The sequence below is a fragment of the Glycine max genome, chromosome 7 (genome assembly GCF_000004515.6).
Source record: "Glycine max cultivar Williams 82 chromosome 7, Glycine_max_v4.0, whole genome shotgun sequence".
Lineage (NCBI taxonomy): Eukaryota > Viridiplantae > Streptophyta > Magnoliopsida > Fabales > Fabaceae > Glycine > Glycine max.
Genome location: NC_038243.2, coordinates 37151430 through 37295608, shown reverse-complemented (window position 1 = coordinate 37295608; position 144179 = coordinate 37151430). Strand labels below are relative to the sequence as shown.

The 144179-nt window shown below is 31.0% G+C and overlaps 14 protein-coding genes and 1 pseudogene across 15 annotated transcripts in view; 7 read left to right on the top strand and 8 right to left on the bottom strand.

Annotated features, from left to right (window-relative positions):
- The first annotated feature begins 10762 nt into the window (after nucleotides 1-10762).
- On the top strand, nucleotides 10763-13541 carry LOC100793818 (protein E6). The gene has a single exon (XM_003529300.5). It carries the CDS (start codon nucleotides 12167-12169, stop codon nucleotides 13292-13294), a length of 1128 nt encoding a protein of 375 aa, XP_003529348.3. The 5' UTR covers nucleotides 10763-12166; the 3' UTR covers nucleotides 13295-13541.
- A 12262-nt stretch (nucleotides 13542-25803) lies between these two features.
- Nucleotides 25804-30092, top strand: LOC100793283 (uncharacterized). Its single transcript, XM_003529299.4, has 3 exons — nucleotides 25804-25979; nucleotides 28058-28216; nucleotides 29621-30092. Exons 1-3 carry the CDS (start codon nucleotides 25968-25970, stop codon nucleotides 29879-29881), a joined length of 432 nt encoding a protein of 143 aa, XP_003529347.1. The 5' UTR covers nucleotides 25804-25967; the 3' UTR covers nucleotides 29882-30092.
- A 14468-nt stretch (nucleotides 30093-44560) lies between these two features.
- Nucleotides 44561-47529, bottom strand: LOC100792756 (uncharacterized protein At4g28440). Its single transcript, XM_003529298.4, has 2 exons — nucleotides 47054-47529; nucleotides 44561-45041 (listed from the first exon to the last, which is right to left on the bottom strand). The coding sequence occupies exons 1-2, from the start codon at nucleotides 47427-47429 to the stop codon at nucleotides 44851-44853; spliced, it is 567 nt and encodes a 188-aa protein (XP_003529346.2). The 5' UTR covers nucleotides 47430-47529; the 3' UTR covers nucleotides 44561-44850.
- Nucleotides 47530-55719: 8190 nt separating this feature from the next.
- LOC100792230 (protein DEHYDRATION-INDUCED 19) lies at nucleotides 55720-59047 on the top strand. 2 transcript variants are annotated; one of them, XM_003529297.4, is made up of 5 exons: nucleotides 55720-56210; nucleotides 56323-56462; nucleotides 57681-57758; nucleotides 57871-58160; nucleotides 58654-59047. In XM_003529297.4, the coding sequence occupies exons 1-5, from the start codon at nucleotides 56126-56128 to the stop codon at nucleotides 58760-58762; spliced, it is 702 nt and encodes a 233-aa protein (XP_003529345.1). In that variant the 5' UTR covers nucleotides 55720-56125; the 3' UTR covers nucleotides 58763-59047. The 2 variants fall into 2 exon arrangements, with proteins under 2 accessions (XP_003529345.1, XP_006583832.1); XM_006583769.3 differs by lacking the exon at nucleotides 57681-57758 and having other exon boundaries at nucleotides 57877-58160.
- Nucleotides 59048-66330: 7283 nt separating this feature from the next.
- On the bottom strand, nucleotides 66331-67131 carry LOC100791705 (17.5 kDa class I heat shock protein). The gene has a single exon (XM_003529296.5). It carries the CDS (start codon nucleotides 66963-66965, stop codon nucleotides 66504-66506), a length of 462 nt encoding a protein of 153 aa, XP_003529344.2. The 5' UTR covers nucleotides 66966-67131; the 3' UTR covers nucleotides 66331-66503.
- Nucleotides 67132-68287: 1156 nt separating this feature from the next.
- On the bottom strand, nucleotides 68288-69078 carry LOC100817744 (18.1 kDa class I heat shock protein). The gene has a single exon (XM_003528418.5). The coding sequence runs from the start codon at nucleotides 69030-69032 to the stop codon at nucleotides 68616-68618; it is 417 nt and encodes a 138-aa protein (XP_003528466.1). The 5' UTR covers nucleotides 69033-69078; the 3' UTR covers nucleotides 68288-68615.
- Nucleotides 69079-71468: 2390 nt separating this feature from the next.
- Nucleotides 71469-72364, bottom strand: HSP17.5-M (17.5 kDa class I heat shock protein). The gene has a single exon (NM_001375846.1). It carries the CDS (start codon nucleotides 72201-72203, stop codon nucleotides 71742-71744), a length of 462 nt encoding a protein of 153 aa, NP_001362775.1. The 5' UTR covers nucleotides 72204-72364; the 3' UTR covers nucleotides 71469-71741.
- A 1078-nt stretch (nucleotides 72365-73442) lies between these two features.
- LOC100790461 (uncharacterized) lies at nucleotides 73443-76937 on the bottom strand. Its single transcript, XM_003529294.5, has 5 exons — nucleotides 76659-76937; nucleotides 75981-76121; nucleotides 75327-75411; nucleotides 75096-75176; nucleotides 73443-74056 (listed from the first exon to the last, which is right to left on the bottom strand). Exons 2-5 carry the CDS (start codon nucleotides 76110-76112, stop codon nucleotides 73704-73706), a joined length of 651 nt encoding a protein of 216 aa, XP_003529342.1. The 5' UTR covers nucleotides 76113-76121; nucleotides 76659-76937; the 3' UTR covers nucleotides 73443-73703.
- Nucleotides 76938-79722: 2785 nt separating this feature from the next.
- Nucleotides 79723-80602, top strand: LOC100526893 (putative class I heat shock protein). The gene has a single exon (NM_001248680.3). The coding sequence runs from the start codon at nucleotides 79797-79799 to the stop codon at nucleotides 80256-80258; it is 462 nt and encodes a 153-aa protein (NP_001235609.1). The 5' UTR covers nucleotides 79723-79796; the 3' UTR covers nucleotides 80259-80602.
- An 8449-nt stretch (nucleotides 80603-89051) lies between these two features.
- Nucleotides 89052-90012, top strand: HSP18.5-C (18.5 kDa class I heat shock protein). The gene is given in 1 exon segment (NM_001248248.3): nucleotides 89052-90012. A coding segment is annotated over 1 exon segment (486 nt). The 5' UTR covers nucleotides 89052-89228; the 3' UTR covers nucleotides 89715-90012.
- Nucleotides 90013-90090: 78 nt separating this feature from the next.
- On the bottom strand, nucleotides 90091-91764 carry LOC102666642 (polyubiquitin-like; annotated as a pseudogene).
- Nucleotides 91765-104548: 12784 nt separating this feature from the next.
- On the top strand, nucleotides 104549-105371 carry LOC100789931 (17.5 kDa class I heat shock protein). Its single transcript, XM_003529293.5, has one exon. The coding sequence runs from the start codon at nucleotides 104766-104768 to the stop codon at nucleotides 105225-105227; it is 462 nt and encodes a 153-aa protein (XP_003529341.1). The 5' UTR covers nucleotides 104549-104765; the 3' UTR covers nucleotides 105228-105371.
- A 2014-nt stretch (nucleotides 105372-107385) lies between these two features.
- Nucleotides 107386-110163, bottom strand: LOC100817214 (polyubiquitin). The gene is made up of 2 exons (XM_006583768.3): nucleotides 109899-110163; nucleotides 107386-109173 (listed from the first exon to the last, which is right to left on the bottom strand). The coding sequence occupies exon 2, from the start codon at nucleotides 109171-109173 to the stop codon at nucleotides 107572-107574; it is 1602 nt and encodes a 533-aa protein (XP_006583831.1). The 5' UTR covers nucleotides 109899-110163; the 3' UTR covers nucleotides 107386-107571.
- A 2837-nt stretch (nucleotides 110164-113000) lies between these two features.
- LOC100816676 (MACPF domain-containing protein NSL1) lies at nucleotides 113001-118970 on the bottom strand. Its single transcript, XM_003528416.5, has 7 exons — nucleotides 118382-118970; nucleotides 117217-117455; nucleotides 116143-116347; nucleotides 115361-115441; nucleotides 115054-115237; nucleotides 114339-114511; nucleotides 113001-113921 (listed from the first exon to the last, which is right to left on the bottom strand). Exons 1-7 carry the CDS (start codon nucleotides 118643-118645, stop codon nucleotides 113232-113234), a joined length of 1836 nt encoding a protein of 611 aa, XP_003528464.1. The 5' UTR covers nucleotides 118646-118970; the 3' UTR covers nucleotides 113001-113231.
- Nucleotides 118971-143426: 24456 nt separating this feature from the next.
- Nucleotides 143427-144179, top strand: part of LOC100499933 (uncharacterized) — a 4172-nt gene continuing 3419 nt past the window's right edge. The window contains exon 1 of the mRNA NM_001251277.3: nucleotides 143427-143704. Within this exon, the coding sequence (NP_001238206.1) occupies nucleotides 143609-143704 (96 nt within the window). The 5' untranslated portion in view covers nucleotides 143427-143608. The remainder of the gene's footprint in view (nucleotides 143705-144179) is intronic.

The following is a 144179-nucleotide window of genomic DNA, read 5'->3' as shown; positions in this document are numbered from 1 at the left end:
TGGATTTTCTTGTTCATTTGGAAATAATAAAATTAGTCTCTACCAAAATTCAAATATGGTTGGTTCTGGTTTTTTAATTGATAATCTTTACATGCTTGATGTTGTTAGTTCCTATAATGAAATACTGCAAATAAGTTCACGTGGTACAAAATGAAAGTTGAATGAGAATTCAGCCACCTTATGACATAAGCGTTTAGGCCATATCTCTAAACAGAGAATTCAGAGACTTGTGTTGGATGAAATTTTTGACCCTTTGGATTTATCGGACTTTGAGGTCTGTGTTGAATGCATAAAGGGAAAACGAACAAACATATGAAAATTAGGTACCGAAAGAGCTAAAGACGTCTTAGAACTAGTGCATACAGACATTTGTGGTCCTTTTCCTACAACTTCTTGGAATGGACAACAATATTTCATTATGTTCATAGATGACTATTCTATATACGGTTACCTATATTTGATACATGAGAAATTCCAATCCCTAGACATTTTTAAGACATTTAAGGCTGAGGTTGAACTTCAACTTGGAAAGAAAATTAAGGCTGTCAAATCTGACCGTGGTGGTGTGTACTTTGACAAATATGATGGATCAAGAGAACAACGTCTAGGACCTTTTGCGCTTTTCCTCAAAGAGTGTGGAATTGTTCCGCAATACACTATGCCGGGCAAACCTAGCATGAATGGTGTAGCAGAACGAAGAAACTAAACTCTTAAGGATATGGTGAGAAGTATGATTAGTCATTCCTCTTTGCCAGAGTCACTTTGGGGAGAAGCCTTAAAGACCGCAGTTTACATCCTTAATAGGGTGTCAAGTAAAGCATTTAACAAAACCCCTTATGAACTTTGGATTGGTAAAAGGCCAAGCATTAAACATTTGCACATTTGGGGTTGTCCGACTGAGGCATGGCCTTATAGGCCGCATGAAAGAAAGCTGGACTCAAGAATAATTAGCTGTTATTTTGTTGGCTATGTTGAACGCTCTCGAGGCTATAAATTTTACAATCCCACCTTAAGATCCTTTTTCGAGACGGGAAATGCGAAATTTCTTGAAGAAGTTGAGTTTGGGAAGGAAGAGAACATAAGGAATGTTGTCTTTGAGGAAGAACCTGTTATTTACAGTGATCAAGTCCTCGTACCTATTACTGTTCAAGAGACAACTCCAGTAATAGAAGACAATGTTCAAACTATTGACATTGTTCCAAAACAAAACAACAATGAGGTTCTCCCTCAAATACCTTTAGAGCAACCTCAAGAAGTTCCATTAAGGAGATCCATTAGAGAGAGGAGAAGTGCAATCTCAAATGATTATATTATATTTCTCCAAGAACATGAGGATGACGTTGGTTTAACAGAGGATGATCCAATCAACTTCTGTCAAGCTATGCCCAGTTCTAATTCTCAAAAATGAATTGACGCCATGAAGGATGAGATGAAGTCTATGAAAGACAATGAAGTTTGGGATCTAGTCAAATTGCCCGAAGGTGTGAAACCTATTAGTTATAAATGGATATTTAAAACCAAGAAGGATTCAAAGGGTAATATCGAGAGATATAAGGCTCGTCTAATTGCTAAAGGCTTTACTCAGAAGGAAGGCATTGACTATAAAGAAACCTTTTCTCTAGTATCTTCAAAGGATTCTTTTAGAACTATAATGACACTGGTAGCTCATTTTGACTTAGAGCTACATCAAATGGATGTCAAGGCTGTGTTTCTAAATGGTGACATTGAAGAAACGATTTATATGGTGCAACCAGAAAACTTTGTGTTAGGTGACTCAAAGTCCATGGTATGCAAACTAAAGAAATCCATCTATGGTCTCAAACAAGCTTCCCGTCAATGGTATTACAAGTTCCATCAAGTCATTACCTCATATGGTTTCGAGGCAAATGTAGTTGATGATTGTGTATATCATAAGTTCAGTGGGAGTAAATACATATTCTAGGTATTATATGTCGATGATATATTGCTTGCTAGCAGAGATATAGACTTCTTACAAGAGACCAAGAGATTTCTAACAAAAAAAATTGAAATGAAAGATCTTGGGAAAGCTTCACTTATGTTAGGTATTAAGATACTACGAGATTGCTCTCAAGGTATCCTAAGGTTGTCACAAGAGAGTTATATCGATAAAGTACTTGATAGATTCGGCATGAAAGACAGTAAACCATGAGATACCCCAATAGCTAAATGAGACAAATTCAATCTCAAACAATGCCCCAATAATGACCTTGAAAGAACTGAGATGCAGAAGATTCCCTATGCGTCAGCAGTATGAAGTCTGATGTATGCTCAAGTTTATACTCGTCCCAACATAGCATTTGTCGTAGGAGTTCTAGGCAGATACTTGAGTAATCTAGGATTGCAGCATTGGAAGGCAGTGAAATGTGTAATGTGTTACTTGAAGAGAACAAAAGGCTACATGCTCACTTATCAGAAATATGACAATTTGGAGATTATCGAATATTCAGACTCTGATTTTGCTGGATGTCAAGACAGCAAACGCTTCACTTCTATATACATATATATGTTGGCTGGAGGAGCTATCTCTTGGAAGTCTGCTAAATAGACTCTTGTAGCTTCTTCAACCATGACTGTGGAATTCATTGCTTGTTTTAAGGCATCTAATCACGGGATATGACTGCGAAATTTTGTCACTAGTTTGCGTGTGGTCGATGGCATTGAAAGACCATTGAAAATTTATTGTGACAATAACTTTGCAGTTCTTTAATCCAACAACAATAGGAGTACAACCAAGTCAAAATTCATTGACATCAAGTTTCTGGTTGTGAAGGAAAGAGTTTAGAATAGGCAGATTTCCAAAGAACATATAGGGACTGATTCCATGCTAGCTGACCCACTTACTAAAGGTTTGGTACCTAGAGTTTTTCATGAGCACACTGCTCATATGGGTATAGTTTTTAACAGTACCTTAGTTTAGTGAGAGTCTCATTTATATTTTATATCTTATGTTTTCCAGATATTTGTATTGTTTGGATTTTCTGCAGAAATAAAGTTGATATTTCTCATTCTATTTTGAGCTTGTTTTGTATGCAATATTTGTATTGATCTCTATAAAGAATAAAGTTTGGAATAGTTGAAAATAAACACGATTAAGATCATATTATATGTAATTTCCATGCCGCTTATCCATATTTGATCTCTGTCATCAAGTATGAGTAACAGTGGTGATTGTTGTGGCTTAGTCACGCTAAATTGTGATAAAAACTGAGTGATTTCCTGTTGCTATATGAGATAGATCAAATTGCATAAAAGAAATCTAAAAGTAAATAACATACGGTTGCGCACCTAAAGAATTTTGTGATATAAATGTCTAAGGTTAATATGAAGTCTAAGTGGGAGATTGTTAGGAATTTTATAATTTCTAATTAATTAATATGGATTACATATTATATTATAACATTTATATTAATTATTTACATTTAGATGGGTTCAATATAAAGTGATCTAATTCAATGAGCTCATTAGACTGCCAACAGAAAATTGATATGAGCTTAATGAGTGAAAACCAGTTTGGCCCATTAAGGGATAATGAGAATCCTAATAAGTTAAAACCTAAGACATGATTATGGTCCCCAATACACCAAATCAAGAAATAATTTCTCATTTCCTCATTTGAAGAGAAAAGGAAGGTCCCATAAGGAAGAAGGTGATTTGGTTGAGGAAGGTCATTAAACCAATTGTTCGTGATCGCTGTAGGATTTCGTTATGTGTTGATCAAGCTCTATAAATTCAGATATCCCTTAAAACCTCTTGATAATCTGATATACCGTGTTTTGGTGCTCATTTGATATTTTACAAGGTTAATTAAAAATTCCAACACCTATATGATACTCGCATGTGAGACAAGTCCTTTTGCAAATGAGTTATCTTCACAATAAATATAACCCACAACGAAGTTCATTGATTTGGTGAGCCAAACTGCATTTTTCCACAATCTACCATGTGACTATCTTGACATCCTTAAAGGCTAGGACCACTAATTGAGAATCGCATTCCAACCATAGATTCTTGCAACCCTTATAGGCTATTTCAATAGCTTTGGCAGCAGCCAAAAGCTCTGCATATAAATACCTTCACATCCGGCCATGCCAGGGGACCCTTTATCATACCCATCCGTGTTGCATTTCACCCACCAAAAAATTGGAGGCTTCCAAGAGACTTGTTTGATGATGGGGGTTTTCCTAGGATGACAGTTGACATTAAACGCTTTCAGCTTGTTGAATTCCTCAATGGTTGGTAATTGTTGTCATCTTCACATCATTAAGTTGCTGGGAGCATTTAACCTGCATAAAATCTAAGATAGCCAAAATAGAAGATCTGTCCAGGCAACATTGGAGTTTAGAATCCAACTTTGGGAAACAAAATTGCATCTAAGAAATAAATGGTCAGATGTTTCCACGATCTATAACAAATAAGTTTACACTTTAGTAACCTTACATTAGAATGAATTTTTGTGTAAAATTCTTAAATCTGTATAATGTTGTGGGATACAAAAATTTAAGATAAACAATTTATTTAAGTAATCATACGTTATAGAATCAATAAGATTTAACATATTTGATAGATTGTTGTGTTTTTTAAATATGTTAGACATTTCCTAATATGTTATAAAAAATATTTTGCTAAAAATATTTTCACATAATTCATTCTAAATTTGTTAAGATTTAAGGACGATTGTTGAATAGGCGAAATGGGTGTTGATTACTTGAGAGACAAACAATGTGAATTCATTCTAACAAAAGTTTTTGGGTGAGTGCTCCAACAAAAGTTTTGACAAAAAGAATTTCAATTAAATAATATTATCCTATTAAATTAAATGCAAACTTTCATACCTTAAAATAAAATATTGTATCTCTGCATGCCTCCTTGTCAAAGTCTTGTGAAATGAGAGGGAGCGGAGGAGTACTTCCTCTTTGACTTCACCTTCTCTTCCACCGGCCTTCATATGTTTTTTTTTTTCTTTTTATAATTCATTCCATTTGGAAAGATCGCAGAAAGTAATCAAAGTTCCGCCAATTGCGCATTCTACTTCTCTTCATCCTAGAAGAATAAAGGGTAAATTAAAAGAAAAATGCTAACAAGTCTCTTAAGAATAAAAATACTGATTAAGAAATTTAAAATAAAATTATTTTTTATTAAGAGACGAAAAATTATGTTATTTATGATTTTTTTTCTCTTATATAATTTATATAATAAATATTTTTCATTTTAATTCTTAAACTAATACCTAAAAATAATAGTTAATAATACTAAAAAAACAAAATTAAGGAAAAGAGATAAGCTTATGTTGCACTCTGAAGTGAATTCCTCCACATCAAACTACTACATTAATTTTCCACTACGAAAGATAATAACACTCAAAATAAAAATAAAAATAAAAACACACATCTGTACTGCATGGGGCGCACATTCAATCCTTGTTACCTGATTTTATGCTGATTTATTGCTTGCAACATTTCGATGTGTCATTTTATGATTTCATATATTTTTAAAAGAAACCAAGGGCGTTGGACAGTGGCCGCCAAGTTGATCCGTAAGGTGCAGAGTGTGGTAGTGTGTACATGGGTACTCAATGAAAGGTCTCTGTCTTGAATCTTTGCAAAAAATAAATAAATAATAATTCTTAAAAAGGGAGTGAATACAAGTCTCCTCAGGTTTACCTCCTCAAAAAAGAACCTATGGACAAGATAAAAAAAAAAGTTTAATGAAAAAATAACGTACTTCAAATCACTCTTATATGATATGAAAAAAAAATGCCAGGTGAATTTTCTTTTGTCACTCTTTTAGAAAGAATAATTTGTCATATATGTTCATTACAAGAGACTGGAATTTCCTACATGATTACGCGAAAATAAAGTTAGTTTAATTAATTGAATATTGTTTTTATTGATAATAAAGAAATATTAATTAAAATTCTAAAAATTTTAGTTTTGAAATTAATTTAATTTATAGGAAAAAACTATAGTAATTTACAAATGCCTTGTTACACTTAATTTTTATTGAATCTTTTATGGAATAATTAAGAGAAAAATGTTGATTTCATTTAATAAGACGGGGTAAAATTGTATGTTGTTTAGGCCTATGTAATGGTTCTCTCATATATACTAGTAGCCCCAATATATTATTGTCACCCTATCAAGTAACATTGGAGTATCATGTGTCTCCATTCCTACCCTTATTCATATATTTAGAGTGTGTTTGGATGAGGTGAGAAATTTTAAATTCTAAAAATTTTAAATACTTTAATTAAAATTCTTTTATTTTTAAAATTTTATGTTTGGATAAAAAAAATTAAAATTCTGAGGGTGAAAGAAAATGAATGTAAAGAGAAAAAAATATATGGTTAGTGTACTTCCAAAGAGAAAAATATTGATGTGGCATGGAGAGTCGTAGGGGAATTGGAACACGATGACGTACATCACTATACCCGACCACAACATTCAGTCAATGACACAAGGCATGACTCAAGTCCTCTGCGCCGGTGAGCACCTTTGTCATGTCATGGGTAGCGACGACTGCTCCCCTAACTGATGAGTGCAGTTCTACGTGTCCCCTATGCTCACACCCGATCCATGCTCTGCGAGCTCAGACGATGTTTTTTAAAGAAGAAGATCATCGGTATGAGGGAAGAATTGTGAGTTCGAGAAAAGTTTTTTGAAAACATTCAGGTGAAAGAGAGATGAAGGTTATAAAGAAAATACACGAACGTTTTGAAAGATTCTTCTATCAAGAAGAAAATTTCAATTTCTCACCTTTTAGAAGGAAATTGAAATTTCACATTTTTAAGTTGTTTAAAATTCTGTTTTAAAATTCTAAAAATTTAAATTCTTTATAAAAAAAATCCAAACAATGAATTTAGATTACAAAAATTTAAATTTTCTAATAAATTACTTTTCTCATTTAAAATTTTCTATCCAACACACTCTTTATGCGTGTTCTTACAATTCTTTATAGGTGTAAGTAATTTTGTTTATGGAAGCGTTGATTACCCAACAACATCTACTAAGCATTGATGATGCCATAATTATGTACAAGATTGTCACTCATAAAGTTAATGCTAGTGTAATTGCGACAACCAAAATGAGTTGATGCAATGACATGTGCAACCATTAAAAAAATATTGTTGTCATTAATGGTGTCATTATTAATGAGATTACAAAAATTTAAATTCTCTAATAAATTACTTTCCTCTGTTAAAATTCTCTATCCAAACACACTCTTAAAAAAATGGCAAGAAACTTCCTTTATATGGTATTGTGTCGAAATTAGTTCATGAGAAAGTTCACTCATATATATATATATATATATATATATATATATATCAATATTTTTTATCTAACACTTAATAAAGATGTTATTAAAAATCTTTGACAATATTAAAAAAATATCGTCAAATTATGAATAAATATTACTAATATATTTTTGTAATATTTATTGGATGTTGTGTATAACTCATGTTACTAAAGCCTAAAAATATCACAAAAAGATTTTAGTAGCATGTAAATACATACAACATTTAATAAAATGTCACAAAAATATATTAATAACATTTATTCATAATTTGATAATATTTTTTTTAATGTTACCAAAGGCATTTAAGAATATTTTTTATTAAGTATTAAACAAAAAAATATTGCTAAAAGTAGTATACGTAATAATAGTAGTGGCTGTATCTCTTTAGTTGGGTTCATCTAAATAGATTTTATTAGTTGGAGTACAAATTAACTTCATATTGAGATTATCCACTCAAAATTTACTACATAAAAGTTAATTACTTTTTTTCATGAAATTGTTTGTTTTCGTATAATTTATCAAATAAAGGATTCATTACAACAACTTAAATTATAAAAAAGTGACGGCTAAAAGTGATCACTTATGTTAAAAACTAATAGTTAATATTGTAAAATATGAATCTACTTTTTATCAATTAAGAAGAATTGAATATACATTCTTGTAAAATATGAATCTATTTTTTATGAATTAAATCCATATCAATTCATAACTCATAAAATTTATGAGTCACAATAATGAAGGAGAAAAATTTGAAACCTGATTGCAATTATCTTGTCAATTGCATTACCCTGTATTGAAAGAGATGTATCAAACTTTGCTAAGCCGATGCTGTTTTCTTTCCTCATCTGGCACAGGATTTAACTTTGTAACCAATTTACCCTTTTCTTTTTTTGTGGTGGGCTTTAGACTAGTCAAGTAGTTGAACTTTAATCTCTTTTCCTTTTATTTTTCCTCTTCTTTTTTTTTTTTGGATGAATTGAACTTTACACTTTTACTTTATAAAATCATCGACAAGGATGATTATAGGTACACCCTCTCCCTCTCTTGGGGGGTCATGACCAAGAGAAAAATAGATCTTTGGGGTAGGCAGGCACGGTTCAACACACGAATATGACATGGAAGTTTCTCCTTTTAGATTGTTCTTCCCTCTGATTTCCACTTTGTGCGCCTCTCTGGCTTAAGATAGTTTATCCTTGTTTCTTTTATTACCTCTATTTTTTGGTAATTTCTTTTATTACCTTTTTATCTAAGTACTGAGTAGTAACTATGAGTTTAATGGGAACACATCTATAAAATAATTTTATAATTTTACATTATTACTCAATCATAAATTACAGCATGATTCTTAAAATAAAAAAAAATTATTATAAGGTTTAAACCTATGACTTCATGCATACTACTCCAAACTCTTCCTGTTAAACCCACCACCATAGAGGTTACATGAGGAAAAAGTGGCTAGAAAAAAGATATGATTTCTCCCATTAAAAAACAAATAAATTCAGGTTTAGATTTCATTTTCTTCAATTCAAACTTGAAATTTCCAACCAGAACATGCAAGATCCTCTAGGCAACCTACTCAGATTTTTCTTTTCCCATTTTGACTACTGCAACCAAATCAGTTAGAAGCTGATCCCAAACTTACATACCCTTTTTATGACAAGAATCGAAAATTTAGTAGCATCATCATATTCACCCTCCCTAATTTTTTTCACGTGGCCGACCTGTTGACATCAACTCATCAAGGAAGCATGGACTCTTCCAAACGGTGACTGTGTCATGAAAAACTGAAAATAATTGCATTTGGTGCACACATAATATCCATGAATACTTTGAATACTCTTAATTTTAATTAATAATTTTTATTTTTAAAACATCTATACAATGTAATCGAAAATATCTCAAGCTTGTTGAATTAAGTGAAACTGATTCAATCTCCTTAAACAAACTCTTGAGATTGAACTTTTTGAAGAAATTCAAACTGACAAAAATTAATCATAAGTAAAATTAATTATATTATATAATGATATGATATGATGGTGACCTCAATTGAGAATATTTTAATAATTAAATAAATTATAACATATTTTATACTCATTTTAAAATATTAATTTTTCTTGTATTTTATACCTTGTGTTTTCTATTAATTGTATGCAACATCGCAACCATGTTTTATTTTTTATTTTTTTTTAAATTTATCACTCCATATTTGTGTCATATTGTGTCCGTGCTTCTTAGGTAGGCGTGCATGACACAAACAATTGCTTCCTAAAGAATTAAGGGGAGACAATGCATTTTAATGGAAATTTTTCATTGACAGAAATTATGTCAATATTCGATTGATCAACATATATTTCAGTGCTGAAGTCCTCCTCTTTGAGGGCATATGCTTGAAATTCTTTAGCCTAAACCACAGTCTTCAGTTTCTTTGTCCTTTTTTTATGCTTATCAAAGTCTTATTTTCACTAATTGAAAAATTAAGGTTTAAGGAGCAGTAATATTGTTTTATTAAAAACATAGACAAAAAGAAATGCAAGTCAAACTTAGTTCCTACCCTGAACTAACTTCATGTTCCAAGGAATTGAGAGTGACTAACGGAGGGATGCACTTTCACAAAAGGGCACTTAGTAAACGCGTTCGTAAGGATCATGAGTCATCACTCATCACTCATCACTCATGTGTGTAGTAAAAGGGTTAGGTGCAGTCCATAATCTAGACAAAGCATAGAGGGGCACATGGTGTGTGCACCATATGCCATTATTTTCAGTTTTTGATGACCCACCCACTCCACAATTCACGCATAATTACTCGGCCAGGCCTTCCTCCTCTTAATTGGTCTGGTTTTCCATACTACCCTTGTGCCCTAATCATCGTCCAAGCTTCAACTTTTTCATAACACCATCATCTGCCCCACCATTTAAATAAGTCATACTTAAGTTCCAACTATCGGTAGTAATCTACATTGGGATTTTCTTTGGCAGGATTATTGGGACATGTTTCTATCAATAGGTTAAGTTTATGGTGCTATTTGAACTAGGGTAACAATCAGTGTGACGGATTTTGGGTTAGTCCAATGAGCAATTTTTTGTACATCAATGTTATTTAGTACAAAACAGAGTAGCACAAAAAGTGTACGAATTAAAATCAAACAGACAAACACTAGAAGACAATGTGATCATTCAAGAAAGATAATTGAATAAAATTGCCATTTAATATAAATAAAATAGGTCTTGTTGCAGCAATTTCTTGCGTCTAATTTTTGTTACATAAAGTCCTATGATACTTATCATGGATTTAATAGATATACATAGTCAATAAAAATGTTTTTACGTTGTCATTTAATTAGAATTATTTACTTTTTTTTATCTTATTCTTTTATTCAATTTGATATTTTATCTTTTAAAAAATCTATTTTAATCTTTTATCTTGATTAAAAGATTCAAAATAATCATTTGGTTAAATTTAATATTAACGCCGTAAACATTCATTCTCTTCTTCGTTCCCTCTGTCCACTCCCACCCCTATGATTCCCCAACCTCGTTCTCTTCGTCACCAACGCCGACAAGGATTTCTCGAACTTCTTCCTTCTCCGGATACACTACACCTCAGTAACGCGGATCTGCGAGGAGGTCGACGAACGAGATGTACTTGTTTACCTTTCGACCTTGCCCTCTATGAGCGAATTAGCAATTTGCGTGTCCACCACGTTGTTCAACTTGATGTTGAACTGAAAGCACAACGCCTCCTTGTCGCGTTTGCAATCGTGAATCAATGACCAACTTCGACTCAATTTGTGATTTGGGGTTGTGATTTGTGATTTGAATTGGGATTTGTAATTTAGGGTTCTTGATTTGTGATTTGAGGTTATGATTTGTGATTTAGGGTTCTTGATTTGTGATTTGAGGTTATGATTTGTGATTGGGGGTGGATTATGATTTAAGATTATTGATTTGTGGTTCTTGACTTATTTTGAGTTATGCTATTATTCTGGGTTCTGGATTATTTTTTTCATCTGGTTCGTGGGTCTCCTTGCCTTTGCTGAATGAAGATGTTTAGAGAAAAAAAAATTGTGTTTTGTGACGATTTTATCTTAAAAGAACTACTTTTAACCTTTTAATTAAAGTAAAGTTTAAAATGAATTTTTTAAAAGATAAAATATCAAGTTGAATAAAAAAAATTAAGATAAGGAATGAAATAGATCATTTGATCAATAATTCTTAAGATAATTATTTTCATTAGAAATAATCCTGTTAGCGCGTTAGTCTGTTTGGATTGTGTAACCAGAATTTTATTTTATGCTAGCTAATATATGAACTCGGGGTATTATTATAACAGTTTCTGATTCAATGACAACAATTTTTTTCTGTTCTACATTTATTATTTATTTCACTTTTTAGCTGCATTTGTACATTCTATGGTGCTTCTATAATCAATCATGGGTTTGCTTAGAAGTAACGAAATAGGATACAGTTAATTAAATGTTGAGCTCAACTTGGATAAGGTTAACAAGAAAGCTAGGATTTTTTTGCAGAACAAGATTTGCAATTCATAATGATGATGCTTTGCATAAAGAAAATAAGCAGAGTACTCACACTCCTCAGTCCGGCCAAGAGTAATATAATATGACTAACCATGGAAAAAAAAAAGGCCCATTTCAATCACCTAAAGTTCCCTGTGCGGGGACCACAATCATCACAAAACCCTCCTCTCACAGTCTCACTAGATGAGTGGAAAAATTGAGAGTGGAGAAAAGAAAAAAAAAGTTCAAGCCCCTCTATATAAAGAAACTTAGACAATCAAAGCCACTCATCGGTATACATTGTCCTCTCCATCTTCCTCTCTTTCACACTCACCTATGGCTCCCATCTCAAAACTCATTCCTTTCCTATTCTTAACAACCCTTTTAGTGTCTCTCCAAGTTAATGCCAGAGACAGCCAATTCTTCAGCAAAGTCACCCCTCTCAACAACAACATTAAAGAGACTGAGGTTCCCAAAAATGAAGGCCAAGTAAACAAGCCAGAACAACAACCAGTTTTCACCCCAGAAACAGAAAACAGCTATGGTCTATATGGTCATGAGACTGGTCTGCACCCTCCCACCACTACAATAACTAATGCTGCTCCCTACACCACCGCCACCACCTACAAGCCATACAAAACTACCACAGCTGAAGAGGACACTGCCAAGTACTCCAACAACAACAACTTCTACAACTTCAAGAAGGATGCCTACAACACCAACCAAAATGAATTGAGTGAAACAACAAGACTCACAGGCACTTCTTACACCAATAACAACAACGATGGCAACAACAACAATTACTTCTACAACGGCAAGGATGCTTTTGGTAAGCAGAATGAATTGAGTGACACAAAGTACACTGAAGTAGGATACAACAATATGGAAAATCAGAACAGCAACAGCAACTACTTCTACAACGGCAAGGATGCTTTTGGTAAGCAGAATGAATTGAGTGACACAAAGCACACTGAAGGGGGATACAACAACATGGAAAATCAGAACAACAACAACAACTACTTCTACAACAGCAAGGATGCTTTCGGTAAGCAAAATGAATTGAGTGACACAAAGTACACTGAAGGAGGATACAACTCCATGGAGAATCAGAACAACAACAAATATTACTACAACAACGACAATACTGCCAATGGGAAGTACTTCTACAACAACAATGATGCTGCCAACAACAGGTACTACAAAACCAAAGCTGTCAACAACAATTACAATGATGAGAGGCAGGGTTTGAGTGACACGAGGTTTATGGAGGGTGGAAAATACTTCTATGACGTTAACTCTGAGAAGTACAACCATCCAACACAATATGGAGGCTCAACCAGAGGAATGAACTCAGAGAACTGGTCCAACAACAGGGGTTACTTTGGCAACAACAATGTGAACTCCATGGAAGGTTACCAGAATCAGGAGGAGTTTGAAGATGACCAAGAGGACTTCGAGCCTTGAGCTTGAATCATCATTATAACAGTGAAGAGTTCATTTTGCTTTTGCTTTGGAGTGTTCACAGTGGGTGATCGATGTTTTATTGTGCTTTACATTATAAGTTACAAAAAATGTTAAAAGGTAGTAGGATAATTTATTGAGGGGTTTTACTTAGTGGTAATCTTATTAAATCTTGCTTTTGGAATTGCACAGTCTATGTAATGATGTGAAAATATGGCATGAAGTATCAAAGCATATGTGGCTTTTGCTATCTAGCATCGACATGTTGTAGTTTCACGCTTTTTCACTAAAAAAGAACAATATTCTGGTTGTTTTTCTCTTTAAACCAGCGCAATCTGAGGATTAAGGAGAAGAAAAAGGGAAGCATAGACAAAAGAAAAAAAACACAATTTTCTAGTTTTAAATCCCCATTGGTGGTCCATCTGGCCTTACCTACCAACATAGATGATCATAGATACCATTTTCAAAACAGTGTGAGGGAGCACCACATTATTGAAGTTGAGTGATAAACATCTTTTTTGTTATACCTTCCCTTTTGCACCAAAATGGACAAAATGAAGTCAATGATTAGCAATGAGTAACATATTGTAATTCAAACAGCTAAATCACTCTCCATTAGATACTGATATGATAATCTGATAACACCATCGGCTAAATAACAAATACTAATTCATCAAAAAGTTTTCGTATATGACAAAGTTTAGAGTACCAATCTTCTTATCAAGGTTCTTTTCCATTTTAATTAAAAAAACTCAAGGTTAATTGGAGTAATATCTATTTTGGTATTCAGCAATAGCCTATACAAGCTGCCTAGAATCGACACTTGTAGGTTCCATGCCAATGATGTTGAGCAAGATTAGAGCTTCCTCATGAAATTATATGCCGTTCACAGTTTCTTGGTGGATAAGTAATGCACTGTAGTTTTAGTCAATGGCATCTATATCTGCTTCCTCCAAGACCTTTGATACACCCTTTTTTACCAAAATCATTTAATGGGACAAAAAATTCTTCAACAAGTATTTTTCTTTTCATGAGACTCATCCAATGTTATCAGAACCCATCATCGATGAGAAAATCTTATTTAAGGTGAATCAATCTATTGTCACTTGAAGCAATGGGCAATGGTAACGGACTATGATTTGTTATCATAATAAAAATGAATAAATAAAAAATTAATATAATTATATTTAGATAAATTTCTCTACAAGTATATATAAGAAGAGAAAATAAAAAATTAAAATGAATTAAACTTCTTGCATAAGTTAAAATTAACTTATGTGCTCAATTATTATAGAAACTTTTTTTTAATCTAATTTCTCTAAAAATTAAGGTGCATAAAATTGATTCTAGTTTATGAAGAAGCTCAATGCATTTTGTCCTTTTGTTTTTGTTTAAAATCCTATAGGTAGTTGAGAAATGCTATCAACATACTCTAGATATACTTTTTTGGACAATATCTGTTATTGATTCAAATTTATTGAAAATCATAAAAGTTTGTGAATCCCACATGATATTTAATGAATTCTTTTTTCTAATTTTATAATTTTCAATAAATTCTAATCAATAAAAAAATTAATTAGAAAAATATGTTAAAATAAGATCTTCCTACATGCGTTCTAGTAGTTATAGATAGGTTATTCAAACACAACCTAAATTGATTGATTCACTCATGTGTTCAATGGTAGCTTCTCAGAGATAGAAAACAGTGAAGGAACCCTATGCCACACTCTTTAGACATAAATCTAGACCCATTTCTGTCGAGTTGTTGTGAATTTGGCTTTCCCGGTTGTGCCCAAATCAAGAGAAAGAGCTACCATATTAATTATTATTTGGTTTGGTCTGCAGAGGCATAATAAATGGAGTAATTGCTTGTTCAACCTTGTCAATTACGCTTTCTTTCCTCCATGATTGACGGTCTAGCAATAAAAAAAAAAAAAAAAAGTGTTTGTGTTAGTTTGCACTTTATTTTTAAAGTAAAGGTCGTTACGAATTTAATATTTAAAACTTGGCCGGAGAAAAACTACTGCATTTGGCTCTTGCTAGACTCGTTAAATAATTGGAACAAATTTTGCTCACCACTTAGAGCACACTAGGAAGCAAGTAAAAAAGTCTGAGCTATTTTGCCTATACAGTTTAGAACTGTACAAGTCAATACGATTTCGTGTTAACAAGTGTATGCCTTTACTTAGAATATGGCATCTCAATGGACCGTGGAATAATAAGGATAGCATTTTTTTATAATATTTTTCACCTTTTTTTTCATTTTTTCTCTTTTTATTTCTATCTTCCTTTTACCTCCTACACTGAAAAGTGAATTGTACATCTGTCATATATATATATATATATATATATATATATATATCATTTTCTCAACTCATTTGAGACACGTGAGGGGGATAATCATACATATATCGGTGACGGATGTAGAATTGGAGGTCAGGGGATAGTCTATTTTTAAAAAATCTAGCATAATGAGATACTGAATTCAAATACATAAAATTAAAAGGTATAAAATATAAATTTTAAGGTAAGTATTTATGATTTTATTAAAACAAAAGAGTGTATTTACCTTCACATGAGAATAAGTAAGGAAAGAATAAGTGAGAAGGTTCAAACATATAAAATTAAGAAGGTAAAATATAAAATGTTAAGATAAATATATATAACTTTCATAAAATGAGGAAATACATTTCTCTATCCTCACTCAAGAGTATGTCCACCAAGCAGATGGTGTTAGGAAGTATGGTTGTTGAAATCGATATCTTACTAAGATTGGAAGGGAATAAAAAATCAAAACTCGAGGATACTAACTCCAATGATAAAATGTTATATTTCCTTATCTAAAATACATTTATATAATATATAATTTTTATTTAAGTAAAATATGTTTGAGATTCCAATAAAATTTGAAAAGTATTAATTTTGTATTGATAAGAAAATTTTGTATTAATTTGATTTTTGTAAAAATAAAACATTTTTTTTCCAACTAACAAATTTAGTTAATTTCTCTCTCTACATTATCAAGGGCACTCAAAAGACACTAGAACTTATTGTTGTTTTATCTTTTCTCTTAATCTCATTAGAAAGTGTAAGAAAATTGTCAAGAACTAACAAAAAATTATAATTTTTGGAAGTGTTTAGCCGCAAAGAGATTATTTAATTTATTTTGGGTATTTTAGCACTCACAAATTATTTAATTCTTTTATAATCAAATTATATGTATAAGTTTATTAGCTGTGTTAGGTTACCACCTAATGGAGTTACAGTAAAAATATGTTTTATTTTTTATAGGAATCAGATTCGAAAAATTTTATGAGAACAAAATTAATAATCTTCAAATTTTATAGAGACCCAAACATATTTTATTTTTTTATTTTTATTATTCTTTTATTTGTTATATCATATATTGTGTTTTTTTAGTTTATCGTATTATTATATTATGTTATTTTTTAAATTTTAAATACATTTGTAATACTTTATAATTATTATTACTATTATTATTTAGTTTATTATATTATATGTTATGATTTACATTAAAAAACAAAAAAAAAAAATTGGACTCAAATTAAGGTCCAACAAATCAAATGAGAAAAAGAAAAAGGGACATGCTAGGTGCACCCAATAACATTGCTAGTGTACCCAGCAATTAGGTGAATGGGCAAAATTGCCCTTGTATTAAAAAAATAATTCCTTCTTTTGAAAGAAGGTTCTTCCGATATAACAATTTATTCTATCATAAGAACCTTCTTCTGGAGAAGTTACCGGAAGAACTTCTTCCGGTAATTTCTCCGGAAGAAGGTTCTTCCGGATGAACAATTTGTTCTACTGGAAGAACCTTCTTCCAGAAACTTTCCGGAAAAAAGGTTCTTCCGATAAAACACAAATTGTTCTTACGGAAGAAGAAATTATTTTTTTTAACGCAAGGACAATTTTGTCCATTCACCTAATTGCTGAGTGCCCCAGCAATCATGTCCCAAAGAAAAAACATTTGGGCTTAATTCTCTTGAAACCTGAGATCCATGGGTTTCTCTCCTAATAAATGCTAAGTGCCGCCAGCCACTGTAGTGAAAGTCCAAGAGCAAGTGCAACCCTAATTCCTTATGGCTGATTACCGAGAACGTAGATGGAAGAGAACTAGGAGACCGACGACTGCAATAACAGAGGTTGTTTGGTGACAACACTATGCCCAACGACGGCATGAAAGAGCCCCCTTGAAGCCAGTAAAATGCCGCTATTTGCTCGCTACAAAGCTCGAATGGGATTCCTGATCCCACACGCAAGTATTTGTTAATAGTGTGTGTTGTAGTGCTATAAGGCACAAGACATTATTTAATTGTTCATACGATGCATGGATGTGTTTCATTTTGGAGTTATGAAATATCAATTGTTGGTTTTAGAAATGTGAAAAAGCAATCAAAAGAACTAACTTAAATGGATTATTAAACGTTACTTTATTAAATATAATGTATTTAGTAAATTGAAGAAATGTAAAAACTATTAACTTTTCATGCGTGCAACTTCGGTCCCTGTTCGGCTCCGATTCGACATGTGTTTATTAAGACCAACTTCAACGGTTGGGCTGGCTATTTAATACTAGTAGCACATATTAGGGCCCTGCTATAAATCACCCTCCATTTGACTATTTAAACTCTTCAACTTTTTGCACTTTTTTTCTCAACAAAAATACTCCCATTGTTTCTGTTATATTTGCGGGGGAGTGAAATCAAAATACACAACAAAAATAAGTTCCAACTCTATTATTTTTTTTTATAAAAATAACACAACACAACAGATTTCGTTATGTTATTTTTTTTAATAATAGAAAAAAATAAGTTTCTATTGTGTTATTTTTTTTTTGGTAGCTGTGTTAAATTATTTTGATTTTTTTAAAATAAAACAATAAAAACTCGTTTCTGTGGTGTTAATATTAATCAACAGAGAACATATTTCCATCCAGGTATTTTTAACAAAATACCAAAAAGGTATTTTTGTCTTTCAACTTTGATGGGGGGTTTAAATAACAGGGCCACACATTAATTTGGTAAAGCTACTTGTTATGCTATGCTTGTGAGGGTTATTCTTCTTGCACCAGCCCAATTTCTTATACACCCAGCACATTTTTAATAATTCTAACTTTATCTTTTTTTACTTCTTCTTCTTTGTTCCTTTCTTTTTCCTTTTCTTCCTACTCCATTCACTTTCTTGGATGTTGGGTGAGCTCCTCCTTCTGTTGTGGTTAGTTTTTAACATCTGCGAATGATCTATGTATGTCATACGGATTGACAATTCGTATGAACGTATGGTCATACGGATTACCATTTTACATGCTTCATACGGAATTAAACACAGTCAACAACAAAAATCAGACTCATTGTCGACAACATAGCGGTGGAGGAGAAGACACTCACGAAGGAGGAGAAGAGACTCGCGGAGAAAACATGGATTGAATACAACACGAGGATAGGGAAAGACTCAAGGAGGAAGCACAGAGAAAGAGAAGAGACACGAGAAAAAAAGGTGCAAATATGAAAATTTGGTAGCAGAAAGGATGGGTAGCAGATGGTTTATATCAAATTTTAAGTGAAGGCCAAATTTAGTATTTCATATAATTTGCTAGATGTAGAAGAAAAATGATTCAGGAACAATATCCCTCCTTATGATATGTGATATCATTGTTCATTAAGCCCATTGTTATGGACCAAAAATGAAAATCCTAGTTACTACACTAACACGTAACAACACAGGGTCAACGCACACAAATAAAATTTAAAACAGGTAATATCACAATTGATCCGTGTGATTGGTATTAATGTAACAATATTTAATGTAATAGTATATGTTAACCCCAAAATTAACTAATTTATTAAATTAAAAATAGTGTATTATTTTAGATTATATAAGAGTAGCACAAAAGCTCAGAATGTAACAATATTTGATGCTTAGAATGCTCCACCAAGACCTTCTTAGGCTATTATTGTGTGAAGCTCCAAAGCCAAAACCCACCAATGTGAGACCTTGAGACTTCAAGTCCCAACAAAACATTGTTTTAAGCTGAAATAATTGTATGATAGTTGATTAATGTATCAAATGACAAATTTGTATTAAATTATTTTACATATATTAAGAAAAATAAATAAATGAATGAAAGAAAATATTAATTTTATCCACATTATTTTTTTTAAGAGCTCATCATTAATTGATTTTTAATTTTTTTTTGCTCATATCATTAATATTATAAGAAATATAAATAAAAAATAATCAATGTTAAATTAAAAAGTTAATAAAAGATAATTATTTTGGAACTTTTTCTTTCACGACGATTTTTTTTTTTGAAAGGCCAAAAATAAGTAATATTAATAGCAACAAAACCTCTCTCACAAGATGTGAAGAGATCAGCCAAATAGAAGGCAGCATACATCAAGGACCAGGTTGCTTGATAAAAAAGAAAGCAGTAAGAACTAAACCCCGTGGCTACACAGCATGCCCCACGGACCTTACAAGGAGAATAATTCCGACAGTGACCTTGTGACTCTCTATTATTATCTAGCATTTAGCTTCTCTGATATTCTTTTTCATTTTGTCTTTGTACTGTTTTATAAAAATAACACTATATGACCGTTATATTAATATTTAATAATAATATTTAATTTTACTATATAATTTTAAAATGACAGCACAAGGACAACACAAATAAAAGATAACAAAAAAGACAAATCTAATTATCTGGTAAAGGTTGATTGAAGATTATTTTGACTAGGATGAATTCAAGAAATCTTATAAATCCATGGTTGATTGAAGATTATTTTGACTAGGATGAATTCAAGAAATCTTATAAATCCATGGTTGATTTTTTTTCTTTTTTTATATTTATTTAAATGCCTAACTTTTAATAAATTCTAAATTTTATATTAAATAATGATAATGTTAATAATTATCATAATAACAACAAATACACAATCAATTGTACATAATTTTATACTATTTGCTGAATTGTCCATAAATGTAGTTTATCATTCGTTGTCATTGCTTCTACTCAACCATCTCATCTCATCTGTATGGAGTAAAATTAGTATCAATGTGATATAATTAAGAGCCCAAAAAGAGTGCGCAAAACGCGATATAAGACCTCGTTATCATAATAATTAAGATTAGTACTCCAGCAGGCACCATATACCAACCATAACCCATAATAAATGTTGTTGGATCCCATGGAATTAATGAAGAGAATCACAAGTCCACGTGGAACCATTTCAGTGGCAAAGTATAGGAACAACGTTTGGCTTTTGCATTTATGGTACGGAGTAGGGGTAACCCACGTCCTTGCCCAAAAAAGAAATCTATTGCAGAAATCAAATTTTATATAAAATTAAAATTATTAATTGAAAAACTAACGGTTAGAAATTGATTGATGATAAATAGTTTTTCAACTAATAAAAACTAACTGTTGAAAAGTGAATTTTAATAAAAACTAAAGCCAGAAATTTACTATAATAATTAGGAAAATAAAAGATAACCGAGGAGAAAAATATTTATTGTTCTTTATATTTTGATTAATTTAAAAAAGTTTGTCAAAATAATTTGATAATATTAAATCTAATGAAAATTTTAAAATTAAAATTAGTTATAAAGACATTAATTTATTCAATTTCTCTCTTCTCCTTTTTATCCTTTTCAATATTCTATTAATTTATCTCTTCATCTATGTTTCTCCTTTTATTCAATAATTTGTTTTAATTACTATACTTTTTATGCTTTTTACTTTTACTTTTAATTATTTTATCTTTTAATAAATAAAAATAATAATTCAGAATTAACTAAAAAGATTAAAATGTTTGGCAACTGAACATGTTTTTGTCGAAAAAAAATTATATAAACATATCCTTTTAAATTATTTTATGTTTATTAACTATAGTTAAATAAATAAATTTACTTAATAATTTTAATTTAATAAACTAGTTTAATCAATTTCAGTTAAAAAACAACTGTTTTTGTTCATAATTAACTTAAAATTTTTTAATTTATTTATTAAACTCTAATTAAGTTATCAATTATTTTGTTTTTAATTTAATTCACTAGTTTAATCATTTTCAATTAAAAAATAACTGTTTTAGTTCATAATTAACTTTTCAGTTTGATTTATTTATTAAACTTCAAATAGCTTATCAATTATTTTCTTAATATAATCTTTTGAATTATTATTTTTTTGTCAAACATGCACATATAAAAGCCAACAATGAATTTATGTCCATATCTTTTACTTATTCATAAGCTTCATTATAACGGGAGTATTAACCTTACTTACATTATTTTGTGTGACATGTTTCTCCACTTGTCACACTAGTTGTTTGTAAAAATAATTGAAAAACTGAGTTGCATGTATTTTTACTTTAACATAAAAAAAAACATATTTTAACCTTGTTGAATTTGACGTTAAGAAACTAAAGAATGATTTTATCTTTATAAATGTTTTAATAACATTAAAAGAACACCTTACTCTCATAATAGTAATAAATACCTTATTATTAGAGAAGGAAAAGGAAGCTCTTAATATAGTCATACATAAACTGACAATGGATTTGTGTCCATATCTGTTATCCCTTTCATCATAAAATAGTTTTTTATCTGTCGGCTATAATAAATAATAATCAATTGGGTAATTCATTTTCATATATTCATGATTCGTCCCATAAATAAGAGACACCGAATGCAGATAAACTTTCTGTAGCCATGTGCTTGATTCGGCAATCTCTAGATAACTATTAGAATTCATCGTCATCATCTACTCCGTTCTACTAATTTAATTCTACTTGAAGTTAATATTATGAGTTTAAATTTTAGAAATTACATTTAATGTATTTTGAGGATAGATTTAGGTTATATTTTAAGTCATTTTAATTTAATAATTTAATACTTAATTATATATGAGTGAGGATCACCCACCTAGTAGGATAAGGCGTTGTTGTTGTTGTATATGAGTGAGGATCAAGTTATTAGAGTAATTCTTAATAGAATTTTTATTAATTCTTGGAATATGTATTTTTTATTATTATGATATTGGTGTAAAATATTTATCAGTTTTATTGATGAATAATAAAGATGATTTTAATGTAATCTTCCTTTTTTATTAAGTATTTTTTTTATCTATAAGACCCAATCTTTTATTTAAGGAGATCGAATCCAAAACTACTCAAAATAATAACTTATCAATACTTCATGTATATTGAATTTCAATAATGTAACCATTAAATTAAAATATTTTATTGAGTAGATTGAGTATACAAATTTTATAAAGTTTGAAAGCTATTTGATTCTTCATTAAATTTTTTTACGTATAGTATACTTTTCTAAATTATAAATAAATGTTAATTATAAGATTAACTATTTATAAATGTTCAATTTATCTAGAATTTGATATGCATGATCATTTGTAAGAATATAAAAATACTCAATGGTTTGACCGTTGAAATATAATACATATCAAGAGTTATGGAATTAAGTAACTCTACCAAGTGTTACTCATAGGGAATTTTTAGTTTCATACAACACAAATTTTTAATTTTCTGGAAATTTTAAGTTGAGAATGTTTTCATGTTTGGTTTGATTTAAAAAAAAAACATTTCAGGAAATAACTTTTTTATCAAGTTTCTCACAAAAATATTCATATAAAAGAAGTGAAAATTTAAGTTTCTCAACTTAAAAAATAAGTTTAATTACAATAAAAATATCACGTTAATCTTATTAAATTATTTAATGAGATAAATAATTAAAAATTATAATAAATATATTATTTTACTTTCATATTTCCAGAAAACTTATATGATAACATTAATGATTAACCAAACTTATTTAAACAATTTTAGGAATTATAATTCCCAGACTTCATGATTCTTGGAAATGATTATTACTAGGTACAAAAAATGTCTCTTGTACCAAACGCTCCCTTAGAGATTTGATATCCACCCATATTAATAAAAGTGTGTTTTTTTTAAAAAAATTAATGAGTAATATTTACAATAACTAATACCATATTTACTTTTGGTTCTTAGTTTCTCCTTATAAATTATGATTTGTATGGAACAAATAATACCATTTTTTTTAGTAAAACTACCACATATTATTATAATTACAAATGGTATTTATGAAAAGAGTAGGGATGAGTTTTTTTTGTTCTTACAATAAATCTTTGTTAACATTAATTATTTAAATTTCAATTTAAGCCAATCTAGAACTAATAATACATGAGATAAAATATGTCAATTTAACTTATTTATTCCTATATTATAAGTCAACATGTTGTTATATAATTGGTAAATAACTTTATCTCCCAAGCACATGATTATGGATTCGATTCCAACTTATGGATATGAAAAAACATATGTTAAAAAATGTTAACTCCTTAAATAAATCTCTATATCTTGAGAGATTAGTTATTGATTTCTGACCAAATGATACCCCAAATTACACCAAAAATATATATTTTAGAAGATAACTTTTCTTCCTCTTTTAATTAGACATCATAAAAAAAAAACTGGACATCATCAAATTCCAATATCCTCTATCTGCCTTAATTCTTTTCTTTAAAGAATGTGTTCTTAGCATGTTTCATTTCACATTTTACCTAAAAATTTCTCACACAATCATCTTAAATTACTTTTATTTTATTTTATTTTTTTAATCACTCATCTCTTTCAATTTATTTCTATTTGTAAATTGAAATTGAATATTTTTTAAACAGGGTAATAGTTAAAAATAGCCTTATATTGCAATTCAAAATATTTATATATTATAAATTTTATTCATAGAAAGGTAAACTTGTTTATGACCCTCTACTTTATTGGTTAAAATTTATTAAAAATTACAATCATTTTAAATCTCACATCATATTTAATGAATTTTTATTGATTTTGTACTTCTCAATAAATTTCAACTAAAGAATGCTAAATAGAATTGGTTAAGAAATTAAAAGAAAAAATATTTTATTCAAAATAACGTAATAATACATATTAAAATCATTGGAGATTGTATTTTTTTTTGCATTACAATAAAATATTCTCTTTTTACTTCTTAACGAATGTTCTTAGGACACTTGTTAGCATTTTTTCTTTTGACTAATATGATAGAGTACATTTGGAAGGATATGTTTCTAACATTTTTCTTTTTTTGTTGATCATAATATTAGTAAGAAGTAGTTTTTATTGAACACAATAACTAATATTCGTCGGAGACTATGAGAACACACAAAGTAAATATTATTATTCCAACACGATTTATCATGTGTAATACATAAACAAAAATACTAGTAAATAAATAATCCTAACTAATGAACAATGATTAATGTTGCATTGAATATTTGAATTTGGTTGTTACTTCCATAAAAAAGAAATGTTCCTTGTGTCTCATTATAATCCTTGTGTAAGAAAAAAAATTATCTCAAAATAATTATCATTTTAGCTTTTAAATGTAACATTAATGAGTTTTTTCATTTATATCTCTTATATGTTAATGGTCAACTCCAAAATCTAAAAATGAATTAATGATTATATAAGGTTAATTTTGTAAAATTATTATTCTCTTTTGTGTAAAAAGAGATAAAAAATTTGTTGAGTGATTAAGAAAGAAAGAAGAGAGAAAAAATTGTGAATTCAATTTCTCTTATTAACAAAAACTAATAAATTAGTTGTTAATATTTTTCGATAAAAAAATTATAAATTATAAAGAAACAAATTAACGTTCATGACCATTGTAAATCAATCGATATAATTCTTGATATTACGGGGAAGAGAACAATTTGGTTCTTGACTTTTGCAACTAATAATGAACTAATTCTCACTTCTATGCACATAGTCAATTTGGTCTCTATCTCAAAATTAGATATAATTCGTCGCTTTCATGCATATAATGAATTTGGTCTCAATCCCAAAATTAGATTAAAATGCTAGGGACCAAATTAGTTAATAACCCCAATTTCAATCATTATATGATTATATTTGTCAGATTGCAAGATGAAAATATTTTACTATTTTCTTATTATGTATGCCTTGTTTAGATTCCCCCTTCTCTATTATTAGTTATTTTGGGCATTATATACTCAAAATCCGGAAAGGAAAAAAAACGTATATATATCTTTAATTCAGAATTTTCACTCAAACTTGCATACTATCTTATACCTATTTATAATACGTTAACAAAAATAATAAAAATAAAAAATATATAAGTATCAATAAATTATTGATACAAGTAATATTAAATTTAATTTTTTTAAATAAAATTTCGAATTCAAGCTTCCTGAAAGAAAAAAATGTGATTGAACTTGAGAGAAAGATTTCACTATAATAAATACTTCACAGATGAAAAAAAAATTGTGTAAATCCTTAAGAAGTTCATCCATTGACCAAAGTATATACCGCTGCTGATCAATTCCTGAAACATCATTAATTAATTGGTATGACAATTTTGGTGTGGAAAATTAATTTTCAACTCAAGCAAACAATGTTCAACAGGCGATGTGGGACCCGGATTCTTGAATGTCTAACGTTTAAGGAAGGATACTATTACACTAGTTAGGAGACACGTAAATTCTCCTTCAGTATCTCTCCAATACAAAATTTCAGGGTTTTTTTTTTCTCCGTGATCATCATTTTGTCATCAACTTCTCGGTAGAGGCCACAGACACACCATGGTTTCAGAGGTAATAATAATTCAGTACCCTTTTGCTTTTCTTCTGCACTAATTAGAACTAAGACATTCAAAATATACCTTCTTTTCTTCATTTTCTTCTTCCATTCAGCATCTCTCTTCCCATTCCTATTCTTTTCTTTCAGTTGTTTATTTTTTCCATTTGATATCACTGCAAAAGAACAATACTTCTTTCTGGGTGTGTTTCTTGCTTATTGGACTGTGAAATGTTTAAATTAGAATTGATACTGAATTTCTATTGTCTCTGGTTTTTCTTTGTGTGTGTGGTTGTTTAATTATATTCTGAATTGTAAGCAGTCTTTTGATTCCATGAATTAGAGAGGAATCAGTTTGTGAGGCACATATATTGTCTGTGTTCTTTTTTTAGCTTATAATAATTAATCTTGCAAGTCATGTTTGATGGAACTAGGAACTAAATTTCTGCTCTTATGTGAGCCTCTAGTTATTTTCCTGGAATTAGTGGCTGAAATTAATCTACACCATAATGCAGTTTGTGTGTGTGTGTGAGTAAAATTTCCCTTTTCCAGATGGACTGGAATAATGAAAAGAAAACAATGTCTATGATCAATGTGTGCACTGTAAAATTTGTACTTTCCAGATGGACTGACATGAAGAAAAGACCCCATTAGTGTCTAAAGTTAGGACCATAATGTAAGTAGTTGTGAGCATACGAATTAACATTTCATTAAAACCCATCAAATGTTTGTTGTCCGAACTTAATTGTAAGGATGTGGTTTGAACTGTAAAGCCAACATGTCATCTACTAGAAGTAGAAAAATGGTACACTACAGAAGATGGGGTAACAAATGCTGATCCCTTGTCTGGAATATTAATATTTCATAAATCTGGCAACTTCAAGAGTTAAAGCCAGGAAAAGGGTAGGTTCAATTTTAAATCTTTAGCTTAGAATGTTAAGTTAGATGGTTTTGACACACTATTCTTTTCATTTGATATAGTATGTAACAAGATATGGAAATCTAGCAAAGGCACATGATGTGGGCCAAATCCAAAATCGAAAGGACCAAAATATTTTTAATAAAATGTACGGCAAGGGTGGGAAATAGATCTGGGAAATTTCTGGAGAAATGAGCCCATACAAAACACACTGAATCATGAGCATGAGCATGATTTTTAAGCTCTAGTGGACACCACTGGTACTTAAATGTGAATTAAAGACATTTTAATCACCATTGGTTTATCTCAGTCAGTTCTGTTTCCCTTGACCTTGATAATTCAATATATTTTGCTTTTGAAATTAGCCACAACACTGGTAGAAGAGTTTTTACAATTACCAAATAGTAAAAAATAGCACCTTGTTGTAGAAATAATTAGCCTTGTAAAATATGACTTGAAGATTCATAGATGGTCAGTGACAGAGTTCACTGTCTGACTTAGAAGCCAAAAGGAGGGCAGAAAAAATTATGTGGGTTCTAGAATCTAATGACACAATATCTTACCAACCTCACCTTTGTAGATGATTCTTTTGACAGATATTCATGCTTCTTGGTTATTTGAAAATAGATTTTATGATCTTCCCTTTTACCTGGTTTGTGGATCAGTTTTTCCCTTTTTTTACATCTGTGATATCAGCAAGACTGAAGGAGCAAAGAATGAACACCACGAGGATGAAATTTTAGAATTCGTGAAAAATTTTCATGATGCTTACACCTGCTGAACTTGGACAATGATACAACTTCCATATTGCTCTTCCTTTCTGTTGTTCTAGCATACATATTACAACTTCTCCAATTCAGTACAACCTTTATCTTGTTTTCTAAGTTGAACTTTACTCTTTCTTCATCATAATGAGAATACTGCTCATTAACTAGAGATTTGATAAAGAAGAAGCTCAATCAGCCGTCATAACTTTTGATTGTATGATTTCAAGTACTTTACCGGAGGAAATGCCAATTTATTGATCACAATTTTCTCTGCCACCTTGCTCTTTTGGAAACTCTAGTGGCTGTTGCTAAAATTGTACTTACTTTGTAACCTTTAATCATGCACTGCTTTTAAACTTGATTTGTATCTGTAATGTTGCTATTTTTTTTTCCTGCCATAATTTTTTAGAATGATGAGATGCCTATTGGATGGCCATTCGGTCTTGGCTTCTTGAATATGAGACTTAGAGATGCAGAATCACTCCCAGCTGCCCCGGTAGAGCCACACTCAATGCACGTTCCATCCACCAGTTTTTCCTCGTTCTCATCCTCAAACCTTGATACTGAGGTAATCTGAATTCCCTGACTCACTTTTTTTAGAGCGCATTTTGATAGAGAATTTTAACTGAAAAAAGTAATTTATCAGAGAATTTAAATTTCTATAATCTAAAATTCATTGTTTAGATGTTTTCTTTATGAAAAATTTAAATTTTTGGAATTTTAAAATAGAATTTTAAACAACTGAAAATGTAGAATTTCAATTTCCTTCTAAAATGTGAGAAATTAAAATTCTCTTCTTGATAGAAGAATCTTTCAAAATATTTGTGTATTTTCTTTATAACCTCCATCCTCTCTTTCACCTGAAAGTTCCCGAAATCTCGTTCTCGAACTCGCGCGCGACTCTTTCATCACGCCGATGATTCTCTTCTTCAAGAAATATAGTCTAAGCTTGTGAAAGATCGATCAAGTGTGGACGTAGAGGGGCACATAGAACTACACCTGCCAGTCAGGGGAGCAGACGTCGCTACCAATCACGCAGTGAAGGTGCTCGCCGGCACGAAGGATCTGAGTCATGCCTTGCATCATTGACTGAATACTGTGGTCGAGTGCGGTGGTCTACGCCGTCGTGTCCCGGTTTCCTGCGACTTCCCATACCACACCAGTATTCTTCTCTTGGGAAGCATAGCACACCAACCATATCTTCTCTTCTCTTTGTATTCATTTTCTTTTACCCTCACAAATTTAATTTTTTTTTATCTAAATACAAAATTTTGAAAATAAAAGAATTTCAATTGAAGTATTTGAAATTCTTAGAATTAAAATTTTTTCAGAATTTTAAATTTTCTCATCCAAACACACTACTTTCTCACTATTCATTAAATATAAAGATTTTAGTTTTTCATTAAATGAAAATAACTATGGAACAAAGAGAAAGTTATCTAGTAAGTAGTAAGAACAGAAGTTCTTAGTTCAAGTCCAACTATCTAAGGTTACAGTACTTCTGGTCAAAGTTTGCACAAATGAACATACTAACGACTTATTTCTAAGCAATAACTGATAGAATCCTTGTTATTATGGAAAGGAATTCTGTGCAAACCATGTGTGGCTGACATTTCTTTCCATGTTTTACTAAAGATGAGAGCGTGTCACAAGCCATCAACTTGCCACAATATTGGTCTAAACTCTTTAGCATTAATTTAATGTTGACTACAAATTGTGAGAACAATCAATTTCCCAAATTAATTTATTTCATATAGATCCTCAGAGACATAGGTGACCCTACATACAGAGCATGTCATAAGCCATCAACTACCTCATAATTATATTTTTCTGGTTAATAATAAAAATTATTCATTAAAAAAAACAAAGGCAAATTGACCCTACTAACTCAAGGTCCTGAATGCACTACTAATCAGAGGCTATGTGAAATAAATGGTCTTTTTAACTGTTTTCTATGTGTTGGAACAACCAGTCCACAGCATCTTTCTTTCAAGACAACAGTGTATCCCTTGGCCATCTTATTGGACTAAGACCAGGTGAGAAGGGAAGCTTGTACTTTCCAAACACATTAAGATTAGAAGAAAGGGAGAAGAAGAAAACATTAGCAAATGGTTCCTGTTCTCATGATGCCTCTGAAGTAAAAGAAGTCGATATGTCTCGTGGCATTTGCATACCTATACTTCTTGAAGCCCTGCTCAAGATTAGCAAATGTAAGAAAAGTTCAAGTAACTAGCATATATGATGGTGTGACACATAAACATTTGGTGCAAATTTGTCACTTGCCTCTAGTCAAAATTAACAAATGATTTTTCTTTCATTCAGACTGATTTTCTTAAATGATCCATTTTAACTTTCACAAGTTTGTTTGTTGTAACTTTGTTTTATTTGAGACTATGAAAATATGATATATAAAAAAGGAAGTTGAGTGTACTTTATTATTCTGATCTTTGAGCACCATTCTATAGAGTACATTGCATACCCAATGAACTACTACTTCGTACTACTTGTGACCTTGCCAACTTTAACTTCGAGTTAGTTGTAAAAGTTTGTGCTCCAAACGTGGCTATCGTGTGCATAATTACATAGATGTTGATTAATTGGCAAGTGAAGCAGACAATAAAGTAATATAATAGCGGCAAAAAAAAAAATATGGTTCCTTTTGGCCTTTAGGGCTTCTCGTGAAGTATTAGTTCACAAGTCTCAATTTTTTCACACCCCTCTCACCATCCCTCAAGACTTTCTTATAGTTACAGTCTTAATAAGTTGGCCATATCTATCGGGTGACACTCACTTATCTTTAAGTCTTTTTCTCTCCTAGGGGATAATGCAGTTATTATAGGATTAAGTCTCTTTCACTACACTCTTCACATTTTCATCTATGTCTCTCTACCTCTCTCTTAATTTTCCCCACTGTCTTTTTTTTACTCAACTTTTTATGCTTGTTTTATGTGGATATACTACTCTAAATGAGTGCAAAAGAGTAATTTTTCTAAATTCACTACAGTCAATACTATTTGGATATTGAAATTTTAGGATTAAGGAAGTGCTAAACAATTTTCGTCAAAAGGGGTCCAAATCGAAGTTAGGAAAAAGCAAACACTAATAATGGAACAACATTGACAAACTTTTAAACTTCAACTTAAAATAAGCTCTAATTCAAATATTGGTGGCTGAGTTTCTTCCAAAAGAAGCTCAATTCATTATTGTTTCACTATTTAGAATCAACTGCTCTCCTAGTTTAATACAAATGCAATTAAACAACTTTTAAATAGAGAAATGATATTCCAAACAAACCATAAAATCATAGATTATGTTTAAGAACGTTGGAGATAAAACTCCTTACACACACTCATGAGTTTAGAAGAAAAGGATATACTAATGAAAACTTGTATATTGCTTAACAAAACATTTATACATATGTATCTTTTATATAGTGCCTTTGCATCACAAAACAGTTACAATAGAAATAACAGAATATTAACTATCCTTTACAATCAATCTAACTAACTATCTATATTTGGATTAACTTCAACACTTTCCTTTAATCCAAATATTCACATGATGCAATTCCCAACTCACTTCTAAGTTTTACAAATCTATCAGACCTAATTGCCTTAGTTAGTATATCAACCAACTATGTTTTTGTTGAACAATATGTCTGATAACTATTAAATATGAGCTATTTTTTATATTAAAAATATAGTGTAAATATCCTTAAAATGATTATTTAGCAGTTATCCATCCTTAATTATTAAGAATTGATGTTTTTTCTATTCATGGCTTGCAGATATGAAAATAAGGGATTAACAGTCTAAAAGATGAAGAAAATAGTAAAAATTTGAAAAAAAAGGCCCAGCCCAAGATGCGCTTAGTGCGCAGCACGTGCTGAGCGCCCGAATACAGGCACCCTCGCTAAGCGCAAAAACACACACTAGCGCTAAGCGAGAGGATGCGCGCTAAGCGCGAATACAGGCACCCGCGCTTAGAGAGCAGTGCAGACTTAGCGCGAATACGCAGACCCAAGTCTACTCCAGCAACTATAAAAAGAGAATCAAACCAAGGAGAAAAGACACACCGAGTCTTAGAGCACTCTAATACACACCCAAAGCCTGAGAACTCTCCCTTAGAGAATTCTTCCTTCTCTTCCATTATTTTCTATTCCCTTTTTTCATTCATTCTCTTCCATCAGTTTCTAAACCCCTTTCAAGTATAAGACCCCTTATAATTATGAGAGGCTAAATCCTTAGTTAGGGCCTCGAAGGCCTAAAAAGTCAAAAGATGTATTATATACTTTATATCTATCAATGCAAACATGAATTTTCTTTCCTATTATCCTTTCTTACTTTAATTTCATGTATCATTCATCCTTGCATCATCTTTGAGGGTTAGGTGCTCGTCAGAGAGTAATCCTTAATAGAAATACAAGAAAGGTTTTGCATGCATCAATTTTAGGAATTAATCGCTCGACAGAGGATAATTTCTAATAGAACTAAAAGGAAGCGATATCTTAATAAAATCATTGCTAGACATAGAGTGATTGCATTATGTTCATGCATCAAAGCAAGCATCTAGAATTAGAACTTCATGCATTTTATCTATTGAATCTTTACAAAGAGATTTGGGAGATAGATAGGTAAGATAGACTTATCATCATGAGACATCAAGGACAATTATTCTAATATATGTGGGTAAGAAAAATTTACCTAATTGATAGAGAAAAATCTCAATTAATACATCTTAGGCAAATAACAATGTGTTTGGACATTTGGTACATTTGCCAAACGGTTAACAATGTCACTTCAAGCTTTCCATTATTTACCTGCTCCCTTAGGAAATGGAATTTGGTTTCAATATGTTTACTTCTTCCATGAGAGATTAGATTTTTAGACAAATTGATAGCTGACTGTTTATCAACTAGCAATTTAATAGCTCTCTCCACTTTAAAATTAACTTCATTTAGCAATGAATTGGTGCACCTAGAAACTTGAACATATTATATAGTTTGGCAACTAGCAAATAAACATGCTATATACTCAGCCTCACAGGAAGACAAAGACACCGTAGGCTGTTTCTTAGAGCATTAGGAAATTGGTGCACCTAGAAACTTGAACAAGTATCTTGTAGTGCTCCTCCTATCTGTTCTATCTCCACACCAATCAGAGTCAAAATATCCCAACAAACTTACTGTTTTCTGATCTATCTTTCTAGGAACAATATACCATAATCCAATGTTCCCTTCACATACCTGAAAATTATTTTGGGTTACTCATGAACTTACTGATTAGACCAACAACAAAGGAAAGATTAGGTCTATTGTTACTTAACTACCTCAAAGATCCAACTAGTTGTATGTACATTGTTGGATCCACTTCTTCTTCTTCAATTCCCAATTTTACATTCACCTTTGCTGGAGTATTAGCAAGATTGCAATCTGCCATGTGAAACCTTTTAAGCACTTTGATAACATACCTTTGTTGATGAAGTATAATTCCCTTTGAAGTAGTCACAAGTTCTAACCCAAGGAAATATGCCAAGCTACTTAGATTTGTCATTTAAAATTCAGTCACCATTAATGCCTTGAAACATTCAATGTCGTTATGATCATTCTCAGTCACCAATAAATCATTTACACACATGGAAATCCATATCACACTTGATTCCTTTTCTTTCTTGACATAGATTCCATATCTACTGAGCATTTGCAGAAACCAAGTTGTACCAAAAAGGAGTTTATCCTTCTATTCCAAGCCCTAGGAGTTTGTTTAAGACAATACAAGGCCTTATTCAATTTATACACCATATTTTCTCTTCCTTTTTTTCAAAGCCTGGAGATAGAGTCACATACACTATGTAACACCCCATTTTCGTAAAATAAATTAAAAGGTGTTTTATTTAAAAATAAATAGAATTTTAGAAAATTAATGAGGTTTTTCTAATTAAATAAATAAGGAGAAATAATTTTATTAATTAAAATAATAGTTTGAAGGAAAATAAAAAAATATTTTATTTATTCATTTGATATAGAATAAATAAAGTTTCTTTTTATAAAATAAAAAATAAAAAATAGAGTAAATAATAGCTATAAATAGACATACTATGTCCTCAAATTTAAAAAATAGAGTAAATGAGTTTCTTGTTACGTTTACGATATGTCTCTACACTCTTTATTTCTTTCAAATTTGTTTTCTTTTCTCCCTTTCTCAAAATCCTTTATTTTTATCGCATACACTCAAACATATCTCAGTAAAACAATGATCCCAGACTCGTTAACCATTGGATCGTTGTTAAATTTGAAAACCAGGTTTGAAACTCAATTTCTCATGTCTTCATTGTTGCAATTTGTAAAAATAATGTTTGTGGTGCTAGAAATGTCCCTCGCACCGAGCTCTTTTTCTTCTTGCATGCATCAAAATCTGTCCCAATAAAACTAATTTCCCAGACTCATTAACCGTTGGATTGTCATGAAATTTGAATACCAGGTGTGAAATACATTTCCGCACATCATCACTGTTGGGATTTGCAACTTAATGTCTATGGAGGGATAAATTTGCATCACACACAGACAGTGAACTGGAGGCTCCAATCCCTTCTCCTTCTCTCTAACCCTTCGAAAACTTAACAGAGCAAACAAAGAAAAAACTTGAGGAATCTTTGGGAGCCATTAGAGACACCGCTATTAGCGTCGAACTACACACGTGAGCCCGCTTAGAAGTAAGGGATAAGTTTATCGTAATTGAAATTAGAATGAACATATGTAAGGATCCTTAGAGGATCAAATTGGAACCTATTTTGGGATATTTATTGTATTATAATTCTTCCTTTGATTTTGATATGATTATGTGAAATTGTTTGAGGGATTTTACTTCCCATGTTTTGAGAAATATTTTGTATAATTTTTTTGTATTTTGGACAAGATTTTACTGTATTAGCATGATAAATTATTATATTGGGATCATGAAATTGTGATTGAAAATGTGAGTAAGTGATAAATTGAATATGCAATAAATTGTGAGATACACGTGTATTGAGATATTGTATGTATTGAGTTATGAGTTATGAACTGTGCAATCACACAATTGTAAGCCTGACGAGTATTGTGATGAGATCCATTATGGGAACCTGACAAGTTGAATCACTTTGAGGTGCGGCAAATTAAAATGATTTTGAAAATTATTGAGTAGTTGTGTGTATTGCATAGTTCATAGGTAAAGTCTATGTGTGTGCCATGTATATATTAATATTGTGTGATGTGTATATGATTCATGGCGTGTGATAACATGTTGCTTTGGAATTATACCATCGTGATTAAGATTGAGTGTATGTGATAAATTGAGTATGTATTGAATTGTAATATACATGTGTATTGACATGTTGTGTGCATTGAGTTATGAGTTATGAACTATACAATAACACGACTGTAAGATCCTTTAAGGACGACAAGTTAATACGTGACGAGTATTGTAATAGGAACCACTGTGGGAACCTGACGACTTTAATCACAAGCGCGACGAGATAAAATTATTTTGAGAACAATTAAGGAGTCGTGTGTTTTGTAAAGTTCATAGATAGAGTTTACGTGGTAAAATGTTTTTTGGGTTGGACCTGAATCAGGAAGGAGAGCTCCTGACAGACTTTTTGGAGTGTAGGCCTTGGGAGTAAATACACTCGGTTTAAATGTTCCTTGAAGCCTGTGTTGATCCCATATGGTTGGAGCAAACCCTGACTGGTCTCCCTATGATTTTACCTAGTGAGAGTAACCTGACTTACTAGTGTGTGGACTATCTTGTCATGTACTCTTAGGCTCCTGTTGAGATTTTTCACTGACATGGTACCACATTACATATAGGATTGAGTCTTAATACATTTGTTGCATAACGTCTGTGTATTGATTGATATTGATTGGTTGAGTGATATTGTGTTTGATTTTTGAGTACGTGAATGATGTGAAAATGTGTGAGACGTGTAGTGTTGAGATGTGATATCACGCGATAAGTGGTGGAATGATGTGAGTTGTGTTTAAGTAAGTTATATTTCATTTATATGATATGTATATCCATGTTGTTTTGTTTCTCTCTATTGGTTAGGAATGTGATAACTTACTCCCTATATGCTGTTTGTGTTTGGATCCTGTGATAATCTTGAATCTTGTGTCCTTGGGAGCATATGGTTAGGTGCATAGCTATGGAGAACCTCATGCTACAAGACGATGGAACATAATACTTTGATAGGATGTAACATTGAAGCATGAACTTTTGTTTTAAATGCATGATTTTTTAAGCCGAAAATATTTCTAACAAGTTTTATTTGTAATAGTAAAGTGAATGTGAACTTTTTACTCACGTGAACTTTTTTATGTTCATTAAATAAAATCTTATTTTATTTAATTCCATATTTTCATGTCTGTTATTATATAAATATGTATATCGGGGCAGAAGGTGTCACACACTACTTCCTCAAGAAATTAAAAAATGCATATTTTACATCCATATCAAATAATGGCTATTCACTACTAGTTGCTAGTGCCATAACCAGTCTTATTATTTCAAGTCTGGCCACTGGTGCATAGACTTATGAGTAATCTATGCTAGGCTTCTGTAGGAACCCTCTAGTCACTAGTTTGGCCTATGTTTTGCAATAGTGCCATTGGGGTTCAATTTTAGCTTGAACACCCATTTAACATCTATTGGTTTCTTCTTTGCTGGCAATTCCACCAACTTCCATGTATGATTCTTCTCAATGACTTTTAGTTCTTCCAACATTGTTGCCTTCCAGACCTGTTCTTCCAAAGCTTCTATATTGTCAATTGGTTCTGCATTTGCTATATGATGCATAAAGTATGTAAGGCTCGCACAAGGATAAGTATATCTTACGCAATAGTAACAGTGGACTCAAAAGTTCGAATATCAAACCCAAAAGACTAGTTGTGTTTCCAATTAGTTAAATTTATTAAACTAACAATAAAGATAAATAAAAAGAGGATTTAAACATTTTTATGGTTTTTGTTTTTATAAGAAAAAAATGTATATAAAAAGAGGTTTGAGTAATAATAAGAGTGATCAGAGGTTATGACTTACTAGTACCAATTTTCCTCCAATTCTAGTCCTAATAAAATTTCTTCCCCAATTAATTACTAATTCTCAAAATCAACTAAAGCCTATGATCAAGGTCAAAAGATATTTTTTTTTCCTTAAATTAATACCCCAATGATCATGAATCTATCAATTTAAGTCAAAGGATAAAATCAATTCTAAGAATGATTAATTAAAGATTAACTAATCTATCGGAGATTACCCAAATAGTTTTATCATAAAATTTAGTGCAAAATATTCTCTACCTAGATCAACCAATTACATGCAAATGATCACTACTATGCAATCGATTGAGTATTAGAATGACTGGTTTCAAATAAATATTAAAATAAAGAAGAGAATTAATTAACATAAAACAATGAGGAGTTTCATTAAGAACAAAGGAAATGAGTATATTTTGGATAGTTACATCATAACCTATGGACTAGGGGGACTAGCTGCTCATGATTAGAGCAACACTAACAATCCTATATAAAATAAATATAACACATATCAATAAGCAGGAATGATAATCACAATCTATTCTAGTGGTGTTGTTCACGTTCTTCAGCTCTTAAAAATCCTCGAACTTCTTTTAAATTTGTAAAAAGATAAGAATAAAAACTTCGTACCCCATTGCCCAGAGGCTCTTCGCTATGCGAAGGTATGGGGGAGGGATATTGTACGCAACCTTACCCTTTCATATGCAAAGAGGCTGTTTCCGGATTCAAACCCATGACCAACAAGTCACCAAGGCACAACTTTACCGCTGCATCAAACTAAAAATTGTTTTTACAAAGTCTAAAAACCTATATATAGCTTCTTCAAGATATTTGCACAAAAAGGCACACTACAACCGTTCTGATTTCACCACAGCCATGATTAGAAGTGACACTGAAGCCTTAGGTCATTATGGATCGACTATGGTCTTCTGAGTTGACCACGAACCTCATCAGTTGACCACAACCGTGGTGAGTTTATGAAGATCGTTATTGGATCCTTGACGTTATCATCTGAATATGGTTATGTTGATTACCATGGTCGTGGTAAATGTACCACAACCATGATCAAGTGCAAAATCTTTAAATCTTCAGAAATTTGTGTAATTTTCAATTTTTTCACTCAATTGAACGACATTACTTTTGTAATACAAAACTAGTGTCCAAACGTGAGTCCTGTCAAGAAAATACATGCAAAATGACACAAAAACTCACACAAAATACCACTCAAAAAGTGGTTTATCACTAACAAAGCAAATTATACTAGTTCTCCTTCTGAGGTTACTTCAAAATTTACAAATTTGCTTGCCATTTGCCTCTGCCTCTGTGGCCTTTGATTCTGAGAAGTTACAGTTACTGTGCCTTCTACACCATCCTCATTCTGACCTTCAGCCAATGCTAGAATAACTAGTCTAAAGTTGTTCTTCTGATTTTTACAATCTCATCATTCAACTTAATTTATTAACACATCTCTAATAACTTGAATTTTCTGCTTTACTGGACTGTAAAGCCTATAAGCTCTAATGACATCATAACCAACTAGGATCATAGACTCACTTTTGTCTTCCAATTTATTCCTTTTTTGCATCATGTATATGTTTGAAACATAGGGAACCAAAAATTCTCAAATGACTTACCATAGGTTTCCTTCTAGACTAAGGACCTTTTTCTTCAGCCTTTTAGTAAGACACCTATTAAGTAGATAAGTTGTTGTGCTTATAACTTCACCTTGAAATGAATGAGGAAGGTCTTTATGTTCCATCATGCTTCTTGCCATCTCAAGAATTGTTCTATTTATTCTTTCAACCAATTCATTGTGTTGGGGAGTATATGGTGTTGTTACTTCATGTAAAATACCATGTTTTTCACAATAGAACTTAAATGCCTTTGAAGTATACTCCTTTCCTCCATCTGTTCACAAAATCTTTATAGCTATCCGACATTGTTTCTCTATCATGACTCTGAATTTTTTAAAACTTGAAAGTACTTCATCCTTAGATTTAATCAAGTACAATCACATCATTCTACTGTACTCATCAACAAAAGAGGTAAAATACTTTTTTCCACCTAGAGAAGGTACTTCAAAAGGGCCACACACATTAGAATGTATCACATTTAGCACATTTGATGTTGTCATTGGTAAATAAGAACTATATGCATTTCTAGGTTGTTTACCAAAAAGACATACTTCACAAATTTTATCTGGAATGGGTAATTTTGGGAGTCCTATGACCATATCACTAGCTACTAATTGATTCAATCTTTTGAAGTTTAATTGACCAAATCGTAGATGCCATAGCCAGCTTTCTTAGTTTAGCTCAGTAGCTTTCAAACAATGCACTTCAGTTGCTCTTATGTTGGCTTGAAAGGTTCTATTCTTTGAAAGAGGAGATTTCAGCACCGGTTTCTGATTTGTATCAAACAACTCCCAGAAATCATGCTTAATTATTATAGAGAATCCTTTCTCAACAAGTTGTCTGACACTCCCCAAGTTACACTTCATCCCAGGCACAAACAACACATTTTCAATTAGTGTTGCCTTGCCATATTTTCTCTGAATCACTATGTTTCCCATGCCTTCGGCTGCTAAGGTTCTACTATTTGCAAGCCTAATCTTTAACCTTCTACTTGCATCAAAATCACTTAGTCATTCTTTATGGTCAGTCATATGATTGGAACATCCAATGTCTAAATATCAAGCTTCTGAATGGGGAGTTCCATCACTGGTTGCAACCAACAGAACAAGATCCTCATCAGAAACTTCATCTTGAGCCACATTAGCCTTCTCTTCACTGTTCTTGGTCTGCTTCCCTTTGCCATGCCAACATTCAGAGGCATAGCAACCTCATTTTTCACAGTTGAAGCACTGAATTTTCTTTTTGTCTTGCCCTTTCCTTCTTCTTTGATTGTTGAAAGTTCTTCCTCTTCTTTTATTTGATGATTCAGACTTGTCTTCAACCTTGATTGTTTCTTTATTGGAAGACCAGTTTCCTTTGCCTTTTCCTTTTCCTTTCTTCCAATCTCTGTTATCAGCATCCCCTTTCTTGAAAGTTTGAGCTTGCATAGCTTGATCCAACTCTCTTACACTAGACTTCTCATTGAGCCTTTGCTCATGCGCCTCGAGAGAATTTTGTGGCTCTTCTACTTTCAATTCCTCAAGATCTTTGGACTCATCAATTGCAACAACTATGTGATCAAATTGAGGGGTTAGTCTTAGCAAGATCTTCTCCATAATTTTCTGCTCAGAAATAAGTTCACCACAAGTTTTCATTGAATTCATTATCAACTACATTCTATTGAAATAATATTCAATGAAATCTTGATCAAGCATGGACATTAGCTCATACTATCTTTTGAGAGACTGCAACTTCACTTTCTTGGTCTTCTCAGCATTCCTGTATGCTTTCTGCAAGATGTCCTAAGTCGCCTTAGCCATTTTGGCTTTTGAGATCTTTTCAAAAACCACAAGGTCCACACATTGATGGAAAAGAAACTTCGCTTTGTAGTCCTTCTTCTTAATTGCAGCTTCATCTTTCTCTCGCAGAGACTCCTTCCTTCACAACCTTGAGCATCTCTTGGAAGCCAAGAATGGCTTCCATTCTTACAACCCGCTAGTCATACCATTTAGAATTGGCAAAGAGTGTATGGAATTTCCACTGCCATTAACAGAAGCCATGGTTGCAGTTTGCACAAGTCTCTGAATCATGCTTTGGATACCACCTTGTTGTAGATAAAACTCCTTACACATACTCACATGAGTTTATAAGAGAAAGATATATGCTAATGAAAACATGCATATTGCTTAGCAAAACACTTACACATATGCACCTCTTATATAGTGTTTTTGTATCACAAAACAATTACAATAGAAATAACAGAATATTAACTATCATTTACAAACAATCTAACTAAGTATCTATATTTGGATTAACTTCAACACAACATACGTTCTTAAATTTTGCTGAGACTACGGTGTTCGTCACAAGGAGATAGAACATATACCAAATTTTCAATCCAATACATGCACAATAAAATAATGAGTTGCCAAATTACAAAAGCATTAAAAACAATGTTGGAGAACTTAATTTATTCCTTCAAATGGATTCATTTGATTGGTCTCGGCTTAGTCAAAGTCTAATGTAAGGTCTAAGTACTGCAGGTCTAATTAGAACAAAAAATAAAAGTATGAAAAACACTCAAATGTAGAAATAGAACTTAAATACAACCTTCAAGTCAAGCCAACTTAGATTCAACATAAACCTAAATACAACCTTCAAGTCAAGCCACATAGATACAGAATTTTAGCTACTTGTAGAAAGTGGATCCTCTCATGTTAAAATTGTGTTTAACTCTCTTTTCTTAAATGTACATAAATTTTAATAGGACCCTACCTATATATAGTTTAAGAGATAGGTACTATTTTCATGATATAATCATGTAAACATTCAACATGAAAGAATATATTCCCTAGAAAAGAGGAGCAGCACAAAGGTAAACCCAAAACCCATGATTGAAAAATAGCTGGGTGTACAAGAAATAAGCTGGGTGCACAAAGAAATGCATTAACTAATCACAAAAGTAGTTGTGAAATGCATCTATCAAGGAGATGGGATAGAGAATTTAAGTCCTGTATATCCATAAAGGTTTCTTGGTACTTGGTAGGACCTCTGTCTTAAACATTATTTAGAGTTGCTTACTAGGACCTTCGTCTTTATTCTTTTAAGATTACTTAGTGGAACCTCGCGTATTCATTTCTATAGGGGTTGCTTGTAAGAACCTATGTAGATACTTTTCAAATCAACAAAATGTGTATATTATTTACGCTAGATCATTTCTTTTTATGACTAGTAAATTTGTAACATTGACAATGGTTGTATGTAAGGCAATTTAAGTACATATAATGATGAGTTGTTTTATTCTTAAAATCTATGGACTTTTACGGAAGGCTTGGACTTTTTCTTTTCATTTGTGAACTTACTCTTACACCTGTTTTATTTGAGGACTACAATCATCACGATGGGAGTAGATCGAGAGGCATCAACACTTGGGAACCATTACTCTTACACCTGTTTTATTATAGGAATCATTTGTATGCTCTAGTCAGAAGAGGAGGAAGATCCCTCAGAGGTTGCAGGTTCTTAGAGTAGGCGATAGGGATGGTGAGCGGGGTGTAGATGAGGTGCTTTTTTCCAAAAATGTTTAGGTTTTGGACATTTATTTTTAAAATGCTAAATTTAAAATTACGCTTGACCTGTACTTATATTTAAGAAATGACTATTCTATTTAGTAATCTGCAGGTTAAACTTTCTCCAATCACCACAAACAATTAGTAATTGAGAGAACTAAAGCAATGATAAAATTTAAAACTAATGTATTTACTGTAAAGTTACAAGATCATTAAAAAAAACATCACGATTTATTATTTAAATAAAGTGAATATTGCTGATTTAGACTTCTTCATGCAAAATTAAGGATGTATGTGGGTCACTTTGAGTTGAATTTAGTCAAACTCATGATTCAATCCAATCAAACCCGAATGAGTTCATTTAAGTAAACTCATGATTCAATCCAATCAAACCCGAATGGGTTGATTTAAGTTGATTTTCCAAGAGAAAAAAAATTAAAACTCAATCCAAATGAATCCGTTTATAAATGATTTGGATTAGATTGAGTCAACATTTTAATTTATCTATTATTTTTAAAATCCAATATTTTTATAGGCTAATTTTTATATTAAATGAAAATACTGAATACTAGGTTAACATACTTTATTAAATATTTTTTTATTAAATGATTACACTTATAATGTTAGTGTAATCAAATAGTGGAAAAAAGATCAAAGGAGGAATCACATTATTATTATCTTCATCATATAGGCTAACATACTTTGTTAAGCATGGTTTAAAAATTGAAATATAATAAATAAGCACCACACCCATAAAATCAAAAAACTCAAAAACTAAAATTATTACTACTACTACTACCATCACCACCACCACTACTAAGAGGAAAGACCATAACAATTAAGTTGTTAAATTTGAAGAGGAAAGACCATAACAATAAAGTTTAATTACTTATTTGATCCTTATAGTTGTACAAAATTTATATTTCATCTATTTTGGTCTTTATACATATTATTTTTAATAATTTTTAGTCTTTGTGAGTTTAGACGATAGAACTAAAAAAAATGAAAAATGATGTGTAAGAACTAAAATGGATGAAATAATAGTACCATAGGGACTAAAGTGGACGTTTTTTAAGTATAGGAACTTTGTGCAACTATAATAACTAATGAGTAATTAGACTAACAGTACTAACTTTTGAGTTCAAACTCTTCACTCATTCCTTTAAACACATTTTTATGTAATATGCTAAAATTTATTAAAAATTATAAAATAAGATATGAGACATAATTTTTTTTCATTTTTAATAAATCTCAACCAATTAGAGTATGTTAGTGAGTAGAAAGCATGTTAATTGTATTTTGGATAAATAGTCAAATTCATCTTTAAAGGTGTGACACGCTGACAAATTAATTTCTAAAAGATAAAAATTCAAATTAATTTTTAAATGTACAAAAGTACAACAAATTAATCCTAAAGATAATTTAATAACAAATTGATCCCTAAATTTTGTAACTTAGTGTCAAATTAATCTTCAAAGAATATAACTTAATAATAAAATGAATTTACAAATTTAATGACAAAACTAATTTATTACAATTTTTGTATATTTAAAAATTAAATTAAATTTTTTTATCTTTAAAGTTGATTTTGTTGTTACATACATTTTTTCGAACAAATTTAGCTATATACCCTAGTATTTTTCAGTTTGAGTTTTGTCCACCTTGTTACTTGTGTAATCTACCACGAGGGTCTACCATCAACGCATCACATAACTCATGGTCCTACACCTTTCCAAAAACAAATGGATGGATTAGCTTTATCATCATTCAAGCCAGCCTAGCAAAGTCTCTAGTGCGAAGGATGGTCCAATACATTTTCATGGCCAATTTGATAGTGACTAACTCCATAACCGACAATAATGATTTGGTTTCCCTATAACGAGAGGAGAAAATGTGTACACAACGAAGAAAACGTACAAAATTATAATGTCATGAATTCCCCTTTTTTTTTTAATCTGAAGTCATATATCTCAATTTTTAAATGAGATAAATCCGAAGAAGTCCTAATACAAACATCTGCTCAAATTTTAGTTGCTTACTGTCATTATTACATGCTTCTTAAAAGAGATATAATGTTTGGTAGATATGCGTATGAATGATAAATATGATGTGATAATAAAAGAGAGACAAAGAGAAATAAAAAATGTTAAAAGAGTATTTAAAATTATGAAGTGTCCAAATATTATCCTTTATTTTTTCCAAAGGTGAAAATTCAAAAAACAGGTGACCGAAAATCCTGCAAAAACTTGAGACACTAGTTCTAGGCTCTATACACAATAGTGATCCCCACTTACAAGAGTTCGGCACTTTTACATTTCACAAGCCATATATAAAAGAGAAACAACTCTTGCCAGAAGGTCAAGAGTTCCAAATGACGTCTACAAAAGAAAGAAGAGCAAATTTCTGCATCCGCACAACAATAGCAATAAATTCAGACATGTATAGGTTTTTATTTAGTCAGAACAATACTCCATACTCATAAACTGAATGGTTGCGATTATGGGGATGTAATTTGCAACTTAACATATTACGATATTTATACTTATTCTTTACTTGAACATCACATTGTCTTTCTCAAATTGAAGAACTTGCTAGCAAAGATAAGTGGAGCTTGATTCGAATTTTGTCCTATACATGTTGCAAGTAGATATACACGAAAATGGATAAACATGTGAATAATTATATTAACAAAATATTATACTTTTCTCAAGTTCATTGGATACAGTTGCTTACATAGATGATAGCAAAACTTGATCACGGACACAACATTGTTCAAGTGACATCAACTTAACACTAAAAGATGTCAAACATGTTATAGGAAAATACCAGCTAACAGAAGTAAGAATGTATACCAACCCATCCACCAACAGTTATGTTTTACCTTCATGATCACCAGTATCCATTGTATCATAAACAGATCATAAAGCCATACTTGCACTCTTCTGTGGAATCATTCCTCAGCCACGTTCACCAATTCATATTCGACCAGAGATAGGTTGTTGTCCTCTTTAACTACGAATTTTGCAGGATCAGTAACCTCAATGCGGCCCCATTTGTCAACAGCAAGCCTCATTGATCCCTTAAACATGTCAATCTTTGCATTACGAAGAATAACTGTGTTATCGGGTTTCATCATGTCAACTGCACGTAAAGGGGTAAGGAAAAAAGTCACATCTTACATAATAGAACATAAACTGGTGTCTTATCTAACACACCCTACACATACCAAATATCAAGTGTTACCAATCAACAAAGTCATGTGAGAGGTAACTTATATTAAAATGACCTGAAACTCGTATCATAATTGACGCACGATATTTCCGAATGTAAAAATGTTTGTGTAGATAAGGTTATGAGCTCTCTAAACTACATAAACACGAGACTAAATTACACTCGTTTCAACAGCAAGCCTCATTGATCCCTTAAACATGTCAATCTCTTTTTTTTTCATCCTATAATTTTTTTTTAATTGTTTAGTTTTCATTACACTCAGATCCTCTCCTTTTCTAACCATCATTTAATAACTTAACAAAAAATAAACACATGCTGATCACATGAATGAAAATTATATCTAAAATATTCTCATTTTCTTCCTATTAATTTCATAAAAGACATACATCATTTTCAACATCAAAATATTTTAACACTCTTTCTTCTCTTTTTTTTCTCTAATTTGAACGTAAATTCAATTTTTTGTTGGACGTGAATCCATCTTGTTGGTACGCATGTGTTAACACACTTACTTCTTCTTCTTCTTCTTCTTTTTACTTTAATTTTTTTGGTGCATATTGAGTTGTTTGGTTGTTGTGTTTTTGTTAGACGTGTTTTCGGTAATACCTATTGATTGAATATGATATTTTGCTTCAAACTTTAGTATTTTATTCTTGCATTTGTGTTTTTAATTCCTTTCTTTAAAATATTTATTTTTTATGACTAGGTGTTTGATATTATTGTCTTAAGAAAGATCACATGGTCAATTGTTAATTTATTATTGAGTATTTAACAAAGATGTAAGGACAATTTCGTCTGTTCACATATCAATTGACGTTAGATAACAACGTTAATAGAACAGAAGGGGGATAAAAATAATGAAAAAAAAAAGGAGTATCGAATGCAATTTGAAAAAAAAAAATACAAGAAATGCAAGTATAACAAAGATGTTGGAATAATTTTATCTGCTGACATGTTTTAATTGACGCTAGTTAACGAAGTTGTCCTTAAGAAGGTAAAAATAATATAAAAAAGATATCAAATGCTATTTGAAAAAATCCATAGGATGGGAGTATAATTTGCTCTAAACAGAATAATCATACAAAATAAGTAATGTCACACCGAAGACTTGTCTATATTATGGCATCACATTTTCATCATTCTGATCCCATTTTTCTTCCTCGCACGGTTCCCTGACAAAGCCTAAAAGTTCTACCACTCTCCAGTAGTTACTTTGTGACTCCTAACCTACTATAGAATAAATTGCATAATGAGATCAATACTCATAGCATTTAACTCTGCCAAATATCATGAAACAAACATGAAATAACAAATTCGGATTCAAAACCTTCAAGGCAGAAAGACTAACCGGTTTGGATTTTAAAAAAAGAACCAAGAAGCCCCAATCTATTCGAGAAACATTCAAAGCATATTTTTCCATCACAAAAGACACAACTTTCCATTCAAAGCAAAAGCACAATTTAGCACACCCCATACATCTAAGGAACCCACTCTCTCCATTCTTCCTCAGACATTTAACACTGCCAAATATCATGAAACAAAAATCCTAAAGCAGAACAAGTCACAACATCAAAACCTAAAAGCAATTCACTCAGATGAGTAGTCCAATCGATAACTATCAAGATTTGAAGTAGCACCACCAAACATTTGTAACCAACGCATTCTAATCCAACAGAGTCAGCCACTTCATAATCAAAATTCTAATCCCCATTCCCAGAATACCCACTATTCAAAACACAACCACACGAGACCAGAACACTGCGGATCCATTGGAATTTTTTTTTTATAAAAAAAGGTGCCCAAGTGAAAAGTTTTGATTTTTCTGAAAGCAAAAATGAGAGTAGGACGAATGATGATGGGGTTGCTGTTTTTGTTGTTGTTGGTAGTGGTGGTGGTGGTCTTGGTGAGTAGTGGGACCTTACCTTGTTCATTGCGCGCGGTGAAGATGATGGTGCCGGTGTCGTCGCCGATGAGGCACTCGGCGATGAGAGTGGGACGAATGTTGTGCGAAGAAGAGGGTCGTCCCTTCTGCAACACAGTGTTGGAGGACAACACCTTTGCCACCAGAGTGTGACCGTTGGTTCCCGGTTTCAGCTGATCCACTTTCGTGAAAACCGGTTTTCGCTTCGCCGGTTTCTCTCCCTCTTGTTGCTGCTTAGTCGCTGAAGCCATTTTGCGGTTTCTCTGATGAATGGATGGATGCTTCTTCGGAATTCGCTTTCCCTTTTTATTCTTTCTTTGGTTGGCTCTGTGTAGTGTGTGTGGAATTAGAAGAGATGGGAAAGAATGAAAGAGCATTAAGCACTTCAGCGTCACTTTTCTGTTGGAAATTATGCGACACGTCGTTTTGGAACCCAATCGGCCAATTCTCACGTCAGTCGTGATATTCTCATCGAATCTAAATTAGTTACAAGGGGACAGCTTAATCTTACTGATAATATATATATATCTCTTTCTCTTTTTTTCAAAATCCATATAATTATATGAATTTTTTGAGTCTGATTTATTAAATCTATATATCGTACGGACTTTATATAAATTTACGGATTACTCTGCTTAAATATAATGTATATATACTATTAATATGTTACGTGAAGATTTTAATTTTTAATTTATTATGTTTAAAATGTTGACATATTTTATTTTGATAGATTTTAATTTAGAAAATAAAATCAATAATTTTTCTTTTAAGTTTATACATTTTCACTTTTTTAAAATATTATTTTATAAAAAATATTTTTTCAAATTATTATTTGAATCCATATATCCATTTGTTCATTCATAAAGTGATATGTACCTTGAAAAAAAATTTATTTATATGTATCAAACTTAGTCACTTTGTTTAAAAGATAAATTTTACATACTAAACTATAAACAAATCAGATTGATCCGTATATCAACTACTAAAAAATAAATATTTATACATAAAAATAAAATAAAAATTAATTTTTATACATTTTAAAATAAATATTCAATAAAACTTGATTTTTTTTTACATTATTTTATCCATTAATATTTTTTTAGTCATGCTAACATTAATATTAAATATTTGTATCGATTATATTGATGATTAATTTTTACAATTGACCGACCACAATGTAAGCATGTATAGTGTTCTAATTCTTTAAGCTAATGCTCACTTGAGGAATGTAGGCATGACGACTAGAAACATCACCGCTTAAACTCTTTAAGCTAATGCTCACTTGAGGAACGTATAGTGTTCTAATGCTCACATTAGTCTACTTTGTTCTGTTTTCATTTTATTATGTTATATGTAAGTTTCATTTGGAAGATGAGTAATGGGTGTAATGTGAACCTTTTATGCATGTTTGATCATTTTATGTTGACAACTCTATTAGTGCTAACATATGATACGGTATCTTGTGCTTAGCTATGAATCTCCAAAATGTTTACTTTAATCAATGGATAATCTAAATGTTCCTTTGCATCCTTAAGAATGTGTCACTTGACATTTTTTTTGGGACAACTTAATATCTTGTATGCTATGTCGCCTTAGTCTGTTTTCATAATTGGTTATGGTTCCATTGTAATTATTTGGAAATGCATATTTATAATTATTTCAATTTTTTATTTAAAATTTTAAAAATCCAAAAATATTTTTTTTTCTGCATATATAATTCATTTTAAATTTCTCTTAAAGTAGGGGAGGAAAAGTGGACCAAACCAAATCAACTTTCAACTCACCATAAGTGAGGCAAACAGAGGTTGATCAACTAAAGGAAATAGGTTGAAAAACATAACTCATTTCACTTTGAGGTGGATTGGCGGGTTTGCCCGTCAAAGGGTAAAATGTTGGATTGGTTGGTTGACCCATCAAAATTAGCCAAAAAAATTAAAAAGAAAATCATCTTAGTACCCATCAACCTAAATAATTTTATTTCATTCAAAGAGTCATATATGATATACTTAATGTTTTTTCATTATAAACCATCTCTTGAGCTCACATTAGTTTTCAAAAATATAACAGGCATGTTAGTAGGTCAACCAACCTCACCCTACCTTCAACTTGTCCAATGTTAGTAGGTTAGTGAGTTAAGTTACCTAATCCACCCTACTGTTTTTTAAAGGATTGACTTGACGAGTTTAACTTATTTTGTCATTCTTATCTCTAAATACTTTTTATATTCCCTTGCAAACTTCTTTTAGGTTTATCATGTGAAACTTAGGTCTTATCTAAGAAAAATAAATAAACACATAACCTACATAAATATAAAACTAAATTGTCTAAAAGTTAGGGTTTCGTCACCTTGGTCATTTATCATATGCAAATATAGAATTTCTATCATCCAACAACACATACTTTTCTAGTATCATGTTTTTGTGTAAAATTTCAATGTTATAAATTATTATCTTTCCAAATTGGACCAATCTTTATTATGCTCTAAATTAACATGTTAGGACTAGACATTCTTGATGTTTGAAGACTTGCACATATGACTAGAAGTAGGGAGACTCAACCATCAATGGGACAATGATAAGTATTTATCCTTAAGTGAGAATCGAGGTTCGATAAGGGTGGGTTTAATGTCTCTTTTATCCTCACCCAAACTCATTATTGAACCTAAAAATATGCAAAGTCATAAAATTTCTAAAACAATAATTGGAGCCAAGATAATCGACCATTGACATTTGGAAGTAGATTGAATTAGTTATGTTTAAGGGATAAAATGAAATATCAATTTTGAAAAAATGATTAAAAAGATAGTGATAAATCTTATTTTTAATTCTCACCAACTTTTCCAAGAACCAACACTTGTTATTTAGAAGAGAAGAAAATGAGCTCCAAAAGGCATAAAATCATTAAGGAACAAATGCAAGAATTGCTAAAAGCAAGATTTACACACAACACGGCCATACTAGTATGAGTTTACGTAAAATAAATTATCTTTACTCAAATTTACTCCTTTCTTTTGGGTTTTAGTACAAAAATTTAATTTTAAGATAAAGCTTTTTTGAAACGATCCATTGGGTCAAGCTCAATTTATCATCTCTACGTAAACATCTATATTGTATATAGTTTATAATGTCTACAAAACTAGCTAATTATTTCGATCAGATACGTCAGAATGAAACTCCCAAAAAAAATATTATAATGATGGTTAGTTGTTAGATTTGCTTTTGTTGGTACAAATTTTATTTAATGAAAGTTCAACTTATTAATATAGATATTACGAGTTTTTGTCAATAATATAATGTGTTGTATTGATAATATGATGTATTATAATATATACTATTGATTTCTTATACTAAAAGTAGTATTTATGATACATCACATTAATAGCATCGATCAAGGATGTTTATACTAACTTATTGGCAAACTATACACTTAGTTAGAGAAAAGAATGAAAAATCGTTGGTATGAGTTTTGTTTAGTATGATACATCACATTAATAGCATATATCAAGGATGTCTATACTAATTTATTAGACAAACTCTATACTTGAAAAAAAATGAAAAATCGTTAGTATATGCGTTTTGTTTCTGTTTTCATTTTGTAGAGAATGTAATTTATATTGTCTCAAATTACATTTACTTTTAAATCTTAAAATATTATATAATACACTATAACATTTTTATTTATTTTAGACAGCAATTTTTTTTACCAACAGTTAAAAATTATTCTTAAAACATAAAATTGGTAGCCATTTTCAAAATATGAACATTTTCATTGTAAACTATTTTGGATATATTCTCTCTTATTAGTGGGTTTTTATTAAAAATTACAAATTTTAATGGTTTTATTTTTCATTTAGTAAGTTAATGTTTTGATTTTGATTTATAATTTTTAATAAATTTTAACTAATAATATAGTGTATTAGAGAAAATGTAACAAACACCATACTAATGACTTTTAATTTTTTTTAATTGTTGACGGTTTCCTTATGAATGATTTCAAAATTGTTCTTGAAACATATAATAGACCAAACTTGATATACGTCACTCACACACAATAAGAATAATTCTGAATCATTGTGTCCTTAAATTTTTAAAGCCTTTGCTTCTTCACATAGCTATTATTTATGTTTACATATAGCATAAAAACCAACTCATATGTTAAGATGCCTCCAAAGACTTATTTTTTTCAAAATGTTTTCTATAAATATTTTGTAGACCCATTAAATATCCAAATATTTTTAGAATGATGGCAAATTTCTAGGTTTTTTTTTCTGTAAATGCACCTTCTCTCTCCTATTTTTTCTCAATCTACACTACTTTTTAATTTAATTTCCAATATACATTATTTGGGACTTTCTCTCTCCTTTTTATTTTTTTTAATTTAAAATATTATAAAATATAAGTAATGAGATAAAATAAGGGAGAAAAAATATAAGGGACTTTGTCTATCCCAAAATAAGGCTTTTTTCAGTAAATATATCTTCTCTCTCCTACTTTTTTTCAATCTATACTACTTTACAATTTAATTCTCAATATACACTATTTGGGACTTTTTCTCTCCTTTTTGTTTTTTTTAATTTAAAATATAAATATTATATTATATAATTTTTTAATTGGTTTTAAAATTACTTAGAGTATAATTTTTTAGTTACTTTGTATGTACTTTTGTTGTTAAATTTATGTGTTGTTGATATTTTTTTTTGTTATGTTCATTAATTAAAAAAATAAGAAAATTAGTTAGTAGTATTAAAATAAACTAAAAAACACAGTAAAAAAATAATTGGTACATTTATCTTTTACAATAGACATAAAATTTCAAAGAGTAGTAACTACTATATTGAAAATATCTTTAAAAATATTTCTTGAAAATATCTTTAAATAAAAATATATTAAAAATATCTTTAAAAAAATTTATTTAGCAGTTATTTTTGGCTTAAGTGATGAGCCTTGATATTTTTATTATTAATGACTAGTAGATATGAAAAAAAAGATTAAAATATCCAAAAGACTGATAACTACTAAATATTAGTTATTTTTTATAATAAAAATATTTTAAAAATATCTTTAAAGATATTTAATTAGAAATTATTTTTTGCTGCCACCCGAATCAATGTGACAATAATATGAACGAGATCAATGGGGTTCAGTTTCAACTCGCATTCTTATTGAGATAGACGAAAAAGAAAATGAACGGGAAAGTATAGAAAATTATGAAATTTATCGGCAACATGGTTATAACAAAAACAATTATCCTAATATATCTTCATCTTAAGTTTTTCCTTAGCCAAGTGTAATTGTTTAAATATTTTATTGATAATGCAATACAATGTTCTTCTATAAATAAGTTGTTAAACAAAAAGTCTTCTCATTTTTAATTAAATCTAATGACATAAAAAACTAGTTATATTTAGTAATATAATTATATTAAAAATAATTATATTAGAAAATTCAAATTTTAAATAAAAATATTCATCTAAAAAATATGTTAAGTAAATTAAATAATAAAACAAAAATAATTATATTTAATAATATCATTTTATTTAAAAAATTAAAAAATAAAATTAAAAAATTGAATTTAATAAATAAGTAATTTTAAAACCAATTAAAAAAATTATATAATGTAATATTTATATTTTATAATATTTTAAATTAAAAAAAACAAAAAGGAGAGAAAAAGTCCCAAGTAGTGTATATTATGAATTAAATTACAAAGTAGTGTAGATCGAAAAAAAGTAAAAGAGAAAAGATATATTTACGAAAACAAAACCCCAAAATAAGGGAGGTTGGAGTGAAAAGAAGAGAAAAAATAAGAAGAAAAAAAAGTAGAGAGAGAAAGAATAAACTTAATAAGTAATGTGATAAAAAAAGAAAGAGAAATATGGAAAAAAAATAGTACAAATAAGATAAAAGGAAAATTAAATATACATTTATAATTTTTCTTATTTTTAAGATAAAGAAGGGAGAAGGATTACAAATTTAAGCCTACGAGATGACAAACATTAAGTTGAGGTAAGAAATAATTTTTGTAATATTTTTTAGTTTAATCATAATATATTAATAATATACTATTTAATTACTAATTGTTAAGTAGGATAAGATTATTGAATTTTGAAATAATTATTTAAAAATACACATAAGATGATTTCTAATTGATGAAAAGTGTAAAAAATATTACATTGAAAATACATTCAAATTAAACTCTTGTTTTTTTCTTGTAAAATATTCTATATACTATTTGCGAGTGTAAAATTTTTATTAAATTAAAAATTACACACTTGATAAAAAAATTCTTATAATTGGCCTTTTAGCATTTGGATTTTGGTTAGTATCCATGGGTAATTTTTGAACTTCATGCCACATTTAATATAATGAAAGCAAACTAATAAAAAAATTCTTTTAATCAATAATTTTCTTTGAAAAAAATCATAATAAAATATGGATTTGATCATTTTTGTGCTATAATAATGTAATGTTTTAAAATACGTATAAAATAAAGTAATTCGAAATAAATTATGTAAATTAATTAAATTTATTCAAATCTCTACCAAACTAGAATACATTTCCCTGTAGATATTGATAAAGACCAACGAACAAACTGAGAATAATCTTGCAATTTGTTTCATTATATTATATCTGAAATTGCACTTTTCTCGCTGACGTACTTAATTAATTTATGGAAATTAAATTCTAGGGGTTTATCCTATGGTCACGACTCCGTTAATTAGTGGAAGACTAATCTCCATTAAGATGTCTAATCAAGTTTTGGATAAGTTTTTCAAGTACGATTTAAATTAATAATTCACATTAACCATGCATAGAAATGAAACTTGCACATACATATCATTCTCTGTCATAACACAATTTCTAGGGGGGAACTTACGGTGGTGAGAGAAACTATTGGAGGCAAAGAGAACCAGGAGTAACAACATAGGATAAAAGCTACATGTTACTAGGTGGCCTGTTTTTTGCACAAAAAAAACTTGAAGACGAAGATAGGGGATGGTGAGGATATAAAGTTGAGAGGATTGGTGGGCGGGAAATGGGCCTTTATGCTTAAGTGTTACTAGGTTTTTTTCATCTCTTCACATAAAAATGCTACTCTTGAGATGATGGGTTGTGGGAGTGAAAATTGTAGTGGAGAAGGCGTTTGTTTGTAAGGGAAGAGGAGCTTAAGGACGCTATGGTGCAACTATTGGAATCAATTTCCATCACATTGGGAACTCAAGATGCATGGCAGTAGATGTGCAATGGAGCACCACTGTATGTGGTTCGTGATGTATACACTCACCTACGACAACTCTCATCAAACTCTGCTGCTAATGAAAACACTAAGGTGGTTAAATGCTTGTGGACTCTTCCTGCACCATTTAAAACATTGGCATTTTGTTGAAAGATGTTATTGGACTGAATTCAAACAAATTAAAGGTCAATCTTTGGAAAAAGAGGCTTGTTAGCAAGTAACCAGGAGGAAGAGACAACAACACATATACTCTTTTCATGCAGATTTGCGTACGCAATATGGATTAGAATTTATATCAGTGGGAAGGTATTAAAATAGTACTACCTCAATGCCCAGCCACGAATTTCTGGCAACGTTGTGCAAGGACCAGGGGTAGAAAATCAAGATGTGCTTGGTGGGGGATTTGGGTAGCCATGTGGTCCATTTGGAGGGCAAGGAAAGACACAATCTTCAACAACAAACAACTAAGGTGGACGATATATGTGATCAAGTGAAGTGTGTTTCATGGGAATGGTTGAAAGATTCAAGAGTTTAAGGTTAGCCTCTACAATTGGAATTTGAACCTTACAGAAGGAATGCGACTGACGGGTTGATTAAGGCTACACATGATTGCACTATGCGTTTTCGTGTTGGGGTCCCTGTGTTGTTATATCTGAATAGTATAATGCATGGGTCATAGTTATTCAACATAAGGGGAAGTAGGGATGATGGTTGTATGGTGTTGGTCTTGTGAAGGAATATTCTAGTCAATTGTAGGAGTAGTTTCTTTTATACATGGAGTGTGCCTACTCTTGTATTTAGGCACGAGGAGTCTTTGTCGTTTGGCTATGGCTTGAATCTTTCTATATGCTCCATTTATGTATATGTTAAGATTCTAGTTACTGCTTTTATGCTTTTATTGTATTTTCTGCACTTCTTGTGCTTTAATATATATATATATATATATATATATATATATATATATATATATATAAAAGTTGATAAGTAATAATTTTATAAAATCATTCTTATATTATTATTAATTCATTTTATTGTTAGTCATTAATATTATAAGATATATATGAAAACAAATTAATATTATATTAAAAAATCAAAATAAATAAAAAATTGTTGGTTACAAGTATTTTGACACTTCTTCGTTCCTTAACTTGGATATGGATTCACAATCAGATATATCACTTTATCCTAAAAAAGTTGATCCAATGAAAAATATTTAGTTGAGTGTGGAATAAAAAAATTCAAATTTCTCTGGTTAAAAAAAAATAATTATTTTAGGATTTTTTTTCTATTACAATTATTTATTGAAAAAGTCGAAATGCATAATAATTAAATTTAAAAAGTTGGGGTCGCAAAAATAAAGAAATAAAAAAAAAAAGAAAAAGGAGGCGGCAAAAATAGTTATAACCACATAATAATCAATGAATATGAAGCAAAAGGAAACATCACCGATCTAATCAAACGTGTGTGTATCTGAAGACAAAGTCTGACATCAATCTCGTCTCATTTGTTTAATAATCTCAACTTTGATGCTAACCACAAAAACACAACACAACTCGCTCCATTTCAGTCGGCAAACTTTGATGCTAACCACAGAAACACAACACAACTCGCTCCATTTCAGTCGGCAACTCTGGAAAAAGTCAAATCATTCCGGAAAAAACAATAATTAAACTTTTTTTTTTCTCTAGACTTAGGACCTGAGATAGATCACGTTGCATCTGAAAATATTTTCATTCATTAGAGAGAAAAAACAAGAAAGTGTTCGTTGAATCTGTTGAAAGTGGTGACTTGATTTGATTTATTCACATAACCAATTTATCATCTCTCCGATCTTTCAATGGATTCTGACTTCTGGACCTCGCGTCTTGCTGCCGCTAAACGCCAATACACGCTTCAGCATCACCATCCAAATTCTCACTTAGGTTCGTGTTGATTATGTTATGGCAATTCATGTTTTTAATTTTGCTGAAAAAAATTATCTGGGTTCAATCAAAATCTGATTTTTTTGAGTTTTGATCATCTGGGGTGTTTCAGATCGGTTGGGAATCGATGATTTTGATGTGGAAGAAGAGGTGAGACCTGATTTTCCTTGCCCGTATTGTTATGAAGACTTTGACATCGCGTCTTTGTCTTCTCATCTTGAAGATGAACATTCTTGTGAATCAAGAGTCACGGTAGGAGCCTGTTCTTTCTGATATCTGATTTTCGTTTCCTTTCCATGTTGGCATGTTGCAATATAAATCTATGTTATGTTCTTTTATGAGTTTGTTAGATACGGTGGTTTTTTTCTTAATTTTAAAAAAGAGAAAAATCTAAAGCTAGATCTTGTCTTAACGAAATTGATAGCCTTGATAGCAGAGTTGTCGGAAGATTAATTTTTGATTGGAAGCATGTTAACAAACTCATAAAACTCAGAAGAATTTAAACCAATGAGCACATAAAATAAACTTCACATCACACTTTTAACTCAAAAATCTTAAAAGGAGATTTATAGATCTTATCCTCACTTATATATTGTTCAACCTTTCAATTTTTATATGATGTGAAACTTCAGCTATTTGTCCTCCAACAAATTTTTCCTTGAGTAAAAATCATTTTTAATCCATGAATATTCACTGGTGACTATTAGAGCTTAATCATGACTATTTGAACTCGTCTAATCATTGCGACCAACATGACACAAGAGATTTAATGAGTTCAGCAAGTGTGCCTATGTCGTCGGGATTGTCCTCGGGATCATGTGACTGTTTTTTTATTTTTATTCTTATTCATACACAATGGGTTACATCAGAAAATACAGCTGATATGTTAATCAAGATACTCACAACTGAGAAGTTCAAACATTACTTGTTGAATGTTACCTGACAATTTCTTTTTAGTTGTCCTTATGTACTCTATGCTTATGCTTAAGTCATATATACAATATATTTCGGAAGGTTTGTTCTTAAGAACCACTTTTTGTGATGGGAAATGGTTTTATATCATTTAATAAAAAGTAACATGTTGATTGATGATCTTCTGAACCATAAATCGTAAACGTTACCTGTTATTGAAAATCTTGTGATCACTCATAGGGGCAGGCTGCTCTATTAGGCTTCAGTTCATTAATTGTATGTCTGCATGTGCATGCATATGTGTGCTTGCATATATTTCTGTGCTGAGTTTGAAGAATCTGTTTGAATGAACTATATAAAAGAAAATCATAGAAGCTGAAGTACTTAGATTGAAGAATATGTACCAATAAGCTACATAAAGGAAAATCAAAAGGCTGAAGATCAATGATTAACCAGTCAGTGTCTTTATTGTGTTTGTTACTTTAATCCCTGCCTCAATGATTGAATGATCTCTAATCTGGTTATGGTAGTCTCATGCTTTGTTTTTCTGGGATGCAGATTTGTCCTATATGCTCCGTTAAAGTTGCACGGGACATGTTAAATCACATAACGCTGCAACATGGGCATTTATTTAAGATATCCTTTGTACTGTTATTTTTCATTGAATATTGTTAGCTTGCTCAGATAATGGGTTGTTTCTCAAGTGAAAATTGAAAAGCTTTAATTGCTTCCCTTAACTGAGGATTACTTACAGAGAAGGCGCAGGTTAAGAAGAGTCGCTATTCCAAACAGTCAGACATTGTCACTTTTGGGTCGAGATCTTCGTGAGGCTCATCTACAGGTGCTTCTTGGTGGTGGTGGTGGATATCGGTCAAACAGTGCAGCAGTGTCTAATGCTGCTGCTACTGATCCATTCCTATCCTCATTTATTTTGAATTTCCCTGCTTGTGAAGCAGAAGAAATTTCAAAATCTGTGGTAACAAGTGCTGACGATTCTTCTTCCAAAAATGCAACACCTGTGCATATTTGGAAATCAAGGTGCTTTTTCAGGAATTTTGGCTCCCTAATCAGTATTCAATAAAATGAGATTTTGGAATTCGTTTAAAATGTTCTTTCCCACAAGTCATCATGAAACATACTAATCAAAATGCATATATCTGTCCAAACCCTTGTGTTGAGTCATTATCCTCTTTATACATATGATTTCCATCTTGCTCATTATTTATCCAAAACCTTGAACATGTCTCAAATATTGGCCATGCTACGGAACTGGTGTTGCATTTTTTTTCCAATCAGAGATCAGAAGTATTTTTTACATCATCAAATGATCTGAATGTAATGTCAGGGGGTGGGAAGAAGCATGATTTGTTTGTGACCTTAACAATTTTTTTTCTTCATTCATCTAGAACAGATAAGAGTTCACTGTAGTTGTGTGGATAACTGGACCCGTTATTCATGCATAGTGTGCATGCTTCATCATTATAAAAGAATGACCTATGAATGACAACTTTGATCCGTCTCTTTTTTGCAGTTTTGATCCCTCCTTGAGTACTGAAGAGCGCGAGAAAAGGATGAGACAAGCTGCTGGGAGATCTGGTTTTGTGCAGGACCTGTTTCTTTCAACTTTGTTAGGCGAATAATGGAAGCTGTAAGGTGCTTACAGAAGAATAATCAAAATGAGATCCATGGTTAAGGATCTTGAATGAAGGATTATACCTCTAGTGGGATTCAGTGGTTATTTGACAATCCATGTTATAGCCTAATTTTGGTATATTGTCACAGCTGCACCTTTGACATATAGTGCTGAATCTGATCATAGTTATCCTTTTATCCCACCCTTGTAAGTTGTAAGCATCTTCACTGGAGATGTACTACTCTCTGAAAAACAAGAAGTTTTCTAGCTTAAGAAATGACCTATTTTGCTATATTGGCGTATGTTGATTCCCTGGACTCAGAACACTAGGACCTTATGCTCCCTTTCAAGTGGAATCTGATGAAGAAGTTGGGAATTTCTCTTTTAGATAGATTGAAAAAAAAAACCAACTAATGTATCGAAAACTACTTTTCTATGCACAATAAATATGTATTTAGATTATTTTATTTAAAAAAAAAAAACATTTTTATACGTTGCTTAAAATCACTTTATTTAGAAAGTATTTTTCCCTATAATTTATTTTTCCATACATGTACTAAATGGCAAATTGGTGATGTCTGAGGGAATATGAAATTTTGTGGAAGTGCGACATTATGGCCATAGTGAGCTTACATACTTCTAAGTATGATTTCATCAACAATTTATTGTTATTTGTAGAACTTTTTGTGTTATATTCACTTTCTAAAGTAAAAAGTTAAATTAATCATGTGATCAGAATCAGGTAGGAAGAGCACTAGAAAAGACCAGATATGTATTCGTTTAACATGTAAATGTTGAATTGTTTGTAGATGCTAAAGCATACAATTGGAATGACAATGAAATCCATCATGATTGCTGCTGATTCTCTAACTCATCTGATACCTTGATCCGTTTAGAACGTCTAATGCGTAAATTCTTAGCTTGATAAGACCCATATTCCCCGTCATGCCAAGAAGAAACAACGAAACTCCACTGTGGATTATTCGTGTAATCAAACCATGGATGCAGTGGCATCTGTTCTTTTGATATTTTTAGTGTTTGAACCATTAGCTAAAACAAAAGAAACAAGAAGCTTGAAAAGTTGTTTATTGGTTGTCATTGACTCAATTGTAATAGTATTAATTTGTCTTATTCACCAACAAAACTTAATGATTTGTCTCCACAAACTAAAGAGGTTTTAACAGTTGACCAAAAGACAAAACTGGCTTGGCTATAGTTGAACATTGAGAATTCATACTTCAGTGAAATGTGAAACACATGGATGTCGGCATTAGTAAAAGTTGCAAATTAATTTATGATTTGCGTGTTGAATTCGCATTATATTAGTACTATTTTGATAAGAATTTCTAGATGGTAATGAATGTTTAATGATTACTCTAGTGTTCATATTTATAAGTAATTTGCGTTGTTTTAATATTTAACCCTTTTATACCTCAACTTATTTAGACATTTTAAATGAAAAAAATTATAAATTTCAAACTGTCAACAATATAAAAAAAATTAACATAAAATCTATTATCTATATATAAAAGAAAACCACCAACATAATTACAAAATTGAACATCTTATATTATTGATATTTGGCAACAATAGGGACAAATTTGTAATAAAATTGTAGGTTCCACTCTTAGATTCTAAAGTCTTTCTAACCAAAAGGATTCTTTTCGCTTTCCCTTTCTTTTTTCCTGCTACTTAGTTTAAGATGGGAAGACCAAAAGGTTCTTGCAATTGTTCTTCCACCCTTCATATTGAAAGTGCTTTGTTGAAGTTGTCGTCTTGGCATACTTGCTTCTTCCATCAACCATAAAAATGGTGGAAGCATTAAAGAGCCTATTCAACCTAATGACCTTTCACCTTCATTTGATAAATAAGAGATTTTGAAGCCATTGGAGGACTTGCATGTTCAAAACCAAGTAGTGTTTTCTAATATTTATCTTTTTGTACGGTGATTTATTATTATTGTATAAAAAAAACCTAAATGTGTTAGTTTCAAATTTGAAACCATTCATGCTAATTTTTCTTATATTGTGGTTCTATGTTTTTAAGATTAATACATATTAGTTAATAGAATTATTATTTGTGATTATATATTTATATATTTATTACAATGTGTTAAGATTATCTTAAATCTATATTTCTTTTTTTAGATTGGGACATGAGTTTTTTATTAGATTCTATTGTAACAATTAATTAATTCAAAATATGCCTTTTTATGAGAAAAATTACAGTCATGCAATAAAGTTTTTATTTTTGGGCTTAATTCTATATGATGATAATTTATATCATCATTCAATTAAGTGTTGAAAATTTATATCATCAACATTCAGATTTTTTTTTTCTTTGAAGCTTAGGTATGGCTTCAAAACACATCTTGAAGGAGCTCAAGGATTTGTAGAAGGATCCTCCTGAGCTTCTCGATCCCTTTCTCTATTTTTTTTTCTTTTTTGTTGGGGTGTATGAAAAAAATAAGAATTGAAGGAGTTTTTTTTATCCTTAAATAAATTTCAAAGGATAAAAATCACATCTTGGAGCTTCATTTTCTTCTTTTCGTGGATGCGTTTTGTGCCTATGTAATTTTTTGTTTGTTTTAATTATCTGTCTTTCTTTGCATTTTTTGATGTTATGCTTCCAATGTCATTTTTTTTCTCATTGTAACATGGTCTGATATAAGAAATCAAACCTTAAGCCAGTTGAGCCTTTTTTCAATCTAATTACTTTCTTTATTAAAATATTGTTACCGGTATGTGATTAAGGTATTCCTTTGTTATTGATACAAGATTAAGTTATTTCTATCTCAAGTTACTTTATTAACTTTGCTCCTTTTGGGACAAGGAAAAAAGAAACTACTTGAAGACACTTACTTGAGAGGGAATATAAATAGTATTCAAACAAGAGTTGACTAGCTCATAAATAGTTATCAGATTTAGAGATTAAGAGAAAATTTGTTCTAAGAATGAAGAATCATTGTGAAAAGATAGAAAATTATGTTATGTTCTATGAGTGATTTTTAGAAAAGGCTATGAGTGAGATTGTGTGTATTGATGCAAGGAGAATAAGTGAGTGTTGTGTATGTGAATTACCTTTGTGCAATGTATGTGTTGGTTGTGATTGAGTGTTGAGTGGATTCAATGAAAAAAGAGTGGTTATTGTATTTTTTTAATTAGCCAAGAGTGGTTATTGTATATGCATTCTATTATTGTCATTTTTATGTCTTTTTACAAGTGTATGTCAATTGTTATTGTAAGAGAAGAAATGACTTTGAAGATAGGAGGAGAAAAATGAATGTTGGACTATTGACAAGTGCATCAAATTGTCGCAAGTAGTAAAGTTAAAACGAAAGTTCGAGTATCGAATTCAGAGAAACTTTGTTTGTTCTTAAGTAAGTGTATGTAATTTTCAAGCAATGAATAAATTGGTTTAAAAGTTTGTGAAGAAAACAGTAAAATAAATTGATATGAAATAAATTTAAATTAAAAAAGAAGGAAACAAATATAAAAGTAATTTAATTAATTAAAACAAAAAAGATGAGAAAATTCAATCTTATTACAGAAGTTAAATTTAGAATATAAAAATATTGGGAACTTAACCTACCAGAATTACTCTTGATGTAATGTTAATGATTTTTCTCCATCTACTCATATACTCTAACAAAGATCCCTCGAGTCTAAAAGAGTCTAATTTATCTATCTTATCTTCCAAACCCCTTTAAGAGATAAACTAGTTAAATGACATTAAGAATAGAGATGTATAACAAACTAAATATAATCAACCTATCCCTAGTGATAAAATTATTTAGATACTCTTTCCTAATTCTATTAGAGAATAATGTTTTCCAACGTCACTTCTAAAACTAACCCTGTAAATGGATTATCAAACCATAAACAATAGAATTAAGCACATGAAAGGATAATGCAAAAGTAATATTCATAATAGATAGGAAGAGAAATTACATAAAGAGTAATTGACTGCTAAGTTCCCAACAAAGAGATTTAACCTCTCATTGTCACGAGAGACTTTATAATATAGTATTATTTTAATTATTAATATTTAAAAAACTATTAAAATTTTATGTTAAAATTAAAAATATTAAAAATGATAGACTTACTAATATAAAAGATTAAAAAAACTATCTCAGTGAACAAAATCTTAAAACCACACTTATTTAAAATAATTTTTTAAAATTTTATATAGAGAGACGGAACAAAAGAAGGAGAATTGGTTTTGATATGAGGCGGAACCACCTCAAAAATCAGAGGCCACAAAGAGATAGAAGGATGACAATCAAATACTTTGATTTTGATATGAGGAGTGATATTGAGGTAACAAAAGAAGGAGAATTGGTTCACTTTGCATTACTAGGAGGTGTAGAACCAATTAGTTATGAAGAAGCATTACAGGAACATATTTGGAAGAATGCAATGCTAGAAGAGTTGAACTTTATTGAAAGGAATAACATTTGGGAGCTAGTTGACTTACCAAATAAGAAGAGTGTAATTGATGTGAAGTGAGTGCTCAAGATGAAATTGAACCCCAACGACATTGTTGCAAAGCATAAAGCAAGACTTGTAGCAAGAGGCTTCTAACAAAGACCTGGCATAGACTATTCTGGGGTCTATGCACCAGTAGCAAGGATCGAGACTGTTAGACTAGTAGTAGCAATAACTAGCAACCACAATTGGCCATTGTTTCACATGGATGTGAAATCTGCCTTTCTGAATCGTCCATTAGAGGAAATTGTTTTTGTGACTCAACCACTAGGCTTTGTGAAGGAAGGAATGGAAGACAAAGTGTACAAGCTTAAGAAGGCACTGTACGGCCTCAAGCAAGCTCCCAGAGCTTGGAATAGAAGGATTGGCACATTCCTGATTCATAGTGGATTCAGAAAATGTTCAGTTGAATATGGTATATACGTGAAGGAGACAAGTGTGATTCTAATCTGCTTGTATGTAGATGATCTACTAATAACAGGTAGTGACTCAAAGGATATTGAATGTTTTAAGGCACAAATGATGCAAGAATTTGACATGACAGATCTTAGTAGGCTAGCTTACTTCCTTGGTTTGAACTTATAACTACCTCAAAGGGAATTATGCTTCACCAACAAAAGTATGATACTGATATATTGAGAAGATTTCATATGGCAGATTGCAATCCTACAAATACTCCAACAGAGGTTAATATAAAATTGGAAATAGTAGAAGAAGAAAAGGCAGTGGATCCAACAATGTATAAGCAACTAGTTGGCGCCTTGAGCTACTTATGTAACAGTAGACCTGACCTTTCTTTTGATGTTGGTTTAATCAGTATGTTCATGACTAATCCAAAGAAGTTTCATTTGGTGGCTACCAAAAAGAATTTTGAGGTATGTGAAGGAAACATTGGAATATGGTATTGTGTTTCCTAGGAAGACAGACCAAAAAACAATGAGTTTGTTGGGATACTCTGATTCAGATTGGTGTGGGAATAAAACAAATAGGAAAAGCACTATAGGGTACTTGTTCAAGTTTCTAGGTGCTCTAATTTCTTGGAGCTCTAAGAAACAATCGGTGGTGGCCTTGTCTTCCTGTGAGGCTGAATATATAGCAGGCTCATATGCTGCTTGTCAAGTTGATGGAAGTTTGCTTGTGAAACTTCTATGGAGGCTGAATCTTTGAGCTTCAATAAGTCCTTCAATTGTAATTTTTTACCATGGAGATGCAGCGGGAGATAAAGGAGAAGAGGTGAGAGAAGACGTTATCCAGTAGGGAATAAGCCATGGAAGAAGGAGCTTCACCACCAAGAGAGTGCCTTGGATAAGAAGCTTAGAAAGGAAGCTTCAATGGAGGAAAATAGAGGGGGGGGAACACGAAATTGAAGGAGAAAAAGAGGGAGAAAATTTGAACTTTGAAGTGTGTCTCACAAGACTCTCATTCATCAAAGTTATAACAAGTGTTACACATGTTTCTATTTATAGCCTAAGTAGCTTCCTTGAGAAGCTTCTTTGAAAAGTTAAAACTTAGTTACACACACCCCTCTAATAATTAAGTTCACCTCCTTGAGAAGATTCCTAGAGAAGTTAGAGCTTAGTTACACACTCTCTAATAGCTAAGCCCACCTCTTTAAGATAAAACTTAGCTACACACACCCCTATAATAGCTAAACTCACCCCATGCCAAAATATATAAAAATACAAAAAAAAAAATCCCTACTACAAAGACTACTCAAAATATACTGAAATACAAGGCTAAAACCCTATGCTACTAGAATGACCAAAATACAATATCCAAAAGAAGAAAAAATCTATTCTAACATTTACAAAGAAGAGTTGACTCAACCTTGATCTATGGACTTGGAACTATCCTAAGGTTCATGAGAATCTTAGGACCTTCTTTAGCAGTTCTAGCCCAATCTTCTTGGAGTCTTTCTATTTAATACCCTTGAGGATAAGATTGTATCACAAGTTATTTGGCTAGATTCATTGCTAGATGAATTGAAATTTGAAGCAGAGAAACCTATTAAATTGTTAGTTAATAACAAATCAACTATCAATTTAACTAAAAATTCAATCTCATATGAAAGAAGTAAGCACATTGAAATCAAATTCCATTTCCTAATAGTGCAAGTGAATAATGAAAAACTTGAAGAGACATAATTCTCAACAGAAACTCAACATGTTGACACACTAATTAAGGAAATTAAGTCTGATAGATTTGTACAACTCATAAGAGAGTTAAGAGTTATATCTTGTAATGATTTGAATTAATAGGGAGAGTTGAGTTTTAATCCAAATATAAGTAGGATGGTGTTAGCCGTTAGTTAGATTGTCAGAGGATAGTTAGTTTTTTTTTAGTTTCTATTATTTCTGTTGTAACTAATTTTGAGATAAAAGACACTAAAAAAGAAAGAGAATGTGTGAAATATACAAGTTTTCATTAAAATTTATCCTCTTATTCATATCTGGGCGTGCGCAAGCGATTTCTTCTGCAACACTTCTCCTCTCTTCATAGACTATTCTTTCAAACTCATCTTTGGTTCTGTTATCCTTCTTAAATTTAAGAAAATTCTTCCTCAAGGCTACTCAATTGCTATTGCTCCATTAATCTGAATTAATGCGATAATAATTTAGTGCAGGAGGTTGCTACTATCACATTTTGAGCTTAAATTCTCAAAATTTTCAGTATAAGATTTTGGTTATTCTTTGCTGCTAACAAAACTTAGTTCTTTTTACACCATCATCTGGTCTTATTTTCAGTACGTATATCATTTTCTGGTCTTCTTTTCTTGAATAAACTATCATTTTAATTTCAGTACGTATATCATTATTATATGTAGTCTATTAAACTAAGAAAATTTCAAATAAAATTAATATTTTTTTAGTTTCAGAAACCAATACAATAACCATCATACACTTTCAGCCTTTTAAAGTTATTTGCCAATGGAATTTTAGAAGGAAAAAAATGTTCAAGCAGGGCCTTACTTTGAGTTTGCATTTTTTTAGACATCAGCACCCGAATCCGCTCATACTTGGATATAACGATATTCTAAGATATTCTAGGATATTATTAAAAAAAAAAATAATAACGATATTCGAAGATATTATTACAAGCTAAGATTTTATTTTATATTTCAAAAACCACTGTAAACCATTACTTGTATTTGCAATTACAGTACACAGTCCATGATATCTTTCTTACACAAACCACTCACAAAAAAAAGAAAAACAAAGAAAGAAAATCACTCACAAGATCCTCAGCAAAAGAGAACAGAGCTTAAGCAGAGATTTCTATGGCTTTAACATCAGGCTTCTTAATCTCTTCCTTGGGAACAGTAACAGTGAGAACCCCATTTTCCATAGAAGCCTTCACTTGCTCCACTTTAGCATTCTCCGGCAATCTGAACCTTCTCATGAACTTGCCACTGCTACGCTCCACTCGATGCCACGTGTCGTTCTTATCTTCCTTCTCAAGGTTCCTCTCTCCGCTTATCTGAAGAACCCTATCATCTTCAATCTGCACCTTCACTTCCTCTTTCTTCAGCCCTGGAATATCTGCCTTGAACACGTGTGCTTCTGGGGTCTCCTTCCAATCCACCCGAGTGCTCACAAATGCAGAATTTTCAGCAGAAACAGAAGTGGGAAAGTGAAAATCCTTGAAGGGATCCCACACGTCAAGTGAGAAAGGATCAAACACGTTGCTCCTTGGGCCACTGAAGAAACTTGGAATCAGAGACATCTTTTTGATATTTGTTAGCTTAGATTAGAAACTTGGCAGATTGTAATGACTAATGAGATCGTAAACAAATAACTCTTTTCTTTGTTTGCTTGATGATGATGATGTCGAAGGGGACTCGTGAGGTATTTAAAAGAAGTGAAAGGATAACTTGATTCTTGTATATTCCCGAAAATTCTGGTTTCAGTTTGGTTCATTATACAGTTTCAGATAGTTCGAAAAACTTCTGGACTTATCGGCGTGCGTGACTGAGAAGGTTCTAGTCTTCAATAGAAGGTCTCTATATTTTTTATGAACGAAATGTCAATAACATCAATATAATAAATTAAATAAATTTCAAATTATTAACGGTATTAATAATTAATAACTACTGTGTAAAATAATTTTTTTATATAATTAAATTTGCAATAAATAAATATATTTAAACATATAAATTATATTTTAAATTTATAATATAATATAGTATTATTTTAATTATTAATATTTAAAAAAAACTATTAAAATTTTATGTTAAAACTAAAATATCGAAAATGATAGACTGACTGATATAGAAGATTAAAAAAAACTATCTCAGTGAAAAAAATCTTAAAACCATACTCATTTAAAATAATTGTTTTAAATTTTATATAGAGAGAGGGATTAACCCAATTATCCTTAAAAATAATAATTAACACAACAATAATTCTTTAAAAAATGATACAATTTATAATCTAATAATATAAAAAAATTAAAAAGTAAAAAGAGATACTTTAATAATAAACGAGTATATATTTGGAAAATATAAAAGGTACTTTTTTTCTAACCATAAATTTTAGTTATGAAATTGAGAAAAAAAAGGCTACCAAAATTTAAAATTCTGTAAAGTAATAATGTCTAAAAAGCAATCATAAATAGTCGTGGGATTGAATAATTTCCAAGTAGATATAACATGAGAAATACTTGACAAGAAAAGTTATTAAGATCTACTCCATATATTTATGATAACTTCATTATTAATAAGGTAGATGTACAAAATTGAAGACAATTAAGTGCGTTTGGAGGGTGAGATGTCACTTCCATTGCTCTCTATGACGTCACGTGTGTAGATGAGTTACATATTTGCAAACAACAAAAACCATACTTGTAATTTCTTAAACTTTTTCAGTAATTCCATGCATCAATCCTGATTTGATTTGTAATTTCTGCATCTTCAATTTTATTCACTTCTTGATCGCGTTTTACTAAAATAAAACTCTTTAATTTACTTCTCTTTTCTTTCTTCTCTCTTCTTCCTCTTTAGTTTCCTTCTCTTCTTCATCATGTTTACAGTGTTGACAAGGTAAACATGCACTAAACTTTCCCCACGTAGCTAGCATGAAAAGCTGAGAACTAAAAAACATTCTTACAAAGCAAACAGCAACATTTATTTCACAAAAAACAAACAAAAAGCATCGTTCATCTAGAACTACTTACATTACATTAAATTTACTAGACAAACACATTAGTAATTCCTTATCAACTCTCACTTTACAAGAGAACTAAGGGTTATAAGATTAACTTAACAGTAAAAGAAAAAGGAAGTAAGGGAAAGATTACTGCTTCAATTTTTTCCCCAACAATTAATTAACATTTCTTGATTAAAAAAAATAAGAGAAGCGTGATTCTTTCTTCTCATCAATACGAATTCTCAATGGCCTTAGCAGTGGCCTCATTCATCTTAGGAATAGTGATAGTAAGAACACCGTTTTCGTAGGAGGCCTTGACGAGATCAAGTTTTGCGTTGGGCGGAAGCGTGAAGCACTTCTTGAACATGCAGCTGCTACGCTCCACACCACTCTCATCTTTCTTCTCCACGTTCCTCTCCCCGCTCACCTGAAGAGTTCTCTCGCTGTCCACCTCGATCTTCATCTCCTCCTTCTTCAGCCCCGGCACCTCGGCCTTCAGCACGTGCGAGTCCGTTGTCTCGTGCCAGTCGAACTGGCTGATGCTGCTACTGCTCATCAACGTTGCTGCGCTTTGGGGTAGGGTTGACATGGACTGGGTCGTGAAGGGAGAGTCCTCCAAGGGGTTGGCGTTTGGGATGATCGACATTGTTGTTCAGAATGATTGATATTTTCAGAGTGTTGTTGTGTTGTTGTATTAAAAGGATGTTTCGGAAGGTGGAGAGGATTCTTAGCAGACAAACTCTCTTTTCCTTGGATTTATATGTGAACATCGGTTTACCTCAGAGATCTTTATGGAAATTCTGCCAAATTCTTACAAATGGTGGAAAGTTTTGGAAGGCACCATTTAATTAGAATTTTAAAATAAGAATTATATAGGCATTATTAGAAAATATGCTTTCAATGTCATTCAATTAATGTCAGTTTTAACAAAACCTATTTTAAAAAATGATATTTTTGTAAATAATTAAAATATTATAATTAACATGGAGAGTAATATAACCGATGATAATGTTAGCATAAATTTAACATCAATTTTTTTTAGAAACTTACGTTGTGACTTTGATATTTCTATTCCCAAACTACTACTGTGACTCCTCAAGCTCACTCGAAAACCCTATTTCACTCTAGCACATCACTGTCTCGAACCCTTTACACGTTGTGATAGCCTTTGCCATTGCACTGCCTCTTGTTTGCCATCACATTGCCGCCACCCATCCGCCATTGCCTTCTTCCACAACGGTGCTTCTCACGTGAGCCTCCTATGCCACATTGTGTTTTGGTTCATTTTTCTTCTTTTCCTTACATTTTCGTTTTTTTTTTTTCCTTTTTCCACGTTTTGATTGGTTCAAACCTTAACTCCCATTGGTTTTTATTGTTCCCTAGTTGTACTCATTTGTAGTACCTGTTTGGGAGTGACATTGCTTGTTGGTCCTTACATTATATTAGAAAAAAAAGATTATGTAGTTTTATTATTTTATATTATTATTCAATTATAAATCATCATTTATAATTTGTTAATTTTTATAAAATTATCTTAAAATTACATTATTATTAATGTACGATTAAATAATAGTGTAAAATTATTTTACACTATTAATGTATTACCGTTAAATCCTTATAGTTTTATTAAAAAAATAAGGGTAAAACCCCTTAAACTCTTATATATATATATATATATATATATATATATATATATATATATATATATATATATATATATATCTTTGTAAAAAAACTAATTAATTTATAATCCAATAGTTCTTTCTCGCTCATTTTTAGGCATTGAACATTTTTTTGTTGTTGAACCTTCTATTTTTATTTTCTTTCCTTAACTAGATACATAAAAATTGAATTGTTTCTTAACCTATTTCAATCAACCCAGTGCACCATATACCTTGCGTATAGGGGTGAAAATGAGTCGAGCAGCTCGTCAAGGGTCTTTGACTCGGCCTATGTAAGGCTCGGTTCGGCTTGTTTACTATAAAGGTCAAGCTCAAACTTTTTAAAAAACCTTTCTAGATAAAAAGATCAAGCCCAAACTATAAAAAATGCTTGTTAAGCTTGACAAGCCGACCTGTTTAACTAGCAATAATAATAATAATAATAATAATAATAATAATAATTTTATCAAATCTTATTTTATCCAGATTTTATTCCATCTAGATTTTATTTTATCCAGACTTTATTCCATTTAGATTTTATTTCGTCCAGATTTTATTTCATCCAATCTTATTTTATTTTGTCCAAATTTTATTTTTTCGTTTATGGGCTTGGACTTAAAATAGATTTGTAAGCTTTGGGGCTGAGGACCTAATCCATACATTTTTTAATATTATGCTCTTTTTATTTTCTTTTATTATACTTTGTGCTTTAACGACTTGAATTCAATATGATTTTGTTTATCAATTATTTTTGGATTTGTACATTACTTACATGAAATTTATAAGTTTCTTTTTTTAGTTAGTATTTCACTAGGTTTTAAAATAATTAATTAATCAAATACGTCTTTAAGCAAGCTTTTAAATAGGCTCCTAGGCCAAACCAGACTTTTATGTAAGCCCAGCCGAGCCTTTAAAAAAGTCTATGACAGGGAATGAACCAAGCTCAAGCCTTACGTATTCAATTCAAGTCGAGCTCAAGCCTAATAAAGCTTGACTTGACTTGGCTCATTTCCACCCCTACTTGCGTATAAGTGAATGTAAGTCTTAAAATTTACATAATTAATCAAACAGATGAGTATCCAAAGCCTCAAAATTTTCAAGGTTATTGCAGGGTCTTTACAACCTAAATAATGCAAGCTAGCTATTCCAACTTCTAAGTGATTTTATGCTGTTGATGACCACAGTCTATATATCCTCGGTTGTACATTTGTTTATTAAAAATCAAGACAAAAAAGTTGGTTCTAGTCTTATTTTCAATTTACTCTTGCCCTTGGAAGAGATATCAAACCTCTATAGTCTTTAGTTATGCATGGGAACACACTAAATCGTCTATTTATTTTCATTATTAAGATGGAATATTATACACTTACTGGGAGGTGGAGTTTATGAACATAGAGAGAAAGTCTCTCGGCTATAACAAATGCACACTATAGGCCAATTACAATTCACATTACACGATCTATTTTTTTGTCTACATCACATATCAGACACTTGTGATATAGCAAAATTATAGTATTTTCTGAAGGCTGGACTTTATTCACATGAATTACACAAGCACACAATTACCACTTAAGCAGTTACATTTCACAATGTAAAATCTTTCAATTCTCAAAATTCACCACAGGAACACATGACAGAGAATACTTATTAGTTATTACACAAAGCAAAGCTCACGATTTTCAGCAACAACAAGTTTAACCAGAGATTTCAATGGCCTTAACATCAGGCTTCTTAACCTCTTCTTTGGGAACGGTAACTGTGAGAACACCATTTTCCATAGAAGCCTTCACTTGCTCCACTTTAGCATTCTCCGGCAACCTGAACCTCCTCATGAAGTTGCCGCTGCTACGCTCCACGCGATGCCACGTGTCGTTCTTGTCTTCCTTCTCAAGGTTCCTCTCTCCGCTTATCTGAAGAACCCTATCATCTTCAATCTGCACCTTCACTTCCTCCTTCTTCAGCCCTGGAATATCAGCCTCGAACACGTGTGCTTCTGGGGTTTCTTTCCAATCCACACGAGTGTTCACAAATGCAGAATTTTCAGCAGAAAGAGAAGTGGGAAAATGAAAATCCTTGAAGGGATCCCACACGTCGAGGGAGAAAGGATCGAACACGTTGCTCCTTCTGCCACCGAAAATACTTGGAATCAGAGACATCTTTTGATATATTTATTCGCGAGATTTGAAACTTGGGAGATCAAAATGAGATCGTATACAGGTAACTTTGTAACTCTTTTCTTCGTTTCGTTTTTCTGACTAATCGTGATGTATTTAAAGTAAGTGAAAGGATAATCGTGTACGTTCCAGAAAAATCGTGTTTGCAATTTGGTTGGTTTTACCAGTTTCAAATGATTCTATAAAAACTTCTGGACTTCTCCACTCCGTGTACGAAGGTTCTAGTGCATTTATTTTTCTTGTTCTAGTTCTGGTTGATATATAAAATCTATTTATTTTTTCTATTATTTTATCATCATATATAAAATCTTTGTACCTATAAATTCTGAAATATTGTTGTGTTCTGAAAAATATTTTTCAGAATATTAAAAAAAATGTGTTATTCAAAATATTTTTCTAGAATATTGTTTTTCTTTTCAGAAAGTAATTTTTGGGATGTTAAGAAAAATATCTAAAACAAATTCAAGCAGAATACTAAGACTATGGTGGAGGAACTGAAGTGGAAAAAACATATATTTTGTATTAGTCCTTCAATCTCAGCAATTTGACTTGGTCCACTACAACAACTTGAAGTTTGAAGATGAAAAAATCCTAACACTAAAGCAAGAGACTAAACAAGGGGAGAAGGGAGACCAGAGCATGAGATTGAAGGGAATGAAAAGAGAGGTGAGAATGTGATGAAAGAGAAAAAAATGTGTTGTTGCTATGAAAAAGAGAAGTTTGTTGTTGTGGGGGAAAAGGGAGTGCGCAAGAGAGAAGGTTTGAAGGGAAAAGGTTATTTAAGTATTTGTTTAGAAAAAAGGTAAGGGTGTACTTAGCAACAAGAGGAATGGATATAGCAATAGCCTCATAAACATTATTTTGGTCACAGTATAATACAACCAAACAAATACAAAAAAAAGGCTAAGGGATCCGATATAGTCCCAATTGTAGAATTCTACTATGCCTAGATCCAGATTCTGGGTGTCTTTTAGGACCATGAATTCATCATCAATTCATCTTTTAAATAAAGTTTAAATGATTAGTATTATAAGAATAAAATCATACACCCTTGAAAAACAAGGTTGATTACAATTTGAATTAGTTAAAATAGTTAACAAGTAAAATCATCAATCTTAAAGGATATTTTGACTATAAAATTAGAAGGGTGGAGCCATGATCTGCGATGCCAGAATGGTTTCAAAAACATTATATGGAGTAAAAAAACCAAACCACAAGAGAAACACAACAAAATTAATATCGCCCTTAAGTATACATAGGAGCACGAAAGGGTCTTACTCCTTACATCAGTGAACATTGTCCAACTGAAGCAAATGAACATTTGCAAAAAAAAAGACAAAAAAGAGAATGCAAACATTTAAATTTATCATTTTGCAACATAAAAGTTTAGCACTAGTCTTTCCGGACATATTTAAAGGCCTGGGAGAATGTAACCTCTAAATATTACACTATTAAATAGGCCAATGGCGAGTATAGGAAACACTATTCCTTATGTTTTCTTCTCTTTGCCTTTCCTTCATGAGAATGATTTGGGGACATGGACGAAATGCCAGTGCTGTGCTCATGTGAAGTCTCGGACAAGTTGGATTTAGATTTAGACGCGTGTCTTCTTTTTGAAATACTTGATGGCTCACTAGCTTCAGTTAGAGAGCTTCTCTGTCTGCTACCTTTTGATGAAGCTGCTCCACCACTTTGCATAGGAAAATATCGAGATGAAGTTGTCCCAGTGACTCCAGAAGAATTTCCATGTGCATGTTTTGCGTTAGTTGAATTGAGCTTTTCAAGTTCTTTAGGACCAGGGTAATGGACAGTGGAAACTCGCATCGAAATCTTTCCTGCAGTTAAGTAAAAGAAACCATTTCTCTTGGTGATATAAAATTAGAAACCGGTGAGCATTAAAATTTAGAAGTAATAATACAACATTCCCATGAACCAGAGTCTTCTAAAGGGAGAGAAAAAACAAAAATAGAAGTGAGATCCATGTGAATACAAAACACAGTCAGAAAAACATCAACAAAGAAAGAAAAATATACTGGTCAAGTTCACAAGTAAATCATTTGCAACTCTACTTACAATATAACTTCCAACATTACATGAATATTGGACTTATGTTCACATACTTCTGTTAAGAAAAACAACATTGACAGAATGAATTGAACAACAAAAAAATCAAACTTCAGATTAGAGGTTTCATGGTGCACGCAAGGATAGAAACCAGACTTGAAATTCATGAAAATTACAAGCAGATGTTGAGCAGAAGAAATGGGCTGGTTGGCCAATTTGGCAGAGATAAGGGCAAACTTCTAGAAGTTTTTCAGAAGCTACTTTGAGTAGCTTCTAAAAAACAATGAGAAATATGGCCTTTTTCAGATTCTGAGTGTTTTTAGAAGGTTAAACAAAGTAACAAATACTAATTTTTTTAAGTGATTTTTGAAAGAAAAAACTGAAGCAAATGAATTCGTTCACAACTTATTAACTCAGACTCTATTAGGCTAAAAAATAATACATTGAGGCACTAACTCTTGGATGTTGCATTAAGTACATCCAACACCATTGTAAAAAGCTTTGTACTCAGTCTACTCTTGGTGCAAACCTATTCGTATAAAAATATTCCTTAGACCTAAGTTTGCAAAACCAGCCATTGCCCCATCTTACATGTCCTAATGAATTGAGATTCTACCTCAAATAATAGTAACAATAAATAGAATAATTCTCATACAATTCTTAAATTGAACATGAAATGAACAAACAACGAAGATTGTTCAAGACTACTATGTTGGCATCATATTTACCTTACTGTAATTAATATTCTTTATATAAATATAATAGTAATAGAGAAGATTTAAACAAAAAATAATACCTATAGATGCATACCTATTTTTGGTTCTGTAGAGGGAACAAAAACTGTTTCGTCTGGCTCCTGAGCAGAATAGCTTACAAAATCATATACTTTACCTGCCAACATAACATAAAAATTAAGGCACTTGCAAAACAATCATATTCATATCACAGACAAAAAAGAAATCCCATTTTGAAGATCAAGATAAATATATTGTAGGAGAGATCATAGCACTGATGATGCCACCTCTGATTCACTTTATCTACCTGATGAATCCTCGAAGCTGGCTAGTTTACCATCATTATGAAGAGTGAGAAACAATTTCTGCCCATGTATGTCAGATAAAAAATCCTGGCCAACATCATATAGTAAGACAATAAAGACAATGATTAACATAATATCAAGCAGAGGCTCTTCCACCATCTAAATCCTATATGGAAGGAAACCCTGCAATACAGATACCAGCTCATTTAAATAGAATGAAACCTCAAAATAATTATATTATCCTATAATGGTAAGAGGGGAATAAACATAAGAAAATTGGAAGAGGCATTATGCAGGAAAGTAGTTATCCACACTCATTGATGATATCTAACACAAGAAAAACTAACATGAAATGTTTATGGCAATTTTTAACCCCCAAACAGAATGTAACACAAGAAAAAATATGCTTAGTAGTTGAGGCTAGATGAAAAAGAAGTTTAACTGTGTGATGCCGTGACTGAAGTCAACAACGAAAAGGGATGCCCAAACAAGAACTAATTTTCATTTTTAACTTTGCTTGATATCACACTTGATTTTTTTTCACTTCTGTGATGATGATGATGATAATGAAATCAATCCTTTGTATTTTTTTTTTCATGTAGTTGGGATTCAGTTCAAAAGAAATAACCAAACCATATGCATAAAGACAAACTTACATTGGAAGAAGGCAACTTAAGAAACAAAAGCTCAGTTGAGTCAGTCAAGTTAATGAGTGTTTCGTTGCTGTCTTCCACATACTCTGTGGAAGGTATGTAACCTTCTGTGCCCTCCAAATCCACCATTGGCATTTGCAGAGCCTAAAAACCCCAACCCCAAATGGAGAGACAGATAAAGAAAGAAACAATAGAAAATCAAATACTAGAAAATAGTAAACTATTCAATTCAAATGCAGATAAACATGGCCAACTACCATGGTAGTCAAACTCGAGATTCTACAATTCTATCCCGAAAGGGGTCACAGAATCGTAAACTGTGAAACCGTAACTCTGAAACGTAAGATTCTACAAGATTTATAAAATTAAAATATATGCTATTAAATTCTGATACATCCATTTAGCATGGTAAAAATATGATTAAAAAAAAACACTTACACCACATATCATATACTTAATTAAGCTTAAATTCATAAGCATAAGTGCATAACAAAGTCATTGACTAAACAAACCACATTCAGAATTCATAAATGACAAAAAAAGGAAACAAAACAACTTAAAATACTGCAGTAATGCTTAGTGCCTACTCTTAGTACCGAAAGTCCAAAACACAAGACATGAACACCTACCTAGGCGGAACCAAAAAAACAGAGTTGCATAAAACAGAGCAACTGAACACACCTGATGGTGCTTCGCGCAACTGAATGTGAATGAGAAGAAGAGTTTCACGGCGCAGTTGAGCGGTTCTGCCTTGTTTTGAGTCTTGGGCGTTTAGGTTTTTAAGCTTCCAAAGGCCCAAAAAGTAAAAATGAAAAACAAGTCAGAATCGCAAAACACGCACGATTCAGGGCTCCCACGTTTTTGTGCGGCGATTCCACGATGTGATTCTGCTGGGTCGAAACCTACACGGAGAGGGCTTAACAGACTGGTAGAATCGTGCGATTGTACCACGTGTGTGATGTTAGTTTCTAGATTAGTGAGTTTTTTTAAACTTTAAAAAATAGAAAAAAAATTTATTTATTTTAAGTATAAATAATTTAAACAAAATACATAAAAAAATTATCAAATTATTTATTTTATTTTAAAAAATTAAACACAACATACATAGCAGGAAGGTCAGTAGTCTGAAATTTTATGTGCAGATTAAATAATTTATTCTATACACGCATAAATGCTCAAAATTTTAAAAATAAAACAGAGTTCATGACGCTCATAATATTTTTTATCCCTAAATTTTTTGAACTTTTATTTTTAATCTCTAAATATATTTTTTGTGTGTTTTTGTCTCTATATAACAACATTTATGAATAACGTAATAATCATGTTGGCCCATTTGGCCTATGGCCCGCTAAGGGCCGAGTTGAATTAGAAAAAATTTAGTCTGAAGTAAAATTGATCTTGTTAAGGATTGAATGTTCAACAGAATATTGTGTTATGTATATATATATTTTAGAAAATTGTCTCATATAAACTAGTCTAACATGTCAAGTTGATCGTATTTTTAATTCATGGTAAAAAAATTGTTTAGGAATTAAGCATTTAGCAACCAAAGTATGCTGAACTATAAAAATAATATGCGACTCTATTTGACTTAATTGTAGCATAACCATAATATTAAACGTGAATTAAATAAAACTGTTTTTTTAGTTCAGATTAATAGTTTTTTAATATAACTTTTGAAATAATTTTTAATTTAATCGTTAATAATTAGATACGTCAAACTGGTTCAATATGTGAACTACTTAATTCACCTAAAAAAATAACTATTATTTTGTGTAGACTATTATGTCTAGGCTATTATATTGTGATCTGGAAATATTTTTCTCATAGAATTATGTGCTGCCTGGTTAGACTTATAATGGTTGTGTTTGCATGTATGATCATAAAATTATTGTGTGATAGAATTATTTGAGTTGTTGAACTTGTAATGGCTCTATTTTACTTTAAATAATTGATTTCTTTGAAATTGAAATTGCCAAAACAATGAGAAGTTATGAGCAAAATATAACCATTTAATGTATTTTATTTTGCTGGAATTTATTCTTCATTAAAATAAATTGATTTTTTGTTGATATTTTTTAAACAAAAATGATTTTTTAAAATCTAAGTAGGTCAATCCGTTTAACTAGCGACCATGGTCTAGGCCAACTTTTTTAGAATTCACTAAGAGGTGAGTTGGATTGAATAAGCTTATTTATAAAATAGATTAAGGTGTATTGAGCGACATTAGCCTATTTTGAGAGCTCTACTAACAATACATCTTTACACATGAAAAATACAATGGTAGTTAATGGATTAATATTTTTCTTGAGCAAGGCCAAATTGACATTAGATTAAAAATTTTCTAATTCATCTCAACCCTTAGTGAGTCACAGGCCAAATGGGCTAACTCATAGGCCAATCAATTTTAAAAATATAAAAATTAAAAATTGTTAACGATACAAAAGAACTAGAAATTTAAAATTAAATTCACTATGCATGTATTAATCTTAAAATGGACATTAATAATGTATGTAATATTAAATTATCATAATAATTTTAATGAAAAAAATAATAGTGACCCATGAATCAGTTTAACCCATTTCAATCTAGTTAAATTACTTTTGACCAACCAAATTTGATATTAGTCTAAATAAGTTCGAACTTAAATGTTTATAGTCCAACTCAACCATCACAAGTGGTGATTGAATCATTGGGACTATGGACAAGTGATGATTCAAAATCATTTTATAATTTTCCAATGTCTAGTGGTTGTTTAAGTAGTTGTGGTTGGGTGAAATTATTTTAATAAATTTTTTTAGAAACACTTACGTAGAAAAAAAAGAAGAAATAAAAAAGGTTTTTCCATGAATTAAAATTAATTTTTAAGAATCATAATAAGTTAATTTTTCCAAAATATATATATTTTTTACTTATAATATAAGTTAATTTTAACTTATAAAAAAAATTGTGAGCATTATTTAGCACGGGTGGATTATAATATTTTTTACTAATATTTTTTTTTCTTACAAACGCCTTTATATGTTGTGTTGCCTCAGTCTTAGGCATTATAGATTATAGAATATAGAATTATGAAATTGAGTTTTTTTCTGGACACTTTTTGATGTTGTTATTTAGATTCAGAGTTTTTATGGTGCTTCCAATAGTTTTGAGATTTTTTATACTGATAATTTTTTTAACTAATTAAATTACATGTTATCTTCTTTATCAATTGATTTTTTAAAATTAATCCTTAATTATTATTTTTTTAAAATTTTAAAATTATAATTTTTAAAATTAAAAAATATGATTGAAGATAATCTTAGAACTCTTGAACCCTAATTTTTTTAGTTATTTTCAATGCTTTAATTTTTTTTTTTTATAAAACATGTGCTTAAGAAACAAAAAAAATAAATTAAATCCTAAACCCCAAAAAAAATTTAAAATTTTTTTGGTTATTTTTCAGTTTTTATTCATTTTTGAAAATATTTTCTAAATTTTAAACAAACATAATTTCATTCTTATTTTTTTATTTTACTTAAAAATAAAAACAGAAAAACAATCATTGATATTTTCATTAAATGATATTAGAAGGTTGTAGAAGACTAGCTAGCAAGTACGTATTCCTATGGAGAAGTCCTGAAGTTTATTGAATCATCTGAAACTGCTAAAAAAGCAAACAACATTATTGTAAACAAGATTTTTCTGGATCATGCAAGATTATCCATTCACTTCCTTTAAATACCTCACGACTCTCCCTTAGAGCATCATCAAACAACAAAAAGACTTTCTCTTTACAAATTTTGTAACTTTCAAGACTCAGCTAATAAACATCAAAAGATGTCTCTGATTCCAAGTATTTTTGGTGGCCGAAGGAGCAACGTGTTCGATCCTTTCTCCCTTGACGTGTGGGACCCTTTCAAGGATTTTCATTTTCCCACTTCTCTTTCTGCTGAAAATTCTGCATCTGTGAACACTCGTGTGGATTGGAAAGAAACCCCAGAAGCACACGTGTTCAAGGCTGATATTCCAGGGCTGAAGAAGGAGGAAGTGAAGGTGGAAATTGAAGATGATAGGGTTCTTCAGATAAGCGGAGAGAGGAACCTTGAGAAGGAAGATAAGAACGACACGTGGCATCGCCTGGAGCGTAGCAGTGGCAAGTTCATGAGGAGGTTCAGGTTGCCGGAGAATGCTAAAGTGGAGCAAGTGAAGGCTTCTATGGAAAATGGGGTTCTTACTGTCACTGTTCCCAAGGAAGAGGTTAAGAAGCCTGATGTTAAGGCCATTGAAATCTCTGGTTAAACTTGTTGTCGCTGAAAATCCTGAGCTTTAAAATTTGCTTTGTTGTAGTGTATTAATTCTCTCGGTCTTGTGTTCCAATGATGATTTTGAGAAAGATCATGGAATTGCGAATTGTACCTGCTTAAGTGGTAACTGTGTGGTTGTGTAATTCGTGTGAATAAACACATGCTTTCAGAAAATTTGCTGCATGAGTCAGGTGTCTGATACATATGTGAATGTGATGTAGCCAAGAAATAGACCGTGTAATTATTGGCTAATTGCTTTTGTTATAGCTGAGACACACTATGTGAATTAACTGCAGCTGGCCAGTAATTGAATTTGATTATATTGTTTCATCTTCTTAATACTAGATGCTAGAAGTCAATAGACTAATGTGTTAAGGCAACAGGGTTGATATTTGGACTCATCAAAGTGCAGCAGTATATTGAAAATAAGTTTAAAGTTTATTAGATAAAATTATCTATAATATAGAAAAAGAATAAGAAAATGAGATAAATGTATATAAAAGAATATACAAGAAAAATAAGATAAATGCAATTTATTTATTTTTAATTTCTTTTTATGTAAATATGTCCGAAGAAATTTATTCAAATTCGATTTTAAATCCAACTCTTTCTCTTAATTTTTAACAAACAATAGTGTAACAAATTTAGCATTCATTGAAGGTGTTCATAACAAGATAGAGTAGAGCATAGTTATGGTCTGTAATAAAAAAAAGGCGCGATAGGGTGGTCGTTTGGGATGAGTTGCATTATATAATTGTAAAGACCCTTCAATAAGCAGTAAAAATAAATAAATACCCTTCAATAACTTGGATAATGACTTCTTAGAATGGCTTTCTTATTTTGCTGTTCTATATCATAACATAAAAAGCACAATATTTTATTACAAATTAAATTCTGATATTTAAATTATTTTAAGATTAAATCATTATTAACTTCACGAAGAGAAAGATTAAATTATTAACTTTAACTGTGATGAGTTCTTGGTTAGTTTTTTATGCCATGTAATGGGTGGAACATATTTATTTAGACGTATTCTTTGGTGATTGGAAAATAATTTTAGATGTATGCTTTGAGTATGAGTATGACAGTGATCCATATTATCTGGTTATGGATGTTAAAGTTAAATCATATTCTGACTTTGAGTATGACCGTGAACCATACTATCATATCAAATGCGAGCAATGAAGAAATTGGGCAACAAGCTAAAGATGGATCATATTACAAGCAATGAAGAAACAAGACTTGGGCATAATTAGGCAATCTGAGCTTGAAGTAACCACAAAGTTATTGTTTCAAAAACAAGTTTGAAGTTGCAAACCTCAAGTGTGAAGAACATCTAGCATAGGACTTATGTACTATTTGTTTAATATTATACCATTCAATGAATTATGTAACAAATATTTTGATTGCAATAAAATATCACATTATTCTTGTATATCCTTGTATCATTCAGTTTGGATCCTATTCTTTTATCCAATAATAATATTCTTATGTAAGCTTATTTCTAGAGCAAGTTAGTAAAGCTTATTTCTAGGGCTTATGTAATTTCTTGATCACCAAAATCACTAATGCTATGTAAGCTTATTTCTAGAGCAAGTTACCAAAGGAAAACCAATTGATTTTATTGGTGCAGCCACAAATCTCGAACCTCTGCATAATATTAGCTTGAAAGGAAATGATATGATAACAGTAGGGATACACCAAAGTACACTGAGTTGCATTTTACCAAGCCATCCCATTATAACAACTCCTTATATAGAACCGGCCATACCCCGCAGATCTCCAACCCTTAAAAACATTAAAGTGTAAAAGCACACAGTCCTCAGTTATACCCGTTAAGTTCCCTATAATTTCAAAAGTCAACTCATGCACTCATCTCACGCACTAAATCCAATTAACTTTCCACCTGGCTAATTGTTTTTTTTTTATTTGAATCAGATATCATATATGAATTATATACGTGCAGCGAAATTGTATACAATGACACTCTGAAACTAAACTTGTATGCGTGCAGGGGAATTCTATACAGTAGAAATATAATCAGCAAACAAAAAATTTAACAATAACTTATTTAAAAAGTATTCTAATATATATAGAAAGGGAAATCAACATTCACAAGAGTGACAATCTAAGCTGAAAAATATTTTGAAACTATTAAATTTAACATTAATGTTTAAGCATCAATTCCACTGCTATTTGACTGAAAGCTTCATCATGAAAACAAAATAAAGAGAAATTGAAACAAAACCAAAATGAGAAATTTGTGGCTTAGTAATGTCAAATCTACTACTTGAACCCAACTGTGTTCCTCCCAGGAACATTTGTTGTTTGAAGAACAGGACTTGGACACTTTTCAATATTTTCCTTCAAATGCACTTGTCCTTGATGAGTATACATAGAAAGACAAAGTTCTTCCATGTGCTCTCCATTTTCCTGAGTTTTACTCATTAACTACATTTGGTGAAAAAACACGGACAAAAAAATGAAAGTAAGATTTAATCTCAGCAGCAAACAATATCAAAAGTAAGTGTCTTTGCCTTTTTTACATAAAGTGATTCATCTAACATGTGTCATATTAATACCAATTGTCTCTGGATCTTGAAATCCATGTAGAAGTGGCATTTTCTGCACATACATCAATAAATATCAAATAGAATACATGAAAGACTAAACAAAATCATATAACTGTAATATCATCAAGATGAGTTCTCATTCTCATGTACCTGTGTAATTGGAATTGACATGGTCGTAGAAATTTTTTGCCTCATGGGACTATACTTGTGAGTGTCTTTGCCTTTTTTACATGTTTTCTTCACACAACTTTTTGGTCTACCTTTTACCCAAGACACACCTTCCTTCTTTTTTATACCCTTGACTCGGGAAACACCAATGGTTGTGTCATATGCACTGACTTCATTATTTTGACAATTTGCGTCACCAAGAGCTGAAGTTGACGTGGAAGATCTCTTATTTAAGATATTGTTAACTTCAATGTCAAGTTCCACCAGTTTTCTTGCAAGAAATGTTGTAGCCTCTTCACATTCAGCAGCCTTACTTGATATTTTCACTAGCACGACACAAATCCTTCAAGTGATTTGAGACAACTAACTTTGGATCTTCTTTGATAATTTGTCCCTTATTGTCTAAAACACATCCACTTTGAGCATGCTTAGTCCACCTCTTAAGAATATATTTTGAATGAATAACAATTATATTCAAATGTTTGAGTACTCGAAGAGCATGACAACAAAGGATACCCACAAATGGAAAAAGTTGACGCTACATTCAACACTTTGATCTTCAGAGTTGAAAATAACTTTATGTTGTCTCACATCCCCAAACAAACACACCTCATATTCATAGACTTGCAAGTTTTGAGTGCAACTATTTAAAACAAGATTGTAAGATTTTTCATATTCTCCAGGAACTAGAGAAAAAATTGCAGGAGTGTACACATCTCTTGCAATTTCCAGTAACATGATATTCATACTCGATGGCATTTTCTGGCTCATCTCATAGTTAGACTCTATCTCCTTGTATCGCATATCATCTAGTAACCTATCAAAGTTTCTGAAAAATTTCAACACATTATATGTCGGTTTCATGTAAAGCCTTAAACGATCATTGAAACTCTCACTTAATTGTGTTGTTGTAACTGTAATATCCTACCATTTTAATAGAATAATTGTTATTAGCTTTAGTTTAAAAATTATTAGTATAAAAATTTGTTTGAACTAAAATAACTATGATTATATATATATATATATATATATATATATATATATATATATATATGGATGGATGGAATGCTTGTATTATGATATAATAGAATTAAAAAATATATGATTATTTTGAATAATATTTAAAATTTATTAAATTAAATAATTATTTTATCAATAAGAAAAATTAGGTGGTTGATATAAGAATTGTTGAGGTTATTTAATAATTATAAAAAAAAAGTGTGACATCTTCATATTCTATTAAAAAAGATTTAAAAATTATTACTATAATATTGTATATCTAGTTTGGATAAGATATTTGTTATATTTAAATTTGTGATAATTAAGAATAGTTTAAATCTTATCATGTTTTATATTAATATATCTTAAAAGAAAAGAAAATATTAGATAATGTTAATAATTAGATAAATCTAAATAATAAAGTAGAAAAAGATAAAGAAAAAATTGATTAGCCAAATCTATTGAGAATATACCTCATGTGATCCAATCTTAAATTATATACTCTGGTATTATATGAGGATAAATATTTCTCTTCTCCTAAAATTTCATAATCAGTCTCTCTCAACAAATAAAAAAATAGTAGATCATATAAGATTGAGAAGAAAGAAGAAACAAAGAGAATCTTATTGATCCACTAAATGGAGAAGATGAATAATAAGCAAAGAACGTGTGAATTACTATGTGCTTCAAGAGACGAGTAAAATAACATTTTTCTAAACTTCTATGATATAGTTTTTTGGAAATGCATCTTCTTGAGTTTACTAGTCATAAATCGATAAATTGATACATTGATCCTTGCATGAATTAATCCTTGTGATGATCGTAAAATTTAGGTCTCATGGTATTCTTGTATGAAATTATTTAAGTGTATGATATAATCACACAAACATATAATTTTTACTATGTATGGGTTTTAATTTAATTTTACAAAAAAAAAGGGTCTTGCAATGAATAAATCTTCATTGGCTGCCTATTGAATCTTGGAATTTATTTGAAAATTCATAAATCGGCATCTTGAGTTTTGTGTTTAGCTATCATATATATCAACTAAAGTATAATTTGATATGTGTGTGTGTGTTTTATTTCATAGTTAATTATTAATTGAGTTATATGATGTTATATTTTTGTGTATGTCTTTGAGTTATTAGTGTTTATGAAATTAGAATTTTTAGTTGGTAGCTATCTGTAATGATGTTTTGTAATTATGTGTGAATTGATCGTCATCTTCTAGGAAGTAGTGACAATATATATTTTATTTTGAGAATTAAATATGCATGAGTTACCTCCATCTGAGATGAGAATGAGATAATAGATTCCTTCATTTGGATGGAGAAGAGATTCTTGATAGATTCATTTATGATGGGGAAGACTATAAGATGTCATTGTATAAATATGAACTCATAGATCTTCTGAAGAATCTGAAATTCACACTACTTTTGAGAACCAAAAAGTCAAATTTAGTGATTCTAGGGATCACTGAGTTATACTGTGATATTTGTTTATTTGTTTAAGAATTGAATGCACTAAAATATTTGTGTTTATTTACTGAAGTATTATTTTGTTATGTGAATAATTTGTGGTTGTTTATAAGTGTGTGTGTATATATATATATATATTATTTTTAATTTAATTTTATGGATATCATAATTAAATTTTTTCGGTTATCTCGTTGACTGAGAACAATATTGTTTATGAACTCTTTTAAAACTTGTTTTATTCTTTGAGATTATTATTTCATTAAAAGTATTGTTCTCGGAGTTTGAAAAAGAAGCTTTTAAAATAGAGAAAAATTAAAGATTTAATTCCTTATTAGTTAAACTTTGTAGATGTCCATATTTGAGAATAAAATTATTTATTTATGTAAGAACTTATTTATTTATAATATTTAAAATATTTCAAACTATTAAAATTTCTAAATTCTTATTTTATGAATGTTTTTTTAAAAGTATATTTTTATTATGGATCATTACGGTGGAATGAAGGGCGTTACAACAACAACACAGCTTAAAAAAATGTGTCATGGGTTGTTACTGTAATGTAATGAAGTCTATCTTTCTTTCTTAAAGAAATCTTGCATCCATTTATTTTGATGAAACTCATATTTTTTAAGTAGTGAATTCCAATCATTTAGATAGTCATTCTCATACTCAAAGCCATAAATGCAATTTTGGAATTCTCTACAAAAGGAATCCGATCTCTTTAAGACATGATTAACATTCTTAAGTGCATTTTGAAATAAATGCATGAGCATAAACGACGATAAGATTCAAGAAAAACCTTTTGTAATTGCTTTTGCCATGGTAGGATCTTGATCTGTGAAAATTGTGTTTGGCCTTTTTCCACACATAGCCTTGAGTTAAGTTTTGAACAACCACCTAAAATGATTCATCGGTTTCATCGTATAATAACGTTGCACCAAATAACACACTTTCTCGGTTTCAACCATAAGAAGTTTTGAATGCTACACTTTTAATTCATGAAGTGCAATGCAACTCATGATTCCATAAACATATCACTAAAGTAATATAACAAAAAATATGTATATAAAAATTGCTTACACGATTAGACAAGCAATATTCAATTTCAAAAAAAGACACATTATAAGGGAGGAATTTGTAAGAAGAAAAAACAGAAGAATTTATTAAACGAATTTTCTATACCTACCATTAGAATCCAAATTCATGGTCATTAGTCACCTTTTTTTTTATATATCTAAGTGTGTATGTAAAAGGTGTTTGAGATTAAATATTCTCTCTAAGTTACATGAGCAGATAAAAGAGAAAGGAGAAGCAAAATTCAGCAAGAGATATTGAATCGACACTTTTTTCACTAATTGTGAACCGCGATTTTAAAAGTGTTGATTCAATTGTGAACCGCGATTTAAAAATACCAAATATCCTCTCAATCACATTCCTTAAGGATGCATGCCGAAGATTAAATAATTCCTTTTCATTTTCAGGGTCATTACCGTGACCTGCAAAATCTTGTAGATGATATCGTACACCTCGATATGGGGCTAAAAATTTGCGTCGATTAGGAAATCCACAATCCACCAGATAATACTTACCTTGGGGCACTTTAAGTCCATTCTTCCTTGCCAAAGCATCACTTAACACCTTGGAATCATGTGCTGAACCCTCCCACCCGCTAAGAACATACATGAATTCCAAATCAAAGTTACAAGCAGCTAATACATTTTGTGATATATTTCCATGACGATCACGATAACTGTTTACATCTCGTCCTTTTACTGATGCGGAAATATGTGTACCATCAATAGCTCCAATGCAATCCTAAAGTGTGTGTATCAATAATCATAAATATTATTATAATAATCACAATTATAATTATAATTTTGTTATAATTAGATAATGATCACATACCTTAAAATAAGGATAAAACCTTGTGCTTTCCCTTATTTTTGCACAACTTTCAATACAAAATTTCTATACATAATACACTAACAAGTGTCTTAAGGGCACATGTTAGCATTTTCCATAAAAATAATACTCATATATCATAAAATCATTTAAAAAAAAACTACTAACAAAATAACAATAATAATAACACAATAACAATTAAAAAATTATTAACACAATAATAATAATAATAACACGCTGTCAAAAAAATAATAATAACACATTAATAATTAACATTTTAATAATAACACAAGAAAATAATAATAATAATAATGGACGTTGTAAAAAAACAAGTTAAAGAAACAGAAAAAAAAAGAGTTTTTTATTTTGATTTGCATATACAGTACTAAAAAAAAGCAATATGAAATCTTGATGCATATCAATTGCCATTCTTTTGATGCATATTCATTGTTTGGACGTTGAAAACAATATGAATACGAAATCTTGAAGCATATACAACACCCTTTTGCGTAATATACATATAGTATGAACAATATTGACTATTGATTGCCATTAAAAAAATAGGTAAAATTGATTGAAAAGTTATAAGAGAATGAACCTGGTAGTGGTTTGTGTCTTGTTCGACAGGAGAAGAAAAAGTCTTTGGAAGATTATGAAAAGTCTCAAGGGTTTGGGTGAGATTGTTGGAGAAGTATTTTATGTGTATTTCTAACTAAAAAGTCTCTCAAAATCCATTCCACAAAAGAATCCATCAAAATCTATTTACTTTTGAATACCAAAAGACATTTTAAAAGTGGTAAGAAATCTCAATTGAATACCAACAGATTTTATTGCCCTGAAAAAAAAAATCTTTATTGTCTTAATTGAATACCACAAGATTTGTTTATATTTTATAAAAGTCTTGATTGAATAACACAAGACTTTTTAATCATAAAAAAATCTTTTAAAATCCTTTGAAATCTTAATCCAATACACCCCCTAAAACATGAAAAAAGAAAAGTGAAACAAATTTTAGCGGAAAATCGAGTAACTAAATCAACACTGTTTTTCGGCAAAAAATTTGGGAGAGATTGTCGGAGAGTTAGAAGAGGTAAGGTCGTAACGGAGCACGTTTATCTATTGAGCTGCACTATGTAACATGGAAAAAAAATAATCTAGTTGTCAAACAATAACTGGGCAATAGTAAAAACAGTACCACTTAACTCTATGTAAGTTTTGCCCTTCTTTTATCTCTATTTTCTTTCCTCCAACCAAAACATATCATTGGAAGAAATAATGGTTAATTTTTAATTCTTTAATTTTTAGTTTTACATTAATTTTTAGTCAATAATTTTTGTCTTTTTAAAAAAAATTATATTTAGTCCCTTGTATATTTGTATTGTTCAAAATTAATTTTTATTTTATTAATTTTTAGTTTTATTTTATATTTAAGACTAGTTTTGAGAAATAAGAGACTAAAAATAAATAAAAAATAAAAAGACTAAAAATATTATTTGAAACTTAATGGAGAATTAAAAATTATTAAAAATTAAAGGACTAAAAATTATAATATAAAAAAAATTAAGAAGTTAAAAACTTAATTAATAAAAAAAATAAAATGTAATTAACATTATTTTTTTAAAAAAAAAAGTTAGGGCCCCTGGTTTTCTGTAGAAAGCTCTAGAACTTGGGATTTTCAGAGACATGGGTAATTGAGGAAACAGAATTTTCTGGAAAACACAGGATTCTTCCTCAACTTCATATAAGTATCCTACTGCTCGTGTTTTCTCGCATTGTGTTACAGCTAAATTCTCAAAGACACCAATTTCATTGCTCAGAGTTCCCAAATTCCCCCCAAGAGATAAAATGTCTCTAATCCCAAACTTCTTCGGTGGCCGGAGAAACAATGTGTTCGATCCTTTCTCACTGGACGTGTGGGATCCCTTCAAGGATTTTCCTTTCCCAAATACGCTTTCTTCAGCTTCCTTCCCTGAATTTTCTCGGGAAAATTCAGCATTTGTGAGCACCCGTGTGGACTGGAAGGAGACCCCAGAGGCGCACGTGTTCAAGGCAGATATTCCAGGACTGAAGAAGGAGGAAGTGAAGGTGCAGATTGAAGACGATAAGGTTCTTCATATAAGCGGAGAGAGGAACGTTGAGAAGGAAGATAAGAACGACACGTGGCATCGAGTGGAGCGTAGCAGTGGCAAGTTCATGAGAAGGTTCAGATTGCCGGAGAACGCTAAAGTGGAGCAAGTGAAGGCTTCTATGGAAAATGGGGTTCTTACTGTCACTGTTCCCAAGGAAGAGGTTAAGAAGCCTGATGTTAAGGCCATAGAAATCTCTGGTTAAGCAAAAGCAAATTGATGTTTGGTCTTTTATGTTTTAAATTTTGTGTTTTTCTTTGTTCTAATGTGAGTGATATGCGTGGGAAAAATGTAGTGGGAGTTGTGATTGTATAAAGAAATAAGTCGTTGTCGTGCGTTGGTGAGATATTATGTGTGAATTTTAATGTAGCGCATGAAACTTTGCAATGGAGAAGCTAAATGTTTTTTTTCTGCTTACTGAGAACAAATTTTAAGCTGCAGAATGTATTATGGTAATATGAGTGGCAATTAACAATTAATTTTTTGAGGATATATCTAGTTCGACTCAATAAAAACTTCTTGATGAAGTTGCTTGTGATAATTTGCACGGGTTTGTACACACATTCTCTTCCCAATGAACTTCTAATCTACGTTACACACTCGCTGCTCTGCTCGGCACGGTTATCCTTCCACCAAGGAAAACATGAAGCTTAAAGTTTCATCTCAATTTAAAACAAGAATTAAAAAGTTTGGTAGCTTTTAAGTTGTTTAACTAACCACTTCAATTTCTCAGTGTCCAAGCGGATCAAATGATGCATGGGATGGCACAAATGCAGAAGTCCCTTGGGTTTAAAAAGGATGAAATTTATGTGAAACTTAATCCTACTTCCAAAGCTGTCAGCTTATTTCCGGCACAAGTAATGAAAAAGATGTTAAGAAAAATAGATCCACTGCTAAAACATAACTAGACAAATTTGTTGCTAAAACAAAGATATTGGAAGTACTAAATTCATCAAACATGATAGCAAATTGTCCATATTCATAGCTTTTCAAGGTCAGCTAATGTACCCGAGATGCACACACACAAAGTTCAGGAACATAAAAAAAAAAAAAAAAAAAAAAAAAGACCAGATTATAGACTTTCAAATACTTCAGTTCCCACTAAATAAGGACCTGCAGACCATTGCTCAAACTTAAACCCACCACGAAGACGCAGCACAAGGTGAAGAGTAGACTCTTTCAGAATGTTTTAGTCAGCAAGTGTCCTTCCATCCTCCAATTGCTTCCCAGCAAAGATCAACCCTCCGCTGGTCTGGTAGGATTCCCTCCTTGTCCTGGAATTTTGCTTTGACATTATCAATTGTGTCTGAACTTTCAACCTCCAAGGTGACAGATTTACCTATCAAAGTCTTCACAAAGATCTGCATTCCTCCTCTCAGACGAAGGACAAGGTGAAGGGTAGACTCTGAATATTGTAGTCTGCCAGTGTTAGACCATCTTCAAGCTGCTTCCCAGCAAAAATCAACCTTTGCTGGTCTGGAGGAATACTCTCCTTGTCTTGGATCTTTGCCTTTACATTGTCAATTGTGTCTGAGCTCTCTACCTCCAGAGTAATTGTCTTTCCGATAAGGGTCTTCACAAAAATCTGCATACCACCACAGAGTCGCAAGACAAGGTGGAGTGTTGACTATTTCAGGATGTTGTAATCTGCCAATGTTCGGCCATCTTGAAGCTGTTTTCCAGCAAAAATGAGCCTCTGCTGGTCTGGTGGGATACCCTCTTTGTCCTGAACTTTAGCTTTGACGTTAAGCTTTCCACCTCAAGGGTGATTGTCTTTCCAGTCAATGTCTTGACAAAGATTTGCATCCCACCACGGAGACGGAGAACCAAGTGGAGAGTGGACTCCTTTTGGATGTTGTAATCAGCAAGGGTACGTCCATCCTCAAGCTGCATCTACATCGTACATTACAGTCAACAAAATAAATGAATCAGTCACCAATTCTTAATCATAACAATTAAAATGTCCAAGGACAGAGAATGGAAAGACAACACAAATCAGAGGACTGAAAGCAAAATTATCCAACATTATCAATTATATTTACAGCTTAAAAAATTGGAAACTAGTTTATCAAACCCTCCAAAACAATATACCAACGAAACAAACCAAGTTACAAAAACAGAACTAAAGCCGGGACAAAAAAAAATGAAAATACGAGGCCTTGGCAACTCGATTCCCATAAATAAATCAATCACATGGATATCCAAAACAGAATAGGAAAATAGGAATTTTTTTTTCTATCTATAATACTTTTCTCCAAATAAGTACCAATCAACACTAGTTTTCAATTTAATTTTCGAATTAGATTATCTTTTGAGAAGTCTTGTTTTCAAGATTCGACTTTTCACCTTTGTTACTTTTTTTTAGTTAAGAAGTCGGGTTGAGCCAACCGACTTCTGTATTGGTTTTTTTTTTTAAATATTATTTTATTAAATTAAATTAATTTTTTATTTATATTATTTAATTTAAAAAAATAGTAGCATTTTTGGTTTAATAATTTATTTATACCAGAATACATCATAAGTAAAATACTACATGAATAATAATATTTAAGGAAAAGTTGTAGATAAAAATATGTTGAGACAATTTTTTCTGTTATGTCCTTGTTCGCAGATTTCACCTTTTTTTTAGTATCTCATTCAATTTCTTTGTCCATTTTAATGGCGAGCCAGAGTTAATCATTGTCTGAGTTTATCAGCCTCTAATAGCAACAAGTTTCACGGTCTTCACATCTCCTCAACCAACGTTTACACCAACAAATATCTTGTGTCTTTGAACATGGAATTGACCAACTATGTTCCCAACATTCCCCCCTCATCGAAGTATTGTATCCAATATTTTTTAGATAACTGATTAAGCCATTCAGCATTGGCACGAGACAAATCTGCTGACCTATGATACTTTCATAATTTATTTCTTATACATCTTTGAATTGCATGCACCTAAACTCCATGTATAATCATTTTCATGTGATTTACACACGAAGTTTAATTTTTTCTGGTCATAATATATTGTTATACAATAAAAATGATTTTTGATGTTGTATTCTTTTATTACTCAAATACATTATGCTTTTTTTGTCGCAAGTCATGCCAACCTTGAGTGCACCAAATGGTAGTTGCACAGGGTCTTGTTGCTGAACGAAATGGTGGTGATCAATGTATTGTGGTAGGTGGTCGAGGTTCAACTCCATTGGACGCCTAGGTTGGTGATATTGCAACATGGGTGAAATTGGTATGGCAACACCCTCTACATCACTTTGGTCATTGTTGTGATGAAACAAATTTTGATCCCCATGCTCACCAAAATCATCCATGTCTTCTTTGTGAAATCGTATGATGAAATCTTCATTAGTGATGGGATCTTCGTTTGGGTTTGATGTTTGTGTTTGTGGTTGTTGTGATTGGATGATGTTGTAAAATATTGTGATGGATGATGGTTTTGTTGGTGAAAGGAGGTGTGTTAGGCATAAAAAAAATCATTTTGGGATAATAGTTGTGTGTATGCCGTATAAATCTCAAAGGTGTACTGTGTTTCAAGGTTGTTGTATGAAGACACTGAATCATTGAAGTCAAGGTTGTTGTACGATAATGGGTAATGGTTGTAGAGACATTTATGGTTGTGAAGACGATGATTATGGTTGAGGAATAAGCTCGTTAACAATGTACCATTTGACGAAATTCAATTCTAGATTTTGGACAATTATTTCCAGAACACCGAGATCGTCATTGTCATGTAATTGTGCTGAAATAAAATGTGTTTAGCCATGATATAACAACTGAACAACTGTTCCAATTTCCTGAGTTGGTTAATTTTTCAAATCAATTGTGTTAACTTAATTGACCTACTCATGTATAGAAATATAGGATTTACACATGAATACGTCAATCCGTGAATCAGGTCGTCTATAATCTAACCATGGTGGTGAACGACAATTGATATTTCTTTACGTGAAACAATGTGAGTGGAAAGACTATGAGAGTCAGAGATAGAGGTTACTTTTGTGAGGATGTTGTAATGTGTGATGTGTTGTGTAATAGTGAGATTATACTTAGGGTAAGAAAGTTTGGTAGGAGAATTTAACTAGATGATTTTGTGGAAGGTTTAGGTAACAGAGTTAGGTGGGAAGGGTTAAGTGTGAGAATTTAAAGTTTATGATAAATTAGGTAGAAGGGTTATGAGTTTAGGATTTAGGATAAATTATCAAATAGTGTACACCTTCACACATCACATACAAAAGTCTATTCATTGCATCATGACTCTTGAGTACATTGTTCCACATCGCTCATCGAATCCACATGAATTATTGACATTCACACTAATGCAGTTGTCGATGCATGTGTGTGAGTGAATAGTGTGCATCTACACATTATAGACAAAAGTTTATTCTTTGCATCATAACTCTTGACCGCATTGTTCTACATCCCTTACCGAGCCCACACGGATTATTGACATCCACCTTAATGCAGTTGTGGTTTAGTAAAAGATCATATTATTAAAGTAAATTAAATAACAACGAAAAAACATGAAACAATGCCAAATACATAATAAAGACTAACAAATAATTAAAAAATACTACAACAAAATATGTTACATTATTCATTCTAATTTCAAGGAATTCTCCAGCTTTTGCTCCATCTCTGGCCAGTTTAGGTCATTAACTTGAGAAGATGATGATGAATTATGAACATCAACTTTAAGTTCCATACATATTACACTTGTCATATTTGTAAATGTATGAAACATGCACCAAACACCTTCTTCATCAATGATTGGAACTGCCCTATACTGAACACAACCATTGAATATGTATACAGGACAACGATACCAAAGTGCAGTAATAATAGATGTAACATCATCATCTCTAATTGATGATTGTATTGCGGTGATTATGTCTCGCAACTTCATTGTTGGATTCAACAGTATTGATTTTGTCTTGTCACCTTTGAAAATTGCACTTGCACTTGAATCGGAGATGACCTCACCATTGATATAAATGTACGCACAAATTGACTCTGAATTCATTTTATTTGCTCTCAATGTGATTTGATGCAACTATGGAAAGTCTATAGTAATATGATGTTTTTATATATAAAATTAATCACATGCCCAAGACCTTGCAATGAGAAAAAGTGTAAACATGCTTTGAAATCTCAAAGCAGTTTATACTATAAATTGATGAGAGAGTCAATATCGCATTTTCATCACCCAACTTCAAATTTTATTTCATTTATACTTATCTTACCATTAAACCTTACGTCATCAACACGTTCTCTTTTGGCCTATCATAAATAACAACTTGATCACTTTATATTATCATATAATATCTGAACCACAATCACAAATTGTATTACCTTAATGAAACAGTGAAAAATTCATCCTGCAGGGACCATCAGAGGGAATAAACTATTAGACAATAAATCTTGACTAGTCTAAAACACAAGAGACTTTACGATTATAAAGTACACAATACTTGTCCCAATTATCTGACAAATTATATAAACTTCATAACATACACCATGATCCCTTTCAATCAATAATTAATTTGAAACAAAGCCAAATAATCAACAAAAGCTTCAAAACGGATCTCAGGTTTCGTGATTATTTAGACGGTAAAATCAAAGACACATAAAAAAATTCCAGATCAAAATCAAATAGAAAGACAGATTTGATGATCGATTAAAAAATAGCTTAAAACCCTACAAATCAGAATCTTAATTGAAAAGAGAAGAGGAGCAGAAGGTACCTTGAAAGTTGAAACGGCGCGCTAGGGTTTTCTTTCTTTGCTATGATAATGAATGTTTGTAATGAGGATGGTTGTGGTGTGGGCTTCGCTTTATATGGAAACGACTGCTAACAACACTTCTTCCAATCAGGTTTTGACACATGAGCGAATTGGGACAGTGTACCCTGTTGACATGCCAACTGGCTTATGAGTATCAACACTGATTGATTCAACTTGAGTATCAACAATTAAATCAAATTAAATTATAAAAGATTAATTTAATTTAATTCAAATTTTATAATTAATTTAAACCAAATTAAATTACACTTAATTTTTTTTATTTAATTCAGATTAATAAGTTAAAATATACCACACTGATTGATTCAACTTGACCTCATGGCAAACCACATACAACATTTGCAGCCTCAACTAAACAAAATAATACGATTACCAAAATTTAATTAATTTTTATTTTAAAATTTTATATATCATATTAGACGAAATAAATTTTTATAGGAATATATCAGAGGGAATAAACTATCAGACAATAAATCTTGACTATATAATTCATTTCATTATTTTCTCTTTTAATCCACCATTTTGTTTGTTTCTTACCGAGGATCTCCCTTGACATTCACATTTTCATTGTTTTGCATTTGCATATGTAGAGATGTAGAGATGGGACGGTGTCTTGTGTGAGCTAAGGTTTTTAAAGTTTTTATTACAAGAAAATAAATTAAAAATAATAAAATATTTGTTTATTGGTGTAATGTTTAAATTTTTTTCCATCTTTTTAAGCTTAATTTATAAATATATTGACAATATTTCATTATCATTCAATTCTTATTATTATGTATAATAAGTTTATTCACTTTTATATTATTACTTTAAAAGTCATATTTTAGAAAATCTTTTTATTGTTTAACAATGTATTAAGAAAATCAAAATTTTTCATTTTTTTTCTTATTGTTGTACATGTTGTATCATAACTTTTATCTTATTGTTAACAAGTCATTTATTTGAGTGGTATTAGATTGGGTCTCTTATAATATCTTGGAATAGACTCTTGTAAATGAAAAAAAAAAATCTTAAAAGAGAGATCCCATAAAAGACAATCAGTCATGTCTCTCATAAAAAATATTGATGAGTAAAACTAATAGATTCTCTACACTAATGTCATCATGACTCAAGTTTTGTTTTATCCTATTTTCTTTCCAATTATTATATAATAGTAATTATACATTTTTTCAATTGAAAATTGACAAACCTTAAAATGACATCTTATCCTTTCAAAATAAGTGGGCATGGGTTAGCCACATGAGATTAACATATGAATTAATCTAGATACTCTTGATAATTGCTTCCTGACATTTATTACCGAACTTCTTATTCTCAATTCTTTGATTTATCAAGTAATTAAAATTTTGTAATTATAAATAAAACATTTATAAATGAGAGCGAAGTTAAAAGAAACCCTGGTCACACAACATTTGTTCATTTCTTTCATTATTTTTTTTCACATACAAGAATAAGACATCACACATTTCTCTAATGTTTTTCTTTATCGCTCTGGTGATTGTAAGTTGTGTTTTACTCCATCTTTCTACATGTATGTTGTAATTGTGTTGAATCCTTGCTTCATTGTGCATGGTTGTTTGAAAATATTGGTCTTCTACTCTTCTTTTGAAATAGATGCGTAAGAAGCGAAATGATTGGAAAAATAATTAATGAAATATGCTCAAACATTTGATATGATTCACTTTTTTTATTTCTTACTTATTGTTAAGACTACAGATTATTCTGCCATTATGATTAGATAGTAATTAGTGATTGTGTCATTGTTATTTATTATTGGATTGATTCTATATAATTAATATTATTTTATTTACTCATTATAAAATAAAGGTTGGGTGATCATACACATCACATAACATTACAATAATTTAACACTATTATATGATATCTAGAGCTTAGGTTATTCTTGGTATAGGAATAACAAAAATCTTTTTCCACCGAGGATAGTCCCCGGTGGACCTCTCTGCTTCCCTCATCTTTAAGCGATTTGATTTTTTCATTCTAGTGTTATGAGGTCCCTTCTCTCCTTCTTTGATGATCTTTTTTGAATTTTTGGCAACTTTTTCGATCATCGCCATCGTTCGCTACCGTCCGACCTCTGTTTTGATTGGTGAACCCACGATTTGTTACTGACAGTGGTTGCAAATATATTTGCAAAGATATGGGTTGAATGTGGATGGAAAATGGACCAGATTCAGAAATAATTAAATTTTCCAAAATAATAAAATGTAGAAAGAACGTGCAACGTGAACGTAACGTGCACTTCCAACATTCTCCCACTTGGTCCATTTAACCCAACATCAACCATAACAAGAAACATAATATATGAGTCATGGCGATAAGTCCTCTGATGATGAGTAGTATCTTCCATGTACCACAATATATCAAGTCTCTCAACACTAGCTCTCAACTTAATGAATAAACCATATGTTTATTCTATATCTAAACCGAATGATTTTTCTCGAAATAAATAAATATGTGCACAAAATCATATGAGAAAATATCTAACTGAATAAGAGTTTCATTGAAAATAACAAATGTACGTACAATGAAATTACATCATGGAACTAAGTCTCATTCGTACTACATGATCCTTAAAATTCTTTGGTGGCATGCCTTTAGTTAAAGGATCAGCAATCATTAACTCAGTGTTGACGTGTTCAATGACCACTTTCTTTTCTTTAACATGTTCTCTTATGGCTAAGTACTTGATGTTGATGTGCTTACTTCGACTTCCACTTTTGTTGTTTTTAGTCATAAACACTGCAGCAAAGTTGTCACAATACAACTTTAATGGCCTAGAAATAGAGTCCACAACTTTAAGGCCAGATATGAAACTCTTCAACCATACACCATGCGAGGTAGCCTCAAAACAAGAAACGAACTCAGCCTCCATAGTGGAAGTAGCAGTCAAGGTTTGTTTGGCACTTCTCCAAGATACAGCTTCACTGGCTAACATAAAAATATAACCAGATGTTGATCTTCGTGAATCAACGCAACCAGCAAAGTCTGAGTTGGAGTACCCAATCACTTCCAGACAATCAGTTTGTCTGTACATGAGCATGTAATCCTTTATTCCTTGAAGATATCTCATCACTTTCTTTGCAGCTTTCCAGTGGTCAATACCTGGATTACTTTGATATCTTCCCAAGACTCCAACAACGAATGCAATATCAGGTCTAGTGCAAACCTGAGCATACATAAGACTTCCAACTGCTGAAGCATATGGAATATTTTTCATGTGTTCCCGCTCAAAATCATTTTTGGGGCATTGACTCAAACAAAGTTTGTCACCCTTCACAATGGGAGCTACACTTGGTGAACAATCTTTCATATTAAATCTCTCTAAAACTTTGTTGATATAGGTTTCTTGAGACAAGCCTAAAATGCCTCGAGATCTTTCTCTATGGATCTTTATGCCTATGACATAAGATGCCTTTCCCATATCCTTCATATCAAAGTTCTTTGAGAGAAATTGTTTCACCTCATATAGCAGACCCTTATCATTAGTCGCAAGTAGAATGTCATCTACGTATAATACAAGGAAACAAATCTTACTCTCACTAACCTTCTGGTATATACAGTGATCCATGACATTCTCTTCAAAGCTAAATGAAGAAATGACCTCATGAAATTTTAAATACCATTGGCGGGAGGCTTGTTTCAATCCATAGATGGACTTATTAAGCTTGCAGACTAAGTGCTCACCAACACTAGATAAGAATCCCTCAGGTTGTTTCATGTAAACATCTTCTTCTAGATCACCATTCAGGGATGCCGTTTTCACATCCATTTGATGCAGCTCAAGATCAAAATGAGCTACTAATGCCAAAATTACTCGAAGAGAGTCTTTCTTAGATACAGGGGAAAAGGTCTCTCTGTAATTGATTCCTTCTCTTTGAGTGAATCCTTTAGCAACAAGTCTTGCCTTATGTCTCTCAATGTTGTCTTCTAAGTCTTTCTTTGTTTTGAAGACCCATCTACATCCGATGGCTTTTACACCAACAGGCAACTCAACGAGATCCCAAACTTGATTAGATGCCATAGAATCCATCTCATCCCTCATAGCATTATACCACAAATTTGATTCCTTAGAACTCATGGCTTGTGAAAACGTCTCAGGATCATTTTCGGCTCCAATGTTGTAGTCTGATTCTTGTAGGTACACTACATAATCACTAGGAATTGCTGTCCTTTTTACTCTAGTAGATCTTCTTAATGTTGTTTGGTCATCTTGCTGAGGAACTTGTTCAACTGGTTCTTCACTAGTTTGTTCAATATCATCATGTTGTTCCTCACAAACAACTTGATCTACATGATCACTTTCAACAGCTTGTGGAACTTCAATCACTGTTTGTCTAACACCCATTTTAACTTGAGGGGTGGGAATGACTACCAACCTATTACTTGTCCCAAAAGGTTCAGCTTCATAGTGATCCCTTTCAGAAGAAATGTTCTGAAATTGATCACTCCCACTGATTAAGTCATTTTCAAGAAACTTTGCATTCCTTGATTCCACAATCCTAGTGTTGTGGGATGGACAATAGAACCTATACCCTTTAGACCTTTCAGCATATCCAATGAAATACCCAGTAATAGTCTTAGAATCTAGTTTCTTCTCTTGTGGATTATAAATTCTTACTTCAGACGGGCATCCCCAAACGCGTATATGTCACAAACTTGGTTTCCAACCCTTGAATAACTCAAAAGGTGTCTTTGAGACAGTCTTGGTTGGAACTCGATTTAATATATACGCAGCCGTCTTAAGAGCATCAATCCACAAAAATTGAGGAAGCTTTACATTACTCCTCATGCTTCTCACCATGTCTAATAAGGTTCAATTTCTTCGTTCTGCCACACCATTCTGATTCGGAGAACCAGGCATAGTGTATTGGGCAACAATCCCATGTTCTTGAAGAAATTTCACAAATGAACCTGGTGCTTGTCCATCCTCTATGTATCTACCATAGTACTCCCCACCTCTATCTGATCTCACGGTCTTAATTTGTTTTCTACATTGTTTCTCAACTTCAGCCTTAAAAACTTTAAAGGCATCTAAAGCTTCATTCTTAGAATGAAGTAAGTAGAGATACATATATCGTGAATAATCATCTATAAAGGTTATGAAGTATTTCGGACTATTTGCATCCATGTCTGGACAACATATGTCTGTATGTATGATTTCTAATAAATTAGAACTCCTCTTTGCACCCTTTTTAGACTTGTTAGTTTACTTACCCTTAATGCAATCTACACAAGTCTCAAAATCAGCGAAATCCAAAGTACTAAGTACTCCTTCATTTACTAATCACTTGATTCTCTCAATAGAGATATGTCCTAATCTCCGGTGCCACAACATAGAGGATTCTTCATTCACAATACATCGTTTTAACCCAACAGAAACGTGCATAGAAGTAGCGTCGTTTTTCAATTCAATCGAATAAAGACCATCAACCAATTGACCACAACCAATAATTTCATATTTATTTAGTAAATTAAAACCAAAGTCTGTAAAATTAAAATAAAATCCTAAAGGTGCAAGTTTAGAAGCATAAATTAAGTTTTTACAGAAACTAGGAACATAAAAAACTTTCTCCAAATGTAATTTAAAGCCACTACTTAAAACTAAGACGCACGTTCCAATGGCCTCTACATGCGAGCTCATCCTACTTCCTGAGTAGATGCATTGCTCACTTCCCACTAGCTTCCTTAGGCTTTCTATACCCTGCAAGGTATTAGAAACATGGATTGTAGAACCAGAGTCAATCCACCATGTATTATGATTCACATTAATCATATTAGATTCATAACAAACGAAGGTAAATGGTGTACCTTTCTTCTCAAACCAACTTTTAAATTTGAGGCAATCCTTCTTCATGTGTCCTTTCTTTTTACAGAAGAAACACTTTGACTTCTTTTTAATTGTTGGTTGAGTCGGAATCCTTCCTTTATTGGTGCCTACAGACTTCTTCCTATCCTTTCCAGAAGTAGAAGTAGTCCAATTTACCTTCTCACCCTCTTCCATTATCAATCTCTCCTCTTTTTGAACACACATGGTCATCAATTCATTAATAGACCATTTATCCTTATGTGTGTTGTAGGAGATTTTGAAGTGTGTGTATACTGTTGAGGTAGGGTGCACAAAATGAAATGTACTAGGAAGGATTTAGACATGGTAACTTCCAGGGTTTTCAACTGAGCCACTATGTCCCTTAAGCGCATGATATGTTCACGCACACCTCTCGTTCCAGTAAGCTTAATGGAAGAGAATTGCATAATGAGTGTGCTAGCAAGCGACTTCTCAGAGGTCGTAAACTGTTCATCAATGGCTTTCAACAGATCTCTGACCTTATCATGCTGGTCAACTGAACCCCGGATACTAGCTGATATGTTGGTTTTTATGAACATAACGGAGAGACGATTAGATCTCTCCCACTTTTCATAAAGATCAACAGCATCAGGTTCGCTAGTTTCAGTAATAGCCGGTGGCTCATCCTTCCTTATAGCATAGTCAATATCCATCCAGTCCAAATGAAGGAGAACTTTTTCCTTCCAAACCTTATAATTATCACCTTTCAAAATGGGAATGTCACAAGAAATATTCATAGATTGTGAAACTGCAAACAAACACACATGCTCATTAAAAAAATTTGAGACTAAACAAATGTCATGTTTTGCCAATGCAAATCATGTCTCAATATATGAATCTAGTGACACAAAACTTGCTTGTGGGCTAAAGTCCTACTCAATTAGATTCATCATGCAACTTTATGATAAAACTATTAAATCATGTTCTTTTCCTTAATTCCTGTGGGTAAATTAAGAAATATAATTTAATATTTTATCCTAATTAATCATACAAATATAACAAAATTCCTGTGAGTAGATTTCATCACATTACATATGATTAATCACAATTAATATTTCTAATGTGATTATAAATTTAGCATATAATTTTACTCAATTAAAGATGTTGTGGTTATTCTCTAATTTAATAAAATTATATTAATCACTTAACATTCAAAAATAATCTTTGCATAAACATACTTAATAATGCAAATGTGCTCAATATTGAATCATAAAAATTACATGTATACCAATTCAAAATAACATTGTACGTATATCCATTCAACATGTAATAAACTTTAAAGGATCAAATCCAATGCATACCAATATTTAACATAATATTGCATGTTCAGCATAACTTAGAGACACACAATTTTAAACCGTTTGTGCATAAATGATTTATCCTTCAGAAGTTATAAATACACAATAAACAAAACCCGCAAAACTTCGTCTTCAACCTCCAGCAGTGGGTAAAAAAAAAAAATAATAATAATAAATTATTACCTCAATTTCGAAAAACCCACATCATTATATGCATTTTAGACACCCAAAAATACGTTTTAAATCATAGCAAAATTAGAAAACTCATATCATTCCTAGTTTTGATGTTATTTTGAATTAAGGAGGCTTAAAACATAACCCCGTATACTCAGAAAATAAACTCCGCATAATAGGAACAACCCAATAAGCAAGACAGAGGTACAAATAGGCTCTGATACCAAATGTAAAAATATACATATACTGATCTAAACATACAAATCAATTTAAATGACATATTTAGATCAAACAGCGGAAATTAAATTTATTACGAGCGTACCTCCAGCCATTGCAAATTGAACGGGAAGCGGTGCACACACGAACCTGAAAGACAGTTTTGTTCTTCCAGACCCTTACTAACTCTGAATAGATGGTGTATTTTTTCTGAATAGAGAAGTGGGTTTGGTGATACAAAATTGAGAGCACCCCATCCTATTTATAGAGTCTGTCCATCACAGAGCTCTCAACTTGTTATCAGAACGTGAGATAGGAAGTTATTAGTACGTGAGATAAGAAGTTATCAGTACGTGAAATAAGGATGGGTACGTGATTTGTTACTGAAGGTGGTTGCAAATATATTTGCAAAGATATGGGTTGAATGTGGATGGAAAATGGACCAGAAATAATTAAATTTTCCAAAATAATAAAATGTAGAAAGAACGTGCAACGTGAACGTAATGTGCACTTCCAACACAACCAACTCAAAACACCATCACACGCAACCCCATGTATGCTTTGGGGCGTGAAGTTTACGCACACGACGCGTGATGCATCTTCGGTCAACGTTGCCCTCATCTTGCTCCCTTTGCCTCAAGGCATCCCTAATGGATCTTTTTGCTTTTTCTATGGTGAACAATACTCGTCACCATTGCCAAAAATCGTTATGTTATCCACATGCACAACCAGTCCCACGCAAGACCCTAACACGTGAAGTGCACGCACACAACACGTGACACATCTTTGATGAGCATCACATTGGTCTTCATCGTCATTGTAGGCCTTCATTGGCTACTATCAAGCCATGTTTATTTGGCGCAATCACAGGACTCGAACCGACAAGCTCGATTCATATGATGTATATGCTCAAGCTTGAGGGAGATTGTTGAAATTACATATTATTATATTATTATGATTAGATAATAATTAATAATTTAATCATCTTTACTTATTATAAGATTAATCCTATATAATTAATATTGATCCTATTTACTCATTATAAATAAAAGATGCATAATCATACACAACAAAACTTTATATATAACACTAATGAGATTCAAGTTTTACAAACTAAACGATATGAGACAAAGGAACTAAGATCACAAAACTCTAATAAACACAACATTTCAACGGAACATTGTTATTCTTACTAATATTGATAAAATAATATAATTAATAATGTAATATTAATAAATACATTAAAGAACTATATTAGCAATAAAATAAATATTTTGTAAATAATAGTTAGAATTTTGTATTCTATTTATAATATTTGTAATATTACTTTTTATTTTAAAAAACATAAAAAATCTCCAGTTATTTGACGTCAATAGTTATTATTTAATCACAAACTATGGTATATTAATTATCTTGAAACATATAATAAAAATGATTTAAAATTACATAATGGTGTAAAAACCTTCAGACAGAAAGTTTAAGTCTCTCAAACTCAAAATTTTGCTTATTAATTTCACATCTTTTCCTGGTTGCAGTGAATGATGTACAGAAATGTTTTTTTGGCATATGAATAAATGAACAATACTTTCCTCAAAAAGAAAAAAAAAATCACATCTTGTCTATTTTTTTTTTCATCTCCCAAACCTGAAATATAGAATGTAAAAATATCACCAAACACCAAACATGTGGATTTAGAAGAAAAACAATAACATTATTATGTCGAGAAAGGAAAAGAAAATTCTGGAAAAGTCGGAACGTAAATTGAAATGTCTGGAAAACACAGGAACATATCCCTCCACTCCATTTAAATACCTCGCTCCGTATTCAACCTCTTCACACCAAAATTCCCAGCAGTTAACAAAATTTCGATAAGAAAAGTTCCCAACTTCAGCTAAGAGAAAATGTCTCTGATTCCAAACTTTTTCGGTGGCCGTAGGAGCAATGTGTTTGATCCTTTCTCCCTTGAAGTGTGGGATCCCTTCAAGGATTTTCATTTTCCCTCTTCTGTTTCTGCTGAAAATTTAGCATTTGTAAGCACTCGTGTGGATTGGAAGGAGACTCCAGAAGCGCACGTGTTGAAGGCAGATATTCCAGGGCTGAAGAAGGAGGAAGTGAAGGTGCAGATTGAAGATGATAGGGTTCTTCAGATAAGCGGAGAGAGGAACCTTGAGAAGGAAGACAAGAACGACACGTGGCATCGCGTGGAGCGTAGCAGCGGCAAGTTCATGAGGAGGTTCAGGTTGCCGGAGAATGTTAAAGTGGAGCAAGTGAAGGCTTCTATGGAAAATGGTGTTCTCACTGTTACTGTTCCCAAGAAAGAGGTTAAGAAGCCTGATGTTAAAGCCATAGAAATCTCTGCTTAAGCAGAATAAAATGTTGTTGGTCTTTTTCGTTTTAGTTTTAATATGATGTGCGTGGGAGTTGTGATTCTATAAACAAGTAAAATAGTTGTCATTGGTGAGATATTCTGTGAACTCTAATGTAATGCATGAGATTTGGGACACAAACGTGTTCTTTTCATTTTGTTGATTTTGCAATGGAGAAGTGAAATGTTTTTTTCTGCTTACTGAGGTTAATGCAATCGAAAAAAATAATAGCTGAGTTTTTATATAATATTTTGCTATCTTTCTTGTTTTTTTGGTCACATAGTATTTTGTTTTGTTACAGAATATGGTGTTATCCAGCTCCAATAAATACCTCGTGATTATTGAATATGCTGAGAATTAATTCAAGTTCCATTGTATCATGAGTAGGCGAGTATCTACAGCTGAGACAGCTGGATTGGTTACCCTTACCATTTGCTTCCATGTTTCAGTATCCTAAAAGTGATAACAATGGGCGTGTATTTCAAATAAATAATACATAGTTCAACCAAGTCAGGGTCTAAATGGCAGGCTTGCCCCTCATACCTTATAATGTTCCAGGATAACTCATGGAGCAGTTTAATATTCCTTTTAGTGTGGGCTAATTAGAGGTATAAGAAGTTTAAATATTTGAAGAAATTGACATCAATGACTCACATCAAGGTTGCAAGTTCAACACATGACACAAACCTAATGCCTGCAACAGAAATCATTTTGATATAACTAACCGGTACTTGTAACACTTGTGCACTCGCTGTACTTTTATGTTCCATATTTTCAAATAAGATCTTACTGGGAAGCTAAAGGAAAACTCTTTCAATCTGGGATTTGTAAGCAGGAAATGTTCAGAATTCAGCTTATTAGTTAGTGACCCCAGCCGGTTTCAATAATTGTTAAGACTCGAGAGTTCATGTATTCCTCTCAGAATTTTGCAACTACGGGGTTTTAAATTCATTCTGTTTTCTGGAGAAGTTTTTAATTTCAATCCCTCTTATTGGAGCCAATAAAAAAATCTTGATGATGTTGCTTGTGACACTGCATAATGTAAACAGGTTACAGAGAACATATCCACATTCAGATAAAACTTTTGAAAGATTCACCTCCAATACACTCATTCTTCAAACAGAAATCTTGGGGATACCGTAGAGATATCTCTAAAACACTGTATCAGGACATATGATTTACCAGAACGAAAAGCTTTGGTATCATTCAACAGGGACAATCTCAAGTCCATGATTATCAAACTTTTAAATTAATTCGTTAATTCTTATAAGTTTATGAGTCCATTTACTCTCTCTGAGTTGACTCGTGTGTATCTGTTTAATGTTTAACATACATTCATTTAGTGTGTTATTCTTAAATTGAAAAATTCTCACCTCTAATAATATTATAATTCTCTAACAACATCAAGCTTTCAATGAGAAATATTATACCACTACTATGCGAGTATATAAAACTCTCACAAATTTACTTAAATTCCCGAGTTTGATAACATGTTAAAGTCCTTCATTTCATAAAATAAAAAAGGGTTGGCTGGTAACATGGAATTTTCATGCCTAAATGTCCAATGTAAAATATAAATATCAAAAGGCCAGTTTTATGGGTAAGGTTAATTTTGATGGAAACTTAGAATCACTCGGCCACTTAATTTCCCCAGATATTTAAAATAAAATATAATTTTATCATTTGATGTTTCCTGCCAACGAAAACTTAAAAGTTAAATTCATCAAGCAGTCCAAAGCTTATCCGTATCAATTTCAGAGGCACAAGCAATGAAAACGAATTGCAGTATTCTATTCACTGTTTAATAAAAGATCCGCTGCTGAATCCTAAGATATTAACATACTAAATTATTTCATCAAAGATGATAACTGATTTGTCTTGTCCATATTCTAGCGAAGTAATAAATTTCATCAAATGGTAGCAATTTGTAAACTTAAACTTACTTCCTCAAGCAGCCAGACAAAGCTTATTCGAACTCGATTTCAGGCACAAGTAATGAAAACGAATTACAGTATTCTATCTGCTTATATAGATATTATTAAAAGATTTGTGCTGCTAAATCGGAAGAAATTGAACATAAATTTCATCAAACATGACAACAGATTGTACTTATTCATAGCAAAGAACTAAATTTCATAAAAGGTAGCTTCACAAATTCACGAACCAAACAGAATTTATAAAAAGACCAGAACAAACAACAGTTTTTCAAAGGCCACTATTGACCATGGAAACACTTTAACAAGAGTAAACCTTTCAGGAACATTAAAAAAAAAAAACCCAAAGATCTTCGGAACTTCCACATGCTTAGACTTCAAGACACCTACAGAACATTCTCAGACTTTTAAAACCCACCACGAAGACGCAACACAAGGTGAAGAGTAGACTCTTTCTGAATGTTGTAGTCAGCAAGAGTCCTTCCATCCTCCAATTGCTTCCCAGCAAATATCAACCTCTGCTGGTCTGGTGGGATACCCTCCTTGTCCTGGATTTTTGCTTTGACATTATCGATTGTGTCTGAGCTTTCAACTTCCAAGGTAATAGTCTTGCCTGTCAAAGTCTTCACAAAGATCTGCATACCTCCCCTGAGACGAAGGACAAGGTGAAGGGTGGACTCCTTTTGGATGTTGTAGTCTGCCAGTGTACGTCCATCTTCAAGCTGCTTTCCAGCAAAAATCAACCTTTGCTGGTCTGGAGGAATACCCTCCTTGTCTTGGATCTTTGCCTTCACATTGTCAATTGTGTCTGAGCTCTCTACCTCCAAAGTAATGGTCTTCCCAGTAAGGGTCTTCACAAAGATTTGCATACCACCGCGCAGACGGAGCACCAAGTGGAGGGTAGATTCTTTTTGGATGTTGTAATCAGCCAAGGTTCGGCCATCTTCAAGCTGTTTGCCAGCAAAAATGAGCCTCTGTTGGTCTGGTGGGATACCCTCCTTGTCTTGGATCTTTGCCTTCACATTGTCAATTGTGTCTGAGCTCTCTACCTCCAAAGTAATGGTCTTCCCAGTAAGGGTCTTCACAAAGATTTGCATACCACCGCGCAGACGGAGCACCAAGTGGAGGGTAGATTCTTTTTGGATGTTGTAATCAGCCAAGGTTCGGCCATCTTCAAGCTGTTTGCCAGCAAAAATGAGCCTCTGTTGGTCTGGTGGGATACCTTCTTTGTCCTGAATCTTGGCTTTGACATTGTCAATAGTGTCAGAGCTCTCCACCTCAAGGGTGATGGTCTTTCCAGTGAGAGTCTTGACAAAGATTTGCATCCCACCACGAAGGCGGAGAACCAAGTGAAGAGTGGACTCCTTCTGGATGTTGTAATCAGCAAGGGTACGGCCATCCTCAAGCTGCTTTCCAGCAAAGATGAGCCTCTGTTGATCTGGTGGGATACCCTCTTTGTCCTGAATCTTAGCCTTAACATTGTCAATGGTGTCAGAGCTCTCCACCTCAAGGGTGATTGTCTTTCCGGTCAGAGTCTTAACAAAGATTTGCATTCCACCACGTAGACGGAGTACCAAGTGAAGAGTGGACTCCTTCTGGATGTTGTAATCAGCAAGGGTACGGCCATCCTCAAGCTGCTTTCCAGCAAAGATCAGCCTCTGTTGATCTGGAGGGATACCCTCTTTGTCCTGAATCTTAGCCTTAACGTTGTCAATGGTGTCGGAGCTCTCGACCTCAAGGGTGATTGTCTTTCCCGTCAAGGTCTTAACAAAGATTTGCATCCCACCACGGAGACGAAGAACCAAGTGGAGAGTGGACTCCTTTTGGATGTTATAATCAGCAAGGGTACGTCCATCCTCAAGCTGCTTGCCAGCAAAAATGAGCCGTTGCTGATCTGGTGGGATCCCTTCCTTGTCTTGAATTTTGGCCTTTACATTGTCTATGGTATCTGAACTCTCGACTTCGAGAGTGATGGTCTTACCAGTGAGGGTCTTAACGAAGATTTGCATCTATAAAACAAGATACGATAAAATTAATCACCAATTCTTCATTATGAAAACTAAAGTGAATGAATATAGAGAAAGGAAAGACGTCACAAAACAAAGGACTAAAAGCAATACTAGCACATAAAATCAATTCTATTCACAGCAACACAAATTAAAAAACGTGTTCATCAAAGTCTTAGTCTTCTCAAACAATCAACATACTGAGGAAACAGTCACATACAAAAATTACATGTATAGTTGTATAGAAATCAAAGCCCATACAAAAAAGCAAACAAAACAAAAGAAAATAGACAACCTTGATAACACAATTCCAATGATTAAATAAATCACATCGATATCAAAATAAGACGAGAAAAACAGCCTCTGACTAATTTATATAACAAAAGATTTTACAAATTATACAATACACAACAATACGTGCCCAACGGTTTGACAAATTAATCATATTTACAACAGATCTCGAGATTGCTTTCAATCAACATAATTAAATAGAAACAATCTAGCCAATTATACAAGAAAAAGTTTCAAAAATATCTCAGCATGTATGATTATCAAGAGGGTAAAATCAATGATGTACGACGAGTAGATTCAACAAAAAATTAGCAGACACGAAAATCCCCAAATCAAAATCAAAGGCTTCACACTCACAGATACGACGATCGGTGAAAAACTAACACAAACCCTAATAATCGAATCTTAATCAGAAGGAGAAGAGGAGCGAAGGATACCTTGAAACGGTGAGCTAGGGTTTTCTTTCTCTGCGACAATACGAATGGCTATTCAGCTTTGGTACGAAGAATGGTTGCGTATTACTTCGATTTTATAACAAAAAAACGTAGCGTTGCTTCGTCACGGCAACGGCACCTCTTCCAATCACATTGTGACGCGTGGATGAATTAGGACCGTGAACCCTGTTGACACGACAACGTTTGGTATATCATATGCTTCTTTTTCGGCAACGGATGAAATTGATAAAACGTTGCAACCACTTTTGGAATCTGTTGGCGGTCACCGCCTCCCCATATAAAACAAAACTGTTATCTTTTTTTAGGATGATATTAAATTAAATTTATTTTAAAAAATTATCCATTTATTTATTTAATCAATGAAAAGTTTTTTATATCAATTATATCACAATTTATTCTTTATACAACTATTTTTTCTGAATTTATTGTGTGATGCTGCATTGAAAAAAAAATCTACCTCTTTTGTAATTTTTTATTGGTAATTTTTAAAAAATATAAATTAAAGATATAAAAATAAGAAGAATAAATTAAAAAGATAAAAGATTAATAAGATCGAGTATCTAAAGATAAAAAGGGTAGTTAACGTGGTTGAAAGATTTTTTTTACTAATTCAGAAAGAAAGTAGTGTATGAAATACACTTCTAAATAAGAGAGAGAGAAAAAAAAAATTAAAGAAAGATATTTGAGTTGTTATAAAATTTGGTATTTGTTTTTTTATTTTTATAAATAAAAAAATAAACAAGAGAGAGAAAAAATGTGAAAATGATTAGTTGAGAGAATGAAGAGGTTGATAATTTTTTTTGCTGAATTTAATTCTCTTTAAATTATACATTTTAATTTATTTTAACAATTATACTCTCTTCTGATCCGCTATCGTGTTTGTTTCTTCGAGTCGGTCTCCCTTCATACTAAACTTTGCATTATTTTGGATTTGTATATGAAGAGGTGGATGCCTTGCGTGTGCCTGGGTCTATCTTTTTTTTCTTTCTTTTTTACTACAATGGAAGAAACTGAAAATAATAAAGATATATGTATGTTTGTGCTGTGTTTTTATTTTTATTATTTATTTAATATATTATTTATTACATTTTTTATATTTTCTTTTTATCTTCTTATAATGTATTTATTCGTGACACTTTTATATATAAAATTTGGGCCTAATTTGGTAAAGTAAGCCTATGTGTTTGCCTAGTATCCATGGTCCAACAGTTGAACCCCAAACACACATTAACCAGAGGGTGTTTCTTTCTATATCCCACAAATTTCTTGCAATACCTCCTTTACATAAAGGTTAATCTGAAATGCAATTTTACATTTTTCACATTAGCCTTTCAGAATGTTCCAAAAAGATTAATTCAAAATGTAAACTACATTTTGAATTTTTTTTGAAATGTAAATGAGGTGATGTGAGAAATTTATGGAGTGCAAGAAGAAAGATGAGAACCTTATGGAGTTAGGAAAAACCTTGCCTCATTGCTAATATGAGGTTTTAAGTGTCGGAAAATCCTTTGCCTGTTGTTATATGAGAACCTCATGCAAGAACCATTTTTTCTTACCCGTGTTAGTACTTATACTTTTCTCCATTTATGTTTTAAGTCCCTACTATGTATCATTATTAAATGATGACACAATAGTCACATTGACATGCCACATTGCCTACTAATTTAACTTGGCAACCACATGCAAAATTTTTGGATTAATTGTGTTTTTTTGTATCTTTTAACCAAATTCACTAATAGTTCCTTAACAATTTTCTGATTGGTTTTAGTGGGGGAAAACCATTTGCCTCATTACTATTATGAGAACCTTATGCAAGAACAACTTTTTTATCGGTGTTAGTCTTCATATTTTTCTTTGTTTACATTTTAAGTCTTTGCTATTATTAAATGATGACATGATAACCATTTTGGGATGTCACATCGCCTACTAATTTGACATGGCAATCACCTGACAAATTTATGGATTAATTGTGTTTTTCTACATCTTTTTATGAAATTCACTAATAGTTCCTTAACGATTTTTTGACTGATTTTAGTCATTCAACAATTTTAGTCCATCCAAGGCACAAAGAGTCCTTCCGTTGAACGGGACTCATTCATCTTTTTGGATGAAGACTATCGAGAGTTGGAACATGATGCTTCAATAATTTTTTTGACCAATCTTAGTTTCTTAACTTTTATTTATTATTGTTTTTAGTCTTTATCATCAAATATTACCATTAAGCGATAATGTAGTAACCGCTTGACTTGTCATGTGAACTACTAAGATGATATAACAATCATATTACAAAATATTAGTAGTTCAAGATATTTTTAACGATTCTAAGTCAGGTTTATATGTCAAATATTTAGTATTGTCTCAAAAATGTTCAAAAATTTTGAACCAACGATATTATATCACATGACTATTACATTAGTCTACATGACTCAGTTTATTTTGAATGAATGATTGCTTCCAATTCCTAGAAATTTCTCATTTCTTGGAAAATGACCTAGTTGGGAAAGAAAAAAATTCCCATATCTTGCACTTTTTCTACAACTAAATACTGCTTTTCAAATACCCCATAACATATTTTCAAACAATAATATTAACAGCTTTGACATTTCAACCATTGACGGGTAATTTTAGTAAGAAGAAATCTGATTGACAGTTAATAGCCACGAAAAGGATTGCCTTTGTTTTCTTGCTGAGTTTGCACCAGATATTTCTTCAATTGCACGGTCCCAAGTTACCTTCTACTTTATGTCCCAAATTATAAAACTAATTTATGTTTTTTTAAGAAAAATACAATTATTTATACCATCATTCCCTTCTGTAGAAATATAGAATGATGATATCTAGGAAATTCATCAGCATGCTACCATATGAAGATACTACAAAATACATATGAAGCTAATACTTAAAACCAAGGATAAACTCAAGTCAGTTGGTAAATAGCTGAGAGTATGTCAACAAAAATTCGATTCTTAGCACACACAAAAAAAAAAAAATCCTCGATGATTTATGCCAATTTCTGTTATGGTAGTCCTCGCCTCGGCCAGAATTCCCAAAATAAAAAAAAATAAAAACAAAAAAAAAAAACACTTTCCAAATTCCAAATACTATTATTCATCATTGAAGGCAATTGTGCCAAAACAAAATCAGACAACCATAATCTACCAACAACCAAATGAAATTGCCATACTCAAGCCACTTAGCACAAGATGACACTTCCCCCTATATCTTTTTTTTTTCTTCAATAAATAAATGGTATATTGGTACAAGATATTTACAGCAAAATAATAGCAGTATTAACTAACTTCCTACAACTTCTCACTACAGCAAACATCCTTCTGACAATATAGTCAACAATGAATACTTTGCCTTGATTGAGATTCTACCACCCTCTACACACAGCTTTGCCCCAGTCACCACCCAATACCCTGGTAGGTCCTCAGGACCCCTAACCATTTCCTTTGTGTCCACAAAACTAAGCATTTTTGGAACTCTTGTTGGCACAGGTGGTCCAACATTATAAATTGCCGAGTTTATATCCACCTTATTTGGCTTCTGATCTGGTGACTGCAATTCCTTGCTGAGCCTAGTACTCATCAAAGCTGAGAAGAATCCCGACTTTCGTGACGTGGTTGAAGGTCCATCCCATTCTGATCTGCGAATTGTGGCGGATGCTACTGTGGAGAATCCAAGTCTCAAGAAAAGGACTTTCTTCATGCCAACTAGCTTCACCTCAAACCAGGCTTTTGTCACAATGGCCGTGGACTCGTCCATTCTGGAGCTACTGTACTGCACAGGTGCTGTGTAGACATGGGAAAACATGCTCCATTTCACAGGCTCATAGTAGCCTCGTTCTTCTGGTTCATCAACGGGATCATAACCATGATCTTCTGAAATTTCAAGGGCTCCAGGAACTTCTGAAAGATGCTGCAGATGGATTGCCAAGTGGTCACTTTTCTTGCCTTCCAAGTATAAGCGAATTCCAGTCACAGGTCGGTTTCCAGAGTCAACCTGGTTATTAAAAATACATCAGTTGTGTTTTTTGCCTCTCAATTACATGAAAATATGGTTATAGAAGTACTATTACTGAACCTGTAGAAGAAACAAGTTCATATTTGTAGTTAACTTATTCACATTATGTGTTCTTCCTACAAAAACATTCCATCTAAATAAATTAAGCAATTCTTAAACAATTTAATTAGAATGTATTGGCAGTTTTTACATTGTAATTCAATCAAAAAATGTTGTGTATAGTAAGACTATTGATTGTGATAATAAATACCTTAAAAACTATACTGAGGATGGTTTCTAATTAGTTCACAGTGTAAAAACTTTTACATTAAGAGTGTGTCTAAATTAATTTATTTTAAATGGCTACAAGCAATTAGAGCACAGGTTTATATAAAAATATTGAAAGAATCAAATTACCTTCACGGTGTTAACATAAAGCTTGGGTCCCATGAGAGTGAACTGAAGTGATGGGGACATGCTCTTCTTATACTTATGGCCGAATCCGAGAGGCAGATCATCATACATTGGGGCCCATTGCCGGGGCAATTGAAATTCTAGAAATTGATGAAGCTCTTCTATTGCAGGTTTATCTGTTTGAAACAGGAAAATGAAAATGTTAAACACATGTATCAGATAAGGTGCATTATAAAAATAAACATTTTATGATCATTTAATATTAATTACTTTCTGTGTATGAATATATACACACATTGGTTAGTAGTATCTAGTGATACTTCATATTTGAGGGTGGGATTTATCAATTATCAACATCTGAGCAATCCAATTGTGTTATAAATCCTATAGCCATTCAAATAACCCTCCAATCACTGTTTCGTGTCTTCCTATCTTCATGTCATAGGCCACACCTGTTTTGGTGTTGCAGGATATATGATAGAGTTTTACTCCCAGGAGATATCTTTATCACGAAATTTTTAGACTTTTTTTTAAATAATCTTACAACTAATGTAAACTGACTTTAAATTATAGCATATAAAAATATTGATTTAAAAAAAACTTTCCTCAAAAGTGGCAAGTGTCAACCAAAAGTCTAACAAAAAAAAAGATCAAAAAGAAAAAAAAATTCAAGACAATATCAGGCTGGAAAGAAACCAAAGTTGCAGGTGTCACTTACATCTAAGATACAAATTCACTGCGTGACTTAGAAATCCATTGCCTGGAACCGAATTCAGCAGGGAAGTGATAGGCACAAAAGACATTGATATGACACTAGGAGACTGTGATATGGTTGAAAGCCACTGGCTGTAAGATTGACCATTATCAATACCCCCTCTTCGAACAGAAATGCTCACAATATCCTGCAAAGAAATTTATATAATGAAGTCCAACTTTGTAAGATGCAGGATGGCTACAAGGTGCTATAACTGAAATAATGAAAAATAGAAACATTCTTGTAACAGAAAAGGAAAATAAATACTAACATCATTCTTGGAGTGACTTGTTACAACTGGCCTGCCAGGAGCAGGAACCGGTTTGAACCCCCACATCTTAGCACAATTATCCTGTAGACATGATTACAGATATATTTAGACAACTAAAACATTTTAGATTTCCATTTCCATTTTATTTTCATGTTTTATGAGGACATGCATATTTTTTTAAGCATGCTAAGTCAGCCATTTTTCTTCAGAACCATCTTTATTGGATTCCTAGTCACCTAGGGAGCATTATTGTGTTAGAACATTAATGTTAATTCACTTAGAGATATAAAACCATTATTGGCTTCTATCTAGTAACTTAAACTTTTGGGAGAGTTAGTCTTATGACAGTTCATTATATAAGGCTTTGTAAAGACAGAGAAGCTAAAATTTTAGGAGTGCACTGTGAGCAACCCTTTGTTGTACCTGGTTGAAGCAGAATGCTACCTTCTTCAAGGGTGTTTTTTCATTCTGTAAATTTGTCATGGATATGGATTTGTCTTTCTCTTTGGAGTTCTTTCTGCCCATGTTTCTAAGGTACACGCTAGTTATGAATATACGTAATAATTTTATGTTGCCAGATGTAGATAGTTTCCATATTTTGAAGAATATCTCTTCCTTCCATGTAGTTTCCTACTTTCTCTTAAACAAATTTCTTTTTCAGCCAACTTAAAAACTCCCTAAAATCATATTCTGTACTTTCTTGAGCCTTTCATTTTTAAAAGCAATTAATGGAATGGAAGGAATGCTGTCCTATATCAGAAAATATACTGCTTAATCTTTACCTTTATTTTTCTTGATTTATCAGCAAGATTGACATTGGAACTATGATTTGAAGCCTCAGAAAACCTCTCATCAGCTAATTGCTTTAGCAATTTCTGCACTTCAGTCTGCTGTAAATCTGAATTTTTTGTCTGCTTGATATGAACCACATCCTTCCCTCCCATCTGAACCCCAACTATTATATGGGTACCATATTTTTCAATGAACCTGAAGAATCACTTTTCGTTTAGAGCACTATTCTGGTCAAGCAACATAAAGAAGGAGTTTATTTTCATGAAAGAAAAAATTAAATAAGGTTACTCAAACAGGCAAAAATACACTAAGAGCTTCAAGTAGAATGTTAAATTGTACACCACGTTAGTTACTATTAATTTATCCTAATAGAGTAGGAAAACAAGTGCAAGTGTAAAACATTATCACTATAAAGTTTCTTAACTTCCTTTAAGGATAAATTTTGTTTTTACGTTAGGAGACTCTTCCAGACAAGATTAGGAATTCTACACATGGACCCAAAACACATGCATAAAATTAAGATACATCATGATCTAACACACAAGAGTCTCCTTCCTTAGTCCAATAACTCATTAACATAAAATGTTTAAATCGTTTCAATAAAGTCAAAATTTGGGTATAACAAAAATCTCAGTTAGTATATGGACATAACCAAGTTTATCATTCCTCAAAAAATCTGTCAATATATATGTCATGTAACCTATGGTTGATCTTATATATTGGTGAAATTGAAAATATGTTCATGTTTAAGCGTATAGACTTCTCATTTTCAGGACTGTTCTAACTTACTCTAAAAATTTTGTAGTTAATCATATCAGCTCTGGGAGGAAATCTAGAGTACTCTTTAGAACCATATTAATGCTATTATGGTTTTAGTAATTATGGAGCAAGTGGTAGGTAATCAAAGTGATACATACATAGACAAACTTTCATTATTGTTCATAGTGATGAAAACAAATTATATGTTCATACACCCCTTAAAAAAATAAAAAATCAAAGCTATTTAATATTTTAATACTATTAACAAGAAGAAAATGAAGAACAACAATAATGATAGTACTTACTCAGCAAGAGCTGCGGGGTTCCATGAACAAGGCACTTCTTTTTTCACACTTTCAGAAAGGGTTATGTTGGTTCTATCTAATTCAACATTATATAATGTTATGAACCATCCATCATAGGCAAGGTTTTTAGTAGAAGCTGCGTCTGTAGGCCAACATTTTTTCATGTTGAACATGATATTGAATTGGCCAGATGGAATCTTTCCGGACAAGGATATCTGTTTGTTGAAATGCTCAGACATCTGCAAGGAACCAAATTCATTGAAATTCAGACTTTCTCATTTTGTACTATCTTATCTTGTGAATGAACCAAAGATTCACTCCTTAATTTTAATTTTATATTAGAAAACCATCTACAATAAATGGGAATGAAATAGAAAAATAAACATAAGGGAAGTGGGGGAAACTCAACAAACATTAACAAGTTTGGTTGTAACTAAACTAACTAAAGTCAACTTTGCTCTTAGAATTGAGTTGTAGAAGTGGAAAAAAAAGCTTTTGCGTCAGGTAAAAAGGTCCAAACAAACTTGCTTTTGAGACAAAAGTTTCTAAATGTAAATCAGTTGTCTTCAACTCCAATTTAACCAAAAGCATCTTTTTAAATCAAACTGATGAAAATCGTGTTTGTAAATAATCCAAAACACGGACAGTAACACATGTTTAGTCCTCAAAAGTCAAAACAACACTGATAAATCAAATTCAGTGCATGGTAAAAAAAAAAGGGAATCTCAGTAACCGAATTTCAAATATACACATCCATATCCAACCCGTATAAGGCAAGAATAGCAAACAATTATCAGCAGCAACCGGTAATTTTGATCAAGGTTTTAAATTATGGTCATGATCACAGTCACGGAGAATTACTGAAACATGTGATCGATGTGACCACAATTGCAGTCACAGACACCCCAAAACCTTGCGTTAGAATCAAAATTGCGGCCGTGAACCATTTTTAGAAACCTTGATCAAAATTCAATTCTGGCAAGACCATAATTAAAACACCAAAAAAAGAAAAAGAAAAGAGAAAGAGCTTCATCATGAAAAATGGAAACTCAACCAGAGAGACAGAAAAGTGACACAACTACAACAGGCCAAAAACTAAGCACAGTATTATATGTAGACACTGTTAACACTGTTCCATACGTTGATGTTGTTGATGATGAGGTACCTGATTAAAAGGGAGCACATCAGAGTGAAACCTGGTTCGTTCACCCTTGTCACACTTGATGGAGTTGGGAACATTCTTGACAACAACCCCACCGGGAAAAACAAGGTCTCTACTTTGTGTTTTCTCAATCTCGATCAACCTGTTTTTACAAGCCGAGAACCTTATATCGCTGCAAAGGTCATACCCTTGACCAATCACATCCACAGCTCTCTCTGCAGCCATCTGGGAATCCAACCCCGCAATGCTCACATTCATCATCCCCATTAATTATTCTTCCTTCCTCACAAAGAGTGATGAACCAATGATCCAACTATGTCTCTCTCACTCTTTGCTCACAATAAGAAGAAGTGAAGAAGTGATGAAAAACCAATTAAGGAGAACGAGTCTTTTAAGTGATTGTTGACTTGACTAACTACGCTGTTCTTCTTGTTCTTCTACTACGAAACTTTTCAGAAGGGTCTTGTTTTACGCGGGCACAACACCTCTTTTCAGAAGGGATAGGTTCGTGTTCAAAGGTTGGACCATTGGAAATGGGGATATACACAAAATACTTTGTTCGAGTGATACACGCTTGAGTTTTTTGTTCGGTTTTTTTCAAGAAATATCTTGGGTTGAACTTTGTTGTAGGAAGTAAAAAAATTCGTTACAAATAATCAGGTCAAATTCTTGAAAGAGAAATTATATATAAAAAAAGCTAATAAATATTATATTATTAAAAAAATAAAAATGTGAGTTCAAATTTCTATTTTTAACAAAAACTAATAAATATTTATCAATAAAAAATTATGTTAAAAAAAAAACCAAACATTGAGACAAGCATGTGAGAACGAGGAAGGAGAAAAAGCATAAAAAGGCAGCTACATTAATTAATACTAGAGCGTGTCTCTGCGTCCTCCACGTGGCACTCCAGCATGGTAAATAACGATGAGAGCCACGTTGAGATTTTGTCAGTGGAACCGGTCGTAGCATAAGGTATATGTGTTGACTCGACGATTTTTTTTTTACTTTATGGGTCCGTGCCTTAACTAACTAAATCATGATTTTGTTAAATCAGATTTAACAAATCAAAAGAATTCAATCACTAACTTTTTTGGGCAATTCCTAGAAATTTAATTCGTTTTGTCGTCATGGGAGTTTGATTGAGATTAAAATAGTTCAAATTTAATTTTGTATCACTTTAAAAATACTAGTAGTAGGTAGAGAGAGCCTTTGTAACTTTGTTGTTGTATTTTGGTTTGTATGTAATTTTCAAATTTGTTTTTCCTGTTTAATTTGTTCTTGTTTCATCTTCTTAATTTTTTAATTGTTAAAGTTAAGTCGTTTATTTTAAATTTTATCTAGTAATAATTAATTAACGGGAGTATGATGTAACCGCGGTTTATATAAATTAGCAAAGGAAATATATATACAAAATGTTTAAATAAAAATTAAGAAAAACCGTTATATTTTATACATGTTATTTTCATCTAAATATTTTTTTTTTTTGTATTTTTCACTCTGTTACTCTAATATCGATCAGACTTTCCTTACATATGTTAATTATTGCTGAGAATTTGACAATTTGTAGTCAAAGACTTAATTTAAATAATTAGGAAACGATAAAAACTAAGATAAAAGAGACAAATCATACGTAGACTTATGGGATTTTGTTTTATAAGCACAGACTTATAGGATTGAAAAAGTAATTAGGTCAAAATAAATAGAATTGATCAATAAAAAATTAATATTGAATAAAAATACAACATTTAATGTAAAATGATGTTTTACTTAATACTCTTACTTGAAACTCAAAGAATATATTGAAAATATCTTAGAGTGATTTTTTTTTATAAAAACAATGGATTTCATCACATCAAAGTGGTAGACTTAATTTAGATAAAATGAAAAATTATAAAATAATATTAGTGCATAGCCTATTTTCTCCTTTAAAAATAAGTAGAAGCATTTTTTTTTAGTTTATATGTAATTTTGAATTTTTGTTTAAATTGTTCATAATTAATCTTCATAATGTTCTAATTGTTAAAATTAAGTTGCTTATCTTAAATTCTATCTAATAATCAATAGGAGCGTAATGAAAATGTGATGTAACATCGGTTTGTATAAATTATCAATGAAAAAATATACAAAATATTTAAATAAAAATTATGAAAAGCAAAAAAAATTCTTCGTTATGTTTAATACATCTTATTTTCTTTTATTTTTTTATATTTTTCCTTTGATAATCTATTCTAATTAATATGGATCCCACTTTCGTTACGTTCTGTTAATTATTGCTGAGCATTTGTGGTCAAAGACTTAACTTAAATAATTAGAAACGATAAGAACTCGACACAAAAAATGAAATAATAGTGACAAATCATACAGACATATGAGATTGAAAAAGTAATAAGGTCAAAATAAAAAGATTGACCAATAAATAAGCAATATTTATTAAAAAAAATAGAATATTTATGTAAAAGAATATTTTTATTTAATAATTTTACTTGAAATTTAGAGAGTATCTTAAAAATATTTAAGAGTGATTTTTGTAAGAAAAAAATAATGAATTTCATTACATAAAAGTGGTAGATTAAATTCAGATAAAAGTCTACGGATAAATAACAAAGGGTGATATTATTTTTAAAAAATTGTGAATGATGCAAGAAGGTTACAAAAATTATGCAATAAGTGTGTGAATAATATTAAAAAATGATATAAACAATAGCCTTTTATATGATTTTTTTTTTTTTTTGAGAGAAAGGATATGAATGAAATTACTTAGAATTTTCTTATTTAGCGATGTTATGTGGCGTGTCTTCTAGATGATGTGAATGTCCATTTGTCAAGTGAAGTGAAGTCTTTTAATGGCCAAAAGTTTCCACTTTTCATTAAATAACTAGGAATAAAAGTGAAAGTGCTTTACATCGTTATACGCACGCAGAAGAAAATTTCCCGGAAGCTAACAAGAAAATTGTCTTCAGTGCAGTATATCAATTTATCAAAAAGAGATTCTTATTGTTTATCCATTGACCAAGGGTGTATGAAGATTTGAGACTATACTGCATACGCGTCTTAACTTCTAACAACTTTCTTTTCGTTCTATCAACGTTTTCAATTCCGTTCAAGACGATTCAATCATTTGATCCTTTTGACACTTCGTTTATTTGTGGGTCTTCATCATCATCATCTTATTGTTATTATTATTATTATTATTACACCGACACGGAGACACCACGTTTTCTCAGTAGTGCACCCTGCTTTGCCTTCGGGACTCAATCTGTAATTTGTTGTAGAAAGGCAAATTACAAAAAATGATCGACATTGGATGGATACTCCTATTAATTTGACAACAAATATCCTTTCGATGCTTTCAAAGTTATATTGCTTAGTGTACTTATATTTTATATTTTATTTTAAATAAAATATATGTCATTAGAAAAAAGGGAAATAGTTTATTGTGAAATTTTCTCAACTATTTTATATTTTTTTGTTACATACTTGAATTTTGTTCAGATTAACTAGTAGTGTTGTGAAGTAATTGTTTTAGAAAGTTTCATAATTATTTTTATTGTGGTAAAAAGAATTATACTTTAATATAATTGTATATCAGAAATCAGAAATCATTAGTTTAACAACTCTTTTATATTAATTTCAAAAGGAAAAAAACATTTATTTTATATTTAGATTTGAATAAATAAATTAAAATTTGTTTATGAAAATATCATAGTCTACACTTTATTTTGCCGTGTCTAACATTTAATAATTCATTTTGCAGTTATATCTCCACCCTCATCAATTCTATTGACCTACATAACTTGATCTTAGACTTCAATTTATCATCAAGTTTTTTGGATTGACTTTGACTTTGTCTTCCAAGTAATGAAAAAAAATACAATATCATCTTATTAAAAGAGTCTATTCTCCATCATGGATATCAAAAGACTTAACTTTTAGCTTAACCTGAGTCTGAGCTAACTTTCTAATTAATGGTCTCAAATGGTCTCAAAGTATATACATTTTATAATTTTTAGACTTATTATATTAAATATTCATTCAAAAAAATTACATATATTTATGATTACACATATTATTACATATTACATCTTACCACTACTTGGGGCCATTAATTATTGTTACCAAAGAAGGATCTTTCCCTCTTCCAATGGTCTCAATAGCATGTTTTGTCGTCACCATGCAAGAAAGCATTATCAATATTTTTCAAGTTTCTCTCATAACTCAAAAAGTATCTTTTTGCCATTGAAGTACGATGAATTCACAGTTTCAACAAAATATCCAAATCTAAAACACATGCACCAAATATGATAAAAGTAATCAATCAATCATGGATAATTTGAATTTGGATTTAAACCTTTCATATGACATTAAAGGAATCATGTCATTTGCTTCGATTGAACAAAGATAAGGCTTGATCAAATGAAGAAAAAAAAAAGATAATTTTTCCATTTATCAACAAATGTTAGTTTTGTTAATATAAGGGATCAAACCTGCGATCTTTTCCCTCACTTCTTTCCTTCTTCTTTAATCATCTAACCCACCTAATTATAATGATATATCCTATAGATTGTATCCCTACTAGTTTTTTTAGTATGATTGGAGCATGCATATCCGTAGGCAAAAAAGAAAAACCCTTTTATCCCAACTATGCAGTGTAGAAAAAGAGAGAAGACAACTAAATTTTATGAGACCTACTATATTATACGGTATCCAGCTAGGCAAGGTACTAAAAAATGTCTCTGGTAAAACCTTTAAGACACTAAAGCATATCCTCTTGAAGTGTCAGACATTTGGCCATGTCAAATACCTGAGCGCCATCGTTACCTTGTCCTTCAAAGGTTGATCATGGTATCAGATATTCGACCCTACCAAATACCTGACACTGTTATGCTATCCTTTAGTACTTATTATCCTCTTATGCTAGTACCAAGAATTCAACTATGTCGAATACCCAAGTACTATTATCCTATCCTTTAATACGTATTATCCTCTTATGCTAGCACCATGTATTTGGCTATGCCAAATACTCAAGTACTACTATTCTATCCTTTAATACATATTATCCTCTTATGCTAGTACCATGTATTTGGTTATGCCAAATACCATAGTACTACTATCCTATTCTTTAATATGTATTATCCTCTTATGCTAGTACCAAGTATTTGGCTATGCCAAATACCCGGGTACTACTATCCTATCCTTTAATACGTATTATCCTCTTATGCTAGTACCAGGTATTTGGCTATTCTAAATTCCTGGGTATTGCTACCTTATCCTTTAATACTTACTTTCCTCTTATACTAGTATCAAGTATTTAGCTATGCCGAATACCAAAGCATTGTTATCAAATCCTTAAAGACTTGGTTACCATTCATATCACTACCAGCTACTCAGCCAAGTCAGAAACCTACAAAACAATGTTTGGGTATTCAGCATGGCTGAATGCCAAATACCTTTACCCCACCCATGACTACTTATTTAAAAGTAAGATGATCTAAATTAACTAATAGATAACCATTAGGGTAAAAATTCAAACTCCCTAATGATAATTAGAGATACATTACCTAAAAAAAATAAAATTGGGAAAGGGCCAATAGGTCCAAGGCCATTCAGTTATGTATAAATAGCTATGTGAATATCGAGGTAAGGTTATTATTGATTCTCATTTATTGCTCTCGACCAATACCTTACTTAGGCATTAGAGTTCCTTTTGTAGGTACCCCACCCTCCAGAGTGTCGAATACTATATTGTAAAGGAAGAAGCCATATAAGAAGACACAAGGAAGAAAGAAAGTTACTTGTTTACCCCCGTGTAGGTATATTTTGGCGTTCACTATGGGTCCTAAGTAAAACTCTCATGCGCCCCAAGAAGAGCATGGTTGCTACTAGATCAATGGTGGAGGCACAACAAGAAGTTCAACAACCAATAGTCAAACAAACTCTATAGGTCATAACCCCTTCCCCACATCTTAGCGAAGATCATGGGGAGGCTATCTGAGTACTTCAAGAAGAGATAACCAACATGTAGCGTAGACATGACGACACTACAACGAGAAAATGTTGAATTAAGAATAAATAATCAATGCTCACATCCATCTCAATTAAAAGTTTTACCGTCGTTTCAAGTAGGAGTGTCCAGTGCATTGCAAGTCAGTCACATGGGAGGAACTGCTCATATAACACACACTAACACTACTTCACTTGTTTTCGGTCCTAGGAATCCCTTTGTGATTGGTATCATAGATACACCCTTACCCCTTACCCCTTTCCCCCCTTCCCCCCCCCCCCACTTGGAAAGGCATGATACTACATAAGTATGTTGGTACCATCATTCCAGACAAACATATTGACATATGTGTATAGGTAGGACTCTACACAATGGATGATGTTATCTTATGCAAAGTATTCCCCACTTCGCTTAAAGGACAGACACTGAGTTGGTTCACCCGACTCCAAGCGAACTCCACAGATTGTTTTGAGACTTTGATGGCTAGATTTGGAACCAATTTGCAACTAGTCAAACACAACACTTGATATCGACAACATTGGTCAATTTGCGGCATGAAATGAAGGAAAAATTTTGGTCCTTCATAGAGAGGTTCGGTAAATTGCTTTAGATATATAAAACCTTGATCCAACAGTTGTTATGCATCACTTGGTTACAACATTACGACCTGATCCTTTTGTCAATAATCTTTGCAAAAAAGCCAGCAACAGACCTTGATGATCTTCACTGTCGGGTAGCTAAGTACATGCAATTGGAGGAGCTCACTGAATATAATTGACAACTAAGGAATGAAGCACCCAGTCCAAAGATAGAGGTGGATAAAGATATTCAAAAAGGAAAAAACCATTCATGCGAAATTTGCAGATCTCGTTACAACTACTGCATTCCACTTAATGCTAGTAGATCAAGGATCTTGGAGTAAGCCCTTGCTACTAAGGTATTAACAATGTTGAAACGTGCCAACACTCCACCAAGGGATAATCCCTTAAAGTATTGTCGATACCATAGAAATCCAAGTCACTCAACGGGAAAATGCATAACCCTTAAAGATAAAATTGAGGATCTCATAAAAAAAGAATGCTTAAAAGACTTTGTTTACAAATCGTCCCCTCAACATTAGGGTTCCACGTACTGGCACCAAGAAAAAGTCATGCCATAGGACAAGATAGGCAAAGAAGAGAAGAACGACCATGAAATTGCTTAAGGGAAAGGGAAAAAAATGGATCAACCTAGAAGAGTTATAAACACCATCACCACTAGTTTTGCAGGCAGGGGATGGATCTCCTCAACAAGGAAGAAACATTTATGCAATGTTTGATCGTAAACATGGTGGCCATATGAAATAGGTTTGAAATGCCTGGCATAACATTCACAAGTGCAGACTTCAAGGGTATGGGTCCTGAACAAGATGACCCCATGGTCATTACCAATGAAACGCTTATAAACCAGGGTAGCATGACCAACATCTTGTTTTGGAACACCTTTAAGCAATTGGATATACCTGAATCAACACTACAACCCTATGGTGATCTGCTTTTTGGATTTGCCAATGAGAGGGTAGGAATGAAAGGATCTATAGAGTTGTTAACAAGATTCGACACCAAGATTGGGTATAGGGATATTGTAGTCTAGTATGTTGTCTTTCATGCTAACACCTCTTATAACATATTGCTTGGTCGGCCATCGATTAATGCCATTAGAGTCATTATATCCACCCCACTTCTTGCAATGAAGTTCCCATTTGACAAGGGGTCAATCATCACTATGTATGTAGATAAAAAAGAAGCTCGAGAATGCTACATGACTATCCTAAAACTCACTTCTATTTAGGAAATATTGAAGTCGCAAGCAATCAATATGGTAACTTTGGCAGGTGCGAATAAAGGTGAGACTTTGGACCATGGTTATTAGGCAATCTGCTTTGGCTACTTCCATGATCAATGAATGTCCCCACAAACCAACACGAGACTTTTTAACATGCTTTGTCCTTACTCACATACTTTCCGGTAAACTACCCAGAAGGTTACTCATCTCATAATTGCTCCAATCCAAGCATGTTTAACTGTAGAGTTCTGAAGTGATTAGCTACTAAAAATGATATCCATTTTGTTATAATAGGTAGTACTAATTAATTCCTTTAAGTCATCCTTAACTGTACAATCTCATACCTGCACAACCTTAGATCCCTCTCATTCGGGTGTGATTCAATTAGGGTGTTACATGCCAATCAACTTCCGTCTAGTTCGACCTCGAACCACACTATACTAGGAGATAGATCTGCTCTGATACCATTTGAAACACCCTTGATTAATGACGTCTTGACAACTTACACTCCATGAAACTTCACACGGTGACACTTCAATTAAAATCCTTGATGGTTGGAACCCTTCATCGAACAAAATCGTATATAGGTAACCCTTTTCAAGACATCGGCAATCCACTTCGACTACTTCCAAGATCAATGAATGTCCTCACAAACCAACACGAGAGTTTTCAGCATACTTGTTCTCACTCACATGTTTTCCTAGAAACTTCTCAAAAGGTTACTCATCTCATAATTGCTATAAGCCAAACACGCTTAATTGTAGAGTTTTTAAGTGATGAGTTACTAAAAAATAGATGCATCTTATTAGTATAGACAATACTAATTAATTCCTTTAAGTCATCATTAACTGTACAATCTCATAACTGCACAACCTTGGATCTCTCTTATTCGAGTGTGATTCGACCAGGGTGTTACACTATACACATAAACAGTTAACGAGTATCACATAATAGTAGAATCCAAAAATAAGATCTTAATTTTTTGGGGATGAAAACCAAAGATATTTTTATAATAATTAAAATCAAAACTAATTAATTTTATAAAGACAAAAAACATAAGTTTTCCATTTAATTTGGTCCCTCCAAACTTTCTTATCAAGCTTCGCCTTTGGGACATGTAATACATAGACATACACAACACATGTGATCATAAACTAATTTATAATCTTAGCCATTTATATATAAGAATTTTAATACTATATTTTAATTATAAATTATTAAATTTGATATGAATGTTAATTTTTACAATAATTAATGATATTAAAAATTATATGTAAGACAATTCCTAATAAGTTGGGAGTGTAAAATCTTTTCATCGATGTGTATAATGTATTAATTTTTACAATAATAAATCATATACTAAAATATTTACATTAACAATATAATCTCTCTTTCCTATTATGTAGTCTCTCATAATTAAGTTATATATAATAAAGTATCACCAAATTTATATTTTTTTCTTACCATATTATCATATCACCCTTTAATATTTTACTCACCTCTATCTAACTATCGACAGAGAACTCAAACTTTATTGTTCTTCTACTCCTTTATCTTTCTTTTTTTTATCAATCTAAACAATTTAAAAATTTATCCTTTTTTCTGTTTTAATTTTCTCAAACCTCTATTTTTGCACCTTTTCTTCTTACATCCCAAGACAACATAAAAATATTTATTACGGACATCTAATATTAAACTATATTAAATGTTTGATCAAATGTTTTTATTAAAAGTCTAATAAAAGAATGACATTAGTCAAATAAAAAATTATAAATGTGACATACATATATGGAAAATAATATCACTAGATCCTTTGAATATCTTACCACCATAATAACACTAAATCTTGTTGACTATGTGCTAGCTTAGCATGTCATCATCTCTCTATAAAAGTCCTCCTTCCCATGTCTTTATCACATTCATTTGCTCATCTTTTTTTCACTACAAAGATAATTGTTATTGTGTCATTAGTATTATATCATAATGGCACCGACTACAAGAGGAAGAACAAGAGTAGCAATGAGGTACCTTATCAAGAAGTCATGAGAAAGAGATGGGGAAAATATGGTGTCTATATCCGACACCCTGGAAAGAAGATACTCGTGTGGCTTGGTAGCTTTGACTCTGCCATAGAAGCGGCCAAAGCCTATGATGCCGCCGCCATCAAGTTTTGTGGCTTTGACAAGGCCAAAACCAACTTTTCGATCCCCCAAAACCACAACAACAATGTGGTGATTCAAACCCCCACCACCATGGATTCCTTAACAACAAACTTCACAAGTCATAACCAAGGTCAATTTGGTTCTAGTTCCTAGCCTCCTTCGCACCTACTGTGCATTATCGACGAGTGAGGAGAAGGCCATAGGAAAAATACGTTGTTGAGATTAAAAAAAAAGCCTAACAAGAAGACACGCGTGTGGCTTGGTACCTTTGACTTCGCCATAGAAGCTGCTAAAGCCTATGACGCTGCCACCATCAAGTTTTGTGACCCTGACAAGGCCAGAACCAACTTTCCTATCCCCAAAATTCACAAAAACAATATGGTGATTCAAACCCCAACCACCATCAATTCCTCAACAACCACAACAAACCCTTCCTCATCCATGTCATTGCCCATCCATGTCAATTGCTCGACTAGTCATAACCAAGGTCACTCTGGATGTAGTTCCTCCTCAACATTCATTGTTGTCGAGGCTGGAAAAAAGCTTGATGTGGATCTTAACTACCCTCCTCCCCTAAGAAATCCCTTGAATCGAGAACAATGTTAATAATGTGCCTTCCTTGTCTTTTTTATGTTTATTTCATATTTCGTGTTTGAGTGTTTTGTTGCTCATAGGGTTGTTTTGTGGCTAGTGATTATATCGAGTGAAAAGTGTATGGTGTTTAATGAATCTTATACTTATATAGTGTTTAATCTTTTCATTCTTACAGGATGTGAAATTTCACATCATATTTGTATTATAACAATTTCCTCTGAAGTGAGTCTCTTTCATATGATAACCTCCCCCTTGAGCCACACAATAGATCCTCAAACCTAAGATCCACCGCTGTCATCTTACTCGTTTGAACCGGTCACCAAGTCGAATCATCGACTCTGATATTAATTGTTATGCATCGAGGGGGGGTAAACCAAGAAGATTTATACAAATGAGTCATGAGTAACCACATAAATAAACTTGACACTACACTTTAACCCAAAATCTTAAAGTTCATATTTATGGATCTTGCCTACACTTATATGGTATTTAACTTTCTTATTTCTACACGAGAGACTTCATATCACACTTGTATTCCAATAATATTGTAATATTGAAATAGCATAAGAAAGAGCGTTCTAATTCTTAATTATATATTATAAGAATACATTACCTTAATCCTTAGTTTTTTAATTTTTCACTTTGATTCTCAACTTTATAAGAGATAATTTACTTTAATCTTTTTATTGTAAAATACCAATATAAATTGAAGTTGAAAAAGACTAAATAAGTTTTTCCGGACTTAAATATTTAAAAGAGGATTTTGTAAAATTAACAAAATAATGTTTTATATATATTCTTAAAAATTAAATTAAAATTTTATTAAATTTAAAATCCAAGAAAAAAACTCCTTTCTTAACTAAAGTGTTAGTAAGAGACTATTAACTGTCACGAATTCACTATTAATTTTGGGGCAAATCTCATTTTTAGTCCTTAAAAAATGTAACATGGATCCTTGAAATTTAGGAAATTTTAAATAATTTTTAAAAAATGTATCATTGGGAGGTTGAGTGATTAATGTGTACATTTAAATATTTATGTAACAGCAAAAAGTAGTTATTAATCATTTTGCTAGCTTATCAATTACTGGGTCAAATTTTTGTCATTTTTTCTAGTTTCATCCCTGCATGGAAACACAAACAAAACCATACCAGTGAGAGTTTTGCATCAAAACCCTCATGATTCAACCCAAGGAAAAAAAAAAGGAGAAATGAAAGGAACAAATAAATTAAAAGAGGAAGAAAGACAGCTTACCCACTCCAAGTTAAATAAAAAAAAAGCTCTAGGAAAGGGGAAAATAAGCTTTCTACGATGTAGAAGGTTAAGCCCCCAGCTCAAGAGAGGAGAGGATGCTTGGAGAAGAAAAGAGAAGTGAAGGAAAATGAAGAGAGGAGAGGAGGTTTTGTCTAAGGTGTGTTTAGGCTTCTCCTAGCCTGCCATGATTTCTACTAACCGCACCTCTTCTACCCACTAAAAGTCCACCCTCAAGGCCCAACATTCATATAGGCCCACTAACAACACTAAAGTATATAAAGATTCATCCTATTTTATTGATTAACTCATTGACTAGCGTACATCTAAATTTAATTCTTCTTGCAGTATTAATCAAACACTTAACATACATTATGAAAAAAATCATAATGTTAAAAGATTCTTTACAATTTGAGTGAAAAGTGATTGAAAAGTCAATCCAAACATACATATTCGTCCAAACCTAATAAGCCAGTAAATTAATAAAACCAAGTGAAAAGAAGATCTCTAGGTGTTTGACAAAATCCATAATTTGTCTCCTGGAAATTATTAACATTGTTCCTTTAACGCAAATTGAACTTTTAGGCTAATGATTTTCAAAAAGATTGTGACTGCTAGCCAAAAGCTATATGCAAATATATTTAGTTTGGGCCAAAACCACATAACTGAATTCAAACTTCATCCAACAAATTATGTAGAAACAGCCTTTTGTTTTCCCAAGTTACAATGATAAGAGGAGAAAGGAGGGAAGGAAAGATGTGAGTTTGACATGAGCACAGGATAATGGTGAGCCTTGTTTCAAGTACTCCTTACTACACTAAAACACTTTGATCAAATTCATTCTGCTGTTTTATTCATATATTTGTGTATTTACAAGGATAATGAGTTGTATCGTAATTGAATTGATTTTCCACTATAACAACTTTTATATTCCCTACTAACAACTTATAACAACATTTGGCATTTTCCTAAGACATACTATTGCTAGTGCTTCTTGCATACCACTACATGAAATCATCTAGATAAGATGAGTAGTGGTCCTCTTGGGCCTACTGCTGCTTCTTCCTATCAGAGTTTCTTAATAACAAATACTAATAATTAACTATTAATATTTGTCCATAAAAAACATTTTGTTTCTCAAGTATCTTTTTCTAATTTTTGAAATCACAATGTATTCATTTAATGTATCTAAACAGTTTCCAACATCAAAGATACATTCAAAACATCAAATTCATTCAAAAAAATCATAGCTATACTTCATCAAGCACCATACATCTAAGATTGCACATTCAAGCTCAAAACCTCAAAACTCATCAAGAACACCATTTCATGATTCAAAAGCATTTACAAGATCATCACAGTTCATCATTAATTCTATAGAAATACAAAAGACCAAGTGAGCTCCCATTACCTTGTTGGGTTTCAAGCCTTTGAAATTTTGAGAAGGAAGAGAAGAAAGGAACCCTTTTGAGCCAAAGGAGTGAGTTTTGCCTTAACGCACTAACGACTCAAACTATAGAGTACAAAACAACCAAAACAAAATCCCAACTTAGATTCTTGAATCCAAAGTCTCTCTTTAGCCAACTCATGGAAGAGGAAGATGAAATAGAAAAAAGAAGTAAACTTAACCACGATGATGGTCTTCAAAGCCTACGGAGGTGAGGAGGAGCAACTCACTTGTAAGGAGGGTAGGGTTGTGTTTAGAGATTATGAGACTTAAGACCAAATTTACTTCAAATTTTAATTTAATATACTTTGTTAATTTTTTTTAAAAAAAATAAATTGTGATTTCATATTTTAAATATTATTTAAATTTCAAATTGACTTTCAATTAAATATTTAAATTAATCTATGTAAACAAAATATCAACATGAAATGAAATTTTAGTTAAATGTGTAATTTTATAATCAATATTTTTTTACCAAAATATCTTTTATATATATATATATCAATCATAGACTCACTCATTAAATATAAATTTTGCAATAATTTTGATAGATTTTTTTAGGTAAAGGAGATGTTGAATCTAAAATAGATATAAAATAATTTTCTTTTAACTCTTTGAAATAAAATTAAAATTTTACTTAAATGATTTACCATAATTATTACATTCATAACTTCAGATGTAGTCTTATTAATAAAAAATAATTACAAACAATAAATCATATTTTAACAAAATTTACCACTTAATAATTTAAATTGACAAAAAATATTAAAAATGTAATAAAAAAATAAAACCCTTGGGAGCCTAAGACAAAGACCTCATTGGTCTTATGGTCTCCATGGCCTTAGAGAGGGGCAAGACCTCCCTTAGAGAGGATGATGAGAGGCAAGGAGGAGAAATGAGGGAAGATTTAGATAGAAAGTATATGATGAAATTTTTTCAGATTATTCTCACCATCCGATATATGGAGTGTCTAGCCTTGGTTTGTTTAATGTATTAGCATAACTATGTATTAACATATATAGTGCAATTTTTTCTGGCATTGGTTTGTCATTTCGTCTTCAAATTTTACTTGGAAAGTAAGATAGACAAATTGTTTTGTTCTATTGTATCATTTTATTTTGTTTGAGATGACTTTGGACAAAAAGAACATCTGAATTTCGGGAAATTAATTTAGTGCATTTTTTTAATTGATTCATCTGCTGTTGATTCTCATAAACATGTTAAATTTTGGTGCCAATAAAATGGGTCTTTACTATCATCAATAATTAAAGGTGAGCAAAGGCTTTACCGTCAATAATAATAATAATAATAATAATGATAATAATAATAATAGTAATAATAGTAATAATAAAAGAGGTCAATAAAGACTTGAAGTTGTATTTGCATATTAAAAAAAGTTAACTTTTTGGATCGATTATAAAAAACAACCGATATAAAAACTAACATTTTAGATTAGGTATAAAAAAAAGATTTAAATTTTTTTTTAGATTACTTACAATAAAAAAAAACGATCTAAAAAGTTGTTTTTAAAATTTGTTTTTATTTTATGTGCAAAGTTATGACTTTTAGGGGTTTTGTGGTTACCATTAATACAAGTTTAAAAAAAATGGTCAGTGGCGGATTAAGTCACCTTTCTCTCTCACAGACACATTTTACAAGGAAAAAAGTGAGTTCAACGTACAACTTTATCCTTCTAAGCATTATTTGTCACTAATAATCTATTTGATTTTGTGAAAAATAAAAAAGACTACTATATTTTTAATAGGAGCTAAAACTCATATTAATTGCTAATATTGGTTGAGAATTTTTAAAATAGTATCCTACGTAATGATTCAACACAAAACTTTAATTAAGTAGTTAATTTATTTTTAACTATTAATAAAGTTGAGTGTCAATTGTTAGCCAGTGATGAATTATATGTATCTAAATCAGTGTTTAGTCATGGTCCAATTCTATAATCCAAAGCAAGCAAGAGTTGGAGTTCTTACTTCTTAATATGATAATAAAAATTAGTCCAAATATTTACACTATTATTATGATTTTTTATGATTTATTCATTAGTCAAATTATTCTATTCACGAGGAAAAATATTAAATATTTATGTTTCAATACAATTGCAAATCCTATAAGGATTTTTTTACACTTTATTTTTTACATTTTGAGATAATGTATGATTCGCATGCTAATTACTATCACTTAGTAAAAAAATTGCCAGATCATTATATAAAGAAAAATATTCATATAAATTAATAACTAAATAATATACAAAAATATATATAAGAACCCGTGCAAACACAGGGTACCATACTAGTTACTAGAATAAAAATGATCAATCTACTTGGTCTTCTAGACTACAATCCCACCCTGTTGAACTGTTATAGACCAAAACATCGTACATTTTTCAGCCAATATAATCATTAGCCACAAAGCAACCCTATGAGTAACAAAACACTCAAACACTTAAATTGGGAACATGAAATAAACATAAAAATATTGCAAGCAAGGCACATTATTAACATTGTTTCCAATTCAAGGAATTTCTTTGGGAGGATCGAGGGTGGTTAAGATCCACATCAAACTTTTTTTAAGCCTCTACAATGAATGCAGATGAACTAGAACTAGAGTGACGACCTTTGTTATTACTAGTCGAGCATGTGACATGATTGGAAAATGACATGGGTGAGGGAGAGTTTGTTGTTGTTGTTGAGGAATTGGTGGTATGGAGAGGGTTTGAATCACTACATTGTTGTTTTGGTTTTTGGGGATAGGAAAGTTAATTAGTTATGGCCTTGTCAGGGCCACGAAACTTGATGGCCGCGACATCCCAAGCTTTGGCGGCTTCTATGGCAGAGTCAAAGGTACCAAGCCACGTACGTGTCTTCTTGTTAGGGTTTCTGATCTCAGCCACATCTTTTCCCCATCGCCTTTTCCTCACTCCTCGATAATGTACCTCGTTGCCACTCTCGTTCTTTGTTTCACTTGTAATCGGTACCATAATGATATAACACTAATGAGACAATAAAAATTCTCTTTGTAGTGAAAAAAGATGAGAAAATGAATGTAACAAAGACATGAGAGGGAAAACTTGTTATAAAGAGAGATGATGGCATGCTAGGCTAGCACACAGTCAACAAGATAAAGTGTTATTAAGATATTCAAAAGGATGTAGTGTTATTATTTTCTATATATGTGCCTCACCCTTATCAATATTTATTTGACTAATGTTATTCTTTTATTAGCCCTTTTAATAAAAATATTAGATGAAACATTTAACATAGTTTATTAGATCGATCTTTGTAATATAAGTGATGATGAGATTAGACATTGAATTGAAAATGAATTCTTTTGGTTCTTGTGAAAAAAGATTTTTTTGTTTTGTTTTGAATATTTTCTATATAGTCATATCTTGGGTTCTTGTTCTCGGGTTGGAATTTTTAACATGTAGTTACATTAAATATCATAAAAGATAGTTTTGTCATCAATAATAAATTTATTCTATTCAAATAAAATTATCTTTAATTGAGAATACATGTAATCTAAACAAAAAAACACATCATATCTTATATTTTATTCATAACTTATTTGAAAAAAATTTAAAATATGAAATCTCTTTTGACTTTTTCTTTATTTGAAACTCAATAGTTAATTTTTTAAAAGAGAATGAATTGAAAAGAAAAAAATTTATTACTCTTGAAACAAATTTAAGTTTTAGTAAGCTATAATATGAACTTAGTTGCCTTAACATTTTTTCTATAGTAAATTCATGTGATTGTGGAATATTTTTAACAAAATTTCTAAAATGAAATGTTGAAATTGTTTTATTATAAAAATTTAAGTTTAAGATCAATTATGTTACAAGATAGCAATTAAATAAATTAGCATAAAATGAAATGTTGAAATTGTTTTATTATAAAAATTTAATCAATAAATTAATTTGTAGTTCAAATTTTTAGAAAAAAATAAATAAACTTGATGAATAATAACAAAATAAGACTCAAGTAATTTTAAAATTAACGAGTCTTTGAAAAGTCTTTATTTTTATAATTATTTTATTTTATTCTTAAGAATTATTTAATTTGTAATTAATGCATTCTATTCTTAATATTAAATATTTAATTCTAAAAGAATAAATAATTAATAAGTCTATAAAAATTTGTATTTAATGAACACTTATTGAATATTCTTTTATAATTTATTTCTTTATTGTACATTTTTCCATAATATATCTATACATTTTATTTCATTGTATTATCTTTTCTATTAAATATAAATTTTAATTTTTATACATAAATATAAATTTGATTTAACTAACCAAGAATAATTGAATATTGTGAGAAATTATAATTATAAATATAAACCATTTGATCATATTTGAATGGTCAAAATTAAAAAATAAATCTACATAACTTTTTTAAAATGGTAACTTTTTATGATTTTTTTCTTAAATTGTTGTTTTTAAATGGTTTAGATTTTTCAAATATATAATAAGTAGTTTATTTTTATTTTTTTAATATAATTAATTTTATAGTCATGCTTATAAATGTTAAAATACTGATTAAAGAATATTTAATATTTTTAAATTTTAATTAGCAAGAATATTGAATTTTTATGTTTCTAAAATTTTGTTTTTATTTAATACTTTGTATTTTAATTTTCCTAACAAGTTTACTGTATAAGGCTAATTACTAACAAATCTTTTAATTTTTTGAACAGGTGTTATTTAATAAGATTCAAGAATTCCAAATTCACTTAACTTTTTTAATAATTATGTTTATTAATAAATAATAATATTAAACATTTTTTTACTGAATATGTTAATTAATTTTATTTATTTTCTCATTTAATAATTTTTAATTTAAATAGAATATATAACAAAATAAAATTAGCATTTATTATTCACAACGACCACTTAAAAGTGTATTAAATATTTTCAAGCTTTCAAATTGTTATTTTTATGTAATTTTTACTATTTTAATATTTTGAAGTTTTTAAATTATAAATTTGTTAACAAAACCAGTTTTTTTTATTTCCTTAACGACTCTAAAGTCAAACTTCATAAAGAAAGGAACTCTTTAATAAATAAAAATATATTTATTACATTAAACATGTTAAATCATTGACAACTACAACGATGTTGATTTGTTCAAACTTCAAAGAACTTATTCATATATATAAATCAAACTGATGGAAATGCTCCTTCTGAGGGTTAAAAAGCCATGGAAGACATTCTTCTCATTCAAGAAAACATCTAATATAAGGGTGAATAGTTCTCCAATGAATAGAGGGATTAAGGCAAAACAATCAAAAGGGTCACATGGAAGCGATCATGTGTCCAAACCATGCGCTGAAAAAGTATGCAAAAAAAGAAAATGCACAACTAAGATAGTTAATCAAGCAGAACCAGTATTCTGTGCTTTGGAGAAAAAAGGAAAAGCTGTTTGTGAGGATGCAGAAATGGACCCAGACATTCAGCATTTAATAGAAACATTATTCTGGGAGATTGATAACTGTCCTCCAAAACTAACAGGGGAAATAACTCTTTGAAGCAAGATCACCACCCAAAAAGTTGTGAAGTGCTTAAAGAGTTGAAGATCTTTGCTCATATCTTCCAATAGTGCATTTATTGGAAAGACATATATAGTGTGTTCATTTTGTTTGGGAGTAATTTTATCCATTTGGTACTATAGTTTGTTGAAATGGGATGATAAAACATATTGTGCTAGCATGTATGTTACTTTATTATTTTGCTTAAAAAAACATCATAAATCGTGTAATTGTTTAATAATGAATAAAAATAATAAATGTTATTGTATTGTTTAACTTGTGCTGATAAAATTATTTAAATATATTTTTAGTCGCTAGGGTTTGTAGTTTTAATTCTTATAATTTTTTTAACTTATACGTGGAGTTCAATTTTTTTTCTGTTAACCCTCGCCAGTAAAAAAAATTATGATTGTTGATGTAGCTAATGGTTGTTGGTATTGGCAAGTGTCATTTTAACAAATGATGATGCGAGCAAGTGCCATGTCAAATCTGCAGGACTGAAAGTATAAAAAAAAAATCAAAAGATTAAAAATAAAATAATGACATATTTGTTAGACAAAAAAAATATTTAAATATTATATTAAGACAAACTAAATACTTAAATACATAATATATCTATCTAAAAAGCTTTAATATGGTATTAGCATTTATGGGTGGAAACAAGTTAGTCTTCTTTGATTGACTTAAATTTGTCTTGCCTCTTAATTACAATGGTTTAATACATAACCGTGGTTGGGCTTCAAAGATAGAAGATTTTGAACCCCAAGTAAATTAATGGGAGTTTTAAAACAATGGTAGATCGAGGATAATGCATTTAACGAGGGTTTAAATACCTATAAGGCTAAAACTTTTTAGCATCGGTCCAGCTAGTAATCGATGTAAAATAAAATTGATGTATTGCCTTAGTTCTATTAGTAACTAGTGTAAAAAAAACCTTGTTTAAATTGATTCAATAACCAATGTAAAAATTAAGTCTCCACTTTCTGCATCACCTGAATGTGTAACGCCTCAATAATTGATATATTACGTCAGTTTTTAAATTGATGTGAAATATCTAATGTGTTGTAATGGTGATTTCTTCTTCTTCTCTATTTTCTCATCCTATAGCACTGTTTAAGATGGTGTGCCTACTGTTTCTTTGGGATGCATTGTAAAGTTGTATTTGGGTTAAGCATTCCATTGTACAGATGATCAGTACGATAACATTTGTCTTATAAAAAAATCAACATTTTCATGTTTTTTATAGAAAATTTACTATTTAATCATAAATCATCTTTTAAGAAAAATTTATTAATTTTTATAATAATTACATTAAAAAATATATCTGATACGACTTTTTATTAATTGAAAATGTAAAATAATTTACATTGGCAATGTATACAAAATAAGCTCTTTCTATAAATTTAATTTTTATTGATTCAGTCATTTATATATTATTTTAATTATTTATATTAAACATTTTATTTATATATATTTCAAAAAAAATTGTGTTAATGTGCATATTAAAGACTAACAAAGATTGTTGGTAATTTGACTAATTTGTATAAGATGTTAAGTTTAAATATTACTGTCACTATTGTTGTATACAAGAAAAAATAGATATATTAATGAGATAATCAATTTTTACTTGTTTTTTTTTTAAAATAAGAGCTTTTAATACAGTGGTTAATTTCGGAATAAAACTATTCACGGTTATTAAATGATGAAAGAGTAAGTTTGACTGTATAGAAGTAAAAAAGTATGACTATATTACATTATAATATTGGATATCCCAAATGATTACTCCATCTCTTCAAAAAAAAAAAAAAATAATATATATATATATATATATATATATATATGATACATGTTTATATATCTATATATATATTTATTAATAAAACAAAATTTTCTTGAGACACATATGACACCTTATTAAAAAAATTTCCTTTAAAACTTCTCTTTCTTTCTCTTTTTTATATATTGTTTATCTTTTTCCTCTTTCATATATAATTTTAATTATAAAACAAAAATCATTACCATTCTATTAACAAAAAATCTCTATTATTATTATTATTATTATTATTATTATTATTATTATTATATATCATTTATGTACTTTATTAAATATTTCGTTTTGTGTAATATTATATTTAACATATATGTTCATATTTTTTTCTGATGAATAGCTATCATGTTGATATTTAAAAGATAGTTTATATTACATTAAAAATATTATATAGTTAACAAATGTAAAAAAAAAGAAAAAAAATTTTTTTTTTATCTATTATATATTATTATATCAAACAAATAGAAAAAAAATGGTCTTTTATAAAACACATGTCACAATTTAATAAAACATTTACTGCTCAATTTTCTTTTATTTCCTCTCTAACTTTTTTTCATTTGCTTTTCTTTTTTTAGATTTTTTTCTTCTATTTTCTAAAAAAGCACAACTCCTACCAACTCCTTTTCACTTTTTTCCCTATCTCTTATTATTATTACATATGTAAAAATATATTTATAATTTATAGCATTATTATGATATTACATACTATTATTTATGTACTATATTAAATATTTTTTTGTAATATTATATTATAATTTTTTATTTTTAAATAATATGAATCAATATTTTTATTGATCTATTATATATATATAATTTTTTTTCTTAAAATACATAAGGTACATGTAACTCTCTTCTAATTTTTTGTTCCAAAACTTTTTTCTCTTTTTATTTTTTTTTATCTTTTTTCCTCTTTCATGTTTATACTTAGATTAAAAATATATTATTTTAAAGTAATAGTCATTTTTAGTGGAAGGATGAGGATGGAATGGATATATCCAACCTTAAACAATAATATTTTTACTTTATAAATCATTTAGCTAAATCTATTTTTACTTTAAAAATTTATAAAATGGGTTTTAAATAGAAATTGTATAAAAAAATCAAAATAATTTCATAAAAAAAATTGTTGATTAATATTTATATTATAAGGTTCAGACTTTTATACTAAAAATTATTTTAAATCTAATTTAAAATATCTATAAATATATTGTTATAAAGTAATAACAATTTTTAGTAGATAAGGATGGAGACATAATGAATATACCTAATAAATGGGGATGAGGGTGAATACAAAATTTTATCTCCAACCGAGATCAAGGATGAGATGGGGATGAGAACGGGATGAAACATATGCATCATTGTCCTATCCTCTTGTTATGTTTATTTACAATCATTACTTATATTTTTTTTATGTTAAATAATTATAGATTTTGCTGTGTTTAAAACACTTTTCACTCTTTTAACTATTTTATTTTTTATTTTTTTATTTTATTGAGTGAGAATGGGGACAAGAACGACATACCTTTCCCCAGCCAGCTTACTCTATTGCCATATTTATTCATAATGCTCACTTATATATTTTTTGATTTAAAAAAATTATAAATTTTAATAAGATTAAAATACTTAGTCTTTTAAGTATTTTATATTTTTGGTTTTAATTTTGTTTTTTAAATTAAAAGAAAAATGTTATGGATCAATGGACTAAAAGAACATGTTTTTTAGTATGCATATTTGCATCCAAAGGTTTTCCTCTTATTGTTTTGTTCTTAATGACCCAAAAATTATAGTTTAGATTTTTGTAAATAATATACTCATCACATAAATATTGATTCTTTTAATAAGAGCGGCCTTATATAATTAAATTGGATATATATTATATTATTATATTTATTTCTTATAAGATGTACAAAAACAATTGAGTCGTCCGTGCAGAAACACGTGTATCATGCTAGTTAATAAATAATAAATAGAATATACTATATATATAGATATATAAACACACACTATATATATTTATTATTTTATGAGCATTATAAATAATTTAATATTTTTACTAATAAATTAGATTATAAGAAATGTTAGTGACAATTCTCATTTAACGATTTTTTCCATTAATTTACAACACTCATCAAAATTGGTAATTATCGTTAAATTTCAACTAATCATAAAAGAGCATTAACTGTTGTCTAAAATTATTAACATGTTAATGAAAAAAATTAGGATGTACTTATTTTTTCTTGTTTACCTTTTTCATTATATTTTTTTCTTCTTAATTCCAGTAAAAAAAAAAATCTTCTCACATCAGAACACATATATTAATTAAAGAAATTTATTACCCAAACCCAACAAAAAATATTAAATGTTTCCTATAATATTTTTATTATAAAATTGTATTAAAAAATCTTATAAAAAAAGATATATCATTAATTGATTTTGTTGTAAAAAGAAAGAGAGGTGTGTGTGGCACATCATAGTGTAAAATACAAACTTCTGTTGTGAAGTTAACTGAAAATTATTGATTGGCCGTGTAAACTGGAAATGTATAACCATTAAATATTTGTTTACTAATATTAATTTAAAATTTAAAATAAATCATACATATCTTACATTCTTTAGTTATAAAAAAAAGTTAATACACATATTTTATTTATTATCAAAATCTTATAGTCACGCTTGACCAGATTATTTAACTAGGCGTTTATTCAAGATTATGAAAATTTAATTTTATATTATTGTGAAGTTAATTGTTTACTGTTGTGAAGTTAATTTTAATTGTTAATTAATTACATGTTTTTATTTATTTATTTAATTTTAATTATTATTCAAATTTTCAGTTAATAATCTGATAATATAAAACTATTTAAAAATATGAATACATTGGTTCTTTTTTTCTCAAACTACACCTTCTTTTTTCTATCTTTTTCCAAATTACATATATTTTTTGGAAAATTTCTCAATATATACTATTTTCATGTTACATTGGGAATACCGACCACAGGTTTTTTTTTAATTATTTGTATGTTTAAATTTTTATTTTAATTTAAATTATTAAAATAATATAAATATTATATTATATAAATATATTTTTAATTTATTTTAAAAACAATTTTTAATAAGAAAATAATATTATTAAATATAATTACTTATCTTGTATTATTTAATTTATATAAGACATTTTGTAGGTGAATATTTCTTTTAATCTAAATTTTGTATAATAATATATTTACTTTAGTAAAAAGATTAAAACTTTTAATATTATTAAAATAATATATTTTTATTAAAAAAATAAATAATTTAATATTATTAAAATAATATTTTGTTATTAAAAATTAACAAAAAAATAGAAAAAAATGAAATTTGCCAACAACATGACCATAACAGAAATAATTGTCTCAATATGCCTTTATCTTAAGTTTTATCTTACCCAAATGTAATTATTTAAATATTTTATTTATAATATAATATATTGTTCTTCTATAAATAAATTGTTAAACAAAAAGTATTATCATTTTTTAAAAAATCTAATGACATAAATAAACAAATTATATTTAGTAACATAATAATATTAAAAGTTTTAATTTTTTTACTAAAACAAATATATTATTAGATAAAATTCAGATTTTAAAAAATGTTCCCCTATAAAATGTCTTATATAAATTAAACAATAAAAGGACAAGTAATTATATTTAATAATATTATTTTCTTATTAAAAAGGTTATTTTAATAAAAAAGTATCTTTAAAATCAATTAAAAATCTATTTATATAATATAATATTTATATTATTTTAATAATTTAAATAAAAATAAAAATTTAAACATACAAATTAATTAAAGAAAAGCCGGTAAGAAAGTCGAGGTGATCAAACCCAATTTCCCAATACAGCATGAAAATTGAGTGTATCCAGAAATTTTCCAAAAATATATGTAATTTGAGAAAAGATGAGAGAGAAAGTGTAATTTGGGAAAAAAAAACCAATACATTGACTATTTTCTCTTAAAGAAAAGTTAATTGATTACTATTGTGAAGTTAATTTTCTTACACAAAAAGGGTATATATTTTTTTAATTTCAACAATTACTCGCCTAATATTGGATTTATATATATATATATATATATATATATATATATATATATATATATATATATATATATATATATAGATAACATTGGATTGATATTTGTGATTGGGTGTACTTGTCTTATAGTATAGGCTCTAGCTTCCAAGATGATCAGATACTATAGTCTATAACACTCTAGCTGTCTAGCACTTTAGCATGCATGGCAAGTCTCTCCTTTAAATTAAAATGTTTAATTGATTTGTTTGACAGCTAAAATATTTAATTGATATAGTCTTATTTTAAATATATGGTCTTTAATAAATGCCATTTAAAAACCATTTTAATCTTAACAAAAAACCAAAAAGAGAAGAAGCGAAAGGAGGGAGGATTGAGGAAGGAGAGACTTTATATACGGAGGTAACAGGGCACTGTAGAATTGCGCGTTTGAGGTTGTTGTGCAAAGGTTGTCGTCGTTGGTTGTGTTGTGTTGTGTGGGTTTATAAGAGAGTGAGTTTCACATGGGGAGGGTTTTTGTTCTTGAATTGGATGGCAGATCTTACGGATGCAAATTCTGCAACACCCCTCTTGCCCTCGCTGATCACATTCTCTCTCGGGTATGCTTCTTCTCTTCAAATTCAATTTTGAATACTTGTGAAAAAATATTATAAAAAAAGTTTTTTTCTTCTGATGATTGATGTTTGTTATGAGCATGAACTCTTTCTGAAGTGAAGAATTCGATTGGTGAGAGATTGAATTTTTACTACTTTTAATTATCAATCGGAACCTGGAGGAGCCCGTTAATTGATAGTGAGGAAAGTTAGTATTTTTTTTGTTTTGTGTGTGTGGATTATTGATTGGAAGTAACTGGGTTGCAATCAGTTTCTGGAAACAGAATCCATTGTGCAGTGCCACTTTCTGATAAATTAGAGCGTTAGTAATTAGCTGATTTTCTTTGTTTCCATTAAGATTAAGATGATGTGTACAATTGGAGAAGGATGATTTTGAGTCTATGAATTGAGGCAAGCGCATAGTATTCATGGTTCTGGTATTTGCTGTTTGAAAAGGGCTAAATGATATATGGGATGATTC

Excerpts from the sequence above, each read along its gene's own strand:
- LOC100793818 (XM_003529300.5), top strand. The coding sequence starts at position 12,167 with ATGGCTCCCATCTCAAAACTCATTCCTTTCCTATTCTTAACAACCCTT.
- LOC100793283 (XM_003529299.4), top strand. Across the intron at positions 28,217-29,620 it reads CCTCAAACCTTGATACTGAG|TCCACAGCATCTTTCTTTCA; the intron begins GTAATCTGAATT and ends TGGAACAACCAG.
- LOC100792756 (XM_003529298.4), bottom strand. The coding sequence starts at position 47,429 with ATGCTCTTTCATTCTTTCCCATCTCTTCTAATTCCACACACACTACAC. Across the intron at positions 45,042-47,053 it reads CACCGCGCGCAATGAACAAG|TTGACATGATGAAACCCGAT; the intron begins GTAAGGTCCCAC and ends CTTTACGTGCAG.
- LOC100792230 (XM_003529297.4), top strand. The coding sequence starts at position 56,126 with ATGGATTCTGACTTCTGGACCTCGCGTCTTGCTGCCGCTAAACGCCAA. Across the intron at positions 56,211-56,322 it reads CCATCCAAATTCTCACTTAG|ATCGGTTGGGAATCGATGAT; the intron begins GTTCGTGTTGAT and ends GGGGTGTTTCAG. Across the intron at positions 56,463-57,680 it reads CTTGTGAATCAAGAGTCACG|ATTTGTCCTATATGCTCCGT; the intron begins GTAGGAGCCTGT and ends TCTGGGATGCAG.
- LOC100791705 (XM_003529296.5), bottom strand. The coding sequence starts at position 66,965 with ATGTCTCTGATTCCAAGTTTCTTCAGTGGCCCAAGGAGCAACGTGTTT.
- LOC100817744 (XM_003528418.5), bottom strand. The coding sequence starts at position 69,032 with ATGTCGATCATCCCAAACGCCAACCCCTTGGAGGACTCTCCCTTCACG.
- HSP17.5-M (NM_001375846.1), bottom strand. The coding sequence starts at position 72,203 with ATGTCTCTGATTCCAAGTATTTTCGGTGGCAGAAGGAGCAACGTGTTC.
- LOC100790461 (XM_003529294.5), bottom strand. The coding sequence starts at position 76,112 with ATGCCAATGGTGGATTTGGAGGGCACAGAAGGTTACATACCTTCCACA. Across the intron at positions 75,412-75,980 it reads TTAAGTTGCCTTCTTCCAAT|GATTTTTTATCTGACATACA; the intron begins GTAAGTTTGTCT and ends GATGTTGGCCAG. Across the intron at positions 74,057-75,095 it reads CTCTACAGAACCAAAAATAG|GAAAGATTTCGATGCGAGTT; the intron begins GTATGCATCTAT and ends ACTTAACTGCAG.
- LOC100526893 (NM_001248680.3), top strand. The coding sequence starts at position 79,797 with ATGTCTCTGATTCCAAGTATTTTTGGTGGCCGAAGGAGCAACGTGTTC.
- LOC100789931 (XM_003529293.5), top strand. The coding sequence starts at position 104,766 with ATGTCTCTGATTCCAAACTTTTTCGGTGGCCGTAGGAGCAATGTGTTT.
- LOC100817214 (XM_006583768.3), bottom strand. The coding sequence starts at position 109,173 with ATGCAAATCTTCGTTAAGACCCTCACTGGTAAGACCATCACTCTCGAA.
- LOC100816676 (XM_003528416.5), bottom strand. The coding sequence starts at position 118,645 with ATGGGGATGATGAATGTGAGCATTGCGGGGTTGGATTCCCAGATGGCT. Across the intron at positions 117,456-118,381 it reads ATGTGCTCCCTTTTAATCAG|ATGTCTGAGCATTTCAACAA; the intron begins GTACCTCATCAT and ends GGTTCCTTGCAG. Across the intron at positions 113,922-114,338 it reads TTTATGTTAACACCGTGAAG|GTTGACTCTGGAAACCGACC; the intron begins GTAATTTGATTC and ends TTTAATAACCAG.